This window comes from Manacus candei, unplaced genomic scaffold (genome assembly GCF_025592945.1).
Source record: "Manacus candei isolate 608988 ecotype Guabito, Panama unplaced genomic scaffold, ASM2559294v1 h1tg000050l, whole genome shotgun sequence".
In the NCBI taxonomy this organism is placed as follows: Eukaryota; Metazoa; Chordata; class Aves; order Passeriformes; family Pipridae; genus Manacus; species Manacus candei.
This window is the reverse complement of record NW_026138098.1, coordinates 26,498,564-26,642,742: the sequence shown is the minus strand read 5'-3', so window position 1 is coordinate 26,642,742 and position 144,179 is coordinate 26,498,564. Positions and strand designations below refer to the sequence as shown.

At 37.5% G+C, this 144,179-nt stretch overlaps 1 protein-coding gene across 5 annotated transcripts; it reads right to left on the bottom strand.

The window, feature by feature from the left end:
* Window positions 1-79,423: 79,423 nt before the first annotated feature.
* Window positions 79,424-142,594, bottom strand: SH2D4B (SH2 domain containing 4B). 5 transcript variants are annotated; one of them, XM_051800943.1, is made up of 8 exons: window positions 141,696-142,594; window positions 128,508-128,667; window positions 127,238-127,385; window positions 118,716-118,860; window positions 110,378-110,588; window positions 107,431-107,558; window positions 83,817-84,037; window positions 79,424-80,451 (listed from the first exon to the last, which is right to left on the bottom strand). In XM_051800943.1, the coding sequence occupies exons 1-8, from the start codon at window positions 141,877-141,879 to the stop codon at window positions 80,359-80,361; spliced, it is 1,290 nt and encodes a 429-aa protein (XP_051656903.1). In that variant the 5' UTR covers window positions 141,880-142,594; the 3' UTR covers window positions 79,424-80,358. The 5 variants fall into 5 exon arrangements, with proteins under 5 accessions (XP_051656903.1, XP_051656906.1, XP_051656907.1 ...); XM_051800946.1 differs by lacking the exon at window positions 141,696-142,594 and adding an exon at window positions 134,557-134,636; XM_051800947.1 differs by lacking the exon at window positions 141,696-142,594 and adding an exon at window positions 132,703-132,778.
* Between the last annotated feature and the right edge of the window lie 1,585 nt (window positions 142,595-144,179).

Below are 144,179 nucleotides of genomic sequence, written 5' to 3'. Positions count from 1 at the left end.
TGGTCTCTTGGTTGTTTTGCATATTAATATCTATTGACAGTTATGCAGTTCCTATCACATTCCAGATTCCTGCCTGCTATCTGTTGCTGTCCATTCCTACTGATGTGCTAGTTCCCTTGAAAGCTGGCACAAACTAACAGATAACCTTGGCAAGAAAATTAGGTCACAAAATTGGGAGGGATGGTAAACTCCACCTTGTTCTTCCTTCCTGCAGGAAGGTGTTGGTATCTTCATAATTACATGTTTATCTTTAGAGTTGCTTTTTGTCTAACTCCAGACCTCTTGATGGCTCAGGCTGCCTACATTTTGACTGTCACTCCAGTTCATCAGCAGTGAACATTCTGGCTCATTCACAAACTCTGACATAAGCCACACTAGCAATAGTGTTGACAGCCAGTTTGAGAGAGATACTCATCCTCTAAACTCAAGCCCAGCTACTAAAAAAACTCTAAGCTTAATCTTTTTGATTCTATAATAAACTTACTTAAAATATAGCTTTCCAGTTTCCCTCCCAAAAATGAATTAGGTAAAAATCTGAACTTCCAAATAGACAAACAGAAATGGGGCTCCATATACTAAGTTGGCCATTCTAGAAGTGTTCCCACTGCTAGTGACAACAGCTTTGTGATTTACAGGCCCTTTCTAACAAAGCAGCTCCAGTTCTGTAATAGGCTGTAACTCAACTCTGAATGGCAATAAATTAATCTGAAATGCTGATATAATGCTCCCCACTTGGGCCAGTTTAAAGAAAGCAGAAGGCAGTGAGTGCTTCTGGCAGGCTCAGCTCACAGCAGGGCAGAAGAGCAGTGACTTCCCAGCCTCACTGCCTTCAAACTGCACGAGGTTCTGGGTGCCACCTGTGCACCTCCCCCTAAATTCTGTCATTTGTTCTTTATTGGTTGATAAAGACAATCTCTGAGGCATGTGCCTACAAAATAATTCTTTCATACTGTTCACCGGACTTCTTTCCCTTTGCCCTTAGCAAACATAAAACATGCAAACATGTCCAGAATAACAGAGACATATACAAGTATTCTACATTAATTACTGGGATTTTCTCCTCCATTTTCACTCTGAGTAATTTGCACATCTATAACAAGTATTCACAAAAGTTCATGTAAATATGAAGCTTTGCATAGTTTATATTAACATATTATTTGTGTATATTTAAAACCAAAAGTAATTAGAAACATAGCTCAAGGTCACCATTTATGGTGGATACATTTTCAATTAAAATTACTTTCACTTCTAATTTCTAGTTCTTTTTGTGATATCTTCTCTTTAATTGAGAAACTACCAAGTGTTTGCTTTTAAAATAGGTATGCCTCCAGACTAATCTGAAAACTAACTGTACAGCATGTATGGAGTGATTGTGATTAATGAAATGGGTGGTTTTCACTCAAATTACAGCAAAGGAATTATCTGGAGCTGAAACTGATTTAAGGAGAGAATATTCCATAAAGGAAAAATTACCTCACGCTTTTTAATAAAACATTTTATCTTGACCCGTCTTCCACCTAAGTTAGCACTTACAAAAATAACATTTCCATGGTAACTGTTCTTTTGCTTCATTTCTGGAGATGCTGAGGAACCTCAGCTGCCACTGATATCAAACAAATCTATGTGTGCTTCACACTCCTAAAATTCGTATTGCGTATATTTTCCAGTACAGACACTCAATTTTTCGTTTATTCCTTTTCTCTAAATTCAGTTAATATCTGTCCCTCAAAAGCATTTGGGCTGCATAATTTGAAGTATGTGCATCCCTGAGAGTTTACAGAGCTGGTAAGTAGAATGAAAACATGCTCAATGCTCAGCGAGAAGTTGAATAGAGTTAGATGCATATAAGCTTTGGAGAATACCACTAGAGATGTATCTGTGTCTTGCAAGACTAAACAGCTGCAGAAATGTGTCCTTAAATTTTAGAACAGAGATAGATCCTAATTGAAAAGATCAGTACAGATATGTGTTAGCTCACCATCAGAAACGCACTTTGTAATATTATGTCCCATTGTTTAACTGCATAAAGCACACATTTCCACACAACCTGAGACTGACCAAAGCACCACCTATAATAGACAGCAATTGCATTACAGTATTTTACTCACAGCAAAGCTGGGAACATCCCAAGAGTCTATTATCCTCATTTATAGTTACTCAACAGATTTTATTCTTGCAAATTGGTTATGGTCTATAGCAACAGTATTAACTCAGTTCTCACCTCACAACAGAATGCATTTTAAAAATGACAAATGAAAACATATTCAAATGCGGAGTAAAACTGTAGGTGAGTTGCAGGGCAGTCCTAGCAGACATGAGAAAATCCAAATGCTCCTAATCTCGGGGAATTAGTTTATCTCTGAGGTAGCTGTCAGAGTGTAGATTAGTTTCATTTCTTCGAAAAACCATAGAAAAGTGGGAATTGAGAACTTGATCTTATATTCAAATTCCTATGGAAGTTTTGTGCAAGGCTTCTGTTATTTCCAGTTATCAAAACGTGAACTAAAAGTCTTTCTCCAAAAATCAGGCCAACAAAAGGTAATTTACTGAATTTTTCTAGTATTCATTACAAAAATCATCCTTCTTTTCCCATTTTTCCAATTTTCTATTGAGAAAAAAAACTAAAAGAGGACTGATTATCAGCAAAGGACCACGGCTGCTGCCATTTACCCAATCGTTTTCCAGACTGTGTTCTACACACATTCCATAAATAGCACAGAAGGAGTGAGACTAAATCAAAATGAAGATTTTTTTTTTTACAGAAAAATCTGTATGATGAGACACTCAGCACTGAACAGGTTTTCTTGAAGGTTTTATTTATGAATATGGAATGAAGATTTTTATATTTGGAGTTTTGTTGCATTTTGGTTTTTAATGAATGCAGAGATACTGGAAAACAGAATGACAACATCTAGAATGTTTTCTGTCATCTCTGTAGGCTAGCACAGCTCTTTCCCTGAATAAAGCAGATTAAAAGTTAGATAAATTTTGAATTATCTTTACCAAGGGTATTTCAGCTATATGCCTTGTGTCTTAGTAATAACAGATCTTTCACGTCTACAAATTAGGAGGAAAAAACAAAGGCAAAACAAACAAACAAAAAACCCAAAAGCAAAACAAAACAAAAACAACAAAACAAACAAACCACAACAAACCCTTAACCAGAAACAACTGTATCTAAAGTGGCACTTTTCAGTCTCTGAAAATATACATTTATGTTTTATCAGACAAATTAAGATATTACTTGACTGCTTTGCCCCTACTTTATTTTCTGTTATAACTTTAAAAATAAATTTTGTATTGAGATGCCTGTGCACTTTCGTCTTCAGGATTATTACAGCATTGTAGATGACTATTCTTCAGTAATAAACAATATTCATTAAACCATTTGATACATAAAAGAGGTACATATACTTCTTTTAAAAATTCTATAACTTCCTCCCTACATCACTGAGACTCATGTATAGTTGTTCAGTATTTTAAATAGATTGGTATTTATAGAGCATATTATTATACATAAATATATACATTACATTGGATATTGCATGCATGAGAATTATATACACTACATAGGATATATTACACATACACCTCCTCCTTAATACACAGAGATAATTTTAATATGCCTATTTCTAACTTCTTTTATGAAAATATATTGGCAAACGCTTTCAAGAAACTGGATAATCTAAACGAGCAAATGGATATTGCAAAAAAGTTCTAATGGGTATCTCTCTTATTTGTTAAGCATCTTTTCTTAGATTACATTTTCTTTCTGCTTTGTTTCCATTACTTTTTCTAATGAACTCCAAAGGTAATTGAATTTTGGATACCTAAACAAGATTTTAAGAACACTTATTTTCATACAATACTCATCATCCACCTGGCAATCTCAAAAAATATTAAACAGGTCTAATTAAACTGCCTGTATGGTAGCATGCTAGGCAGAGAGTTTTATACCTCATTTACAGTTAAGTTAGTTTTATAACGTAAATGTTATGGTATTTCCAAAAAAAAAATAAATCTGATTTTAATTTCTTTTGGTGGTTTTCCCCAATACTTTCAGTGGCATTTAGTCTAAAGTAAGTTGACACACAAGTAGTTGCATGAAATCACCTTACTCTTAGAACAATGGATGGCAGCTGTTCCCCTCACCCAAAACACCCAAGTAACTCTGAAAAAAAGTTTGACTTGCCTGGCAATGCAATGGCATTTCTGATATTGCCATGGTGTAGAGTGACTGATCCCTTCTGGGCAGTTTTTCTCCTGCTGTTGCCCCCTTATCATCCTCCCTTACTGCATCTTCACTTGAACCACTGTGACTCCTTCCCTCCCTCAAAACTCTTTCTCCCCTCCCGCTCACTCCCTCACCTTTTTTACAATCATTTCATTCCAAATCATCACCTGCTACTTGGGTTTCTGTACAGAAAGCAGAGACTGCTACAGGAGCAGCAACAGGTGGGCTGGGGTCATAAACAACAGATATGACACAGTCAAGAAATTGCTTTCAGGTGTGGCTAATCTGGCTACCAATGTCTTCATCCTGTGAGCCTTTGCATCACCTGTAGGCTGCTGCCCACTCACCTCTGCTCCTCTGATTTCTCCCTAGCAGAATTCTATAATCTGCTACAGATTATGCTTAACAAATAAGAAAAGGAAAAAAGTTAGCATTTGAGAGTTCTTTAACCTACGAATTTTACAGAACTGGGGTGGAGAGCAGTCAGAAAGTAGGTGGAGAACACTAGAAGGTAGGGGGTAGGAGCAGCAGACTGACACCATAACTTGTGGGAAGCTAAAGGCAAAGATTTCTTTATCTGGATTGTCAGCAACACGATGGAGAGGCTATTTTATTGGATTGGGACATTAGTGAGCAGCATTTTATATTGGTGGGTATGACTATAGGTTTTCTTTGTTAAAAAGAAACTTGGGTAGCAGACAATTCAGAGTGCCAGATACCAGAAATCAGAGCAGTAGCACTGAGCAGTACAATACAGAACACAAGCACGTATGCCCTTCAAAGCACCCCTGAAAATCTTCTTTTTATTCTCTAGCTACTTTAAAGATACCTTTAGAAAATGGACTGTAAATTTTGAGAAAGATTGGGGAAGGTTATTTTGCTCCCTGTACAGGAAGTTGGTTCTGTCACTACCCATTTCCCCAAAAGACATGTGCTAAAATAATGTCTCTCTCTTTCCTCATCTGATAAAATTCTGAGATAATGAAAAATGCAATGAGGAACCTGTGATAGAAGAGAACTCATACAACAAAACAATGCTACTGTCAAGAATATACATGGTCTGCTAGATGCCTTGAAAGTCTCTTTCTAAACACACCATTCTCTAGGGGTGAGAATTACATTTGCAGGTTTATCCTGAAATACATTAAATATAAATTATATTTCTCTGTATTTAATGTGCTGTTTGACTACAATGTTGAACAGCCTGGCTCTGCAACTTCTACCACTTACCACACTCACTCCAAAGCCCAGAAGTGCAGCAGTTTGATGAATTCCCATATAGTATTAAATGTAGTTTGTGTTACTAAAGGGAAGTTATTGTCTATCCTGCATTGTAAGTATTTGCTGTAACAGATATGTATTTGTGTGTACCTTGACTTCATTCATAGAAGGAACTTGTACTGCCAATATTTAAGAATGAAAATGCTTAATAACTGTAATAAAAACTTCTATTTTCATCTCGCAATAAAATAAAAACAATGTAAAATAACAAATCAAAGCAAAGCTTCCCAAGTAGAAAATGCACTTCTGTAGTAACAATGATGTTATGCTCCTTCTTTGTACAGCTGTTCATTCAAGTACAGTAAATCCTACGACAGGATGAACACATTTAATTATAATTTAAAATAGGTATGATATGTCTGTTACTATAGAAGTTTCCCTGAACTTGCAGGTGAATGATATATCAGAATGATATAGTGTTTCACAACCCAAAATCACAAAAGGTATTCACATTCCAATATCTGTCCTTAAAACCTTTCTCATTCTCCATGTTTGTAGTCAGCTCTATTATGTCCATAATATCCACGGAACATTGATTCAACAATAGTATACTTGTCACACTGCACTGTAATATTAAATACAGGAAAGAGGGTACTCAGAATGTGGCTGTTTTCAGTCCTGCCCCATGGAGATAATACATGGACCTTCATGAATTATTTTAATCTTAAAACACAGTTATAAATAGCTACTTTTAGTAAGCAGATGTAGTAGATCAGGAAAGGGTCCGTGTGAAAGAGGTAGCCACTAACAAAGGAACATCTTGCAATTTGATCATATCTGCCAGTAAGAGTAACTGCTATTGAATATCACACTCTGCTGTCTCAGAGGCAGCACACTAGGCTGAACAGCTTTTATTAATAGGTTATTAACCTGAATATTGCAGACATATCCAAAGATATGTGCTCGCCATTCTCCTGTGCCTGTGTTGAAGAGGATTGCAAAAGCCATTTTCTGTAACAATATAAAATATCTGTGTGCTCGTGCTGAAAGCAACTGGCTGAAACACTGCTGACCTACATAAGATTAGTCTCTGCTAACAGAGACTCAAAGATTCAGGGGAAAAGGGGGGTGATGGGAGGGATGACTTTAGGGGCACACATAAAATCAGCTAACACAGTGACATTTCCATACAGGATTAATGAAACTAAGTTTGCTCATACAATTCCATGTTATTACACTTCTAGCAGAGCAGGAAAAGTAGATTTTTAAGTGAGAAACAAGAATCCTTACCTTTCTGTTGAGTCTTCTGCAAGGCCACTAATTATTATAGTTTTTTTTAATATTATGCTCTGGTGTTATAACTGAGACCTGAAAACTCACTCAAATGGGCCATGAGAAATCAGAGGATTATGGGTTTCTCTCTTAACTTCCAGGTGGCAACAATCTAAGAAAAGTGCTCACCTGGCTCCCTTCGCCAGATTATCCCCCACACCCTCCAGCCTGTGCTGAATGTATCCTCCCCATGCCTTTGTTAAATCAGGAAAAGCCTGTTAGTCTCATCCTGCTCTGCCTGCCTTCAGAGGCAGGGAGGCCCTTGGCTTGCTGATATCACAGAACTTCTGCTGCTTTACCTGGGCTGGGGGATGTTCTCATTAAGAATCAGAACATAATGGCAGTAAAGTCTTTTTGATGGCATAGATATTTCAGCTCTCTTCCCAGGGCTGAGCTCCACTAATGCACAAATATCAGTGGAGACGGTGAATGTTTCATATCCACATGACCATAACTACAAGGAGGATAGCAACCCTCTCCCTTCCTCATTCTTCTTAGTCACGTTATTTAACCTCCTCAAAATGTAGCTTTTCAGCTCAGGAAAACTTTGATTACAGAGCTAGATGCTGCACAAAATTCTAATTATGCAAATCTCACTCCAGTTGACACTGAGGTTTTTTTATCGCTTCGTTGTTTGCCCTTTTGGAAGTAATTTTTTCTGGACCAAATCAGTATAGTAGTGCTTTAGCTCCACTTTGAAAAGTGAAAAACAAGTAAGAACTGGGCCAATTGACTCCAGCATTGTATAGTTCTGCAACATTTAAATCCACAGATTTATTCACATATAGAGATTGGTTTTAGCATTTTATTTTAGCATTCTCACCCACATATCTATAGTACAGCAGATTATACGTGTGCTATACTCTTAGACTTTCTGTGCTTTTCCTGTATTTCCTTTCAACTTCAGTCTGAATACAATTTCCATCTGTTCCTATGGCTGTCAGCCTGCAGACATTCTCATTTTGTGATCACCTGTTCTCATGTATTCCTCATTTCTCTTAGCATTTCTTCTTCCTTTCTCAGAACAACCTATGTGCTTCTGACATCTGCTCACCACCATTATCTTTTATGAACTCCCAGGCAAAAACCCATTCAGAGGTGTTGTCAATGTCAACTGCTCTGCCAAAATATTACACTTGGCATGTCTGACAGCCTGCAATGGGCTGACCTTCATTGTATCAATGCCCTCAAACAATATCTTTTATTTCACTGCTCGTCTATGAAGTGACTTTCACTTTTCTTAGACAACAAAATCACTAATACAATCCAATAGCCATTACTGAACTGACCACCCTGCACACAAGACAGGGAATGATACAGTCCTTATTTTAGTTAGGGAGAAATTCAGCTGAAACAATAATGGCTTGACCCATCTAAGTACTGAAACTAAAATACTCCTGCATTTTCATCTGAAGGATACCAAAAGGTCTTTTCCAAAGATCACAGCATGTGTACATGTGTGATTGAATTCAGAAGAGACATTCAGACACTTCAAATCCCAATACTGTTCCCTAGCCATGGGACCAATTTTTCAAAACTTACTCTTTTGCTCTGTTAGGCTCCAAAGTTTAGGTTTTCACTCCTGAAGGGAAGAAAGCTACCTCATTTATCATGAAAACAACTTGGAAGCGAGAGCATTCACAGTCTTCCAGAAGTATATTTTACCTTGTACAAAATAAATAAAAAGTTCAATTAAATGTACTCAGAGCAAGTAACCTCATTCACTGTAGAAAAACAAGATTTGGCAACCTATGTTATTACTGTAAAAATATTCCTAAAATATTCTTTCTCAATCAAAGTTCTAAACACACAGGGGCACAAATGCTTTCACATTCTCCTGCATTCTCATAGCTCTGGGACTAAACAGTGCATAAACTGTAAGCACTTCATTTGCAACTGTCAGGCTAATGAACAGTGAACTGCAGAATATTTCTCTAACTGGAGGTCTAATTAACTCATAGGAAGTGATATTAAGTGATCCCATTGCACTTGAGCACTCTTGGGACATACAGAATTTAACATTAATTTTACATCTATTACCTGTAGCAGCTGCCCACATTGTTGTCATCTTAAGAGGACATCATATTTATTTTAAATAAAAAAACACTGTTCAGTTACTGCCAGGATAAAATAAGCACCAATCTTTATAATCTCTATGATATATACAAAAATTTGTCATGGAATGCTTCTTTTACCTTACATTTTAATACAACCAAAAGTGAGCATGCTACTCTGGGAAATTTGGTAGGTCACCTTTTGTTATTAGAAAGAATTTTCCATTTTTGAAGTGGACAACTAGCTGCACTATGATCTTCTGAAGGCTTCTGCAAATCAAGCCTTTTCTCCTGCTTTCAAGGACACTTGATTTCAGGAATGTGAACCAAAATTTTTCTTAAAATTCTGATATTAATATAATTTTAAAGCACTGTCAGTAAAATTCAGAAAAATTCTACTCATTATTTTTATAGACACTGTACATAAATATTACTATGACTTATAATCTGTGATAGCTTTGCTGAAACTGTAGTCAGTTTAATACAGTTAAAATACACTTAAATAAGGTCCTGTATTTAAAGAACAGTACTGAAATTCTTCCTCAGGCATGTGCAGGTTGCAATTGCCTTGTAGTCAGTATCATAACTTGCTTTGTGTCTCTATCCAACTTTATTGTAGTTGGTGGCAGATTGAAAATAAGCAATGAAACTAAAATTTGGGACTCCAATGCTTTGTTGTTTTTCTCAGTAGCTGCACCAAGGAAAGGTAAGCGGGTGAAATCTAGGATTGTTCCCTTGGTCTTTCTGTCTTTATGTGTTGGGGTGTGTAAAAGAGAAAGCCAGTGAAAGAGAAAGCAGTAATCAATGAGAAGAGCTTTGTGTCACTGCTCTGTCGTTGTGGTTCCAGGCTAGTCCAGGGAAACTGCTGCCAGCTGGTTGAGCTTGCTGTTGTTATGTGCAGGTTCCTGTGGAGTTGGAAAATCATCTTTCTCCTGAATTTGTTATATATGTAACTCTACAGGTAAAATGGTTTCATCATTCTTAAGATATTCTTCAGAGATTTGATTTGCTTCTTGCACTGCTACGTTCCAAAAGCAGAATCTGGTAATGTGCCCTTGTGAGATGAGAAAACTCATCATGAAAAGATGAGTCCCTATACTGAAGGTAGATCATGTTATGATCATGATTATTCCTATTTACACTTAAAAGCAAGATAAGTATGAGTCCCATCTCCTCTAATACGGAAAGTTCAGCACAGTTTTACCAGTTCTTTTAATGACCCTGTTAAGGATCTGGGGATCCCTTATAGTGGGGAAAAAAAAAGAAAAAGAAAAAAAGAAGAAAAAGGTATAATGAAGAAAAGAAAAAAATTATAAGAGGAAAAAAGGGGGCAAACCAATTTTTTTTCAAAAAGTTTTTTTTTTACTTTAGAAAACAGAACAATGCTTCTCTTCATGTAGGAAACAATTTTCAATTATGAGCTGCCAGCAGCAACCTTGTTTTATTCCTAATTGCTGTGCAGTATTGAAGACTGGATTTACTACAATTGTCAAAAATTCTCGCTACCTTTTATGATGGACTTAAAATGGAGAAATAAATATCAACTGTGTTGCATCTCTGACTGTGATGTGTAGTTGAACCACCACAGTAAATATTTTAATTAAAGCTCGAAAAACAAGCTGCAGTATTAGTAATGCAATAATCATCTTCAGGTTGTCTGCTTTTTTAACTCCAGCCTTCTTCACTCAGGGGACTGTTTTCATGAGAGTTTTACTAAAATCATTTCCTGAGCCTACAGGAAAGTCTTAATTACCTCACGTTAATTTTAACCATTGCTAAAAGATAATCAATTTCATCTTAAAAACAAAATAGGTTAATTCAACTCATGGAGTGTGTCTGAATATTAATGGTGTCTTATTTGCATATTCTTCATGATTAGCAGGCATGTAATAAGAAAAAAAATAGAAACAACACTTGAATGAATAAGGGGAGGAAAAAAAAAGGAAACAGAAAAACTTGCAAAGAATGGCTAAGAATACAGGGACAGGTAAAATTGCTGTACTGCCTGGGTAAAGGCATCAACCACAACTGTATGCATTTGTTCTGTGATTGCAAAGAAATTTATCAAAATACCATCCTGCATTTATGTAAAAAGATAACCTTTACAGTCAGTACCAGCAATGATATCTCATCCATCAAAACCCTGGCATTCCAGTCTTCAGCTGTCATCAGAAAGACATATATGGATACTGTTTGTCTACATGGAACACACCATAAATACAAGCAGTGCATTATATTATTATTTTTTAACCAACTCACCATCCCAAGAGCTCTAGTTTATGTATAAATATATTGCTCACCCTCTGTACACCTGTGGAGAAATCAGTATCACAGCTCAGCTCTGACACTAATATAGTCACAATGTAACCCTGTTCAGAAATTGTAAAACTGTGATATCTCACTGCAAATTTAAGGGTAAACTTTACCATGTCAATAGGTTGAGTATCTCTCTGCTATTACAAGTCATTCACCTGTTTAAAGAGAGGTTTTTCAGCTTTACCCAAAATTAAAGATTTTGTGACCAAACAGGTTCTGTATATATAACACATAAATTACAAAGTATTAATATTGGTAGGTATATTTACATATACACATACAAAAGACAAAAGCTCTGAGCTGTTCTACTAAATAAATCAAAAACATATACTGAGGCATTCCTATTACTCAAAATTTTTGTTTGCACAGTATTACAAATTTGTCTTTGAGAGCTGAGCGTAACAAATGCTTTTTCATGACTGAGAATATCTGTAAAAATTAAATCTTCCATAGACATTTCCCAGTTAACTATTTTGCTTAATAAATCAATAAATAGAGTAGGACAGCTCAACTGGGTATGACTTTATTTAATTTCTCTTGCCTTTGAATTAGCTTTCATCCAGATGTAGTGGTTTTTTCCCCCTCCCTTACTTTCCTCCTATTGTAGAACTCAATTTTTGAGTTCCAATGATTTCATCACAGAAAATAATACAGCCTCGACAATAATGTTTTATTAACCTTTATTGTTCTAAAGTCTACATCTGAGATTAAATCCCACGGTGCTAACTGTTGAAGGTTAAAAAAGTAATTGCTGCTTCTAATGGGTACCTGAAGGATACTCAATTGTATTTTCCCTTATACATTCAATACTGAAGGAAAATACAGCTTTCAATAACTGGAAGCAGAAGACTTTTTAAAAGAAATCCATGGTGCAGTAATTTTTTCATTCTCTAGGGAACTAGACCTTAATTTTAAGGGGAACTTTCATAGTTAAATAGTTTTGTCTTTCCTTCCCTTGCCCACTCTATTTATGTAAATTTTGCTACTAGTTTACTCATCTAAAACTAAATAGCAGACTTGCACTTTATTATAGAGGAGAGGTATGACATTTCAGCAGGGGTTTCTTCTTGCATTATCACTGAACCACAGTGAACTTCCATGGAAAGCATAGCACAGCCACTTGTTTTAAAAAGCAACAACTGACTGGGTCAGTGCCTCAGAAAGGTAATGATCTATATCTCATAAAACAACTTGACCTGTTTCCTCCTTATTTTGCTGAAAATTCTCCATTGAAGCCATTCACAAAGCCTAAGGGAGGGTTGAAAGAAGGTGCTTCTTCCAACACAGAATCACAGCCTAAAATCCTCCTCTGAAAGTAAATTTTTGCCTCCATTTTTATAAAACACAGACAGAAGAGGAAGTCCATGTTAAGGAAGCCAGGAGGGTTAATGAAGCCAGGATAGTGGTTAGGGAGCTCCTTCTGGAAGGGAAACCTTGAGTCACAGCTTCTGATTACTTCAACTGAATTGTTTTATGAAAAATGACCATTAAAAAGAAGGGCATAATTAGAGGCTGTATAGCAGCTCAAACCTACTGGTCTATATTTTGCCACATAACATGGTAATTCACAAAACAGCACAGAAATTTCACTGGTTTTAGGTTGGGTATGCTAATCTTCCTGTCACTGATAAGATATAAGTGCAACTTTTGGGCATTTTGATCTGCAAATTGTTGTTGCCCTGGAGCAGCATAGAGGCAATCTCTGCAATCAGAGAAAATGTGCTGCTGTCTGCACACAGGGTGTGATCTGCCTGCCACATAACACAGGATGCAAGGGAGGGAAGGAGAGTCTTGTTTCCAATCAGCAGAATTCCCAGTGATGGCAGCAGTACCAATCTTCAGCTAAGTTAATAATACAAAAAAAACTCATACCAAGTGATACAAATTAGACAAGTCCAGAAGTACACACTGATGATATTTTTATTTGAAAAATTCAGTTATCTTCATCACAGGCTGCAGCCTGTAACTTTCATGTTTTGGTTATCTTTCATTAAAAGATTCAAAAACTATGGAAAAGTAAACATATTTCCATGTCTATTTCCTTGTACTGACAATCTAAAATAAATAAATAAAGGTTCTTATGCTCATTAACTTTGCTTCCTCTTCTAAGTATCAGCTTCTACTTCATAGGCTCAGTAATACAGTATATAAATGAGGCAGGAAAAGAAAAATCCTTGCCTTCCCAGCAGGGAACAGATGATTCCTACTTGCAGAATGCCAGGTTATGATACCTACTGCCAGAAACAGCCAAACAGGTGACCTGGTGCTGGGCTGAACCATAAAGCAGAACAACACGGCTCGGAGCAGACAACCAAGGCCACTTGTCTCCCTCATTTACTGTTTGTACCAGGACCAAATGCAAGAGCAGGGCCTGCAGGCACAAACTGCTGGATGCTCTTTCTAAACATTCTGAAATTAAAGGACAACATGTGGACATTGGCCTTTAAACCCTTTGCCACAACCAACAGATATTGTCACTCTTGTAATGTGATGCTGACATTTGATCTCTTCTGTGCTAGGAGCTCTGAGAGCAGCTGTGCTTTATCCTGCTCCTTTAGTGATAAGAGTGAGGAAATGGTTTGCTTAACACTGGAGAGACGAATTTAGCAAAGAGACTGTAGAGTAACATGGAATTTCCTAGGGTAGGAAATGCCAGTAAACTTACAGACCAGAACATCTGAAGCAGCAATTGCTAGGAAAGAAAAGGAGGAATGGTCCACACTGAGATGTCTAGATGCTATGCAAATTCAACAGTAAGGAAGGAGTTTTAAAGAAGGAAACCATTTTTTTAGTAACCAAGGAGAACACTAAGTCATTAAAAACATAATCTAATTTAAAAAAAAGCAGAAAGTGTAAGAGTTTCTGGGAGGTGGGGAAGAGCTTTTTAGGTTTTCAGTGATTTTACTAAGCACAGATTATGAAGAACCACAAACACAAGTCCACAACTGAAAAAGATAATTTGTCTCAGTGATCAAACATCTACCCACACAATTAGTTTCAGTTTTCTTTTAGTTTTCTTGAAAAGGCAGACCTTCCTCACCGGTGCCTTTTCCTAGCTCATCAGCCAAGTCAATCCTTGTATTCACCAGGCATCTTTAGGAAACTGTGAAGCAGTTTTCCTGGTAAAGCATTAGGATCTCCTCTAACTCCCTTTAGAATGCATACTTCAAGGATCTGAACTGCTTTACTAGTGCAAACACTAAGTATTTTTAACAAATGCACACCATAGTGAGGAGAAATACTAATTTAGTTTACTGCTATGTATTTTTTCATGGAACTAATTGCACTACATTGGAATAACAAAAACTTAATCCTCATAATTATTCCCTAGACACCCCTATATATTTAGATATATTTGTGCTCATGTGCATGCATATACTTACATATACTTATAAATCAAAGACAACTTTCTATTATCAATAAAAAGGAACTAAATCACAGAGGTTTCTCTTACCTCTGGACAGCTACAGCTCTTTTTAAATCAGGTAAAAGTTGTTTGGATTAAATAATGTTCATGAAGCACACAAACATGAACTCAACTGCCCGTCACAAGAGGGAATAAGCAGATGGGAGATGCAAATGTGCTCAAATAGGGAGGTCCCTGTACACCCTGACATGTTCAGTGCAACAGCAAGTGAATGAGAGCACTGTTAGTCCCAGGGAGGGAATATTTGCAGTCAGTCAGATCTGTAATGATTCCTTCTACTTACAAGGTTTCAAACCAGAAGTCACACAAGTAGTTAGACTGGGTAATTACAACGATCTCTCCAGCACTACAAACTATAAACAGATGAAGCTCTCAGCATTCGGTTCTAGTTGCCTACTTTTTCTCTTAATTCCTTTTGATCTTCTTTAATCTGCTATAACCAGTTGTCCAAGGCTCACACAGATATGTATCTTTACAGCATTAAACTTATAGCTTGTGTTTATCTTTCCATCCAATGTCAATTTGACGCTAATTTTTTTCTTCAGCTTTGATTTGGGTGCTTGAATTCCTTTTTAGGTGCTTCTGTTATGCAACCACATGAACAAAGGTGTCTCTGCATCCACCTTTCATCAATTTAGCCATGCATAGGCTATAAGCTTTGATGAAATAAAAGTTGAAGGTTAATTACTTTGAATCAGATGTTTCATTACTACAAGGCCCAAATGGCTGGAGTATTTCAAAATCTAGTACAAAGCTAATCTTGAGTGATTTGTACCTCTGCAAGAATTATTTCATTGTTTCTGCCATTAGGGTTTCAAATCTCCCTTGCTATTCCCATGTGTGATTAAAGTAGTATTTCAATGATTTCTTTTCATCTTATCAGAATTTTAGAACTTTCACAACTAAAAAAAAATTTCTGGAAGGGAAAGGAGGTATTTTCCAAACTAAACAAACACACATGCTCAACAATGACATGGATTAAGGAAACAAACAAACAAACAAACAAACAAAACCAACCCAAAACCACCCAAAATCCCCAAACCACACAACACTTGTGTGAAGACTCCCTGCATACCTCTATAGATCAAGTGTAGAGGAAGTTATGTTACCACCTAAAGAATTATCAGGAGAGATAAATATCCATTAAGCAGCATTGCAGCACTGTCTGGCTTTTGCTGTATCTAGTTCTGGGAGAAATAAGTAGTTGCCTAAGGCTGACAGGACAATTTGCTACCATTGCTCTTTGCTCCCGCAAACCCAATCTTTTCTGCTGCTTCTGCCAACACGAAAGCAGGTACTAGTTATGTGAGACAACTGAAATTACAGGTATTACTCTGTGTAATGTGGGTGTGGTGTGTATGTGCACATGCAGAAATAATAAAGCATTCTAATGCCTTTTTGAAAAATACAGCTTTTAAGCTTTTCTGAATCAAAACGTCTTTAAAAAGAATAAAATATTTTCAGAGCCTTACACTGATGTTTTCATCATCTTCTGTGTCTCACGTACCTCCACCCACCTCATTAAATTAGTAATATAATGTACAACAACAGTGTGTCAAACTGTAACTGTGTTCAGGCACTGCAAAGTAGAAACAATTGCCCCAAAGAAGGAAATAAAAATAGCATTTCTACAGAGAGACAAGTTGTGGGTCAGCCTCATCTCGAGCCAGTTAAACAAAGGTGTATTGAAATGCAAATATATCGATTCTACAAGTGTTTCTGCAGATATGCATTAAAGACATTTTCTTCAAAACCTATTAAAGAGTACATTGGTTTTAGCATCAAACCATACATAAGAACACAATGGGCTCTGTTAAATAAAGATAAAGGAGAGGAATAACCTTGTTAAAGGCATGACTGTATGAAACAAGGTCGTGCATTTACCACTGTTTGACTGTAATTATGACTTGCAGAAAAACAGTATGTTCCTTGGGAATTAATACAGTGACTGCTGAATTCCTTTATACTCAAAGCACTTTTCATTTTGGTTTTAACTGTTTTTATTTCCAGTTCAATGTTTTGGAGGGTTTTATTTAATATATGGCAACACACTTTCATCAAGCACATGACAGCAAGAAGGAAATAACCAGGGGGAGGTTTGTGACATACACTCCAACAGCAAGGTCTCATTGTGACTTTGTGCTTGATGGACAACAGAGAATGATGAAGCTTTGCAGGTGCTTGGACATATTTGGAACTTCATTTAAATCCAGTTTGCATAATCATTTCAGAAGCAAATAACAAAACAAGAAGAATTTGTCTGAATGCATTCAATTAATTTCCACTGAGGCACAGTCTCACTTTTTTATTCATGGGAATGTCATAGAAATAACCAGAATTACAATTTAGATCAGGTTGGAACAGAAGAAGCTTTTTACTGTAACTATAGGAGAGAACACCGGGCAATGGAGTGACAGACTCTACTGATTAGAACTCTGCCAAAAGGGGACAGGTGCAGAATTTTTATATCTCTAGGTTATTCAACTCCTTCACTGCAACTCAGTCAGATAAGCAGAATATGATAAATAACAACAGCAATTGAAAACCTCCAGATGAAGAAACTGTAGACAACACATCCTTTAACAAAGAATCCACTCCTTTTACATAACACATTCCTTCATTAATTAAATTGTGCTGACTGGCAAGAGCATTAGTTGTAAGTTTTTTAACTAGCAAGGTCCTCAGAGGCCTAGGAGATGTTAACTGTTTATCTTCCATGGGAGACTAAGGCTGAGATAGGAGATATGCTCTTTGGCATTTTAATTTACTTAAATACAGATTTTTAAAATCCCAGCCTACAGTTTTGATGCCACAATGAGTTTTGTCCCATACAGCTCTGTAGTATGAAAGAAGACTCTGCATTTGCTAGAGCACTGGAGAGGAGAATGGGAAAAATCTGGAACTAGCACCTCTCTTGGATTTCTACTCTGTCTATGGCAACATTGCCTGTTGGATGTTGAATAAGGGTGGGATTGCCAGAGCCACAACTGTGTCCATTTTGGACACATTAGAGAAACACCAAACCTTCCAGAATCACAAATCAAATTCATACTTGCCCTCCCAAGAATAGCAAATGACATCTTGTATATACAGTGCACGGGTCCTTTCAGCTTGAACTTTTGAGGAACATGTTGCCATGCTTTGCTCTGCATTTTGATAAAGGGAGCTGTGCTTCTCACAGGAAGCCAAGATTCCAGGAGATGAAGACCACCAGATTGTACAGGCTTCATCAAATTACTTCAGTAAATAATAGGCATCCTAACTATATAAACTCTGTCCTAAGTTGAACTGTATATATCACTCAATTTTTGGTATAGTGACTAAGTCAAAAGGAGATTGAAAAAAGGAGATAAACTTAAGGAAAAATAATTTATATGAAGTTTAGTTATCTTTTTTGCCAGTAAAATGAAAACTTGGGAACAAAAATACCTTCAAGAAGTTAATTAAGCACAGCTTACTCTACTTTAGGGAAGATTAATTTTTAACTTCTGTAAAATTTTAGTTTTCAAGGGTTTTTTTCTTGAAATGAGCTAATATGTAATGCAAAAATGTTCTCTGAAAAATCAACTTTGATTTTTTTTTCCAACACTTTCTCAAATTTTTTTTAAATTCTGGGATATTTTTCAAAGGAAATTATTAACAAATACTGATTTTGAGACAGTGTCAGTCCACTGAAGTATTTTTTCCTAACCTTGATACTTCTCTTTAAAGCTAAACTCATTCTTATGCAGAAAATGTGGTAACTGTATTCTCTACTCTGACAAAACTCACTCCTTATAACATCACTATATATTTTGTCTTCTAGCACTTAGGTCCATTAACAGCTTTATGCTTGTTTAAATAGTTTTGCAGCACAAAGTTGGATATTATTTCCTATTTCACTGCATTTCAGAAAAATATGCACAGCTTTACATTTTTACAGTAGATCTGGAAACCATCTTAAAGCACTTTGAAGACCATTTCCAGGGTGTTTGATTATCTATGTAAAGAATAAAGATCCAAATGAGCTTTGCTAACACACACTACAAATCTATCATCAGAGGCTTCTAGTTTGGCACTGTAGATAACCAGAAAATCCAATATGTTTCGAGAAAGACTCTTCAGAGAGAGTTAAGTTGTTGTTTCCCTCACTTATATTAAGTAATTTAGTGCTGGGGGAAAGTGGCAGCTGAAGACACAGTAGACAAGTAGGGGCAGCTTGGGTGCAGCAACCTCTGCAGCTTCTCTGCAGGCACACCAGGGATGGACTGGGGCTCAGGGAACTCACCTGGGCCTGAAGGAAGGAAGGCAACCTTCCAGCCTGACATTCCTCTTGGCTTTTGCCACCTGTCTCTCACCCTGGGTTACTATGTTTCATATTATTCTCTGTTTTTTCCTAGGTTCTGAAATCCTGAGAGACACTTCTGAAAAATAATTATTGCCCTGACATAAACTCCCAATGTCATTTAGTCCCACAAAATGAGTTTTGCAGTGTGTGGTTCAAATACATCCCAGCTCCTTTTAACAACAAATTATTATTCAATAAATAAATAAATAGCTAGATAGACAGAAAAATAAATAAATAAATAAATAAATAAATAAATAAATAAATAAATAAATAAATAAATAAATAAATAAATAAATAAATAAATAAATGTTGAGGATAGAAAAACTTCCCAACAACAGTTTACAAAGATTTATGATATAAATTAAGGTGTTGGAGTCCTTGACCTGCAGTTAGGTTGCTGTATTATTTATATTGCTGAATTACCGATGTTTATCACTATCTATATTGAAATTACATCACGTTCCTTTTCCTGATACAAATTAGATTTAAGTCAAAGCTTTTACCTTCAAACCATTCTGGAAAGTCCGAGGATGTATTGATTCCCATAAGACAAGGCATCAGTTTTTCACCTCTTCCAGACTGTTACTTAGAGTAATACCTCTAGTAGGAATTGTCTGACTTTAAAATATAGATTGTGATCAAAATAAGCAATAGAAGATACTAAATCCTTTCAGGTTTTGAAACAGATATAAATCTCTTTGACTCTTGACATTTCTGTTTTCAAAACAGGACACAAGCTCAGCTCACCTCTCTAAGCAGCTATTTTACACCAGTGGCATCACAGCCATCTGTTTCTAGTGCCAACAGTGTATCAGGGTTGGAATTCAGATTCCATCCTGAACAGGGAGATGAGGTCTTTGAACAAACACCATCATCCAAAATATGTCCCACATCTGAGCCATAAAAGTGAGGAAGAAAAGAATGGTGAGCACTGAAAATGGGCCATTCCTCCAGTTGAGGTGATTCACTGTTTTGTTTTGAATATATTGCTCATATCTGACATTGTCTTTGCACTGGCCTTGAATTTCAGTGGCTACAAGATATAAATGGCCTGTACACATTCTGTTTACAGTCTAGCAAATTGCTATGGTTATATTAAAATTAGGAAGTACAGAAAAAGTGCAGAGAAAAAAATGGATCAGAGAAAGTTGACACATGGTCATGGAAAAAACGATGCTTGATCAAAGAAAGGGAGGTTCACAAACAATAAGAAAGGAGTTGTTTCATTTCAGTAGTTACAGGGGCTGAACCTGCCACATGTACTGATCTCCATACACAGAATAAGCACTGTTGTACAGTATAATCAAGAACCACTGTGCACATTACAGCCTCAATGGGAGCACAATTAGAAATGTGCAGAGGACAAAATGGTAGCTTCACTGAAAAAATGAGATTGAAAAATCCATGTTCATTCAAACTCTAAGGGAAGACTGAAGTCTTAAGAATTCTTGAAGCAATAAAAAAACTCCTGTGTTTACGTGAGACCATTAATACCTAATAGCAAAATTAAAGAACATAAAAATACATTTCAAAATATTAAAATAAAGTAGAGTATTTTGATGCTGTTTGAGCACTTAGTATTTGTCCTAAAAAAAATTTAACAAAATCAACTTTAGGATGGTTTTGAAACTTTTTTTTTGTATTGATGGTTGAATATTGCCCTGTCCAAGTTTCAGCAAATAGTTCTGCTGCAGGGCTACAATTGTTAATCTCAAACTCAATGAAATTATTTTGTCATATGCTATTCTCTTTTAATGGTTTTCTACAAAAAGAACACCTGTAAGTCAATTGATTACTGTAAGTGTGGTAAAAAAGAGCAAACTGACTCTAAATAATGTGAAAAAGTAAAAAAAATACAGATGAGAAATAACAGTTTATTTCCTTGGGTCTGCCACAATTTAATTGATGAAAATGCAAATGCAAAATAAAACTGTTCTTCACCAAACCCAGGGGAATAATATTTGGATCAGAATGACCCAACAATCATAAGCACCACAAGCTTAGTTTTCACACAGTCAATTCTTTCTATTATTGTTATGGCAAAGGAAGAGGAGAAAACAGAGTAGATTTCAATTCTTGAATATAGAACTTATGTTATCATCCAGGTTTCTGTGCTAACATGAGCCTTGGGTGCATTAGAATACACTGAGAATTTATCAATAACATGAATTGCTGAAGGGAAAAAAAACCACAACAAACCAAAAACAACAAACAAACAAAAAAACAACAAAACAACCATCAAAACCCCACCAAAAAACCCAAACAAACAAATAAAAAAAACAACAACAACAACAAAAAAAAACACAGGCATGGAAAAATATAATTAAGAGTAGCATAAAAGTTATTACCAAGTCTTTTCATCCTTGATATACTAATAAACAATATTTGTTTCCTAAAGATCTATTTAACTGTCTACTGAGTCCACAAATTAAACTGTAAATTTGGGTCTTCTAAGACTGTTGAATCAAAAAAGGCATACAGATAAAAAGACTACTATCCCTGGCTCCTCCTTGGTCAAATGACTTTAGGAGACATTTTCTCTGTGTTTTTAGCTATTTTCTCCCCATCTCCCTTCACTTGGAGTTCTTTCTATTCATGATATCTGCCTCTCCTTCACCATTATCTCAGTTCTTGTTGTCTTCCTGAAGGTCCAGTCCTAGCCATTCATTAGATTGGCAAGATAAAAGAATTGATCTATCCTGGCATAAATCTACATATGTCTTTCTAATTTATTGCTAGATCCAGCAAACACTTAGTAAGGCTCCTGATGCAAAGTGTAATCCTCTTTACTGTGGAATTGGTATGATAGCAATCATTACCAGGGCAATACTCAGTATTAATGCAGGCTGGGGAATGAACAGACTGAGAGCAGCCCTGGCCAGAAGGACTTGGGAGTGCTGCTTGGATGGAAAAGTTGGACATACCTTTGTCAGTGTTTGTTCCTGGGACAAAGGATAAGTTCTTCCTACATCAAGTGCAATTGCAGTATGAGAGTTGCAATAGTGTTTCAAACTATGCCTTTTGTAACACCATTTTCAGATGTGTTATCTACATTGCCTTTTAATATCTGCTGTAACTCTTGCTGCTATCACGCATGTACTCTGTGAACTCCAGTGGACTTATGTGCTAAACATAAGTTAGTTTGCAGGGAGAAAGACTTTATAATGAGCCCAGTGTTGGGCAGTGATGCACAGAGACCCACTGCACCAAATTTTCTGGAAGTTGATGATGAGGGGAGGGCCTTTAGCCCAGTTGGATTTGCTGTATATATATATAAAAAAATCAAAATAACAAAGATTGTTCTTTTCCTCCTGGATCTTTTTATGCAATTCATACTAAGATAAAGATCAGAAGCTGAACCCAATAGCTCACATACACATGTATACAGGTTTACAATAGAAAAAGGTAAAGGACATACTGTAAAAACCATTTTACAGAGTAAGAAAGAGGTACAAAGATAGCAGCAGCTTTACCTAAGGCAAACCAAGAAATACACAGCTATTATAGTGACTGAAAAATACCTTGGAAGCCTCCAGAAGCCAGAAAGTTATCATTCCTGCTAAAATGTGTGAATCTTCTTTGGTACCATAATCAAGTCCTTATCAAGGATATGCTCACCACTGCAAAATGCCAACCACAATGGAAAGGAAAAAGTACTTACCTTGTAGCAAGGTTTATTATTCCCTCTTCTGACAGGACTGGAGAGAGCAGTTTTCTTTAATATCAGGGTACTTCAATTACTTTTGCTGCACAAATACATTCCTCTAATTTTCTGCTTCTTTGGCTATGGAGAGAAGAAAAGATCACTGTCCTGGATTGTAGAGACCATGACTATGTTTTGCTCTCCACATGAATTTGAAGCCTGTGTATTTAAAGGCACAATATTTCAGTCTTCAACTAAAACACTGCAAATTACTTTCATCCTGTAATATTTTTAGCTATAATATTGTCATGAGTGTTGAATGTACTTAGCCTTGTGCTAAACGTGAGAAGTTGGTTCAGTCCTGTGGTCTACTGACACTGCAAATAGCACCTAAATTCTCCTCTAGGTAATGCAGTAAAGGCTTGGAGGTAAAATGAATAAAACACAGAAATGGAATCTCTGTTCACCCATATTTATTCTTTAAAGTGTTCGCTGCAGGTAAGTTAGGAGGAAAACAATGTTTTCATGAGTTTTACTTGCTCCTTTCTATTCACCATTTAACTTTTAAAAATAAACACACTTGTAAAACAAAGGTGTAAAGTTAACTTAACCAAGCATTTGAATATCCTTGTCTGCCTTTGTTAAGCAAAAGATGATTTACTAAGAGGTGAAAAAAGACTTTGATATCACCATAACACACATATGTTTAAATACATAGGTAACATTCAATTTTGAAGCCTTTACAAAATATAACTATAAAGCAGACACAGTAAAGATAAATAGAAGTGAGAGCAAATGTCCTTTCCAGCAGAAAATACAGGGTTTATTAATTTATATAAGCCACAGAATGTAGCATAACTCATCAGCAACTTATTATGTGAACATAATGCAAGACTTGAAGTGCCCCAACACAATGTAAAATATAAATGAATATGAAGACCAAATTGGGAAGTATGTTGCATAACAGTTAGTGTAAAAGTTATAAGAGGAGCCATGTATATTTATCTATTATCAAGGACACACAAAACCACTTTGATCTATCCTTGATTTTTCAGTATGGTTCTGTTCTGTTAAGGGCAGAAAGATGAACTGTGCCAGCAGACAGACAAGCATGGCCAAGTACATGACAAAGCTATGACAGGGTGAAAATATCCAAAGCATTCACATTTGTCTTTTAAGATCTGAATTGATGTTTTTCAACACCAATGTTTCCATCCACCCACAGCTGAAAACTAACCAAAAGCTTTCAAAACACTTACTGTAAATACTTCTTTTCAACTGAATAGTATGAGAGTGCTCCCATGGTCAACCTTTGACAAATGGTCTGAATAACACTTGCAAAGGCTTGAATGCAAATGTAAACAACATGAGTGAATCAAATTACACAAAACTATCTGGGAGGCTTATGTTAACACTTTGAAAGCACCCAATTTGGTGGCTTATTGGATACTGATTCTTAATGTATAGTTCACTGATTGTTGATTACATGTTGTAAAGTATCCAATTAAGTGCTTTGAACCTGATTTGGTTTAAACTATACGTTCTGACCTTTGTAAAGCATAGTTTCATACCTCTCAACATTTTATTCTTTTTCTCCTTACGATATCAGCTGCATAAAAATTTATATGCATGAACTCTTAAGAGTAAAAAAAAAAATTCAAAAAAAATTCGGCTTGAAAGTTTTCAGGTGGTGGTAGAGGCACTTTTTGTGTGTATTGCTCAAAACACTTCCAGGGAAAGTTAAATATCATTAGGAAGGAAATCTCCCAAAGCAGAGTCTCAGACATCCAGATCCTTCAAATAATTTAATCTCAGAGCAATAACTAAATAGCAAAATAACATCTCCAGCTGGTGCCTCTGAGGAGAGACTCTGAACAAAGGAAACCCTGGGCTTTTATCCTCTCACAGTCCAAGCACTGGACAGTCTGGGAATCCGTGGCTCCTGCCATGTCCCTCAGTGTCCCTCCCTTGGCCAGACCACAGGTGGACAGGTCCTTTGCTGTGCAGTCTGCAGTTTGCAGCCTCGTCTGGGCTCCCCCTGGAGCTCAGCCTCCAGCTGTACTCCAAGCTACCTGCACTGAATGTATTCCTCAACAAGTAGTAACTCTATTTGCAGTGGACAATTCAGAGCATTTGTGCAGAGAATACTCCAGGTTCATGAATGGGACTTAGTTCTGGTGGCATGTTATGTAATCTTTCTGAGAAAAATCTACCCTTTTTTAATTTTAGGGATTTCCGTGACCTAATTTAACTCTCTTGATTCCAGTTTCTGCACTGCTGAGAAAGATGCAGTAAAACTTGCTTATCTGCAGCACAAAAGCCAGTACCCTTCAACTGTCTTCTTTAATCCAAAACAGCATACTCATTTCCTGCTTTCCTCATTTAGTGACTGAGTTGATTAATTAGTTCACAGAACTTGCTAAAACTAGGCAAGAGAGAAGAGTGATGGGAACAATTGGCTAAATCCAAGCTCTTGAAAATATCCAGGGCTCTGATTCATGACTGGGGTTGGCTTGCACTGAGGCAGCAACCGTGCAATCCCCTCCAGCTGACTACAGGGGAAGTGCAGGGATTTGGGTAGCAGCTACTGAATAACCACAAATTACAGCCTGATATATTACAAAAAACCAAGGGGCAGTTTTGGTTTACCTCAACACACTGTGCTCTGAGACTGATAATTCAGATTTTTCTTGTTGATCCAACCCAACAGCTCAGTGCATTCTGTTCCCGGGACAGAGGGTGAGCACGGGGGGGTAGGAGTTTCTATTTGATCTGTTATGCAACTTGTACTAGCAACAACAATTTAAATGCATGAAAATTCCAAATATTTAGAGAGCTGATCTTTAAATTGCAATATTTAAATGAAACATTACATGAGGGGGAAAAATTACAATAAAAAGATTACTAAAATGATGAGATTTATAAATTCAGTTATAATTTAGATTTTTCCAGTGTGAAGTGCTACCAAAACAAGATATTTCACTCTGCAACACCAGTTTTCTACAACATTGCTTTACCTGTTATTTCATAACTATAATGTATGTAAGACAACATAAGACATGTAATTGATTTCTAGTTTTCTTCAGATTATTTATTCACCACTCCCAGATTTGTCATATGCAGGACCTTGTTTTTACACACTACATATCTAAAATTTCCTGATTCAGATAATTATTTTAGTTGCAGTTATGCACTACTATAACACATACTACTAATAAAATAGTGTACTTTCAAAGCTGAAAATTATTTCATATATGCCAAGTTGTCAGCTACAAGTGCTTCTCATACCACATCTTTTCATACCATTCCCATGACATTAAGATGGAATTTACTATTTGAATTTTCTCACACGTTCAGAAGCCTATTTCTTAATCCCACAATTGCAACACAAAATATCACATTTGATTTTTGCTGAAGACAGAACAGCCTTAATCATAACAGATCTGGTAAACCTGGTGTGTTAATGAGTTTTGTGTCACACTGCTGAAACTTTCACACAACTGGCAGTGATGAAGGCCAAGACAGATCACAGGGACATCCTTCACGCCTGCCTTCTTTAAACAAAGCAGAGGGATGGCCTGGAAACCTAAATACCAATGTGCTAATTATTCACTGTCACAACTATTAGTGGGGTCCTGTTTACTGATATCATTCTAATGGAAGAGCTTTTGGAAGATAGTGAATATAAAATTAATAGAACAGGTATTGTGAAGCTAAGGTAGTTTAGAAGTGCATGACACAGATGAAAACGATGAAGTGTAGAACAGATCTGTGTAACAGCACCTGCAAATCACCATCCACAATATTTATTCTCACTTCTCTTTCTCACATGCTCTTCAGACAAAACATTGTGATTCCCTCAGTTTGAGAGCTACATCAACAGTATATCAAAAGGTTAAATAACACACATTATTCCTAGTCAAATCCAGCCAAGGAAGTTTTGAAAACAGAGCCCAAAATTTCCTTTTTTTCTCTATCTAGCACATCCTAGTGTTGTTCTTCAACATAATTTTTTGACAGAGAAAGTGACAGATGCTCTTTAGAGGTTTATAGCCCCATTTTGCAGATCCCACTTCTCTGAGTTCTTCGTATTCAGGCAGAACCTAATTTTAGATCTAAAATGTATGATATCTAAAAGCAGACACGGTGAGTTTGAAACACAACTGGTCCTCATTCTAATCCATTCTATGTATTGCAGTTTATGTCATAACTCAGAAGTATCAACTACAGTTGCTGCTTCACGATCCAAACCAAAAAGAGAAAGCCATGCACATTATGCATCTGAAAACTCAGCTTTTTCCAGAATCTAGTACCTTAGCTGAAGAAAATTATGAATCAGGTGAAAAACTGTACTATATTAAAATATCATAAAGTAATATAAAAATAAGTTTGAATGAAAAGAACACTTCCATTAAACTGATTATGATTAGCTTTGCAAAGCAGAGTAATCTGCAGTGGAAAATTAGAAGGAAGGAAATTAATATCTCATCACACTCATTTCCTAAAGATAATATCAAAGCCACTCAATAAAAACAGATTTTGAAATAGTATGTAAATAACACAGAAAGAGGTAAGTCTATTTGCAATTCAGCCTTCAGTTCTTTGGCTAAGTATGTCTCAGATAAGAAATAATAGATGCTACTTTGGTCACTCCATATTATCAACTGCTGACTCCCTCAGTGTCTCCACTATAAAAAAAGAGAGTTACTGATTTAAACATGATCTGTTAAGTCTGTAATTTATTTCCTTATTAGCAGAGAAAGAAAGGAAAAAATTAAACCTTTCTTCCTTCCTCTTCTATGTGTAATAAGGATGGCAATGAAAGGCACTGTGATCTCAAGGAACATCCTAAAGTGTACAAGGATTGCCACCTGATAACAGCATCACAGTTACTATGCCATATGTATTTTTAGACATGTATTAACTTAGTGTCCTAGTGTTTCCTTCTGCAAATTCTAGTTAAATGAGATTTTTACAAGGTTACTGAAGGTAGTAGGGTGTTTCCACAGGTCACAAAGGACAGCTATAAGCACATAAGAGATACTGCTGAGGACTCAGGGGGGTATTCATCCCATGACATTGTTTTTGGCAGATGATCTATGACTATAAGGATCCTTTGCCCCCCAATTATAGCTCATTCCAGCTTTCCTCCTTTCTTCCCACTCTGCAAACAAAGCACTGTGGATTGCTGCTTCATCATCCTGACACTTTGCCCCAGCTCAGTGCATTGTCTGCCACAGCTACCAAATTTGAAATATGCTTCTGCTGCCTTGAGGCTCTATCAATACACATCAAGGTAAAAGGAAAGGGAGGAATAAGATTTTGTCCCACATAGGTAATACATGGATTCTTAAAACAAAAATTTCATTTGTAAAACCCCTGTATTCGCTTCCACACTTTTTCCAAAGGATTACCACCAGAATTTTTGCCAAACCCCACAGATTTTTTTAAATCCCACTCTCTTCCTGATTTGAAAATCACTGCAGTTTATAAATGAAAATCAGTTCCCTGAGAATTTCCACTGTACATCAGTTCTCATTGCAGCTGCAAATATTTGGTCAGAAATTATTTTAATGGCTTTCCTCCTCCACGTAAATGTTTCCTTCTCACAAAATGTGTTTCTTGTATAAATATCTGGTTTGAGAAATAATCTGGTTTAGTCTGGGACAATAAAAAATAAACTGCTTTAATCTTAGTGTAGTATTAAGTGTGAGACTTTTGGGGTTTTTCTACATATCATTCATTGTTAATTTGAAACAAAAGACTTTTCTTACCAACATTTTTACCACTGAAAACTTTATGTTGCATTATGTATGTGGCAAGTAGGATGCAAGGAGGTCATTACTTCCTTATTAGACATCACATACATTGATAGAGGTAATTTCTTATCCCATCCCAAATTCTGTACACAAAATTATTAAAAGCAACAAATAAAATAAAATTATTACAGGGCCTGATTTATGAGGAGCAGCTGAAGACAGTAGCTTGGTTCAGCTTAGCAAAGAGGAAAATGAGGAGTGACCTCATTGCTCCCCTCCACTTGTTCATGAGAAGCAATGAATTCTTCTTCCTGGTGTCTGGTGATGGGAACATGAAGAAATGGCTTACAGTGGCATCAGGGGAAGTTCAGACTGGAGTCTAGTAAAAAGGTTCTTTGAGATAGTGGTCAGCTGCTGTAAAAGATTCCCAGGGAAGGGGTCACGGCCCCACACCTGTCAGTGTTCAGAAACATTTGCAAAACCTTCTTAGATATGCAGTTTAACTTTCAGGCTGCCCTGTGTGGAGTAAAAATTTCATCCTTGGGGGTCCCTTCCAACTCTGGAGGTTGCATTAAATATTAGTTTAATTTAATTTATAGTCCATTTATGACACTAATTCCCATGGGTTATTTAGGATGTTTCATACATGCTAAGTGATCCGACTGCTGTCATTTCAGGCACTCCACTCCGATGATCAGAGCTCTTTATTCATCCACAAATTGGATAAAAACATGCTAAAAGACAGTACCCAGCAGACTCTAACAATGGGGAGCCAGATTGACCTGAAGCCACCAAAGCTATGTCTGTGCTTGGCCTTGGCCACTGCAAACATGAAGGAGGTTAACAGGGCAGCTGGGATGGTGAGTCTCACTCAGCATCAGCAGGTGTCCTTAGAGAAGGGAGCAGAAGTTACTTCCCCACTAGTAAGCACATGTTGCCAGTCTAGAATAGACCTGTAACTGGCTTATTAGCTAAAAATTACAAACTTTGAGCTGAAGAATGCCCTTAAATGGTGTGATGAATTAGAATCAAAGTGCTTTCTTTTGCATGTTACACTGAACACAAAGAAAAATACCAATTTCCTTTTATGCCACTTGCCACACTCTCTTATTTAACACTTAATTATCCCAGCAATGTTTATTAATTGAGGGAATTATACCCTTTCACTTACGTCTATGTCCCGTTTTTTCATTCAGTTAGAGCATGTAATTTTTCTTTTCCATTTGGATAAAAAAGCATGTGAAGGATCAGAGTTAGAAGGACCAGTTTAGTTTGGTATATTCATGCATCCGTATCCAAACTTTAGGATACTCCAATGGGACAAAATTTGATATGAAATCAATAGTGAAATTACCATCTCCTCTTTCCAATACAGTTCCAACTTCTGTTGCCAATTAGGCCTGGTTTTCTTGCCTCTGCTTCTCATTCAACTCTGACACTGTCTGTTGGAGCTGGAGGCTCTCAGCTCCCTGTTCCCACATGTATGTTTGGAGTATCTTCTGCCTTGAACAGGCTCAGAAGTTGCTGAAGTAAGAAGCAACCTCCCATCCCTCTTCCCAGATTTCTTAAAAGAGCATTGACTCTTTTGTTTGAGTCATTGACTGGCTGATAATTGACTCATTGACAAAGAAAAGGTGTTTATCACGTATTTTAACACATAAACCCAGAGGAAATGGTACATTTTGATAAGATATGATTCTGACAGTTTCCTTTAATATGTTCTAAAAAGAAGTACTTCCATCTGCTCATAATATAGCCCAAGACAGACATAACACATTATAAAACATGCAAACAGAGATTTGAAGCAAAATGTACATAGAAGAATCCAGATCTTTCTAAGTAATTATTCAAGAATGATGGGCAGTTAAAAACACGTCATACAGTTATTTCAACAAAGCAGTGCAAGTAATGCAATTATTTTAATGGTATATTCAAATGAGTCATTTATTCAAGCTGCTTACTCTGAACATGGCCATCAGTGAGAGAAAAGTGGAGAGGTTCACTTAAGCTTTCCCTTAGCTTTGCATTTGAATCAAGATGACTATATTATCCCTTGTTTTGTTGTTTGTTTTTATTGAAAGATGTTTCAATTGTTTTATGAAGGGTAAAAACTGTCAAAAAATAGTTATTACATTTGTAAAATATTTAATTCTCAAGCAATTAACTGCAGCAGTGTTACTGCTTTGTGGTATCTCAGGAAAATGACACATGGAAGGAAGGAATATGAAAAAGAGAAAGATGAAGACTTTGAAATGAAAAGGTTAATATAATATTTGAAATTTAGTCATCACGAAAAGGGAAAATAAATCTGAATAATATCAAACTAAAAGCAGGTTTTTTGAATCAATTACCTGTTCATATTCTCACCTTTCTCTACAGCTATAGTAAGTTTCCTTAAATCCTGATATATATTGCATTATTTGCAAATTTGCAGAATATTCATGAAATATATCCTTGAAGTTTTTACCACACAATCCTTAAATGTAAATAAAAAAAAACTAGACCCCTTGAAAGTGTTTGAAATTTGCCACTACAAAGCCCACTTACTCATTGTTCATATAAGCTAAATCTTATTTTGATGAAATAAAGACATATCCACCAACAATGGGAGTTATTTTACATACATTCTCTCCAATGTAGTCCCATCCTTCACTATTTAAATTTAATGGTAGCTCTGCTCTACCACTGACAAATGAGAAAGTTGACAAGGAAAAGGGCTGGAAGAGCAGTGGTGGAACCCTGGATTCTACTGGTAGGATTTTGAGCCACAAATGATGTTTCTCTTTTGTCCTGTACTTAGACCCCTCTGAGCTTACAAATAGGATTTTAGCCCACTAACCTAATATATATTTTGTCACAGTTTTTTGTTAGACAAAATTTGCACTGAACATAGTGTAAATGTGGGTAACCAATTAGGTTAGTGTTTTGTTTGTGGCTCTGGAGACTGATTTTAATGGTCTATTGTGGTTTTGTCCTATTTAACCTTCCTTACCTTTCTTTAGCCTTCTGGTGGTGGCATTATTTTTGAGGTTGCTAGAATTCTTTTCCCGCTGTTACCCAAGTAATGTGTATTATTTCACAACTTAAATGAATTAATTCAAAGATATAAGGGGAGTTCTTTCGGTGTTCATTAAGCTTCTAGTATCTTGTGGGATCTTTTGGGAGCAGTACATTACTTCTCACTGACTGGGATCTTATTTTTCTGTGCTCACTCTCTATGGGAACCGAAATAACAGTCAACTGTGCTGTGTTTTCTGCTCTAATTAGATTGCAATTTACATTTTATTATTTTTTTCTCCAAGATCTATAAAAAAAAATCAGTGCTGTGGTTATTGTTATGAATCTCATGGCAATAAAGCATGCTTCCTGTTGGCTCTAGAGTCAGTCTCATGGCAATATTCTTCACTAGTCTGTTGGGTTGCCCTCCTGCTACTGCATATGGCTTACAATAAAAATGGCTGTCCCTTTTTTCAGGGAATCATTATACCTCGAAGCTTAAGTTTCAATAGTTAGTATATTCACTTTATTTCTGACTTCTCTGACTTTCTATTTATCCAAGGAGTGTAATTGTGGCTGAGAAAGAAAGATCAGATTTTAAATAATAGTTCATCACTAAAGAACTACATTTAAGCACACAGATAAAGCATTCAGATTCCCAAATGAATGAATAAAATTAAAAAAATACTATGGATATTCTAAGAAATAGAGATGCCATAAACACCGTACTTGTATTTTAAGATCTGTTGGAAATTTTCCTTCAAGGAAAGAAAGGCAATATGTTGCATACTGCTTTTGGGGTTTTTTTAATAGCTTTTTGCTGATGGTGTTCAATATCCCAATTGTCACCAGCACCTCGAGGCCTGACACAGTCACCTTAAACATCCACACACCCATTCTGCTCTCTTGTACCTCTTTTCTGATACCAGGTGCCATCATCTCATCCAGGTTTCCATTCCTCTTATAAGCTCTAGTTGAGACCTTTGATTTCAGTTCTGGAGGAAACCTGAGTAACGTGACTGAATTGCACAGATACACCAAACAGGGAAAAGAGGAAATGTAATTCTAGGCCAAGAGTTCTGGGTAGATTCCAGCCAAAGAGCAATCATTCATCTGACAAAACTCTTCCCTAAGAGCTCACTTGAATTAATGCTCCAATAGGTGATTAAATTCTTTTGCTGCTTCCTTCTACAAAAAACATCCTCTACTCAGCAGAGAGCATTACAAAAATCAAGATCAGAGCTTTTTCTTACAAAACTGAACATAGTCCCAAATACAAATAGACCTGTGTGTACATGTCATACCAGGGCTTATGAATTGGGCAAGCTGTGACACTACAGCAGTACAGGACATGTGCTGTGTTTTTAATAGGGCTTTAAAATAAAGCTTGTATCAGCCAAGAAAGACAATAAAGCTGAATATCCAGTGTTATTCCAATTAAACATTCTTCATTTATCAGCACTGAAATTAAATTGTGCCTTCAAATCAAGGCACAATTAAGTATATATTTCATGTACTGGGTTAAAAAAGAAATCACTTCTATGGGAAAGCCAGCAGAAAGAAAATTCTATTTTGGGGTACTTTTTACTGTTTACTGCTAAAAATAAGAAATGGTTTTAAACAGAAAAACCTTTAGGAGTTGTTTTTACTCTGTGTAAATGGAAAAGTTGTAATATTTCTAAAATAAAATAACTCAGAAAACTGCTGTTTAGGCAAAAATTGCATTAAATTTGGTAGTTACAAACAGCTCAATCTGTTGTCTTAAAACATATTCATCCCTATATCCAGTATCCATGTAAGATTGGACATGTTTTAGAATAGTAGGAAAATTAAATTCACTGCTTACAAGTTTCACTGATCTGATAAGAATATCTGTCTAAAATGAAGGCTGGTATTGACATTTGTTGAAAAACAGCAAAATCCTTTCATTTATAAATTTTGCACAAAGAAAACTGTGTCAATACGTTCAATTCCTTCTCACCATCATGAACTCTGTGTCCTTTTGACCTGGCTGGGAAATAATTACCAAGTTCGGAAATTCTTTTTGGTCCCAGTGGATGTGAAGAATACATTTGAAGTCAAACAGGTACCATGGATTTGACATTTCTTCATTATTTAAAGCTTGCTACACACAGATTTACAAACAGATTATCACTTTAGGACTTGCTGACCATCTCATCCTTATACACGTTCCTTTGGTGATTTGGCTGCTGTATATTTTCAGTAATGTCTTCAGTGACATACTTCATCTGCAAACGAGATGCCCTTTTCAATTACATTTCTGGGAAAAAATGTTTCGAGACAGCTTTTTGACAGTAACTGGGGAGGAGTGGAAAGAATAAATCCTTGAAAAAGTGAAAGTTTTTTTCAGGAGGGTTTTTGGGTTATTTTTCTTCCTGCTGGTTCATTTAATTTTGATTTGCTAGGTTAATACTCTTCCCTCTGTACTATGTTCCTTCAGTAACAACTACTTGAGTGATTTTGTAATTAACTGCCACACTGCTTATAGCTATATAGGTAAAATTTACTGTGATTAAATCCAAATTAATTATTTCCACACAAATACTAGTAGAGTGGAATTTGCTTGGGGGTGAAAAAATCCCTCACGTTCCTTCAGCTTTCTCAAATAGAAAACTCCTAACCCCTCCCAGAGAAAGGGTTTTACAAAGGCAGACCAAAATACAAAGAATTAAACTAAAGGAAATCTTCATTGGTTAATCATTGTTTTTACAGGTACTGCCCAGTATAACACACACTTTTTTTTTTTTTCATTTTGTAGTGTAGATGTTTATGTTTACAATGGCACTTTTCTCTGGGGAAGTGACAGTTATGACAACTGAGGACAATATCTAGAATGCACCTCACAATTATTGTGCTACAATGGTAAAAAAAAGAAAAATCAATGAAACCAATAATATTTAAACAAGCTTTATCCTGTGGATTGATCAATACTGCTTTAACTGCAGTGCCTCAGTTCAAAAATAGCTTTCCCTGTGTATCCAAGGTTTCTTCTTAGAATCTACAGTCAAGACTCCAGTATTCCAGCATCAAAACAAAACAAGTGACAGTGGTACTGTTTATACCACTGACAGGAATAATCCTGTTCACTGAAAGCTGTTGTCCTTAATCTGTTATTGATGCAGTTGGTAAAAGAGCTTGTTGGAAATTCCGTTTGGCTGATTTGAAAACAGGACTCTGAGAGGAAATATTTTCAATGTACTGCCAGAGCAATTGACAAAATATGAATAAATATAAAGCAGAGTCACAAAGTTCTTTCCTTTCTGTGAAGCTTTACTAGTGTAGATGTAACTGGAGGGAGTATAGGGAGGTATTTCCCTGAAAGGATAAGGTGGGTCCACACTTGCCATTTATTCCTTATTTAAGGAAGTATGTTGATTATTATGCAAGAAGTGTTCTTTCTACTAGCTAGGACCATTTTTATGCAAAGCAAAAAAAACCAAACCAAATCAAAAAACTGTCTTATGCAGGTTAGGAAGCCATATTCTGCAAACAGAAAGAATACAGCTCAACAAAATCAGTCTTAAGGTCATAACAAGTCAGGTTTGTTCTGTATTACGTCCTTACTGAAGGATTTGATCCATGACATTTTCAGAAGGACAACTGAAAAAGACGTCAGAAATGTAAGGCACAGGGAAGCGCTGAAAAGGTTGCATGCTAACTGCACACATAAATACACTTTTTTGCTGTTTAGCAAAATAATAGACATTTTCTAGTCAGTGCTCCAGCAAGAGGCACGGTGAATAATTAGGAAACCTTTTGCCCTCTTGAGCCTTGAGTTAAACTCAGTGTTGTCATCAAATAAAATAAGTTCAGCACATTTTTTGTGGCTCCAAGGGCAAGTCATTCAAATCATATAGAATGAAAGTGTGTGGCATCTGTTCAAGAGTGGAGTGGATTACAGCACAGGCTAGGAAACTCAGAGTGGGAAATTTGCTTGTCTACAAACAGATTTTCAGAGAGACGTAAAACAGAGTGAAGTATGCAGACATGTAAATATGTAATATTTCTGAAGCCTGTTTCAGAGAGAATTTTGGATCTTCTAATACTTTGGATTCTCCAGTTTACAGTTTCTGAAACCTCAAAACTGTGTTGTGACAAAGGGTAAAAAGCTCCTGACATGAAGAGGTGGGAGCAAAATATGGAATCTGATGTAACAATGGGGTAAAAAAAAGATTTTTACATGGATATAAGAAGTGTGTTATTAGCTGCCCTTGCTGCAATTGTTTCTCATTCTCTGAAATCCAGTTTCTACATCAATTAATTAAGTCAGAAACAGAAAAATATAATTTTACTAAGTGCCTATTCTACTAATTCTTCAAAAGTAAGTTATACTAGAATTTTATGTAGGAAGAAAAGGAAAAGAGGGAACAATGAAATTATAGAATGAAACAGTTTCAAGTTTTGTGATGTCTTTGGGGCTCAAACACATGACAAATTTTGAATGGCATTACTTTGTGTACAAGTAAACAAAAGCAGATGGGAAGTGACACATGTGAACCTAATTTGTCCTATGATGAGAGACAATGACAAAAACCAGTTGGTGACAGTGCAATACTACTACTGTGAAACATTATTAATGTTAATTTTTGCTACTTCTGAAAGATGAGAGTCCTTTTCTACAGTCAGATTCTACTCGTGGTCCTTTTGCCTGTCACAATCCACTTGCTGCTGATACTCTCTGAAAGCAGGAAGCCATCCAAGACTTCACAGACTTCTCTCATCCTCTCCTCAGTCATCTGTGGAGAGGTCTTTCCATCTACTCTGAGCTATGGATGTATATAGTGTTGATAATATGAATGGACCATGGCTGTAGAAGTAGCATAATTATCTGTTTTCTTCACTGAGTTTCCTGAAAAATTCTAAAATTCATTCTACCTTTTTTGACTCCTGAGTATTGAGTCAGGGTTTCATAAATCTACTAAACTTACAGTATAAATGCTAGTATTGAGTTGAAGGCCAACGAATTCTTAGCTAATCCACTAATACCTCTCTCAACCAGCTCTCATGAGACAAATCCAGCCAGCAAACAATCAAACATTTCCCTGAATGCACGGTAAGATTTTATCTAAAGTATGCTAAATACATCATCATTACAAATTGAATCTTTGTCCTCTTGATCAACCATAAGTAAGTTTAAAAAGACTTGATTTTAGCCAAGGATTTGAAGCACTTCTCCCTCCTCCACACATTCATGTTTAAACTTGAAAATTAATACAAAAATAAATACTAATGCTTTTGTATTGCTCTGCATTTTCCCACAAGTGAAGGATAAGTGAGATAATGCAACACAACAAGAGGTTTTATCTGATTTCTCTAACGGTGAAAATAATGGTTTCAAGATAGGAAAGGTATTTCCAAGTAAACTGTGGCACTGAAAAATGCAGACTACCCGTAAGTCTTCCAGTATGTGATATAATCATTGATTTCTCCTTTCCGAGTAAAAATATTTTAAATCGTGTTAGCCCAGGATTTTATCTGGTTAAATGAAATTAGTTTTTAGTAATTATAATGAATTTTTAATTATAATATATAAATGAAAGATTGAAGCGTGAGATGAAAGCAGTGAAGCTGAGGGAAGAACAGGGATTCCTTTGTCTCTCCAGTTTTACATATCTCAAGTCCACTCTTTGAGCATTTCACAGACAACTCAGTTTTGAAATGCTCAGTACTTTAAATCATGTGGAAGCTATGTTTGTTACCTTTCTTACCTTCATTTTTGTCACAGTATATGATTCTCATATCACGCTCCTCTATATGCTGCTGTTGCTAGAAAAGTGACTAAATACATGTCAGATACCAGTTCCACAGTAGTTTTGTAAGTTAAAGTTACAGTCACACACAGAGTATTATTTGACACCTTCTTATTTGACATGGGGTTGTTAGCAGGTGTGTCAGCAATGCTAAAGCTGAAGTCAGACTTGGGATATTTATTCACCTTATGTTAAAAAAAATTCGGTTTTATCTCATGGTCATTTATTTTATACTGTAGGAGCCTTTAGTCCTGATGTTAAGGTATCTGCCTTTTAAGATGGGAAAAAATGTGCCAACTGAAAGGGAGTTTAGAAAACTTAATTCAGAATGTTTTGGGAGATTAGGAAATTTCATTTAGAATATTGTCAATAGCTTCATTTTCAGAAGCAGGAAGTCCTTTAGTGGGGCTCAATATTTCAGAGTATTCTTAGGAAAGGATTTCACATGTTGTGGGCAAACATTGAAGATCTATTGATACAATTATATATGTGCATAAATGTATGTATGTATATTTACACCAAAAACATAAATTAGCAACACAAGATCTCCAAATTTATTGAGGGCAATATAAACCTCTCTTCCTCAGGAGACTGAAATGGTTTCTATTCAGTCATAAGTGTCTGATAGAAGGTAGAAACCCACTTATCAGCCTTATAAATGGAGCCAGTTATTAGCCAAGCAGTTTCAAAGCAGTTCAAAGGCACTAATTTCATTCTCCCCACCACTACATCCAGAGCTCTTATTCCAGCACTCCATGATCACAGCCACTTACACCCACCTCTCAGCTCTTATCCACTTCATACCCCCCTCCTCCACAGCAAATCAAGGAGCAGCATCGTGCTCCACTACCCTGCTAACCCCCGGGGACCGTGGCAAGCGCTTCAATCCAGTCTCAGGGAGAAGTACCACAAGGTGTCTGAGGAAAAGCAGCCCAAAAATCCCTGAGATAACACCTGATAGTGAGGGAGGTGCTTCGTATGCAGTGGGAAGTAACACCAGAAAGAAACTACCCACAGAACAGACCATTCAGGAGACAATACAACAGATTAATTCAACTCCCAAGCAAGGATATTTTGACAAGTAACCTGAAATTAATCCCTCAGTTTGCCAGAAGTCAGTCCACAGCAGCAAAAATTACTAGGTTTTGGGGTTTTTTCAGTTGAATTAATTCAGAAACAGTTATTCTCAGGAGGCTAAGGTGGGATGGAAAGCAAGCTTAAAATCTGAATACCCTGAAAAATAACTGCTTACAGAATAGGAAGAGATTAATAATATTTTTTTAAATCTATCATATCAATAAAATAAAATCCTGAATCAAGTGAAAAATCCAAATCTAAGGTTTCCCATGGATATACCTCAGCCTAGTGAAATTAGAACATCTCCAAAGAGACAGAGACAGAAAAAACAGCAGGATCTGGGCCCTAGAAACCTGCTTTATGTCAGTTCTGGGGAGGAAAAAAAAAGTTTGTGACATACTGCTTTTTATCAGCGATGTCATCTTCTTTTCTGCACAATTAATCTATAAATACTTAACATGAATCATCACCCTGGTTAGAGTCTGGTCTTGCTTAACTTCCATTCCTGCAGAGTCCACTTAAAGAAGGATGAGCCTTCAAAGCACGTCCCTTCTTCCCACAGTAGAAAGGGCAAAAACGCTTGGGAAGGGGCATTAAAGTCTGACAGTATTAGACAATATTAGTTATGTTCTGTATTACAAAGCAAAGAAAAGCTGATAGGTGGCCAATTTGTCATGCATTAGAGTTTTGGTTACTTAGAAAACCTAAACACTGGCTAGCAAGTAGAAGCCAGACTTTAATGTCACTCATTCTAGACTACGAAAAACTGCTTGATTTCTTTGCCTCTCCTATATTGAATATCCCATAAAACTGGATCAATGACAACAAATCAAACTTCTGAGGAGCAGACTTCCCACACATACTCAAGGTATTTTTTCTACCCATGTAATTGATGTTATTATTAGATGAATAAAAATCACAACAAAAAAATGGAGAGGTAATGACTATATCCTGTCACAGTAATTCTAATGGAGGAACTTAATACTTGTTTATTTTTTATAAATGATTTCAGCTGTCACTCAGCATTATCTGCTTTGAAAACATATTCTGCATTTCACACCTGTACTAGTAGATTATTAGCACTAGAACACCTTTGTGTAATCATTTAAAACTCTGCACGGCAATTTAGTCTCTGATAAAGCTACGCTTTTGTCACACAAATAAGTCAAGAAATCAAAAATTTGAGATAAATCCACGACTCTTGCAAAATATTCTTCTACTCAGTCTAAAGAGAAGCCATGGTTGATTGCCAAAGACATAGGACAGGTAGAGTAGCAGACCTTATGAAAGTGTCTGTTTTCCCAGCCACAGTTCTTACAATGAAGCAAAATTGCATGTAATGAACCCTATAACACCTTGGAAAAAAATGTGTAAAACACAGTATTCTTTACCTTTTCAGTGGAAAAAAGGTTAAAATTTGTAATAGTTTACTTTTTGCAGCTTCAGACATCAAGAAAATTGACTTGAAAGAAGGTATGCACAACAAAGTTGGTTTTGTCACTACAAGCTCTCCAGAAATCTTGAATAAGGGATGTTCAAAGCATTATTATAGTAAACTAGCCAAATATGAGTCCTATCCTGAACTCAAAAGTGTTGAAGCCCCATATAGTCATGTATTCCAACTCTGAACTGTTCAAACCAAGCTTGGACTTAGAACCCCTTACTCATATAAGGTTCTCCTTTCTCCACTGTAATTAGTTTTCTTACAGTATATGGTTGTTCACACATGGACCAATGGAAATAGAGATTCAGCATACAATCAGCAGGTACTTAGCAAAACCACAGAGAACATTTTTTACAATTTTTTTAACATACTTTGCTCAATTAAGTTGTTTTTTGGTTTGGTTTTTTCCCTGAATGTGAACCCATACCTTGACCTTATTCATTATGTGGCACTTACAGAAAGAGTCACACTTGGTAAGTTAGTGCAGAGAAGAAATATGAAAGGTCACATGGACTGTGAGGTTGCCAGTCTAGAAAGCAAAAATAGCCAGAGTGTATTAGTTAGTTAGACCTTCATTCAGCAGTGTGTGCTTGTTCTAAAAAGACCATAATGGATGTTGGAGTAAAAAAATACTTATTCTGCATAATTTATTAATTACAGAGTAGTGTAAACCAATAACCCTTTCAAGGCTCTTGCCAGCTACTGAATAGTACACAGCTTAAATAACCCTGTAATTCTGTTACTAGGTAGAAAAATCACACATAAAAATATAAGTTGTTGAAATTCATAATTACTTATTTGTGAACCAGATAAGGGACCCAGATAAGGTTCTACATTCAACTGTGGCAGTTGTCCTAGCCTGCAAAATGGGTACTTTCATCTCTTCTTAAAGTTTTGAGGGTTTGAGCATTAGTGGCACAAAGAAGAGTGATTTCAAATTCCATTTAAATTTTAAAATTCAGAGAAATTCAGGAACAAAATAAAAGTATGAAATTACTTATACTGTTAGATATTATTATTCTCATAAAGACAAAAAAAAAAGTAGACTGCTTGGCTTTTTTTTGTTTGTTTGTTAAATTTAGATCTTTCATGTCATTTATTTATTGGATGGATTATTTCTTTAAAGTGCCACTTGACCAGTTATGAAGCTTATGAAATGATATCTTTGGTTTTAACCACTAGACTCCTCTTTCTAGATAATGAGTTTATTTTTCTATCAAATGAATCAAAACCCTGTTGCTATACTTAAGCACATCAATATAAATGGCTGTAGTCTGGTACTAAAATATTTATCCTTCTCTCCAGTTTGCTTTAGGGTAACAGACTGAGGTAATAGCTTTGGAGTAAAAGGTCTAGACTAATACAATTTGGGTAGATTAAAAAACAAGTCCCATAAATCAGTTTTCCAGTGGTGTTTATTTTTGTCATTGTTCCTGATTCTTGTCATGCAAACATTAGTCTTGTAGGATGTGTCAGCCTTTATTTCTTTCATATGAGAGAAAGAAACCTGTCATTGCATTGGAAGCTCATGGATTCTTAAAAAAACCAAAAAACCTTCTTAGTTTGCCATGCAATTTTCTAAAATTCAGGTCAACAAGGGCCCAAATACCCCCCCCATAAGCCTGTATTGCATTACCATCTTAAATATATATAATTGTATTCTCCATTAATTCATAGGTTTTGCAGTACTGTTTAGAAGAGCTCAGATTAAACTACAATAAGTGGTGGGAAGGACACTTGAAGATGACACAGAACGTAGCTACCCCATAGATCAGGGACTAAGAAGGGAAGGGAAAGGCTGGGTTCCACTGAGTTCTGGGTGGCAGCAGAAAAAGATCTCAAGAGCCACCTGGCTGGTGACTGATACTGCTGCAAACGGCAGCAGCAGCCAGAGGTTGTAGTCAGTCTGAAACCTCACCTCAGCTTAGCAGAAACAGAGGCAAGACCCACCTGTCAAGGACCAGATGTAGGCAAAACAGGGGTGGGACCATTGCTGTTTGATTTCCAGCAGTCTGCTTCTGGGCGAGAACTGCCAGATGAACTGCTCTAGAACACGAATTCTTCAGACATCTCAGGGCGGGAGTAGCATTTACAGTCAAAGCACAAGCTCCCTAAGCGTGTTGGGCTTAAAATAGAACCAGGGAGAAGCTTGGTTCTGTAAGTCTGATTGTTCTTAGACCAATACCTCGTGCAGTGTCAGCTGTTCTGACTGGGTGGCTTTTGCAGTGGTTCAAATGTATGATTCTGCCAAGGATATGTGTGCCCTCAAGAAAGGAGACCAATGATCCTCTGTAAATGTGCATATTTGGGGTATACATAAAAAAAACCTCACCATGAAAAATGCATAAGACATGTAAGAAAATATATTTCCTGTCCTTTCTATCTCACAGTATTTATTTCTTGCTTCTGAAAGTCTTATGTCTGTAATACAAAAATACCATACAAGATTAATTGATTTAAGTCAAGTTGCCTGGGAAGGCTGTGTCAGAAATAGGAAAACAGTGTCAAGTTTCTGATTCCAGTTAACTGAATAGAATTCTAGATTACTATACATTCGGGTGTCTAGTATGTTAGACTACCTTATTCAACATCTAGATAAGCACATCTTATCCTGAGGAATTAATATTTGATCACCTGTGTGAGGAACAGATAAGTTCAAAGTTACATTTCTCAGCGAAACAAGTTCTTAGCTATTGTGTTTACTGTTCCCTCTAAATATTTGCATAAACCATTAGGAAGGCACTTTATAAATTACTTTAGTAACATTAAACTTGAGGCCAACATCCAAAAGGTACATAGAATGGTACGTGGCCTGCAGGGCTGAGCACCCCCCTTCTGCACTTGGCTGTGGAGGAATTGTTTGTAATACGTCTGATTTAAGTTTGCTTTACTGCCCTTGTAAGGTTTTCGTGTCAAAATATTGAGGTTATTCTAAAATACAGTTATCCTGAGGGTGTCCCTGAGGGTGCATAATGCACAAAATTAAAAGGTCAATAATGACTTCCCAGCAACACCATCGGCCTGCTTCTCCAGGGCTGTTAATCTTCTATGTCTGCCTTAATTTGTGCCAGACAATACAAAATGTTGCAATGGGCATCACTGAATAGAAAATACTCGCTGGGTCATGGACCATGAGCTCTTTGCCCAGGTCAGTTATAGAGTCTTCACATGCAAGTACCCAAAATGAAAGCCCTATTGCCTCTGATGAAGCAATTACAGAGTGGTCACAATATTTTATTTTCCTTTCCATCAGTGTCTAATTCCACCATTTAACCTAGGAAAGTGGTAGCTGACCAGCTATCTGATTGCCATGTATAACTTGGACTCTCACACCTAGGAAGCCCCAAAGAATGTAAGGCCACTAATTTTGAAAGCTCAAAGGCTCCCTCCATAATGAAAAAGCAAACACAAGAGTAATTTTACTGGCTGTCATTCTTGTGGGATTACCTTATGCCTGCATTACTCTGTTTAGACTGACAATGCAACCTGTGATTAGACAGTGAATTTACTTTTTGAATAGGATGAGCACCAAAATGGCAGAAAATGCCATTGACTGCAGTTTTAAATTCCAATAAAGTCTGGCACGCTTCACTGCCCATGAGCATCTCTGATAGTTAAGTTTTCACCTTGCATGCTGGTCTAGAATTCATAGGAAAAACAGGAGAGAAATCATCATAAGAAGCCCTAGCTGTTGTTCAGTTTGTTACTGCTTTACTTTTGGTGAGGCAACGTATTTAGATGATTCTCAGCATTAACTTTTTCACTCTGCTTCCCTCTCCTGACCCCACTCTTATAAAGGTATTGTCTACTGTGCAGACTATGAAACACATTGCAGTGGAAATTTGTTTGGGGAAGAGGTTCGATGTCTTCCAAGTGAAACAAGCATAGTAGAAAGCAATCATAGCATACAAAACACCTTATTGCAGCAATTATAGAACAGTAAGTCTCTCTAGATATAATTTAGGTGATTTATTATGCAGTATTGGTAGTCACTGGAGAAGACAGTCATGTAAATAGAATTATTTTACCGTGTTAAAATGCTAAATAACTGTGCGTGCTTGTTCTTCACATTTTCATATCCGCTGGCATGGCAGGGTCTGATGACCCCGTACTGTCTTGAGACTGACAAAGGGTGTCCTTCATTGTCCTCTGGTTTAGACCCAGAAACCTTGCTTCAGTTTCCATGGACAAACAAGCTAAGAAGTCAGTCATCATTCCCTCCAAGTCTCAACCCACTAATATTGAATTACAACATAGGCTGAAATGAGAAGCTATATCAAGGTCAGATGGAAAAAAATACAGTTTTCTCAATTATATGAAAAAAAGAGCTAACTAGGAAGTTAGCTGATGGAAATGTCTTCCCTGGTGGGCAACTAATCAGGCTGACCTCTTCTGTATCTCTATAAATAATAGTCTCCAATTAGTACACACAGGTTTGTTTCTTTTTTGCACCATCAGATTTTCAACATTCTTTTGAAGAACATGAGTACTGCAACTTCAAACAGAATTTCAGTATCACTCATACCTATGGCAAAGAGAGATGAAAATCCTTCCCTTCTCACCAGTCTCCACTGTAAACAGCCAAGGACTCGCTTAGACCTCGTTCCATAGCTTTTTCTTGAAAGCTCATTTTTGTTTATCCACCCTGACATCTATGTTTCTTACACAATACACCATTTTAGAGAAAATAAAAGGATTGAATTGGAGTTTTAGTATTGACTACCCACGCCTAACAAACTGATCAAATAATTTCTCCTATCAGGGACAGTAGTTTAGGTAATTACTGATAATAAGGACAGAAGTTGAGAGCTCTTAATCTCCAGTAATTTCTCTTCAGCACCATAATATGCTCTTGACAGCCATGTCTTGCAAAAGTCAACATGTTAATAAGTCAGGGAGCAATGAAGGAAATTCTCTATCATGAAGCTGCCAAAAGAAAGCTTTTCTACTTAAACCTCTACTTAGGTGATTTTTATTTTTTTTAATAGTTTCTGGTCAAAACAGACTTTAATGGGTTTCTACAAAGAGAACTGAGAGCTGGGTTGCACTGGACAGAAAAACTGTGATAATAAAGAGAGGAACTCACATGGGTGAAGAAAACAGCTTATTTATTTCCCTGTAGAACAAGGAGAAAAATGACTACCATATTTTAAAAGCAACCATATTTGCTTGCTACCTTTTCTTGAGGCAACACAACAAAGTATAAACTTGGAGAGACCAGTGACTCTTGAATACTTTCAAGATGATGGTCTATCTTATTAAGAACAATCTCAGCATTTCTTAGCCTGTTGAATAATCCAGAAAATCATAAGTGATGAAAAAGCAACATCAACTATTTTTTTTGCTATGTATTTCTCTTATTCTATATTCTTATTACAAAACTAAAAGAGCAAGAATGTTTCAGTGTTCCTGCCACTAAAAGGTCACTTGGCTCTCCCAAACCCATCACCTCTCTTAATATCTTCTAAATAAAGAAGGCATAGCTTATCTCCATTTCATAACCTGTCACATGTCTGTGCCACAGTTTCAAGAATTTAAACCTTAATTTGAGTTCAGGGTGGAATCACTCAATGTTTAAGCAGACCTCACTAGTTAAGTGTTATGAACCAGTGGAACCAGCAGGGAGATATATTTCATGCAGAGTACCTGAAGTATACAGGTTACAATGAGTGAAGCATGACTGCAACCTGAGAAATATTCTTCTTCACTCTCTCTTTTTCTAAGAGCACTTATTCTAAGAACGCTTCTTTTTTGAAACTTTTTAGCCAGTTCTATTAATTCTACTGCTGCAGGTAATTGTCCAGATCTGCTGTTTGTCCACTTCTTCAGTTCCATGGGCAGTCTGTGCTGTGTGTAGTATCTACAGTTGTCATTTCCACGGCGTCTTTCCTGCTGCTTTTCAATCACTTGGTCGTGTAACTGCTGTGCTAAGATCAGCAGAGCATTCTTCACCAAGCTTCTGAAAACACAGATGCCTGGTGTCGTGTTTGAACCTGCCAACTTTTTAGCGTCTCCAAGTTCTTTAGATGGTTGACAGTACAACAAATAGGGCCCGGAGGGGACTCATTCTTTGATACTTAACAAGTTATGTGATTCATATGAAAATAAGTAGAAATTATAACAAATTATTCTCATTTACAAATGAAAAATTATCAAGTCCAATATTTCAGTGTTCTGACAATGTCATTGTTCTGGCAGACTCAGTTTTCTCACTGAACCATGATGAAACAGGTTTTCTATATTTTTGCCTGATATTTCATTTTTTATTCTCCAAACAGTCTAAATGTCTGTTTAGTTTTCCATTAGATAGGAAAGAATGGAAGAACTGCCTACACCTGAGCACTCATGGGTGCTTATGTCCCTATCAGTAGTCAAAGGAAAGGCAGTTTTTATGGAACTTCTTCCTCTGTGGTAGGAGGGCCAACAGATATCCCCTCTAGGTGACACCTCTTTCTCAGCTAACACAGCTGCAAATTGTACATCAGTAAGTACAGGCTGGTCATAAGAAAAAAATAATTTTCACAGGAGGCTCTACAGTTGGGAGAAACCCTGTTTTGAGCAGAAAAATTGTCTTCATGAACATTAATTTCAAAATTTCTTTGAGTCTGTGTAATTGCAGGCAAGTCACAGATCCAACATTCCCAGACCTTGGCTCAGATGGTTATAATGAAGCTGTATTTCTCTAGAGTAACCCTGACAGTGTATTTAATCTACCTATTTGTGCCTCAGTTTCTCTGAGTGTAAATTGGAATCAATGCATTGCCCAAGAGAAGCTGTCAGGATGACACAGCTAAAGAGTGTGAAGTGCTCTGATGGTTTGAGAATTTTTTCCAAAAGGAATTTTAAATCTTGCCCACGTATGTCACAGCACTGCTATCATCATTACACTTGAATAGCTTGGGGGGGGGGGAAACAAAAAGGTGTTTGAAGGTGGCAAACACCCTTTCCTTACAGGCCATCAGTAATAGAGGAAAACACAATTTCTTTTCTGAGGCTGGCAAATATCTCAGCATGCAGACACAACCTGCCAAATTCCTGAGGTATGCAATGCACATACAAAGGTGTCCTAACACATTATTTCATTAAACACACTTCTTAAAAGAAGACAAAATAAGTCACCCTCCCCCAAAAAACAAACCAACTTACAAATGGACAATGCCATTTGTTTTGAATTACCCTTTATTCATACTTATTGCAGTCTCTTTGCTAATTTACAGGATTATAAAGATGACAAAACAGGTTTTATCTGCTCAGGACTGTTCAAAACCAGAGAGCAAATATAGCCCTGAACTCTGAAGAGGCATAAGCAAAGCAGCTACTCTGCTGGAAGCCTGACTGAGGGGGAATTGTAATAAATCATGTATTATGTTTACAAGGAGGATGTCTTGCGATTGCAAGGTCAGCATGGGACAGGTAAGAGCACAGAATGACCAAAATGTACAGTTTGAGACATTTTCATACCATATCCAGCAAGCTGGGCTTGCCATAGAACAGATATAGTTTACAGTAAGTGACAGACAACTAAAAGAGGCTTGCTGCAGTGACAGCCTTCACTAGTAAAATAAAGTAGGCAAACTGTTACATTCTTTATATACCTATAGCATCACTATTATTTACATCAAGTCATTCTTTTGTCCTTGCCACTACACACAGTAAGCTTGTCTGGGCAGGGAACGTGTGTTTATGTACATGTGGATAAAGACACTCTGAATGACCTCACCTCAGCAGCCAGGCTAATGTTTTTATAAAACTAAGAACAAAATAATTTGCATGCATCCAGATGGCAATGTCATGTAAGCAATTCTCCAGAGCAGAGACTAAGCTCCACAGGGTACAAGATACACAGCTGTGCATTATGAGAGTGCTGATGTTATTCTATGCTGTGTTAGGAAACAATTTTGTCTAGAGGCATCACATGTCCTTTGAGCAACAAAGGTTTGGAGACACATCCTTGAAACTTGCCATGTTTCATACTTCTGATCACCATCTCTGCAGTTTCATTATTTCTTATTGGTCTTAAGAGAGGATAAGTTCTGATATTGCAGTAGCATCTCAGCCATGATGAGTTGCTGAAACATCTGCTCTAAAATGCCTACATCTTTTGAATCTCCAGTTAGATGGAATACCTGCCTGAAAAGCTGCTAGTGCCTCAGAAGTGATGAGTAAAGAAACACACTCTCTTTCATGAAGCAAAAAAAACCTAGACAGTAACTGATAGGTCAATGGACGGTTTCTGAACAAAATATCAAGATTCTTGCTAAAAGTAGCCAGTATTATTCTAGCTGTCCAAAATACATTTTTAATATATCATGGCCACACCCCTGTTCTCAAGCAGACAAGGACAGATCACAATCAGAACTGCATGTACTGTGCCTCTTAGTCACTTTTCTCTTCTTACTTGCCCACACAAAGTCAAGCAAAATTAACACACAACGTGCAATATGCTCTTGCTCCATGTTACTAAGTATAAGAATATAGCAAACGTTTTTTTAAAAAAAAAGGTGTTAAAAATAATGAGCAAGACATCCCACTACTGAGAATCATGGAGTTGTTTACATTGGAAAAGACCTTGAAGAGCACCAGGTCCAACCATTAAACCAGCATTGCCAAGTCCACCACTAAACTGTGTCCCTAAGTACCACATCTACACGTCTTCTAAATACCTCAAGGGTTGGTGACCCAACCACTTCCCTGAGCAGCCTGTTCCAGTACTTGGCCACCCTTCCAGTGAAGAAATTTTTCCTAATATCCAATCTAAACCTTCCCTAGTGCACCTTGAGGCCGTTTTCTCTCATCCTGTCACTTGCAACTTGGGAGAAGAGACCGACCCTGGCCTTGGCACAACCCCCTTTCAGGTCTCCCCTAGCCCCCTTGTCTCCAGGTGAAATGCCCTCTAGGCTCCCTCAGCCACTCCTCACCAGATTTGTGTTCCAGACCCTTCACCAGCTTAATTTCCCCTCTCTGGAGTCACTCCAGCACCTCAATGTCTTTCTTCAAGTGAGGGGCTCAGGACTGAACACAGTGCTCAAGGTGCAGCCTCACCAGTGCCAAGTATGGGGGACAATCACTGCCCTGGTCCTGCTGGCCACACAATTCCTTATACAAACCAGGATGTCATTGGCCTTCTTGGTCACCTGGGCAAACTGCTGGCTCATGCTTGTCAACCATATCCCAAAACCCTTTTCCCCTGAGCAGCCTTCCAGCCACTCTGACCCAGGTCTGCACCCCTACATGAGGCTGTTGGGACCCAGGTGCAGGACCTGGTCCTTGGCCTTGTTGACTCTCATACAATTGGCCTCTGCCCATCGATCCAGCCTGTCCAGATCCCTCTCCAGAGCCTTCCTCCCTTGCAGCAGATCCACACTCCTGCCCAACTTGATATCTGCCAGCTGACTGAGGGTGCACTCAATCCCCTCATCCAGATCCTTGATAAAGATAATAGACAGGACTGGCCCCAGTAGTGAGCCCTGGGGAACACCACCGGTGACCATCCACCAGTTGGATGTAACTCCATTCACTACCACTCTCTGGGCCCAGCCATCCAGCCAGGTTTTTTCCCAGTGAACTGTGCACCCAATCCAAGCCACAAGCAGCCAGTTTGTCCAGGAAAAGGCTGTGGAAAACAGTGTGAAAAGCCCAGGTAAACAACACCCCCAGTTTTTCCCTCACCCACTGAGCAGGTCACCTTATCATAGAAGGAGATCAGGTTGGGCAAGCAGGACCTGCCTTTCCTAAACCCAGGTTGGCTGGGCCTGGTCCCCTGGTTATCCTGCACAGGCTGCATGATGGCACTCAAGTTGATCTGCTCCATAACCTTTCCTGACACCAAGGTCAGGTTGATAGTCTGAATTCTCCGGATTCGCCTTCCAACCCTTTTTGTAGATGGGCATCACATTTGCTAACTTCTGTGACCTCCCTGGTTAGCCAGAACTGCTGGCAAATGGCAGAAAGTGGCTCAGGGAGCTCTTCTGCCAGTGGCCTCAGTACCCTCAGGTGGATTCCATCTGGTCCCATAGACTTGTGTGTGTCTAAGTGGTGTAGGGCACTGACAATTTCCCCTGGATAGTGAGGGTTTCATTCTGCTTCTCATCCCTGTCTTCCAGCTCAGTGGGCTCAGTACCCAAAATCAAAGGCTCTTACTATTAAAGACTTAGGCAAAGAAGACATTACACACAGGAATAACTCAGACACATCTATGTTCTATTGTGTCTTGGGCACAGTTTACCCCAGAGTGGATGCGATCAACATAAAAAAAAAGTGGAGATAATGTCTGGGTGATGTTACATAGACACATTTAATTGTCTTGTGGAACCTATTTTTTATTTGTCAACTGTTATGCACATAAATGAGGGTGTATGAAGGATGCTATTATTTACCTGCTAAGAATACTAACATTCCAGTTGCAAGCATTTTTAAGTCACAGTTTTTCTTCTTTCTTTTTCCTCTTGAGTCTTAATGTAGAATATCTCTTACAAATTACACTGAGGAACTGTTTTCAGGGGTATTTATTGTTATTCCTCATTCTTCTTACTCATCATCTCTCATTGGTGATCCTCTTTTCAAGTAAAAAAAGTACACAGATCTGAATTAGTATACCCTTCTTTTAAATAGAAGAACATAATTCAGATAGCAGCCACACAAGAATGAATCAGGAATACTTAGCTCTTTTAAACCCAAACTTTCCCATAATACAAGTCAACTTTAGCAGATTAGACCTTCATTATGATCAGTTTTACATCAATGACAACCCTAAGATCTCATAGTTTGTGAAGCAGCAGGGGTGAAATCTGAGCATTCAGCTGCTGGAAACTGGTTTGGTAAGTGCAGGGAAGTTAAAAAGTACAACTACAGAAACCAGAATGTTCCTTTTAAAAGCATTTCTTACATCAATACCTCTGCAGAATGACACAAAGTATTAGGAATAGGTTGCTTGGGAGGCACTTCATTACAAAGCCAGGGCCAACATTCATAAAGACCATGAAGGTCCCCTCAGAGGATGTATTTTACATCTGGAACACAGGTCAAGATGCTGAGAGGACTGAGCCATTGTAAATTCTGTCCAAAGCTGTTTGCTATGCCGTTATATATTCTATCAATATGCATGCAATTTCTTGCATCTAAGCAATAAAATAAGTCATTAAAAACGTGATAGAAATAGGCTCTACTCAGAATCAGAACAGGTTTTGTGTTAGTAGCAGAAAGAAATGGACTTCCAGCACAATCAATGCGAGAAGCCTTGCTCCTGTACAGTTTTTGCTGCCCTCGGCATTTAAAGTGGTACAACACCACCCAGTCATGACTTGCAGTTTGAGACACATGCAGAAAGCATCACCATGATGTTAAATGAATACAATTTATTAAAAAAGAGGGGGAGGGAGAAATGAAGTGAGGAAGCAGCTGTGTTAAGATGATAAGCCCAATAGTGCCACCTGCTGAGAACAAGTTCCAGGTACTTGTGGCTCCGGGGCCAGTGACTCGTTCAGGCAGAACATCTCATTTTACACTGCTCATGGTCGGATCTTTTCACAGCCCTGCTTTGTATAACACACCGCAAGAAGGCTCCCTGCCCTTGGCCGGGTTTCCTTCTCTTTCAGAGATGGACAAACACGACCGAGGACAGCATCTGTGTGGCAGTTGTCTAGAAATCAGACTCAGCTTAGGTGCAAGTGAGCTGTGAATTTAGAAGGTGCATACCCATCTGACTCTTCCTCAGGTTGCAACAGTGGGTTTAAAGGTTCCATCTTCAAATTATTTCACATTTATTCTTAATGTAGTCTCTTTCCTTAGCTTAATCAGACTTTTGTCATCTTGTATTAGTAAATGCTAGCAGCTCATGCAATAGGAGCTCTTTTCCTTTGTTACAACTAAAAGACAAGTTATTTCAGAGAGAGATATAACCACAGTGTGTATGAAGGTAAGGAAATGAAGCAGACAAAAAATACTTTCCACTGTCAAGCTCATTAAATTGAAGAAACTACAGATCTTCTGTAAGTGAATGTTTGTATTTTCACATCAAAAGATCTCAATCTACATCAACACTGCTCAGCTCCTACACCAGTTAACACAATCTTCTTGTTAAACCTCAAAACAGAATTCTTACAATGAAGGTCATGTACTGGCAAAGGCCAAATACTGAGATGGTGATCTAAATCCTCTTTGGGACTGGATTTATTTCACCATAGTGCCATGGCCACTCAGAAGCAAGAGAGAATGTTTTCAGACACCTCAAAAGAATCCAAGCATCAGAAATCTTGCACCTCGAGGAGACATGGACTAGTTTGTCAGCAAGCCCGCTGTCCCTCTATGCACATACTCAGCGTTATCATTCACATACAAACCCTGGAACAGAGGGAAAATTCAGGAACCTGAGGCACATGAGTTTGCTCTTTCTTCTCTGTAAGATCTTCTCACAGTAGAGTAAAATGAAGGGAAAGCCCACGAACCACACATTATACTCCAAGTAATAGAACCATCAAGAAGGACAAGGCTACAGACAGGGTGACCTCTTCCGTGGTCTGTAAACTGTGTCTTTTAGTGTGGAAGTGAAGACTACATGAATAACCTGTTAGCAAGTGTAATTTAGGGAATGTTCTGAAGAGAAAAATCAAGTGCAGCTCTAAGAGTTAGCAGTGCACAGCCTCCAGAGGAACAGCAAGGAAGGACGTCCTGACCCACAGGTTTTAAAGTGACACTGGCACACTCAGTCAACTGCCAAGATCTGTGATGTGATAGACACCAGCAGAAAGCACCCAGTTTCCATGGCACTGAATCCAGGAAATCAGATCTAAGGATTCCCCTTGAAGTCTTTGTAGGTACTTGGGAAAAAAAAGCGGAAAAAAAAAAAAAGAAGAAACAAGGGGAGAGAAAAAATTCTGATGGGTTAGAGTCCAGGTTGCTGGGTTTACTTTGTCACTCACATTTCATTACAAAAAGTATTAATTGGACTCCATGCAAGAAATCTGCCATGATTTTAAATATTCACCAAAGATTAAATAGCCACAGGTGCTTTGATCCACCTTATTTGTTTTTATCTGAATTTTCTGTTCTAATTCTTATGATTTCTGAATAAATGAAAACAGAACACTACATCAAGCTTTCTAATAAAGGCATTCCTGTGTAGTTGTGGGTTTTTTTTTTCATTCAAATGCCGTCTTCCAAAAAAATCCCAAACTGCTTTGTTCCCTTGCCCACCATGGCACTTTTAAATTGACATACCTGAGTGCACCATTCAGAGTATAAGCAGTTCTTTCCCATAAATGTTCAGGTTCTTAAGTGACAGTGATGTGCATTTATGATGCTTGAGAGTTCCTGCGTGACTTACCTACAGGAGGGGTGCACTAGACCCGGCCAGCTCTTCACTTACTAACAATTTCCTGAGGGCAGGGGGTGAAGAAAGTATTCTCTTTTTTTTTCCTATCGTGAAGAATGAATTACAGTCTGAATAGCAAATGCTCACATTGTGTTATCTATGAAAACTCACAAGCAGACTATCATTGAGCATCACAGTATTATCCTAGTCTTCCCTCCATATTTTTCCTTTGTGTAACTGTGACATGAACTTCCAAGGTACACATAGGTACACAAGGTATGTGAAAGCTTTCATGTGTGACATGCAGAACTATTTTCATAAGTATTTTGAATTTTATTATCTCTAATACACCATATGAGACTGTTCTACAAGCAAAGTTCCACAAGCAAAGTCTTCCAAAGGAGAAAAAGGCCCTGTTTTGCCATGGGTCTCTTGATTTCTTTCACCTTATTCTAGTAAATGCGATGCTATTTTGTAGAAAGATGAATCTATTTGTCAGGTGCCTCTACTTAATTTTCCCAGACATGTTTCAATCTGTACTGATTCTACCTTGATGACTATTCTGTCAAAATATAATTTTCCCTTTATTTCATATGATGAGGAAATTTTCTTGTAGTTATAACCAGGATGACACTGTCAATTGACTTGAATTTTGCTCATGTAAATGTGAATGTACGAGTAAAAATGGAATATATGCACTGAAGTGACCAGCTAGGTAGGTAACCACTAATTTGAGTGGTTATAATTTCTGTAAGATATTATCTTAAGTAATAAACCAACATATCCATTCAGTTCCATACCAGAGCAAACTAGTGAATTCTATACCACATAAATTGTGAGGTAGAGAGGTAAAGATAGAACTCTTTTTCCCTGAGATTTAATACATATAAATGGTTTGGAATGTGATAAAGTTAGCTGACACACATGCTAAAAAAAATTTAAACTCAAATTCTAGCTTATGCTTGAAGTCAGTGCTATTTTTCTTCAGGCTGTTCAGGCTCCTGTAAGCCAGCTGCATACCTAAGACAGTGGAATTGTGGCCTCATCAGTTTACCTAAACTTATTTTTTTGTTCACTTTATAAGACCTTCAGACTGGCATAGGACTATTCAGCCAGAAATGAAGGAGAGGAAAAAGGGAATCATATCCAAAACAATGAAGATGGACAGAATAATCTTGAATAGATAATATAAAATAATAATTCCTTAATCATCTCTTTTATTAATGACTTTCTTTTTCCTTATACTTCTAAAGGCAACAATATGAATTTGTTTGAGTTCAAATTCATTTAAACTTCAAGCTTCATTAGCTGCCAAAACAATGTCAGAGAGAATGTTTTAAATCTCTTGGTTTTGGAAAGATGTTTCTGCAGATGGGAATTTATGCGAAATTTTGCAAAGAAAAGCCTCACTCATTTTTCAAGATAACTTTTTTTCTGCCTCTGGATGGTGCTGGCAGAAGGAATAAAAAGCTTCTTCTCTCTGAGGAATTTTAGCTCTCTGTCTTGGTGAGGCGTGTGAGCAGCCTGCTGAGCAGAGTCATGGAAGCATCTGTATAGAGAAAGGATGCCAGGGCTATTACCATAACAGCATTGCAATGAAATGCAGATGAATGTTCTAATGCAGAACAGCAGCACCAATCCCACAAAGAGCCAGAAGGACTGTGCAGAGGTGGGCATCCAGACTGGCACTCAGCATCAGCTTCCTTGGCCTTTCACAGCATGTGCTGCAGCCTGGGAGTACTATTGCTACTCTACAAACAGAGCCAAGCCATAGAACCCAGAGGTATCAAACCTCTGACTGCAACTCAAAGGCTGATCTGACTAATTAAAATCGAGACAATTTGACAAAATTCTGTGACTACTTTTCAGAAAAGTGTCCCTATCACCTATCAGGGGACAGCTAGTTTCGCCTTCACATCCTTGGCCCAATAGAATTATAAAATAAATTGTTCAAAAAAGACTATTTTGGGGTTTCATTATTATCCCAAATCAGGTCAAGATGATATGAATCATGGCTAACCCACTTGCAAAAGGAGTCTTTCTAAATATCCACCTATAACACTTTCCACTGATCTGTTTCTAAACAGACAGTACTTTCACAGGCAACAACAAAACATTGTAATACTAAATAATAATGGATGAAGGGACCAAAACTATCAAAGTCTCTTGAAAACAACAATAAGTGAAGCTTTTTCTTGAAATATATGTAAAGCCAGATGCCCTTTCAAAATAAAAAAATAAAATCCAGATCCAACCCAAAAATCTTTACAAGAGGAAAGTTCATTGAAGTTCTATTTCATATCTTATTCTCAAAGCTGAAAAGCACCTACATACTAAATATCCATGGATCAGCAAAGTCACCCTGTGCAAAGAAAAATGAACAGACATATAAGATTATATAGTCTATAAGATTAGATAGTAAGAATATCCATTCTGTTTGGTAATAAGAAATGTGAGGTTTGCTTGTAGAACTTTAATAGAAAACAGGATTCTATCTAAAAGCTGTTTGACCTGTCCTTGGGATTTTAACTGCAACATTTATCCTTGTTATAAAATTCTATATGAATCCTAATAAATTTTGTCTAAGGCTGCAAGCACTAGCCTTAATGCTGTGTTTGTTCCATCACAATGAATGTTGCAAGATTCCATCATATTAAAATTTCCTGACTAATATTAGACTAGAATGTAGGTTTTGAAACCATGCATAATAAATGAAATTAATATTTCATTAGAAAACACAACGTTCTCAGAAGAACAGATTAAGAAGGATGTGAGCCTACACACTGTGTGTAGGAAATGGGTGTGAGCCAGAGCAGTGAAGAGTGTTATCAGATGTGGAGATTGAATGGGCCAGGATAAGAACACCACGATATCCAAAACAATGAACACCACGATACTTAGGCAGGAAGACTCAGTGCTTCTACTTATGCACTCACACTAAGGGGACAGAACAGCAATAACCCACTTCCTAGTTTATATGTCTTTCAGGATCAAGATCTTCTGAGGAACCTGATGAGGAACATGCACCCTCTATCAGCTTGACATGCATTCAACACACAGTGCTCATCCCAGTCAGTCAACACACTTCTGCTACAATACAATTAGCCATCAACACTGCTCCCACAGCTTCTACACCTGTATCAGCTATTCTTTTGACAGACCTGTAATTTGCCCAAACCTGTAACTTGCCCAGCAGAAATCCTTGCTCAGCACCTCTGTGGTACAACTGCTTTGGCATCATGTAAAGGAGACTTTTATGCTACATTGTACCAAACCAGATGATTATGGAACTCCTGCAAACACTAGAAAGGAACTAGGAACAGTATAAAATCCCAACTACAAACAGTGACACCTATGCAGGCAGGTACACCATGTCCAAATGTTACCATTACAAAGTGAATTGTCCTTCACATAACTGGAAGTGAAAAAAAGCTCAGTGTATCAGAACATCTGATACAGTACAAGGTTTCGTCTTGCAAACCATTGTTTACTCTCCATTTGGGATTTCTCCCCCTCCCCTTTTTTTTTTTTTTGAGTTTTCTCATTCTTGGGTTCATCATAGACCATCAGTTTCCCAAACTTCCTTGGAGGGATTTTTTTTCTAAATCTGAAGTCAGATTATTGTAAAAGTCTAGGTTTTTTAACACCCCCCCCCCCTTGATTGGTAATAGACATATTTAATTGTTTGCAATATCTCTTTTCAAGGTTGTAACTTTGATCTTGTTGGGTTGCTAAAATAAACAGCATTGTCTGACTGCTATTCAGTCTGGTTTTTACTGTGTGCCTGTAAGAAGTCTACTGAAGTACAACAGTGATTACCTAAAATGCACAAGATTTTTCCTGATTTGCTTTCAGTTCTCTTGACCTCATTTTGCTGGGTGCCAACAGAAATTCTTGATGGTAATAACAGTAGATGAGAGATTGCAAGAATTCTCTATGGAACAAATCAGGGCAGCTTGAAATCAGATACACAGGACTCCCAGAGAACTGATTAAGGGCCTTGACCCTTAGCCAGAGGGTATTAGAGCCAGATGAAACAGAGAAAACCACCTTGATTACTCCACTCAAGTTCTAGTCACAGCAGAAGCAGCATGAAGCTCTCTCTATATGGCAACTCTGCCACTGTATTATAGACTTTGTAACAGTTACTTGTAAACATGTGCTCCAAAAACATGGCACTGCAAACACCCAGGTTCCACTACAACTATTTCAAGCATCAACAGCTGCATTGTACTGTGAGCTTCCTAGGAATTACTGCACATAGTGACTTTAGTATAGAAGAAAAACTACACTGAACTCCTTAAGGTATCCTTCTAAATCATGTGTAGTTTCATTCCAAGTTTTAATGTCAACTGAACCAGCATAATTTACTTATTTTCAGTAGTTTCATGGTATACCTCTACAATTTCCCAATTCACCAAACAAAAAATTAACCAAAGAGTTCTTCAACGTTATTAATCTACAGGTATAATTCTGAATGATTATTCATTTGCCTCATTCTGAATAAATGTTTAGCAAGGTGCAAGTAAGAAAAAGATCTAGTCTAGATGGACTAATTTAAAACATGGAACTTCAATTTTTCTATTACTATGGGGAATGTAGCACATGCACCATTTCCTTTCTGTAGTAACTACTAACACCATTTCTTTTTTAAACATTCTCCCCTAGTTGATTTTATAATTAAGGGTCACCAGTTTCAATTTGAGGCTTAGATATTGTACCTTCCTTATAGACAATAGAGATTTCAGACTGAGAACAAACAGAATTAATAATTCCACTTGTGTGTCTCCAACACACGCCACAGTTGTCACTGCAGATTATACATGTTTACGTACATGTTGAACAAGTATATGTGCATAAATCTAAAAATTTAAAAAAAGTGAGAGTGGTATACTCTATACTCTAAGTAGTGGTAACAAAGAAAATCTTGTTCTTGTGTTCCATCAAGTCACTGGGGATAGTGAGTTTGTTTATTTAGCTAAATGTACTCAATATAATCCTCTTTGTCTTAATGTTATTCCTCTTTAAGCCTCTACTTGTTGTTTAAATCAATTCCAAACTACAGTAAGAGGAAAAAGTTACTTTGCTTTCATGGAAAATTTGTCCACAGTTTACTATGAGAAGGAGAGCTTTATATCTTTTTTGGAAACTCTCTTTTTTTTTTTTATCTCTTTTCCTTCTTCTTCATCCCACATATTTAATATTAAAAGCAATTCTTTATTAAAAAGAAACCACAAGGGTTTTGTTGAATTCATTATATAACTTTGAGAAGACATGGTACCAACATTTATTTAGGGATTGTAAGATTGATAGTTAGGAGAAACAAGTGAATAAGTAAAATATTCATAAAAGAATCAGCAATTAAAATAATGTCATTAAGAATTTTTTAAGTCCTTTTATAGTCCTAGGGCATCAAATCAGCCCCTAAAATGCACTGACAGCAAATCACTGAAATTAATGAAAGGACTCCAGAGAGTTTGGTTGATTCAGACAGATATTGCAAAAACCAGAAAGAGACCTTTTTAGCTCTAATTCTCCTTATTGTTCTGAGGAAGAAATAAGTCATGCTGGAAAGCTGCAGTCACAAGGTTCTACTAGGAGCTGTAAAGGATGAATATAATAAGGGTTTCTGTCCCACATCTCCAACATGTAGAAGTTCCTTTAGAGAATACGTGAAAATTAATTATCATATTGAGCTACTATCCCTAAAGCCATGGTAACATTTCAGAAAAACGCAGTTTTTTACTTAACCCATAAAATAAACATACAACTTGTAGCTCTCAATGTTACTAAACCAAAAACAAACAAAGGCATTTTTTATTTCGGTACAACCATGCTCTTGTATTTTTCCAGGCAAATCTTAGTAGAAGCCCATTCAATTTTACAAGAAACTTTAATTTCAAGGCCTAATGAACGTGATGAAGTCTCAGGCAATAACATGCATCAAAGCCTGAATGTGTCATTCTTCCCTTTCAACACATAAAAAGATGTTTGCTCCTCAACTATTAGACACGTGAACCCCCATGGGCCACAAGAAACAGTTATTGTAACTGCAGCCATTTATTCTATTAAAGAATTTCTGAAATGTTGGAAAGACTTTTCTCAAAGTTAACAGTGTGATGAAAGACCACATATTGGGAGAGTAGAATTGGTTTTGGAATGCTGGAGTTGAAAAAACATAGGCTTAGGAAAAAATATTAAATCTTCAAAACATTCTCTGTTCAGTATTGAAAGCAGAAATGGAGTCTTTGATGTAGAAATAAGTATTTACAATTAAAATAAAAGGCTATTATTATCTTACTTTCTTTAATTCAATCCTTTTGACTGAACATTCTGAAAGAAAAATAACATATATCTGAACTACTGGTGAAAGGCATGATTATCCACTTTAATTTTGCTTTAGCTGCTGCTTAATGTTCATTAATTATTTTCATGTTTAAAAGGCTTTTTCTCCCCTATAACACTAAACTTTAATTCCCAGATAAACTGTAGCTCCCGAAAAGAAAACCTGACACGTGAATTTTGTTTATCCGACTGTCAATCTCCTGTTGTTACAAGTCTGTGGGAGAAAATCTCAGCTGGTGTACACTGATAAAATTCAGCTGATCTCATGGAAGCTGGGCAACTTGCATTGAAGGTCCAATATTTGATTATGAGACTTCACAAACCTCTGTTCTGCTGGGAGATACAGAGTTCAGTTCAGAAGAGAGTATTGACTCCTTCTAGATACCTTGCTCTAAGCTGTGTATTGATCATCTAATTAGTCATTTAGATTACTTCAAAGTAAATCCTGCTTTAAGAGTCTTTTCCCTAACCTGGTAGCAGTCTCAGCCTCCCACAAAGATTCTCACTGCAAGTGAGGCAGTGCTCACAAACACCTCAGAAAAAAATACATTGACAAAGGTCTGCTCCATTCCCTTGCAACAGACACATTTTACTTGCACTAATCAAGCCCCAGGGTTATTGCCAGAGCTCCAGGGCATACTTTCTAACCATTCTGACACACTAATAACTAGTGATATTTGTAATTTGAGCTCGTTAAAAAAATCTCCTGGATTCAACTGATCACTAAGTTGACCCATGTCAGCACATGAAAACATCAGTAACAGCACTTTGACACCATTCAGCCAGGATTACCTTCTCTATCTATTATAGTGCTTCCCTAAGTTCTTATGCAGGACCTCTATTTCTAAGTGTCCTTTTGTGGAATTCAGGTATTTATGTATCAACATCATACACTTAACAGGTTTCCCCTGAAAACTCTTGAGGACTTAGATATGCTCTGAACCATTTTCACCAATAATTGCAGCAGGCTGAAATATCCTGAATGTTTTCTTATGCCTTTGCTCTCACTTTATTTGCTTGCACATATCCAGTGACAACAATCCAGTCTAGGCTCTAACAATGCAGGCATTCTTGTTTCAATTCTTAAATAAATACTAGCAAATAACCATCTGTGCAACAGTGCTGACCCTTTGTTGAATTAAAATAAATATTGCAGAGCAAAGGTAGCTTTTGCAACTTTCCTAACTCATGCTTTATTACTTTGCTATTATTTTCCACCATCTCATTCAATTGGAGATTTCCTGTAACGTATGTCTCACTAAAAACATCTTAATTCACCCCTTGGATTGTAACCTATGATCAGAATACACCAAGTATATGATATCTAATAACAACACAGACACCCTTGTGTGCTTGCCCTCCCTCTACCCCTCCATTATGGACCAGGCAAAGAGTTTTCTGATTGTTGGGGGAATTGCAGGGTATGTTTGCAGTTCCAAATTCGTCTATACAAACTACAAACTGGCTTAGTTTTGTTTAGTAGTTAAAATCCTTCTCTAACCCTGTAATTCAGGCTGGGACTATGGTTTCCCTGTACTAACAGCTTTCAGTATTGTCTGCATGTCCTTATCCTGAGAAGGAGCACGGGCTGTCTGGTGGTCACAGTCACAGCTCACATTTTTCTGAGACACTTCTCTTAATTTCCTTCATAAGTTTAGGATGTGGAAATGGAGAAAATAATTATCCAATGTTAAGAACTTTGCATGTTCACTTAGGTCTATGTATTCTGTGGAACCTTAGCAAGTATCTCACCCACTTTACACAGTACAGGTAAATTTCCATCCCTAAAAACGTTCCTTCATGTATGTTTTTTTAGACACTGATATTGTGAGATAGTTTTTGAAAAAGCTGTATTGTTCTGTGGGCTCTAGCCTGCTTTTTCTGATCTCAGTTCTTTCATACAAAGACTTCTGGGAGTGCCTGAATACATGCATGCATGTGTAGATAGTGACACCTAGAAGAGAAATGCAATCCATCTGCAAGGTGAATAAACATACAGCTGGAAAGAGCTCCCCCAGAAACAAAGGTGTACACACTTTTACTTCAAGATCAGAAACTTGAAGCAAGTTGAAACTTGAAAGTAAGACTGAGATTGCAAAAGCAGGAGGGGAAAAGAATACCTATTTTTAAAAGAGTAAAGGAGTACCTGAGGATCACAGACCACCCAGCCTTATCTGATACTTAGGAAGATCCTGGAAGAGTTGCAGCATTCTGAGCATAGTGATAAGTAAATAAAATAATCCCCTCCATGAGGTAAACAAAACACGATCCTACAGCAAGTGAATTTCCTGCTACCTGGCCCAATGGACAAGGTTAAGCAATAGATGTGTCACACCTCAGCTTTGGTGAGGTATTTGACATTGACATTACAATAAACTAGAAATATTTGCACAATGGCCGGCAAAAAAATCTCAGAAACTAATAGTTTATGACTTGGTATCAGACTAGGAGACTTTAAGTGAGGTCTTTCAGAGATTTGCCCTGTAATTACTTTTTTAACTGTTCAAGTCACAAGGTCTATAAATTATTTGAGTAATAAAATAAACACACATTAAAAAAAAAATCACACACTGCATCGTACTGGGATAATTTAAAAGGATTTTAAAGGAGATGATCAAAATTTGAAATAACCCTGGACAATCAGAAAAACGGTTTAAAATCAGTAAGACAAATTCAGTTGGAATCAGAGTAAAGCACTACCCATAGGAAGGGGAAATAAAGAGCATAAATAAAAGAATGGAAGCAAACCATCAGATTATGCCAGGAAAAATCTGGTTGTTAAGTTTAAACCCTGAATAAGGGTCCACATTTTGGGGCACTTATTCTGAAATGTTCTAACAGGAGTATTTTAAATCTGAAGCAGAGCAGATTGCTCTGCTTCTCCTCACCCTGGTGAAAGTTCAGCAAGAACAGTGACTGTGTTTTGGTCTGTCTGCTTAAGGTAGACAAAAGCAAACTACTGAATCCTGAGGAAAACATTAAAAGTCATAAAGGTTTAAAAATGTGAACTAAAAGGAAAGGCTGCAGGAATTCAGTAGGGTTAGTCTAGAGAAGAGTAATCTTCCAAGTAACATGTCAACAGTTCTCTAATGTGAAAGCTGATAAAAATGCTGTAACTATAAATTGTTCTCTACTCTCACTGGGAGAAGGGAAAAGACAAATCAACTTTGCTTGCAGAAGAGATTTCAGAAATTTGGGGGAAAAAATTCTAATTCACAGTGTTTCTGTGTTTATCATTAGTGTCCAGGGAAGTTCTGTCACTGCTTAGACAATGATGGACAAAACATCTCTCATGAACACTACCTCACTGAAAGGAGATGAGCTACATAGAAATGTCTCTTGTTAATGCTACACTTCTAAGATTTGTATGCATTCTTTCACTGAAAGACACAAAACAAAATACTGAAAAATATCGTACAATACTGGCATTTGCAGTTTCACAGTCAACATGTCAAGCCATTGTTTCTCTATCTTAAAAGAACTGAAAGCCCAGATGTTCCATGAAACGTTTAAATTGCATTGATCCTCACCTGTCCTGCACAGTGTATTCTTTTGCACATTCAAGCTGTGAGCACCACACACATTCATGCAGCTTTACAGTGAGAATGATAGGTAATAGTAACTTTTCCCAGATTTATGTATGTGCCAGTCCTGAATAGAAAATTTCACCATAAGTAGCTTATTTGCTTGCCTTTTTAAGCTTATTTTTGTCTTTGAAAGAGTTTGAGTAACAGCTAAGCCATCTTCTGCTATTCAAAATAAATATTTTAAATCTGTCTGGTGTTTTGTAGATGAATCTTGTAAACAAGATATAAAGTATTCACAGTAGACATATTCTTTTTTAAACCCCACTTCACAATGTCCATTGCTATCATGTCTGAAACCCATGGAATTTAGTGCTGATGATGCTTTTCCTCCTATTTAATTACTTGTATTATCAGGAAAACAACACTGTTTTTACTGTTGATTTTTCATGGAAATGTCAATACTGTATAATTTCTTTCTAATGATATTTGGGGGGAACAGTGCAATTTTCTTAATTAGTAAATGTGATTAATAACGGTATGTTATTCCAGCCATTATGTCTGCAATTTAGCCTTGGCAGTGCTTGTAGTGTACTACAGACATATTCCCAAAATTTAGTACTGCTTAGCAATCTTACTGTCTCTGCAGGTAATTGCTTAAGATATGCAAATAAGCATACAGTCATATATATCTGCCTTCTCCTGACTGCATGCTGAAACACTTTCATCATCCTCCACTGCCAATCAGCCTCCAGTTATTCCCCTCATTAACTTCTTGAGCCCAGTTTTTTTCAGCTAGGAGCCTCTTGCTCTACTTTTGGGAGAAAGAAAGTCAGGAGAACACACAAAACCCAAAGAAACACCCCCGTAAACACACCTCTCCCCCAGACAACAAATCTATTTCTGATGTCTTCATCCAGCGTTGGTGGCACAGCCAGAAGGCTACAAGATACATTAAGATACATTGAATACACAAATTCAGTCTCTCTGAATACAGAGGTAAGGAAAAGGAAGGGAGGAACAGAGAAAAAGCTTTTACCCAAGATAGCCAAAAGCCTACTAAATATTTAACCTGCAACCTGATGTAAGAGGCTGAAGTTGAAGTTCTTGTTTTAAGACAGCTCTATTCCTCTGTCTGTGTATGTGTATATATATATATATATATATGTATATATATATATAAAATGATGAAACTGACCCAACTACAAGGGAATGCCACAGTCACTCAAATATCTCCTATTATACCAAGAACAAACGAGAAAGACATTGATCTGGCATCTTGGTTCAGTAAAATACTTTTTTAAAGGATGTTGCAACTAGCCAAAGTACAATTGTCCTGTCTGCACAATCCCAGTTCAGGATGCTTGTCCTAGTGACTAAATCTCTTGAATATTTGAATAAATACTATCAGACATAAAAATGTTTTCTAGAAGAAAGCTTACAAGAAGATCTCTAACAGTTGAGAATAATCATCACTGGTGAATTATGCAAATTGGACAAAACTCAGTAGCAGGTTCATGCACTTCAGGGAAAAAAAAAAGAAGAGAAATTAAAATGGAACAGCTCTGGCAAAATCTTTCTTTCCCCTTTCCTCCTTCTTTAACTTTGGCCCATCAGAAGTTTCCTGACTCCAGTATTATTAGTTATAGATGATCATCAAGTTGAGTACCAAAAATGATGAGCTGAGCTTAACAATTTGCACAGTGTCAGAGCTGAGTTAATATACACACACATGGTTCAGGGTTACTAGTTTGGCTCAGCACTATGCTCACTGACTTCAGGTCTCTGAGTACAAGAGGAATACTTTTACATCTGCTTGCAGCAGGAATATGCAAAGCAAAAGATTTCACTGATATCGGTGTGAATAAGACTATTTAGACTATATTCTCATTTTCAGATTCTGTACACTAGTCTCAAAAGGAAAGAAATTAGATATGCTGAACCTCTGAAAGAGTAGTTTTTTCAAAGCACTTCCTTTTACATCAGTTTTAATGAGGTTTTAATTACACTTCTCTTCCTCAGGCAGCGCATACCTTTTCACAAACTGGATGTACTTTTTGTGTAGCCTTAAATAAACCCTCTGAGCAAAGTAAATGTTTGGTACCTAAAATTTTGTATTAAAGTCTTAATGTTTGGCTTCAACTTGTTTCCTCATTACTTTATTGCTCTGGTGGACCTTCTCTGGGTTGCAGCCCGTCATGTAGCAAACACTCTCTCCACTTATGTCTCTAGCCCACATCCAATTGCCTCGTTCTAACAGGTTGTGGAAACACTGTGTTCATGGCAAGGCACCATTACAGTTTTCCCAGGATACCAACTCCCTCTACACAGCTGATCAGAAACTTCAAAACAGTACTTAAGATCTCCACTGGCTGTGTGCTGTTGTTTTGAATAAGCTTGAATTTTTCTCTGGTAGGATAAGAGGACTAGACAATGTAAGGGGAAGAAGATCATCTAAATCCCCATGTAGGGAATGAATTGAAGCTGAGGATTATGTTCTTTGGAGTCAAAACAACCAAGTTATAGATTAGACTACGGAAACAGCTTGACATGCATTTATTTACTTTTACCTCAGAGGAGCTGTTGTGGTGACCACCAAACTTTAGAGCCTCATTTTTACATCTTAAAACTCTACTTTCTACACCTTGAAGTGTGTCTAGACTATCCTCTGGAACTTGCACATTCCATCCTTTTGGATGGAGTTATTCAAGTAAGTTCAGCCCTGGCTGTTCCCAACTCAAGTGTTAAATGAAGGATACCACTGCAATAGTCTAATCTGTACTCCCAGTAGAAAGTGTTTTGAGATTCAACTACACAATTCACTGTCAGCACTGCTGACTGCTCAATTATGAACATGATTGACAGCTTAGAACAAAACAGAGGCTGCAGAAAGAATCATAAAATATTTTCAGGAAACACAAGAAAAGCTACACAGGCAGTTCAGGTTTAGTGAAGTCAACCAGAGGTCTACAACTTTTGTCATGAGCACGTGAGTAATGTGTTATAAAAAAGAATGTATGTGTTTGAAAATTACATCCTATTCATGAATCTTATTTTAAAATGGTTTGATATTGGAGAATAACTTTGACACACACTCATGACACTGGTTTACTCAGACTGGATTATTTCTGAAAGTCAAATCTAGCCACTCTTTATTCAAAAATTTGAGAGTTTTTCCTTTCAAAAACATCTCTATTTTGAGCCCTGGTGCTGCATGTTACTGAAAGAATGTTTACTGGTAAGCAACAATTCATAACAGATGCATTTTACAAGATCATTTTCATTGTAATTCTTTTGGAGAAAAAATTACAGATCTATTAATCTTCTGGTCAGCTTTTTTTTCTTAGTGAGTTATATTTTACAAGCTCTCCTAATACATCAGGTATGTTTGACTGCCAGCAGCTTGCAATCCAACACCTAGACTTGCCCTTGTGAGTCATATATTCAAGGACAGCTCAGTTCAGGCTGCTCACTCACAGATGTTAATGTAAGATGAGCTGTGTTCCATTAATGGGATTCCCAATAAACAGCCACCTAATTGCCAGTCAGAAAACCTCAGTGGGTAAGTGAAAAGTATAGAGTCAAATTAATCCTTGCAGCCATAAAATCTACAGAAAGAAGATGAGTTTACAGTAATGTGGTGCTGAAAGCTCAGCACTACCATAAAACAAACCTGTACTCTTCAATGCAAAACCAGTGCCTGTCACTGTGCTTGCACTTTTTGTTTTGAACACCACCACATTTTCTCTGATAGTATAAAATTTTCATACTCTTTTTCCACTGACTTGTTTTCTTTCTCTGTTTCTCATATAGGTCTAACTCCTCTGCCAGTTAAGTCAGTGAGAATTTTACAGTTGACCTACATGGAAGAAATACTAGCATAAGGCTTATTGAGTTACAATTTCCACACAGGTAACACTAAAGAGGTGGATTTTTTTCACTTCACACGTTAGAGAGCTTTTAAGGAATATCTGTAAATGAATAAAGTAACTAAACACAAGTCAGATATCAAAACCCTCAACAAGATTAATTTAGTGACATTGAAACTAGTATTCAGAGCAATGCAGTTTCATAAACAATAATAGACTCTTATCCAGAAAATTAATGGTATCTGAAAACATACTAAAGGATTTTATATCTATTACAGTAATGAAAGATGATGACTTAAAAACAACTTTAAATGGTTTCATTTAAAACACTATTAAAATCAAAGTCCTTTGTCCATCAGGAGTTTCTAAAGCCTTTACTTAAGTTCATGAAGCACACAAAAACCCCAAGGGTCCCTCTTGCATTAAACTGTATTTTGCCTGGTGCTGGTGAGACTGCTACAAGATAGAAGGTTTGTGAGGATATGGGTTTGAAGTATTACAAATGCCTTTTTAACTGCATATCAATGCCATTTTATTGATAATGAGGGATTTGCTGACTATTTGCCACTGACATTTTAAGAAGCTGTTCTGTAATCCAGAGTGATCTCCTACTCTACAGAATTCATTTTTAAGCTAGGATCCAGAGGGAAAAAAGTAGGCATTTGGCACAGTATGACATTTTGATGTATTTTGAAGAGTTTTTAAAGGATTTACCATCCAAAGTAGCAGGATAGATTAAAAAATACATAAAGACATTTTCATTAGAGATTGGCCATTCTCAAAAATTCAGATGCTTTTATATGAAGCACAAGAGTTCAGACCCTCATCTGAAAGTGTTTCATGGAATTCAGGTCTTTGAGGTGCATCAAGGTCTTCTTTGGAGACTTCCCATTCTTTATACATCCTCTTGTATCAGCCATTTAACAAGTTGTAAGATGAAGATAAAGGCAGCCTTGCATGGATTTCCAGGAGGTTTGGATCAGGCAGGCACTAACAGAGCATCCTTTCAGCACTCAGATCAAAACTAGTAAGAACCAGGAACTTTATGAGACCCTAAGGGGACTGGAAGTGGAGGCACAGAACTTTTCTTTAACTTCAAGAGAGTTCTATTATGGTTACCTATAAAACCAGAACAAATGCAGTTTTCCTGAAATTGTTTTGCTTTTTTTAACTGAATTGTTTATCCAAGGTTTTCTTCTCTACTTTTCCTACAATAACTTTTCTACAATAACTGCTCTGGCATGGTTGCCAAAGGAATGTGTCAAGCACACTTTGATGGGGCACTGAAGTGACTACAACTTACTAGTAAACATTAGAATGTAACAAAAAGGGAAAAAAAAGGAAGAAAAGGCAGGCAGGAGGTAGGAATCAAGAAGGGGAGATGTCAATGTCTCTGAAAGAAGCAGAGCAGCAGAAGATCACAGACCTGTAAAATGGAGCAACAAGAAGAATGAAGTAGAAATAGTGAGCCAGTACAGAGGCTTTGTGCTACAACAAACAAACTTTTTGTTGTCTCAGAAAACATGATCCACTGATTGTTATTATGGCCTTATGATTACTATCAGTGACTAACTCTCATAATATGTGTCTAAATACATTGACAAGGACTGTCAGAACTTTCTGTGCCTCAACGAAGCTCAAAATTCATTTTTTTTAATGTCTGTATTGAATAATAATTTTTCAAATATGTTATGTGGAATATCTGAGACTTCTCAGTTGGCCTTTTCCACTGTGAATTTTGGAGCCTAGCTCTTGACATGCAACTAAGATTATTTTTTTTTAAACATGGTATAATGTAATAATGTGCATACTACCTTAGGAAGAGGAAGAACACAAGAAAACCAATAAACAAGATGTTGATTTCACACCACAAATTCACTGCCTGAAAGGAAGGATCTCCATAAAGGAAGCTGATAATACTGGTCTGCTTGCCTTCCTGAGAAAAGACATCACTCAGTTGCTGGTATAAATTTGTTGAGTAGACATGTATCTATTGCAATATTTATTCATTTTCATGCTGTCAATAACAACAAATTGTCTCCTTGCATTCTTTGGTTAGAAATGGGCTGCTTTTTTTTTTCTTATACACCTCCCAACACCCCAGACACTTTCTCAGCCACATCTGTAGCTGTGAACTCCTAGCAACAGCATTTCATTATGTATGAAACAACAGCAGTCACTGTAAAATATCAAGCTTAAAGAACAAACTCTAGTTGTCTAGGCTTATGAAGCCTTCAACAAATCCTCTAATATCCCATTAAATATTTTTTAAACAAAACAAAACAGAACACTAGCAAAAACCACAGCAAAACAACAAAACCACCAACAAAACACCCCTCTATAGCTCTATGACATACATATTAAGAATTTTAATACTGCAAAAATGAAACATGGGCAAGAATTTCCAGTTGGATTCTGTAAAATGTTTTTCAGCTTTTTTCAGTAGAACTTCTGCTTGTATTCACACATAATGAATTCCAGCAGCTCTGCTGTAATGTAAGATTAAAAGTAAAAAAAAAAAAAAAAAGGTGTATGGCAAAAACTTTATGGAAAGATGAGCTCTAAGAATGACAATATAAAAGAAATTAATGAAAATAAATGGGTAGATCTATTGATTGAACCAACAAATTAATCAGCTATGGTCCTCCAGAGGGTCTGGTGACAAGGAAAAAAATAAAATTCCAGATACTGAAAGATTAGAGAAAATTGAGCAAACTCCAACACAAATCCAGAGGAAGATATTCTAAAATTTTAGTACAAACAGGACTTCCAAAGATCCCTGAAAATCTCAAATTATTCTATGATTCTACAATTCTTCCATTCTGAGTTAAAAGCAGCTTCCTTTCCTGTATGTCATGAAGCAGTTCTTTAACCAAGTTTTGTGCTTTGTAGAATGAGCACAGGAGAGTCTTTATCCTCTATTTGCTGCTTCTATTCAACTAAAATTACAGTGTCATATGTTCACATTTTATTCTCTCTGTTGTACTCTTCAGTTTGTTGAAAATTAAATTACCATGGAAAACACCCAAAAAATATTAACATAAACATTCCATCTGAACTACTTGAGAAAGCATTAACTTTGTTTAGATATTCTGTAGCTTGTTCTCCTGTAGTGAAAAGATGCATATTGAGATTACTTTCCAAAAAAAAAAAAATCAAAACAGAATAATTTCATTGTGAAAATCAGGCAAAATTGCATTCTTGGTAGCCATTTACAACATTCCCTATTATATGAAAGCTTTCTTATATTACATTATCGAGCATGATTTCAGTATGTGTTATACATTCCCAGTTTTTGAAAGTTTATAGACTGTAGCAAAGCACATCAAATCAACCAGAACATAGCTGTTTGCCACTCCACTCTCTAGCGCAACAATTCTATTTTGGACATTTTTATTTTGACATTTCTAAGTCTTCAGACAGTTTTCCCTCTGCTGTATCTGAAATTGTGTTTAGTGCTGTATGGAGAAAGGTGTTAGTGATGAGATTTACATTTTCAGAGTCTGATATAGTTTATTTCATCAAATAGAAACAGTTCCATTAAGGGAAACACAAGCTGCCCTGATAATGTGTGCTTCAGCTGTGACTGTGAAGGTGAGAAGGCAAATTTATCTTCCTTTGCATTCAAAGCTTGATCCCATTGGAATCATTGGAAAACATTCACATTTTTGTACACAACCTCAATACTGAACTAATATGTGATTTGTGTTTAGTGATTCATGGAGATACAAGCATGTTGGACAATTTTTCCCTTAGATTGTTTCTGCATCAGACTCGAACTTTGGACGTGGTTAACAAATTGGGGCACTGAACAATAACCTCTTTAGCAATCACCGTGGGTTTTGCTGTTCAAAAATCAGCTAGTATTTTTCCAGCATTGCAGCACTGTTACCCTGACAATTATGAGACTCTAAGATAAACCAGAAAAAAAAAAATGCATCTTACCTACTGGTCTGCCTCCATCAGGTAAATATTACTGGAGAAGAGGGTTCCTTTCCTTCTCTTTGGAGACAACAGGGCAGCTTCCTTCCTGAGAGTCTTCGTATCTCTGTTGTCCAGCCACAAGTAGCACAACTAAATCCTCTTCATCAGATAGAGAATTCTTAAAACAGAGCAATTCAGCATTCTCCCAAGTGTTTCCTACTGCCAGCTTCATCCTGTCAATGTGTAAATTGTCTGCTCTGTTCAGCCTGAGAGGAATCAAGACATGGAGTAAGATTTTGTCAGGCCTTTTTCTCAGGCCTGGTTTTCGGTAGGGCTCAGGAAACAGGAGGCTCGTGGCAGAGGAAAACTGATAGGGAAATTTCCTCCTGCAAAGCTGCAAAATTAAGCCCTCAGCCTCTGAGTCTTCACTGCAGAGCAGTGATGAACAAAGTGTGGTGGGACAACTCCATCCTGCATCCTCCTCCTCCTCCACGGCTGCAGCCACCAGCCCCTCCAGCCACCGCGGTAGAGCCGCAGGATCCCATCCCGAGCCCTCACAGGTCACAAGGTTGGTCAGGTTGGAAGGGACCTCAGTGGGTCATCTGGTCCAACCTCCCCGCTCAAGCAGGGTCATCCTGGAGGACATGGCACAGGACTGCATCCAGACAGCTCTGGAATATCCAGCGAGGGAGACTCCTCTCACAGTGAGCAGGACGGGCCGGGGTGCGGCTCCTCCATCCAGCTGCCCTCAGACACACCAGGGCCACGGAGCAGGAGCAAAGGGGGAATCCACCAGAACTGGTGACATAAAGCAAAGCCAGGCAGTGAATCCCGATCAGTTCAGGTGAGTTCAAATCGATCAAGTGAATTTTACCCCACACAAAGAGAGAAGTGTTTGACTGATACTTATCTCGAGTTTCTTCTCAGGGTGGCCTCCTCAGCCAGCCTCACGCCGTGGCTGCGAGTCTGCCCCACAACCACTGTGTGTTATCACCCAGCACCTCATTGCTCCCCATCATTGCTCAAAGACTCATCTCCGGGGGATGTTTATCCTTAGGTAGCTCTGAGGAACCTCAGACTGCCTCGCCCACATCACGCCGGGGAGCCAGTGGATGCTCCCCTGTGTGTGCTGTACCAGGATCGCCCAGTGCCGACCCTGTGTGACATGGCCTGGGTGTGGAGCACAGGCCTGGAGCTAAACTGCCAGGAAAAGTCAGTTTAAGCTTCAGTAAAAGTAGTTTTATCTTGTCATATTTCTTTCATTGATATACAGTAGCACAAAAACATTATGAAATACCACTTGATTAGGTCATGTGGCTTAGAGGAAGACTAAGAAAGAATTTCTACAAAGGAATAAAATAATTGCTCCACTTTGCTGTACAGATGGCTCCAAGACAATGTAAGAGTTGTTGGAGCTTCTCAAGATCCTTAAATTTCTTAATCTGTGGCAGACATAGCCTGGTAGGATTTACACACGGAAAGCCCTTGTACAGGGCCAGTGGCAGGACATCTGTACTTCCCAGGCTGGGCTGAGGGGGATGTCGTGGATGGTACTGTTCCTGCAGTGCTGGGGGATTATTCTGACAACAGTTACAGGCTCCTCCTGCAGTTTTCAAGAAGAGAACTCAATTCATGACCATGTTGTACTTCCCTGTGCATAGTTAATTACTGCATGACCCTGCAGATTTTTAAACCATTTCAGATCCTCCCTGAATCCCCAGCCAGTATTCCAAGAGTCAATGTGTTCCCAGTTACACCACTGTGGAATTTACAAGGATCCAGCTATCAGCTTCAAACCCCACATTTTTCCATTGTCTCTCACAGTAGAAACAAGTTTATTAATGTCTTCAATCTTTATTACAGCTGATTACAAGGATGCCACCATTCTACAGAAACAAAGTTATCAGCAAAAAAAAAATCTGAAAAGCTGTTATCTGTCTAGCCTTTGAGAACTTCATCTGATATTGAAAGAGGTAAAGCAACATAATTCAGTCTCAAGTAGGGCACTCTGTTCCATTAAAATTTCATTGATTTGTTGCTGATAGAAAATGAACCACTAAAGACATTGATAAAAAAGCTTTATAAAGGGATATGGCAAGTGATCATCAATTACTGAAGTGTAACTTGAAATGAACTTTAGCACTGAGGGCAGGTGCAGACACAGGATTACAAACAGAGTATTAGCCAGCAGGCAGGTTTCTCCTTGGTTGTTGTGAATTTGGTTCATTATTAATAAGTCTGGGGGAGGAAGAGAGAGGAAAAAAAAAACCCTGATGCCTCTTAATTTATCACCTTTATCTGTGTCCCAAAGTTAAAGCATTCAAGCCTTTTCAAACCACCTTGACTGTCTCCTTGGCAGACAGGGTATTTTTAGCCCACTGGATTTGAACTGCTTCCGAGAACAGATGGGTTAGCACTTCATGACTATATGTGTGGTGCTGTAGAACAGAATGAATAAAAAATGACCCGGCTGTGAAATCCTTATTCCCCACTTTCTTCTCATTGACTTCAACAAATTGTGAACATGTCTGTTCACCAAGAGGAAAACAATGTCTTGCCAGCTCCATAATGCCTCTTTTTTCCTTTTGCAAACTGATCCTTATCTAGGGTGGGGAGGGGGACGTACTTTTTTTTCTTTTCATGGTAATATTTCAAAGTTTCAAAAAGTTTTCACACTCTCTCCTGACCCCAAGTCTCCTTGAATAATCAGTGTTCTTTGGCAGAGGAGCTGATATCACACTGACCTGGAATTCTGGATGAAGTCTATGTTTCTAGTCCAGCCTGAGGTGAACAACTGGAGTCCAAGCTACTCATTTTCTCCACACTACAGTGACTATTCTGTGGGAGGTTTCACTTTTACACATAACTGGTTCATTGCAAATGTTTCCATTTTGTACTTGCACACGTAGTCAGAACTTTGCATTCTTAATCAGAAACCTCAATCCAGGATGAGATTTCTATTGTGAATAGTCACAATGACTACTTAGAAAATTAGATCCTTTTTTTTGCAGAAGTTCATGACTAGACTTAGTCTTTTACATAACCATTGATAGAATTAGTCTTTTTTAGAGAAACTGGAACAGCAGGCTTAATTTCCACTATGTTATTTATTATTCTATTTAAATTAATTATTTTTCAGTGCTCACACTTTTTAGTAATGTATAAATGTAAATCATATTGTAAGAATCCAAGCATGTAACACCAAATATTCAAAACTGTGAATGACATGCATCAGGTTTTTTTATTGAACTCATTTTCCTAGCTTGATTTTTTTTCTGGAGAAAATTATCTAGGGTCTTATTTAAACCTTCATGAATTTATTTCAGTCATCAAATCAGATATTTAATGGGTTTGACATTTTGAATAACTGCTCCCTGGGTATTTCTATTTTCCCTTAAAAGAAAACTAGCACTAAGGGAGAGAATGGATACCTAATGAAATGTCAAAAACATTGAATATCTGTATTGAATTTTGAGCCTAATGTAACACATTTTCTTTTAGGGATGAATGAAAAAATAGAATTTTTCTGTGCTAGATTTTTGCTTACTTTTCATTTTTTATGCAATTAAAAATGCCTTTAGATACTTTTAAATGTTGTTCTTACTCTAAAAAAATTGAAACAATTCCATGGAGTTTTTCATTTTGAAAACAAAATTTCTCCATTAAAAATTATCAATGGGAGATTTTAGAGTAGCTCAATTTCTTTCTGTGGAAAGTGAAAAATGATTCTGACAGGCAGCCCCAATAAAAGATTTTCATATTTATCAACTAAGGACTGCCACATGAACTCCAGTGAATGTTGTGGGGGCTCAGCATTGGAGTTGAGTGAACATTTTCATCCCACAGAACAGTTCGTTCACACACATGTATCTACTGTTTTCTTATTAAAAAATGGAGATAGGTTCCAATGTAGCACATAGATCTCTGAAATTCAAAATGAATGAACCAGCATACTGTGAGTACAGCACATAACAGGTAACAAAATGTCATCTAGAAGTGAGACCTTCACTGTCAGAATTTTTTTTTTCTAGGATCCCTTGAGAGAAAAGGTTAACAGTAAAAATGATAGTGAAACATATACCTTAACACATCTTCCATTACACTGGATTTGAATGACTTAGTAAAAACATATTTCTCATTAGCTTCAGGCTATCACAAGCAAGACAACTTTGAGAATCAAGAACAGTTATAAGTGCAACAGGCTGGCTGTCTAATGGCAGATCACTGTACAGCTCTCAGAAGTGACTTGTAGGCCATCATCAAGTTTAAATTCCTAAATGAGAAAACATTTTCTTGTTTTCAGTATTGATATTTCCTACAGGAGAGCAGTATAACCAAGGATAGCTTTATTCTTCATTGACTTTTTAATTGCTATAAAAGTCACATTGAGAAGTTCATTATGCTTTATGTGGTAAGCAGTGTTTAGCATTTGTGTATCCTGACATGCATTATACATTTAAAAATTTTCTGCCATAAATATCCGACAGTACTACCTATTAACACTTGTCTAAGACAACTATGTCTGATTTTCCTTTCAGGCAATCTATGTTCTATCAATTTGTGCAATCAGAGGTGCATTAAGATTGGCCATGTCTTCACATGCACTGACCATCAATGATGACAATCATACAATCAGAAGGATTAACTTCTAGCAAACAAGAATTTGCAGCCACTCCTTGCTCTACACACCTATGCACAAAATATGTCTTTGTCATGTGCTTGATCTGCATAGTTCTGTACCATTCCTGGGGCACTGTAATATTACTCATTGAACTCCCTTTGTGCCCTTTACATACCCAGTAGAAACACCTTCCTGTTGCTGCTGTGTAAAGAAAACAGTAACCACAGGTCTCAGCATAGGTCCTCTGAATACTAAGTGGGAAAAATCTCACAGGAAATACTTCATTCAAGCTTTGCCTGTAAAATTACATGGAATTGTAAAATTACATGGAATAAAATAGCCCTGCCTCCTCTCTCTTTTCTCTCATGGTTTTGAGCACATGACCTTCTCCCACACACAGTTCTCGCTAAAACTGAGAACAGGGGAGAAAAGGCAGCTAAACTTTAAAGGAAACATTAACATGCTAAGTGTTTTCTTTGTACATAGATCAAAAGAACATGATTAGGACCAAACTCAATGTCCAGTCTCTTTTGATGTTATTTCTCCTCCATAGGAAAAATCACTTCTTGATATATAATAAAGATACCATAAAATGTTACCTTCATTTAAAACTATGGAAGAAATTCCAAGAGTGAAAAAACCCAACTCATTGAAGGCTCCAGCCTAGAAGAAAATTTGCATTAGCTATGGGCCATCATGTAAATATACTAGCTACAGGACTAATCATTAGCAGTAAACAAATATTTGAAGAGAAGGCTTCACACAGCACTTGCATGGCAAGAAATTAGCTATAAAAATCAATTATGCATCATTATCACCAGACAGTATGCATCCAGGAGATTCATCTCAGGAAACACAAACCAAGCATCTGGTCAAGTGCAAACACCTCATTTTGCAATTTATAGCCCAGCCAGGGACACATTATTCACAGAGGTCACTTACCTTATCCTCTTGGGAAGGGAAAAAGGAATCTTAAAGCAAAGGCATAATGAAACAGTAAAGAAAGTCAGTCCTTGAAAATCACTGAAAAATAAACTCTAAGCTGTGAATAATGCAAACAAATTTATTCATATAAAGGAAGAGAAAAGCTTCTCCTACTGTGAACTGCCACATTCTGCTCAAGATGAGGTTTCTATTGTGTCTTTATGTAAAGGGAAGAATTTAGGCTGCAGTGAAGAGTGGAGTAACTCCATTAGTGCTCTATATTCATGCATGTGGTGACCAAGGGAAGACTGAGCAGAAGTGGATCCCTAGTTCATACAAAATTAAATTCTTTTACTGTAGTCAGTTTATTGATCCTGCTTCACTTCAGCAGTGGAACAGGTTTTATTAATTCAATTCAAAGTGATTGAAATCTAGTGGAAGTTCTCGCTCTGAATCAGGTCTTTGGAAAGACTTTCTACTCAGTAAGCCTGAAACTAAATCTCTGTTATAAAAAAAAAAATTAGGTATTTGTTTCTTGAAGCAGATGCTATCTCCTTTTGCTTAATACTTGGTCAGGACAATAGGGTTTTAGTACTTCAAATAATAATCCAGGACAACTATTATAAAACTAATATATAAATGCTCATGCTACATCATTATTCCATTAATAATGAGGTAATAGACTGGCATCTATGTTCTTTGAGTAACCTTGAAAATCTCCACGATTGCTGTCCATTTCTTTGTTTGGTTTTTGTTCTTTTTTTAGAGAAGAGAGCAGTATTAAATTGGAGATGTCTATGTACAATAAGAGATTAAAACAAAATTCAAAAGAACAGATGGATCTGTGGATCCAGGAAGAAGCAAGAATAAATCCTCAAGAGATGCTTTTTCAAAGATACCTTCAAACAAGCTTGGGACCTCGTGTGTCATTGGTGTGAAACAGATATGAGAAAACTTCATTTAAGTTTTCCTTCTTGCTGTAGCATTTTGCCTTATGAAACACAATTACCACAGCAGGTCTCTCAGTGTATTCCCAATGGTCTCATCAACAAGAAATAGTGACAGGAAATCTTACAATGAAAATCCATAACATGCACCTCTTACGGCTCAACAACAGGTACCACTAGAAAGGAGGTTAAAAAGCAAGATTGGAAGGTCATTGTGTGATGAAATATAGGTAGCAATTGCAGACAAGGAAATGGCAGCATTCTGAACATATTTTTACCCAGTGATGAACAGCTTCAGACAGCATTACATGTAGAGGCAGAGTGAAGCAGATGCAGCATTCAAGGCTGCAGTACAGACCAGCCCAACTGTTAAGATTCAAGAGTGTAAAATCTAGCTCCAAGGTAGATTGTTAGCTCAAAGATGAAATCTTGCAGAGAGAAAAGGAGGTAGCAGCACTCAGTCTTCCTCCTGGAGTAGCAAAAAAAAAAAAAAAAAAAAAAAAAAATACTTTCAAAGCAATGGGATAAGCACATTTTCCCCTTTCTTATTTTCTTAATTTTCCATATTTACTCCTTCCCTGCTTTTCCTTCTATTCTTCCTATTAACTGACTTACCTTTTCATAGTCCACTTATTTTTTGGAAGGCAGCAAGAAGCATCTGTTAGCTTAGAAAAGATCTCCATGTTTGTACTTCACTCAAATATATTGGAAACAGTTGCACATTTCTACCAAGGAAAGCTTTTGTTTTTCTTAATTTCTGCTACCTACAATCTCCTTTTGTTTCCCTCAAAATTTACCTTCAGTTAAGTGCACTGTATTTCATTGCTGCTGCTGTTCCTGGGTATATATTGTTGAGTTTTTCTTTACTGTAACTCTATGAATTGACTGGTTATTTTTCATTAATTTTGCAGGGCTATGGAGAAAAAAAAAAAACAATTTCTTTACTTTAGAATTCTGCCATTTATTAGCATAATAAAACTCTCAAGAAATTGCAGTTTTCTAAGTAATATCATGTGCAGGGGAACTTACAAGGGCTTTATTTTAAAGCTAGATAAAACTTAGAATGAGAAATGGATGGAATTCAGATAGAAAAATTTAGAAAATTAGAATTTAGGGAATGTGCTCTGAAGTGACAATGATGATGCTGTTCTGATTTTAATCACATCACAAGAGGCCACATAATATAGAACTGGTATTTCCAATCCTTCTTAATGGCTAAACAAAACACAAACAGGTGCTGGGAAGTGTGACACTAGGAATAAATAGATGTATTATTTTCAGTTTCTGGATGTGAATTCCATGTGGAACGAGTTCTTCAATATTGTGTCTATAAATATTCACAGAATTGTGTACCATGGGTTGAGTAATCTTCCAAAAACTTTGTAATTTGCATGTCTTCTAGTATGCCTACCACCTTTTCCAAAGAGAAGGTGGCATTTTATGGTGGGGTTTTTTTTGTTGTTCTTGGTTTGTTTGCTTGTGGGGTTTTTTTTAAGTTCATAAAGGCAAAACACCAGTCTGCAAAGATGCCTAGGTGTCTAAATACCACCTTAATTGTTCAATACCACCTCTGGACCCTCAGTCCTACACAGCCAGCTGCTGCTTTCTGGCCTCAGGGTAAGTCTATGGATACCTTAACTTTAAAAAGTCCCTTCCCCTTCTCCTTCAAAGTAGGGATCCAGTTGTTCTGTGATGGAACATGTGCAGCTGTGAATAATTCCAGGCCAAGGTGATTCTAGAGATGCCTTTTATAGATGGAACAAGTGCAGAGCTGGTTTCTCAGAGGAAGCATCTGGTAGGTAGTGAGGCTCTTTGGAAAAATTAACCACAAAGTTACAGTAACACCTATGGATTGGTCCACATTACACCTCAAAATACACATCACGTATGAAAAGCACAGAGAAACTGCCTATTAAAGTCACAGCTTTGACACTATCCAATAGGTACACATCTACTTCCCTCACCTTCCACTTCACTCTTGAAACAAATCAGTTACATGCAAAACTGTCACAACCCTCTTATTTGAAATATTGCCCTGCAAAATGAATGCCTGGAGCTGAAAAAATCCCACTTCTATATTCAGCAGTTTCTATCTGGCCATTCATGGGAACAGAGCCCAGGAAGGTAATAGGAACAGTTTTGCAGGTCTCTCACTCCATTTTCTGAATTGACTGCCCTAGTAGTGTCCAGTCCTGCAATGAAACAATGCAGGACTACATCTATACCATGTGACAGCCCAGAGTGCAAGAATGGCTGAGACACAAATTTCAAGAGGACAAATTAACTACTGTGATGATATTTTATTATTTTTATAGTCTACAAGCTAAGTAACTACTCCACAGATCTCAGCTCCTGGTCTATTTACATGGGGTTAATACATATAGCAAATGGATGAGGAACACATTATGTGCATCTTTTTTAAACATAAAATAGCACGATGATAATGTAATTAGTTGTACCTTTTCTATGTACAAATATACCAGCCCACTATCACTTATAACTCTGCTAAGGAAAATACCTGGTCCTACAGTAAAGTAAAGCTAGAAATGTCCAGTGTGTCTCTTGCACATCTAAAAGTAGAAAACATGACAAGGACAGTGAGAGAATTGCAGTAAGCTAAACTGTTTTCTTTAGAATAAACTGACCACTTACTGTACAGGAGTAAAGTTTCTTCCAAGGCTGCTGGACTGCATGAAATTGTAAATATAATGTGTATGACCTTGTTCTGTCTCCACTGTGAGGAATTTTGTAGGCCTGAATTCAAAAGCATAATGCCAAGTTTCAAGCTACACCTACCTATCTAAGCAATCACAAACTGCAGAAGGATGTTTTAAGACTGCTTCTCTGGTTATCAAAAGTGCACCACCAAGTAATGAGATTGTCAACAAAACCTGACAAACCTTGCTTTGGAAAAAAGAATCTGTTCACCAACACTGATACTTCACACAGCACTCTATGAGCAGTTCCTGGCCGTGCTTCTTGCTGCATCAGACATGAAAAAATTAGGATAGGAAGGTAGCATTCAGTGCAATTGGCCACAATACCTTGAAAATTTTCTGGGAGTAGTTCTCTTTAGTGATTTGCTGGTAATTTCTCACCTTTCACTTGCTAGCAACATGAATAATAATGATAAATCAGATGCAAAGCAGGAATAGTTTATGCCTTCTTTTGAGGATACTTTTTGGCCACAAGACCAGTGGCTTTGGAATTTTGTTAAATACTTTCAGTGTTTACTTTTGTACCTATTTATTACTACAGTTATCCAGAATGTGTCCCTGTTAGTCCTGGATCAGTTATTCAAATAAAGGACTGTAGTCTGGTGGATTCTTCTGCTGTCCACATGGCTCCAGTAGTAGCTCCCCACCCGATGATGTGATGATTTCCTCCTGGAAAGATAAAACCAATTAAAATATCAAAGATCTAAACCTTCCCTATCTTCTAAGAATAGCAATAAAGACCATCACTCCACTGTCATTGGCAACCAATTATGAATAAACACTTGATAAAATAATTACAGATCAGAAAAGGGATCCTATCAACTAATCATTTTCTTCATGCTTTGTTTGTCTTGTACTTATGCTGGTAGCAACCTGTGCTACTATCAAATAATGCAATCAGTGTATGCAAGAGGCTGAGGTTTGCACTACTTGCAAGTTGCTACACTACTTAGGAAAACCAGCTACAGATGCCCATAAAGGATGTTCTCATGGGTCAATTTAACAGACATATGCCAGTCTTCCTATGCTATTTCCACAGTCATTCCACAGGTTGAAAGAAGGTTCCCTGGGCAGAGAGAGCAAGAGTTCAACGTTGAGTGCTCACACACAACACGAACAACTTTCTGACTGATTACAGAAATGTGAGACATTAACCTTACTAGGATAAAGACAGTCTTTACAAATAGCACCTATTCTCATTAATTAAATACTCACATGCCAAGTGTGTATTTCCAGTAACTGATTACCAATTCACTTACTGTAAAAGTAGATAACCTGGTCCTTGCATTTATTCCTACAGTAATGATTGTCCATTTTTGGTTTTGTAGAAGTTTAAGATTTATAGATGTACCAAAATGAGCCAGGATCCAGACATGGTATTGACTAAAATAGCAACCCTTCATTTGAACGTTTAGATCCAAGTTATGGATCTATATATGGGCCTAACATGTTCAAAAGCTATCTAGTTTCTATTGAAATTCAATGCAAATTTGGTGCCTGATTTCTTCAGAACACATGCAGGCTCCCAGTTGTCATTCCTTCCCAGTCACTACATCAGACTGAGAATAAGTTCAGAAAGTTACTACCCAAACTAAATGATTTTCAGAATCAAAGAACCACAGAAGCATTTAGGTTGGAAAAGACTCTGAGATCACTGAGTCTAACCTTTGATGGATCACCACCTTGTCAACTAGATAAGATTATGAGGATTATCTTTGAGATTTTATTGCTGCTTTCCACACAGTATTTAAATGAAAATAATAAAAAGAGAAGATTCACAGTAGCACTTTATTCTGTAAGGTTTGTTCTTTCAGCTAGTGGTTATCACTTGTGTCTGTCAGCTGAGTTGCTTGAATGACCTGTTCTTATTTTCTTTAATCAAAATGAAGCAAAATGAATCAATAATTATAAGCAAGTAAAAAATTAATTATAATAGTCCTGCTCATTTTGATTGAAAGCGAGAAAGACCCTCAAAGAGAAGTCCATGCAACCCATGGGGTGGGAAAGTATACTCTTGACAAAAATAGTCCTGAAAAAAGCAGCATTTTCTCCAAATGATACAGCAATAGCTGCAAGAGAAAGTGTGCCCACAGCACAACCATTTACATACAGATTGCTTAGTTGGTTACCAGAAGACTTTGAGACTCTTGACAGTGTACTTCACCAGAAAGAGCAGGAAGAAAAGCTTCAAAGAAAATCACGTGACAGACAGGATGATGCCTCCTGAAGGGATTGCCAAAGAGACCAATTTAATACAGCTATAAGCTAGACAGTTAAGAGAATTGTGTGTTGACATTAAAGATGAACCAGTTTCTCTGATAGACTTCCTACAGGGGCAGCTATTAACTATTATCAGGGGACACCTAAGAAAGTGTTGGTTTTTTGTTTTAATGGAAGGAACTAAAAGTCATTCTGCTTCTGACAAGTGCTCTACTGCTGTCTGTAAATAGATGTGTCTCTAATGAACTGATTGCTTAGCATGAGCTGTGAGGAAAATACAGGAACAGAGCTGGTTGGAATTGGTTGTGACCATCACCCGTCTACAGGAGCAGAGAGGATACTACCTGAGCGAGAGGTCCTACATCCAGCACCTGACAATCTGCATTTGAGGTGTTGCATATCTGCTTTTCTTTTCTTGACGAGCCTCTGGTTTGACTCTTTCCAGTTGTACTGGGTCTGGTTGGAGTAGAGTTAACTTTCTTCACAGCAGCCTGTGCTGAATTGGGATGTTGTGTTTTGAATCTGTGGCTAAGACAGTATTGATAACACACCATGGTTCTGGCCATTGCTGATCAGTGCTTGCACAGCATCAAGGCTCTCTTTTTCCTACTTGGGCCCTGCTGGCAGAGCAGGCTGGAAATAAGGGAGAAGCTAGGAGGGGACACAGTCCTGCTGGTTGACCCAAAACTGGTCAAAAGGATATTCCATACCATATAATGTCATGCTCAGCAATAAAAACTGAGGCAGAGGAAGAAGGGGACAGGGGATTTTGGCTTCCAAGGTGGCCATTGAGAGAAGATTTCATCAAATTAGGGGAGGACGTATTTTTTAGTCAAATGGGACACCTACTATATCCTCAAGTGGAAATATAACTTGTGGACATGTAATAGTGATCTGTGAGGGGACACTAAGAGAACACTAAACAGATGTTGCAAACTAGGTAAGGTAAAAAAAAAGATTTAAAAGAGGGGGAATTTAGAAGAAAAATAACCTTTGTGAGGCTGAACACCTCAAAAATAAAAAGCTGTGAAGAAAAGGAGGAGCAAAAAATGTATAAAAATACTTGGAGACAAGAGTGAGAAAAGGATAAAAAAGGGAAAAGGAACTAGAAAAGAGAGGATGAAGAGAAATTATAAGGGTGGCTAAGAAAAAAGCAATTAAAACTGATGAAGATGGAGAGAGATACAAGATCATAAAAACAACTTATGCTATCAGAACTGTGTTACTGTTTAGTTACAGTCTGGCAACAGGAAACAAAAGTTAGAGGCAAAGTAATTCAAACCCACATAAAGTCGAGTAGTAAATTACTCTTGTAAGATTGCTTTGGGTAATAAGGAGTGACCTTAACATGTCCCTAAAAGGGAACCCCTCCATGTTCTCTTCACCCTCTTTACTGCAGGGCCCTGCTCCCTTGCTTTTGCACATTACAGCCCTCACATCAAAAGGTAGACAAATGCTGAAATTTCATTGAAAGGCCTTTCTACGGCATTTCCAATCCAATTTTCCACAGGAAAAAAACTGAAAAAGCATTAGCTCTGTGAGCCCTTATTAGTCCATTTGTAGCCAAGGAGAGCATGTGTTGTATAAGAGGACACAAATACATGTTGGAGCATTTTAAAGAAGGAGAAAAGCCTTCTGATTCACTGCAACAAAAGACACACACTACGAACATTACAACTAGGCTTAGAGTAGAATATTCTTCCCCCCACTATGGCCATTATTATTTTCCAGTGTGGTTTCAAATTACACAGCTCCTCGTTAAATTATTAATTCGTTCCACTCAGCTATTGATCTCTCCCCAGCACAAGTGTTACCTTGTGAAAATCGACCAGATCTGTGAGTGTTGCGTGCCGGTTTGGATCTACCCCCAAGAAGCTGTAGAAATCCCCTGAAGCATCGACCAGGAAATGCTTGAAGCCGCTTTGCTGGCGATAAGACAACGCGTAGCCCCAGATTTTCTCGCTGACTCGCACCAGGAATGTGCCTTCAGGCTTATTCATCAACAACTCTTCTGCCTCCTGACGGCTGATAATACCTGGCAAAAAAAAGAAACAACTGTAGTTATGCAGGTAACAAGTCTGTCAGAGGCAACCAAACGCAACAAACACAGAGCAGTGGTGAAATTAAAGTGGTGTCACTTCTGAAGACTGAAATGTTTACATTCAGGAGTAGAAGCAATGGAGATAATATTTATGCTATTTGCTTCTGAAGGATAGCTATAAGATGGAGTCTGGTGGGATAAGCTTTTTAATTCTGTGATTAAGAATTTTTTTTCCCATCCTTACTGCTTTTCCAAAGAAAGTGCATGAATGCAACTGGCCTATCAGACCAGAGAATTCTGTACAAGGGACCATTTAAGCAGATTAGGATGGTTTGGCATTGCAATTTAAATTTCAAATACATTGCTGGTAATTGCAATTATATTGCAGTTTTTTGGACCACAAGTATTTTATAGGTCCTAAAGAAGGAACATAAAGCAAGTGCCAGGAGAAAAAGTATTTGTCTGTTTTTGTACATACACACACACACATATCCATAGATGCACACAGATAAACTGGAGCACAAAGAAATCAAATCCTGCTCATAAACATGGGTATGTTAGATGACTTATTCACAGGCTTGCATTTCTAGGAAACATTGTCACAGAGGAAAACAAGAAACAAAGATCATTCTGCATTTCCTTCTGGGACCTTTTAGGCTCAATAGCAGAGTAATAGTCTCCTCCAGTTAAAAACTGTAGCTGTGAGCTAAAAGAGTCCCCACACAGAGAAAAGATTGAATATTGTATTTGTTGACCAGAAGTGAGTTCATTTTTATAATTCATAGTGAAAAATAATGACCTATGCACCTTGCTCTACAACAAGAGAAGACAAAATTAGTTGGGGTTTCTTGCAGTATGTGTCACCCTGTGGTCACTTTCTCTGTAAGCTAGTTTACCTCTCTGGACAAGTTCAATCAGGAAAAAAATTTTCTCCCCGTACCCTGGTCACCAAGCAGTTGATTTATAGGTGAATTTATTCCTTTATTGCGTGATAAACTTATTTGTCAGGCTTAAAGTATCACAAATTCAGATTTTCAGAGTCTACTTTAAGAAAATTAATTTCTTTTACAGTTTTACTTGATGCAATGGGGCTCAGAGGTCCCTACTGAAATGTCCTCACTACTAAGAAACACATATAATTTGCTGAATGACTCTCATTTCTATGTTCTGAAGGATACCACAGCATCTTTGCACCACACATGCGAAACAGGCAGTAGACATGCAAACATAAGCATTTGTTTAGAAACAGCATGTAACTGCTCAGCCAACAGTGTCAATTGCTGCACTTTGCAAAACTAAAAATAGTTTTATTGAAAGTATTCCAAGATGATTTGTTAAAAATTCCTGAACTCTGTTCAGATAAAAAGATGGTACCAATATGAATCCATAGTATACAGCATATTATGTGAAGCCGTATCACTAGATAACAATATCAGGTGCCATGTGCCAAGAATTACACAAAAATTGATTCTGAAATCACAGAATTTGTTAACCCAGTCTTCACTCAAATTGGCCTGATTTAAATATACATGAAAGGTTTTATTTGTGATTATGGTGCCTACTTCCTTGACAAATCTCTGCTGGAAATGAACATAGATGAGCCCCACTAACAAGCCCAGAGCGTTCAATAACAGGAAACGATAAACAGTCCCATCACCAGCAAATACTGCATTCATTACAATAATCAATATTTATACTGTAATTCCAGATTGAAACCATACTGGTAGTTTTTGGCATAGGAACTGGGTGCTGTTACCTGTTCTCTAAGCAGTGTCAGAACTGTTATGCAGCCCGGATAGGGAACGAGGTGGCCTAGATAATTTAGCCTCTATGAATACAGAGGATTTGTAAAAGAAGGGAGCTGTAAAGAAGTAGAGGTTTTATTATAGAGTGGACACTATTCTTAGGATATTTCTAGGCTTTGAATGACCATCACTATCAAGCATATAATATGAAATTCATTTAGCATCAATTAGTTTAATAGTAAACAATCTGTTTTCATTTTACAATAGTAAACTCCTACCAGTGGAGTTAAGACACTGCAGGCTTCCACATGATGTTAATCTTCTTTGCCAGACCTTATTTTTGTTCTGGGCACTTTATATCATTGAGTAGGTAAGGAATGCTACATTGCTCACAGCCAAGTTCTTTTTTTGTTTTAATTTTCTTTTCTACTAAAAATGGCATAATAAATTATCAGCCTGACACTTTCTTTCCTTTCCTTTCTCTCTTCTGCTTCTGTTAACAGCCCATGAGGAACCATCTCTCCCCACCATCTCCTCCCTCTCCTTGCCTCCCAGTTACTTTATTTGTCTCTAGTTCAATTCTTCAGTGGGTGATTATTACAGCAATGAAAGGCTCCCTCTACCCTTTGAAAAACATTATCCTGTTCTCAAGACAATTGGAAAAAGAGTGGCACTGTTCACTTCTGAGACAGCTGTAGAGATAGACAACTTCTCTGAAAATCCTACATGAACATTTGAAATTGTTTTGGGTAAAATCATGAAACTTTGGTTTCCCAAAGCTCCAGTAAGAGGTTTAGATTCACAGATGCTCTTATTTGTGTTAGTTAGGATATTAATTAGAAATATTATCTAGAAAATAAACCAGTGATGCTTTGAAAACTAATTTTCCCTTCGCTTTCAATCTCGCTATATATTGTCTTCTAAAACAAACCAAAACCAAAAACAAATGAACAAAACAAAACAAAAAAAAAAAAAAAAAAGGAAAAACTGCAACATCTTCACTTGGTTTAAAGCAACACTGCATCAAACAGTAATCTTTTCACATAAATCATTTAAATAAATATTTCACAATTAATTGATCTATCATCAGTATCATCATTTTAACTCATCATTTGGCCAAACCTCAGCATATTTGGACAGTAGCTACTCCACTGAAACACATCTTCTACCTGTCATGCCAAAGAATTTCTCTCAGATGTACAAACTGCTGTTGTCTATAACAAACCATAGAGGAGCAGCGGGGTTTCGGCTGAGAGAGGATCAAAGGTATAAATAACTCCTCTCAAAAGCATGGAAACCCTATCAGTTGGCTTGAGTTTTAGCCCCCTGCCCCCCAGATTCACTGCATCTATCACATTAAATGCATCTACCTCTCCACTTTTAACATTCTAGTTTTGCAGTGCTTGTAGATATTAACATTTTGTAAGACAGTTATTTCAAATCATAGGACATTCATCATCAACTAACATGTTCCCAATTAACAACCTCAGTTATAAAACACAGGGCCTATAATGAAAATTTTTAGATGATAGGCATGTCTCAACATCTTTGTTGTAATTATGTTCTTTTCACTGCCACCAGTCTTCCAAAAAGGAAAAAGAACATCCTAATATTTAGGGTGTACTAAGCTCACATGGGAACTGGAGGGTTCATTATGAATTTAGTGAGCACAGCTAAGAAGTCTTGATGCTGCCTTCCAATTTTACAGCAGTCTCAATAGCAGGAAATGCTATTCTGAAATATTATGCAATGACAATTCAGCTTCCCACTCTTTCTTCAGCATTATCCTCCATACATCCTTGAGTGAAACTCAGGAGGTAAAATACACAAATATTTGCTACGAGAATGCTGTAACAACCCTGAATCCAAACTAGAAAAGCTGATGAATTTTACCAACAAGGCAAGACTAAAATTATTTTTTCATTATTATACAGATTAAGTTACATCATATCCATTGTTGTAATCTACCAGTGGTCTAATGTACCATATGTAATAATAAGTCTAAATATACAGATAATTTGGCTTTTAATGGTCAGTATATTTTAATATACAAATGTGCATTTATATATGTCAAGAGGCTGGCTAAGATTAGAGGGCCAGCAGGTACAAACACAGCCCAGAAGCCCTCATTTACCCTCCTGCAATAGAAGGTGTCTGCTCAGACAATGTTTTCTCTTCTCGTATTTTTTCATTAGCTTGATCTCAAACACTCTATTACATGAGGTTTTATTCACAGAGAAAAAGTGTCACAAATACTGGCATGAATAAATGAGAGCAATGTAATGAGAGCAATCATGCCAAAAGTGCTTTCATGACCATTATGAAAAGCCTTCTATTTCATGCAAAATTGATTTGTTGAACAACTATGAATATTCACATGTAATCAATGAAGAAGAAAGAGATTCATCCTGTTTATACAACTTAAGACATCTAAGGGCAGCATGTGATTTAGGTAACTAATCAGGATCCAAAGCAGAGGGAAGCCAATACCAGCATCTCTTTTGTTTCAAAGGGGATTAGATCAAAACCCACATGAATACAAATATTCCTGGCAATCATTGCATGAATGACTTGCATGCTAGAGGTTATACAGACACATTACACACAGAGCAAGTGTAAACACAAAATAAATGAGTAAACACAAGGAATTATGAAAAATTAGCAGGTAACTCCTCAATAATGTAAAGGACTATATTTGCTTAATTATACAGGCAGATCTAGTCAGTAATTTGAAAGATAGTGATAAAACAGCCACAAGGGTTAGAAGGATCAATTTACTAAGCATCAGCCAATCCCCTCCTTTTTTTGAGCTGAAAAACTGAGCTAGACAGACATACTGCTCTATCTCATTTGGAATAAATCATTTCCCAGTGGCAAAAGATCAAATTTCAAAAAAAATTCCAAATCAACTTTCTCTCTCCAGGACTTAGTTTAAGGGTCAAAAGTTGGATTACACCTCACTGTGGAAAAAAAAAACCAGGAAAAAAAAAGAGGAAAAAAAAAAGCTGAAATAAATTTCAGAAAAGAACACTACAAAAGCCTGAAAACAACTTTGTATAGAACAGACTTTAGGATCTTGGGCATTTTGAATCAAAACAAAAAAGTTCTAATTTGAGGAAAGGAAAATACCTCATGGGTTTTTCTCCCTACTTCACTATAATTTAAAAAATCACGTAGTTGGAAAATCAAACTTACTTGGGATCAAAATCTGAATAAAAGACATCAGTTTTGAAAGAAATAACCAGAAAAGTAAACAGAAATTCAGAAGGGATTGATCCAGCTGCAGCCAGTGTGGTTTCTGAAGAGCTCAGAGCCTGTGTTAGCATGCCAGCATTAACACAAACCATGAGGAGCAAGAACAGCTTCTGAGAACTAATCTGGGAACCCAATGGAGGGGGCAGAGTTTTCAGAGCACACAGAATATGAAGATAGACATGAGGAATAAACACAAAGAGAGATGGAATCCGAAGCTGGAGAACTAAGGTTTAGAATAAATCTGACCTTTTTGAGATCCCATAACAAGGTGGGGCAATAAAGACATGGAACAAATACTCGAATGCGTGACACTACCAACCATCTCTGGCCTAGGAGAAGGCGAAAAATTCAGCTCCTTCAACCACTCAGAAAGATCAAAAGCATAAAAGCAGGGAAGATGAAGTGATTGCTTCCCTGCAGTGTAAGAACTAGAGCACAGCTACAGTGTATGCTCTCAAGGAAAAGCAGTCTCTACATCACTCAAAACAAGTTTCCTCAGGCTGACTTCTTCAATTCTCTCCCACAGGTGCAGTTCTGTATGTGGACTCTTAAACTGACTGAACACACTTAAGGCTGTTCATTGGGTAGGACACCATTAATCTATAAAACTGTGGTGTCTAGACTGAACACTTTATGTTATCTTTGAGATTAACAATGTCACATATAATTTAAAGAATGCTGTTATCAGTTATGGTGGTTTATGGAATGAGTTGTGACTAAAATAGTCAAAGGATAACATACATATTTAGGTCACACCTTGTCATTTTTCTGGTATTTCCAGCAGGAGTAGCATGCACAATTAAATACATGCACAAATATTTGCAGCAATAGGATCTTACAGTGTACTACTCTATTAAAGAGGTTTCATCCTCTCCTTCCTTTTAGTCACAATACTTTTTTGGATAGTGCCACAAAACAAAGAGTGAAAGAAGAGATCAATAGCATTGTGTGAGAAAAGCTGTAGCTGAGTGGTAACAATAGCTCTACCTCTGCTATTTCAGAATAAAAGCAATAAAGGCTAAAAAAGCAAAGCAAGGGAGTAAATCAAAGACTTCTGATAATAGAAACAAAGCTGTTGAAGCTATTCACCATCTGCTGTTAAGGCAGGATAAACTCACATGGGACTAGATCTTCAAAAGATTTGTTTCCATTTAGGCATTGAAATAAATGGTCAGGCTTAAAAAAAAACCAAACAAAAAACAAACAAAAAACAAACAACAAAACAACAAAAATCCAGTAAAAACCCAAACAAAAACACAGCACAATGACTGGTGGGGTTTTTTGGTTTGGTGTTTTTTTGTTGGGGTTTTTTGGGGGGGGGTTGTTGTGGATTTTTTATTTTTTTTCAAACCCATTTTTTCACAACCACAAGTGTCATGTCAAGAGTCCAAGAGCCCAAGAGTCCAGGGCTGCCGAATTCCTATGTAATGCTAGTAGGAATGCAGATATTTCATGCTGTGCTGTATGATGGTAATGTAAGTCCTAGTAATATTTATAGATATTGATAATAGAGAAACTGTGTTCAATAGGTCACAAAAATCAAAACCTAAAATATGGGTAAATAAAATCTTCCTATCTGCATAGAACTGCAATGGGAGGCAAAGCTGGGATGCATTTAGAAATCACCAGGTAAAATACACGTGTGAAATACACTGGTTATGTCACATATGGGCTAATTGAGTACTCAGAGGTCATTGGGGACATCCTCCTCTGAGCTATAAAGGCCAAGTGAAGTGACACTTCTTAGGGACCCTCTGGTGAAAGCTTTCTTTGCTCCACATTCACCACCTTGTGTACAATCTCAGGAGTCATGCATGCAGTAAAACATACCTGAGATGGAGATAAATCTGTGCTGTTGAAAGGTGAGCAGGAGTCCATTACCCATTCCTCACCATTCCTCTCCTTTGGAACCATCCTGCTACATGTGACATACTCAGAATTGGGAAACAACACATCAGTGAAACTCAGCTCCCTCCCCAGTGAGCCTTGCTCAGTACAGAAAGTATGGTCTGAGCTACACACAGACACGTGCAGAAAACCAAGGCCCAGAGGAATATGTGTTTCTGATGGCAAGAGATCCCTTTAGGCAGGGGTGAGGCACACTGATAATGCATCATGCCCTAAACAAGCTCTCCTTGAAGGTGCATAGGACTGCCTTGAGTCTCTATACACAAGAGAAATTTATCAAGGGAAAGTATCATAGGTAAAAATATATACACCTCATTTTGTTTGGGGGTGGAGGGACGGGTTGTGGAGTTTTTTGGTTGGTTGGTTTTGCTTTTTGTTATAATGTGGATTCAGCTGTCTGTTCTGTCAGGGTACTGCAGTTCTTAGAACAAAGAAAACTCAGATCTCAGAAGCTTTCTTAATTCCCTAAAAATGAGATTCTTTAAAGCAATTAAAACCCTACTGAAATTCTGAAAGAAATGGGTGCCTCACTCCCCTGGGAATCTTCAAAAATCACATCTAAATGAGTAATGCAGTTATAATGAGTATTTTTCTTCAGGTTTACAGAAAATCAGGTGTGCTACATCCATTGTTGCCAGTCTGGCTCAGTTAATTCCCTATGCACTCTGCAGAAAATATACCTCCTAACTGTCTCCTTTAAAGTTCATTCTACATCCAAACTATCAAATACTGTAAAACCCCTTTATGCAGACTGTCAAAATGTTTACACCTTATTCACCAGCAAGCAGTGCAGCACATAAAAGAAAGGCGTTGGTATTACTTGTCTGAATACACCACTGTATAATAAAGCTGTAAAGTTTTCTGTTAATGTCTCCTCAAAGCCTAGTGTTGGTTTCTTTCCTTCCTTCCTTTCACATCAGCCTACAGAATGCATTAGCTGGGAGGAAAACAATTTAATCTCTTCTTTTTGTACATTATTAATTGCACATATCAGAAGAAAAAAGGTAGCACAAAGTACCTTTAACTTTTTACCTCATATATGTTTTTTCTTTAGATATAGGCTGTTCTGACCTGAAATTCCTGCATTAATCCTCTGCTATTATCCTTTAATTTTTCTGAGTTTTCTCTTCTTGTCTAAACAGCTTCTGAAAAGAAGCTCATGTTAAAAAAGGAACATTTTTTAAAAAATGGAACCATTCCATTTTCAGTGGTTTCTTATACTTACTTATCTGCGTGCAGTTTACTATCCATGATCAGCAAACTGACAGAAATGATGGGTGAAGAATATTTCATTTTTTATTGTTTTCACTGTTGGATCACTGTTGTGTTTCAAAGTTGGAAGCCTCTATGTTCTAGTGAAGTCAATTGAAGATCAGCAACAACAGGGGGGTTGGGTGTGTCATTTTGTTTCTGTTTGGTTGGTTTTTTTTTTAAATCAGTAAGTACTTCCAAGCCTATATAAACATTCTAGGCATTTCCTTCAAACAGCACAGAAAATAAGCATATTCATGAGGATGTCTCCAAACTTGAGAAAATATCTGTACGCTGATCAAAATAGGGAACTTTTTTAAAATATTATTCCCATAGGATGCATTCACCTCCTTACAATACAGATGGGATTGAATTTTTATTTCTATTATGTATGAAGAATGTAGCAAACTATCCAGACTATCAATAAACTTCTGTGATGGGTGTGTGATGTGACACATGCAAAGTAGATATTAAGACCTTGCTGCAACTTCTTCTGAAACACGAAAATTTGCCTAATCAGTAAAGCAAACAGTAATACCTCATGAGAGCCTGACAGGGATAGAAATTGTACAGTGCTGTAATAAAAACAGAGCAAAGAAGCTGATCTATGCTCTGCTCCTGGCTCAGCAAAGAAAAACACATCTGTTCTGGTACAATAGTCACTGGCATTGTGATTTGTGTGAAAATTGAAAAGCGTGGCAGCTTCTTTAGAAGGTTAGTGGCCAGTATTCACAGTCATTTCTCCAGGCAGACAAAATGTTTGCATTCATTCAGTCTTGGTCTTGCAGGTAACAGAGTACAAAGAATGGGAAATCCTAGCTTGGGGGCATCTTTTGCAAGCACTTCACTTGTTTCTGTTACTCACCTTGTTACTTCTCATCTAAATTCTCAAATTTTGCTGAATTTGAAAATGAGAGAGAAAAAAAATCTTCTAGTCTGCAAATTATAGCTAAATCAAGGAAAAAGATGAGAAAGGTGATATGTGAAAGGAGAGGAGGGGAGACAAAAAGCCCTCCTGGGAATGTATTTATGTTCTCATAACTCCAGCCATCGTTAAGTTCCCATTTCTCCTAAATACTTTGGAGGGTAACATGGATGTGAACAGGCATGGAAGACTGAGCTTCTACCAAACCACTGCACAAAACACAACAAAGCCCAGAGTGAGATTTTTGTTTACTCTGGATTTCTGCAAAAAGGCAAACTAGAAGAATTATTTTAAAAGGAGTCTTTAAAAGGAGTCTTTTAAAGGAGTCTCTTAGTAGAACCTTCCTGGCTTTGTACGACCCATTGCAAGGCAACACTGCCAGGTGACACTGTAGAGGGAACACATGGACTAAAGACAGGAACAGTGCACAGAATAGCACAACTACTAAAGAGCCTTGGCTGGGATGACATTCCTGCAGAGACAGGGTTTCAAAGAGCCTGGCTGATGGGAAGTTGCTGTAGGAGAGCTGGGAGGTACAGTTCTAAACACACAGAAACTGAGGAAAGTCCGTGAAATTGGGGGTAATTGTTTCTTGAATCAGAGGTTCCTTTAAAAAAGAATTTAAATGAAATTATTTGCAATTCAAAATCATCAATCACTGGACACTTTAAGCACTGAAGGTATTACAATCACAACTGAGTGCCAGCTCTCTGACTTGCCATGCAAGCTGCATTTGGGACCTAAAACTCTACATGCCTGCTCACTGAGCATGTGTAAATGTTACCATTTCCCACTTTCTGCAAATGGAAGACAAGTATGAAAAACTGCAAATGTTAAAACTACTGTCAGTCTCAGGGATTGGTTTTTTGAAAAAAACACGTCTCATCAGATTTTTATCAGCTTCTATCATTTGTCCATCATGTAATTAAGTGCAAAAAATACAGAGAAATTAAGAAATCAGGCCCTTATCCACACAGACTGAACTGAGACAACCAGCTGCCAAAGAGCTTTCTAATAATAACAGTAATAAATTACTGAACATTGTAATGTGCTCTGATTTTATATCAAAAGGAATGAATAACAGCAACGTTAAGTCCTAGTATAGTTCCCCATGCCCCTATTGCCATAGTTGTAAATGGCTATGAAACAAAGTCACTGGATTTACTAAATGAAGAACAAGAATGAATTTCTTAAAAAATAGGAAGCTACTGGCAAATATCATCAAGCCAAGTGAGAAGCAGCAAAATGAACAAGAATATTCTGAAATCATGGAGGCTACATGATGCAGAGACCAAGTATAAAGAGACAAACAAAAGCAAGGCAGATGTCCCTATATCACCACATTTTATGGGTATTCCTGCTTTTATCAGATCATCTCCAAGAACCATACAAAAAAACCCAAACCAAAAAAAAACAGCAGGGGAAAACAGTGCATTCAGTTGTGAGCCAAATTATAAAAAGCATACCATTCTTAATGGTTAAAACATAATAATTAATTTTAAAAAAGATAAGAAATTCTCAGGCATTCTTTCCTTCTCAGCATTACCACACATCTTGCCAATGTGTCTGGTACTAAAGCAGTATAATGTCTTCATTATAAAAACAAAGACTTTAAAAATATCTTCAATATATATTTCAGTTTGTCCCATTTTTTTAAAAATTAAGATAAGGCCCAACACACTTCAAATTTGAATTTAGAAACTCGATTTACTGTCTTTATCAGAGGGTTGACATATTTTATTTGGGTATCAGAGCACAATTAAAAATACAGATTATGGTTTCAGGCAAACGGGATATATACTCTCATCCTATTTAGAAAAAAGCTTAAAAAATGAGATGTACTGAATGAAAGCACTTTTTAGAGCACCTGAAGAACAATGATCATGTTAGTGTTTATAAAAAGGAAAGCATATAAAAAGGACTGGCTTTAGACTAGCAGATGGATCCAAATAATTTTCTATACAATTCAGATTTTCTACATGATGCATCTCTGAATGAATACTTAAAATACTTTCCATAAAGGCAATTAATTTGCCTTTATGGAAAGTATAAAGGCAAACCTAAAACAAACAAGCCTCACAATTACTACTCTGAAAGAGAGGGGTAAGATTTTGACCTGAGTAAGGCCTATCAGATGTTCAAAATCCACTTGTGGATGTGAACTGAAACCCAACTCTCTCCAAACACATCCATGCTTAGTAAGTCTTATGCAAATGTCAAATTTCTGTGAACAGAGCTCTTGAATAGTGTAACACAAAATGCACAGCTGGGTGGGAAAGGTTTTGTAATTTTACTGGTTAACAGAGAAGTGATATCTAGGTGGGTCATGTTTTGAGCATTAGGAATGTTCAGTACACTGGGAATGCATTAGGAATACAATTTCATTAATTTAGGAGTCTCACTGTAAGAGCATTTGCCCAATCAAGGGACACTGAAATGTCTACAAGTTAATTGAGTTCCATGGTAGTAAACAAAATATTACATTACAGCACCTGACAAGCTGCTAATTTGCTAGAATTACTAATGTTTTCTACTGGCCTTTTGATATTCATACTGATTTGTAGCTATGCTATTTTAATTTCAATTTGCTTTTTATCTGAGTATAGGCAAGTTAGATTTCGATTCTTCATTGCATCCAACAACACTCATCAAACCTCTGGTTCAACCTCCAGCAACCAGAGCTGACTTTTAGACTCTGGAGTCCCTTCTACATCAGCCCAGAAAAGCAGCCCAAGGATCATTTGGGTGGGGAAGGAGTAGAATGGCATCGTCACAGAAGGCAGTGAGCTCCAGCTTCTCTCTTCCCATGATATGTCTCCTTGCAACTTATGACACAGTTGAGGGCTTCTGTGTGCTCCCAGCATGAAACTATTAATTTCAGGAAAAAAATAGACTATTGTCATAAATTGGGTTGACAGTTCATAGCCACTTTGACACATGAGTATTGTGAATATACTGAGTAGATGCCAGCTGATAATGGCAACTATGTAGTTCTCCAACTGGCTCTGCAATCACCAGAGAAATTTGTGGGTGTAAGATATGAAAACTTTCCAGCAGGTTTTAATGGTAATGTTCTTGACTGTGAATTAGACAGAAGAAAAACAATGGAATGCATTCTCAGGTTGGTCTTAAATAATAAAAAACCTTCTCTTTTTTTTTTTTTTTTTTTACCAAAATACAGCCCACAATCAAAAATCTGATCAACCCCTCTCATTTTTTATAATTAAATTAATAGAATGCAAAAAGTACAAAACAAGGACATGTGTACAACCACATACACATGCCCATAATGGTCTTCAAAAGCACATATATCTTCCAGTTCACACAGAACACTATAATCTCATGGGTGTTGAAGAAGCTGTCAAGATAAATTTTCCATAAACTTAAATGACAGCTGCACTAGTAAGTCACAGTGTCAGCAGAGCTCTCTCAACAGAAGGAGAAAAATAAAAGTCACAGTTGACATGGAGCCCTAGAATTCAAATTTTACAGCTGAGTGTTACTGCAGATAACTAGGCAGAAAATAATACTATGTTCTTTGCTTTTCATGCTTTTCTTACAGGTGAAGGAAAATGGTTTTTTCCTTAAATATATTCCCTTTCTGTAAGGTTTAAGAATGCATAGATTTTTTTAGGTACACTAACAGTCAAATCTCAAATCTATTTACATCCGTGAGAAGCTTCCAGATGACAACACTGAGCTCATAAGAAATCTTCCTACATGATTTTTAATCAAGTAATCATTAGAACTTTCATTGCTAAAAGGGATACAAATTTAAATCATGGTGTATCTGAAGTATTTTCCCATATTCAGGTTAAAACAGCAATTCCAGATAGATTTCCACAAAGCATTTTCTGTACATACTTAAGAAACTATACTTCTTTATCTAGATCAAAGAAAAATAAATCTATGGATAATATTGATAGCTAATTTTTCTTCTCACACATTTGACTAAATTTGGGAACTTTAGGCTAACTTTGTTAATTACAGTGCTTTCCAGCTGCTTGCAATGTTCTTGCATATTGATTTAGTGCACTGTTCCTCAGGGGGAAAGCTTACCTTTAATCACTCAGTAAAGGGAAGCAGACACTGCAGCACTGTTGAAAGTCAAATGAGAACAACACTGGGATAGTAAAAACTTCACGTCTAATGAGCGCCAGTAAAATAACCACGTGCAGCTCTGACAGGGATCCAGTTCTGGACATCCTCTGGGGTTTGACACAGTTCTCAGTTAAGCCACTAAAAAACAGCCACTAAATTGCCTCATTTCCTACAACAGTGGAACTAAGGTAAGTGAGCTAGCAGCCAGGCTCAAACTCACAGCAGGATAATCTGAATTAGGTGTTTGAAGCCACTACTTAGTAACAGAAATTACTTTAATGGAGGAACCAACTTCATCTCAAGTTCTGAAAAAGTTCCAAACAGAAGCAAACAGAATTTTTTACTTAATTTTGAATTCAGAGTCTGGAATTAATAGTATTTCATTTTTGCTAAATTTCATGAATGAAACTATTCCAGTTTATATGATAAGAGGAACTGGACACAGACAGCTACTATGCAGAATAATTTGTTGCAACCACTATCTCAAAGCTTCACTCCCCACCATGTAAACAGTAGTAGCATGGTTAAGAGAGAAAAGAAGAGAGGAGGCTCTGTCCCATAACTAATGAACTGTTATTTTCTTGTAGCTTGGATTGCATATCTATAAATGTTTGCAGGTCACTTCAAGTACAAAAGATTATTTTTATCAAGCGTACTGGAATGAGTTTCCAACAGCCACACACACTCATGTAAGATCCATGCTGTGTTCAATTGTGAGAAACAGTGGTAACAGCACTGGAAGAATGTTCTGTGGAATTACATATAATTTAGATCTGAGTCTTCCCTGTCATGGATTAAGAATTTATTGTTATTATATTATAGATGCTAATCTTGAATAGAGAGGTAGGGTATGAAGCAGTCAGAGCCAATGTTAATCAGTGTGCAATCTGCACAGCTCTTTTGGATTCTTACCTCTTAAAAAGATTCATAAGTTTGTGATTTGACAGTCTCATTCACTGAAAAGAGAAGAAGAAAGAATCAACCTTTCTGAAACAGAAGAGGGAAGGAAAGGAGGCTGTCATTCCCTTAATGTTTGCAGGGCAAGGGCAAATTTCTGTTTCCCACACTCCAAATCATTCTGCTTCCATGCCAACATCACGTAGGGAAGTCATACATAGAGGTTAGCTGCCTACAGAGTCACAGAAACCTCTTCCCTTTGTTTTTGTATCATCTCCTACTGTTTATCTCCTGCGGTGAAACCACTTTAAGTGTCGTGATCTGCTCCTAACTGGGTGAACTGGAGTCAAGCTAAACCAGCAACATAATTTCACACAGCCTCTTGCTTCACCCCTGCATGACTACATACACAATACCTGCTGGTACCCTGTTTGAGAGAGTTGTCTATGCTTAGCAGGAAAATAGTATTACTTCAGAGGAGCTGTCAAACCAATAACTTGTAATCTTTCCCCTCGGGGCTGGATCAATAGGACTGTGGTTTCAGTGCAGCAAGACAGAAGGACCAGTAAGGCATCCTTCTGCTGGGAAATCAGGGAGATTTACTGACCTTGGGTCTGCAAGTGTTTGCTGTGCTTTGAACAGAAAATATTGCAGATAAAATAATAAATATAACTTAGTCTATCATAAGCTGAAAAAAATATATAATGAAACCTGGGAAACAGAAAGCATATTGTTGTAAGTGTGCTGGCAAGGGAACAAGAGCTGGAGGCATGGTTGATAAGCAGTTAGATGTGGACTAACAATAAGCAGGACATCAGCAATTCATCCAAGACTAACAAGGTTCTACACAGGACACCTGTGGTATGCCAGAGGGGGTGATCAGCAAACATCCAGATACAGCATTTAGAGATACACAGTATGAGCTGAATGTCTCATGCTGGTAGTGACTGACATCTGAGTGTGCCTTGTGCATGGATAAACTAACCAACTAACATACACAGCTGCCACTGAAAGGAGAAAGCATGATCCTGCAGGTAAGGACCAGACTGCAATAGATGTCACAGGGCACCACAGCTCCAATTCAGGCTGCTGGACAGATGTACAAGGCTGCCTGCATTCACTTTGGTCACCATAAACAACCATAATTTCTTCCAGTCTTACCATAAACAACCTCTGTAGATGTCAGAGCTTTTTACTTGTATGTAAGACTCCTTATTTTGTGTAAAAGCATCAACTTTATGTCTTTAGATATGGTTTCTTCCAAATAACTCATGCTCTTATGTCACATGGGTTTTATAAATGTCTTTATTTCCAAACACCAACAGTATATCTTTCTGTTCAGAAACACTTCTTTTTTTGTTTTATGCAATGTGATAAAGAAAGCCTGAAGGAGCTGCAGGAATAGAAAAATGAACTCACACATGGTCCAGTTCAAAAGAGAGCTAGAACTGTAACGTAAAACCACAGGTAAATACAGTAATCTACCACGATGGCTTCCTAAACAAAAATTATAATTGCTCACTGTGGCATGCTGTAGTAGAAGCAGATGGAGAATAAAATCTTAAAAGTGCTTTAAATAAAGAGGGCAAGACATCTTCAGGATGTAAAACAATTTGACTTTCTATATTTGTTCATTAAGACATTAGTAAATTTGCCTGGGAGTAAACTCTATGAAAAAGCTGCTGGATATTCTTCACAAATGCAAAGAATTGTCTGACATAAACTTGAAAGGACACCTTTTTAACTTTATTTTTAACTAGCACTGTACTGTATGGGCTCTGCACCTGACTTGTTTGTGACCATGAAACTGTTAACACATCACAACTGTTTCCCCTTTATGGTCACACGTTCTTTATTATCTCTGACTCTTAGTGCCTACAAAATCTGCTCCAAAAAATTGCTGCCTTCTATCTTTAGAACATGCCTAATCTTTAGAATATAGCTTCCAGTTAAAAAGCAGTCAAGAAGGACGATGCATTGTAAAAGAATAAGAAAGCTCATTTCACATTAGCAATTAGCCTATTTACATTAATTATTCAATTGCCTCATTCTACAATTTCCCTGCTGTTCTTTTGTGCTTCCTTTCTCTTTGCAGCATGTTACAGCTCACATTACCTCACTTTGATACTTTGCTCGCTTCCAAGGGGAGCCATGAGTCTAAAACATTTATTTTGTTTGCTAATAACCTGTCTGTGTAGACACTTTGGAACTCTAATGGCATGAGAAAAACAATTCCAAAGCCTTCAAAAGAACTGACAAACTGAAACAATCATTATGACCCAAGTGGAATCACTTAGTATGTGAAGGATCATGTTATTTCTCAGAAAACAGCAAAACAGCTCTCACTTCTTAAGGAAGAAGCTGAGAGCTGAATTAAAGCTGAGGAAGCATTTGGGTTTTGTAAGGTTATGGGTCTGACTTAAGTCAGGCATCCATAATCAAGTACCAGAATCCACCACAGGACCTCAACACAACTCCAAATACTGTCTTATTTTTGAAAAAATACTACCAGAAAATCCAGGAGATGTTTGATAAGAATATGTTCAGGAAAAAATGGTGTTCCATCTCACAGCAAGTAAACAGATAATCATGACAATAATACTGGCTCTAAGAGCTATGTTTAAATCCACCCATAGAGAGAATATATATAAAGCTGCAAGGACAAACTGGTTCATGTATTGTGCCCCAATAAAATATCTACATGTAGGTTATAAAAATTACTGCTTCATCATTATTTCAAAGTAAAATAAAATTACAAAATAGTAACACAAAAATAGTATTGTTACTATTTAAAGGTGATGGTACCAAACTGGAGTGAGCCAGTCCTTCTGTCCTTCAAATGCAAAACAGACTTTCCAGCCTCACTGAGTGTTTAGCAACTCCTTTATCTAATACAGCAGAGGGCTCTCATTCATCCCACGTCACCATTGTGATATGAATATCATCATTCTGTGCCTGAATCATTCAGTGCCTGCTTTTCAGGGATGAAAAGCACAGGACTAAGCAGCTCTGGAAACTAATGTGCCCTGTTTGACCACAGAATGGGGACAGCAGAGGTGACAGCAGCACATGCCTTCCCACTCAGGTCTAATGGAACTCCTCGACCCATTTCCTCATGTAGGGTTTTGTGATGAGAGTGTAATTTGGCATCCAAACTTGCCCCCTAACTGTTCTTCCTGCCAAGATTCCCCTCAAAGGTAACATTCATTCCTAACAAAGTTTTTTGAGAAAACCTCACAGAGTAGAGATGGGGAGATTAGGGATGATGATTGATACTAAATGACTATGGCATTACTTGTTTTACACAAAGTCAACTGAGCAGCAATAACCAGCAGCTCACGTCGACCTGGGTGTATCCCTGCAGCAATCACAAGCCCCAGTGTTTATAGATATTCAAGCTGTTGATCACAGCTGTGTCTGCCCTCTCTCTTTGAGAAGAGGCTGGTAGAGAACAGAGAAATCTACTTTTTTGATGAAGAGAATAAGATATAACCTCTTCTAAATCTACTGTCTTGAAAGTCTTCTTTTTTTTTTTTAATTCTTTCCCAGACAGTGGTTCAGAATAAATTTTGATATTGTCTAACTCTTTATCTCACACTTCCTCTTCTTCATTTACTGGCATAAATTAGAGACCTGGAGCTGTCCTGCAAATATGTGCAAGACAACAGCTACACTGTCATTCACAATTTTTATTTTAGCTGGTTCTATCATTTGAGTCAGGAATTCTCAGATTCCATTCCAGAGGTTTCCCAGACACAGAATGTTTTAAATAGCAAGTTTGCATATAGCTATTTTTTCATGCATTCTTCAAGTCCTGTAGAAGACAGTGGAAAAGCTCTCAATGAATTCAGATTTTTAACAAGATTTTGTATCTTTTTTCTGACAGAATACCCCTTCAACAACAATTCTAGTAGTGAAAAAATCCCAGACCCCTGGGGCACTTAAACAGAGACTGTCTGTGCACTTTCTCAAAGAGAAGTAAAAGCTAGATAATGATAAAGCAAGGAATTAGAAACTAGATCATTAATATCAAGAAGGTTGTACTTCTGCTGGATTTACACTTGCTTTTCATCTTCCTAACAAGCATTCATTGAACAGTTGGAAGGTTCAAGAGCAGAAGAAAAATCATGCTTTTATGCTCAAAGCAACAAACTTTATTCACTGTTACATGTTTTTCAAACCAAACCATTGCCATTTCTGTGTCCCTTAGAAAATGTTACAGTAAAGCTGTATTTTATAAGATGCATTTCCCACAGTTCAGCTATATGAATATGCCTAGTGCTGCCACCACTGTTAAGGACTCATAATCAGTAGACTTTCAGAAATATTAAGCCTTGACTTCTTTACTGAGAGCACCTGATTTGCAGAAGCATTGTCATAATTTAGGTGTGCTAGATTTTCCTCTTGAAAACAGGTTTCTTCTTGAAATCAACATTAGCCATCTGAAATTAAACCTTAATCTGTAAATATCTGCAACATGTTCCTGTTACTCTGAAAACTGTCTTCCCTGGCTCCCCTGACCTCAGAGATTACTCAGCTTCTGCTTCTCTCAGCATTTTTTAGTCCATCCTTCAACCTGCTCTGATCTGCTTCTTCACAGCTCAACACTCTCTTAGCCAGTAACTGCACCATCAGTCTGACTTTCCCTGATAAAATAGTTCTCCACAATAGGATCCATGCTACTGCAATTACACTGTAAAGGTACAACCTTTAGGGCAACTACCTCATGTTTCCAGATCTGTGATATCAGCCTCTGAACTTTCCTTTCAACCTGAAGGCAAGTGGAGATCCGATAGTGCCACAGCAGGTGCTTAGCAAATATGCACACAGCCACCCCACAGGCAGGCAGGGAAAAAATTCTGTAGTGTGCTCACCACATATCTGAGACACCCCTGTTATACTGCAGATAAATAACATCAACAATCATAAAATATTGGTCTCAGCTAAAGCTGGGGAATATTTCGAGATCAGCACCTTTTGCAAAGAGCAACACTGCTGTGTTGTGAATAGAAAATAACCAAACGCAGGACAAAACATGTGAGAGTGAAAAGCCTGACGTCTGAAGCTGAAAGTGTCAAAATTATCTGAAGTAACAGCTGACAAACTAGTTGGAATGGGAAAAAAGTGACGAAGCAGATTTCAAACACCAGAGAAAGTTTAAAGGACAAATGAAAGAAGGACAAATGTTTCAGCCATCAGCAGCCTTTTGTTAAATAGTTATGGGAGGAAGGGGCCTCTAGTTTTGTTGCCATGTGGAATTCTACTCCCAGTGTCTTATGCCTCAGTAAACTGAAAACTGCAATTTGCTAGTGTCTGTGGCAAAGTTTGGCAAAACTCTTCAAAAACTCTAGAGAAGGCTGGTAACTTTACTTGGCATGGGTCACACAGAGGTTTGAAAAAAAAAAAATCCAGTTCAAAGCTAAACTTGGCCAAAAATGAGCATTTCTCCTTTTTCAGCCCTTTTGAGAGACAAACCTGCCATCCTAAGCACCAACTTCCTTTCCGACTTTCAGTGCATACCACAAACTGAGATCTTGGCACAGAACGCTCTGAATTCAGATTAACTAAAGCACTTCTACAGCTTGATACAACATTAAGCTGTTTGAGTCATCTGCCCATATTCATCAATTAGCAGATAAGAAACCAGAGTAAAATTATTAACTTCCTGGTTATCAAACTGAGTAGAATTTACCTTTAATTAAATTTACACCAATTTCTTAGTTCTCATAGTCAAAAAATCAAAGGCATAATTCTTTTCACTCAAACCTAAGGCAACTATTGAACAGTACAAAAGAAACAGCTGTTTTGTACAAAAGATATAGACACCAATTACCTTATATCCCAAGAAAGTTTTAGTGGCACCTTAATTGTTTGCTCTGGTTCTTCTTTGTTTTATCAGTTTGACTACTCAGCATCATTCCACTGTTGCCACAAAGTGAGCATAAGCTCCCTTAAAAAAAGGTTCATTACTTCCCAATCCAGATTATAAAATTTTATGATTTAGGACAGAATTAAACATGGTTTTAAGTTATAAAAACCATTTAAAAACAGATAATTTAAATATTTTTTCTTTAAAAACTTTTAAAGCCATTCTAGACTGAAGAGGTAAATGATCCGGATTTTGGCAGGGGTCTACTATTCAAACATAGCAAAAAAATTAATTTACATCCATAATTCAGCTGTACATTACAGTCTGTATTTTTAACATGTCCATTTTTTTAACCAAGAAAACAGTAAATCCTATTCAAAATGAGCTAAAAACATCAGATACGGGATGATAATTTCAAGAGGCAAATAGAGATGGATGAAGTTGAAGTTAATATTCATTTAAGGAGTAATTTTTGGTGAATAAAGAAGGAAATGCTACGATTTTAAAGACTTTACTACAGGTTTTGCCACACTGCTTCAAATGAAATCTTTTGTAGTGATTCTTGAAATGAAGGCAAAAGGAAAACTTCAGGTACATTAAGCATGCCATATGCTACCCTATTTCACATACCATGAAAATGCCCCAGACAATGTACGTTTTGAAACAGAATCCAGGTCAGTTTGATCACTGGAAGTGGAAAACATGACAAATATATAAGGATAAAGACATTTTTGCATTACTACTTGGACTTCATTATTTTAGCTGAACACATTCTGCCTCAAGGCTTTAATCTCTGTATAACTAGCAAATATTATATGTCCATAGTACAATTTGAAGACAGTGAATTTGCTAATGCTTAAATTTAGCTAAAAATCTGAACAACCTGACAGTCAAAGCAGGTAAGCCAAGGTCTATTGACCCCAGAAAAAACATGTAATTCTGTAAGAAACTAGTATCTAGTTTTTTGGTATTGTGTAATAGCTCTCTTAGTGCATTGCACTTAAAAAGCCCTTAATGTGAGGCAGAATATTAAGCTCCCATTTTGTTGTCCAAAATTGGGATGTAAGAAAATACAGAAATTGTTCAAGGATGTGAAGGACCTGATTATACCTTTTTTGAGAAATGCTTGAGGTTTTAAGAATCTGTCAGCTCAACACTAGACAACACTGAATATTAGGCAGCAGTTCTTCCCACAGAAACATCCACCTATCCAAATGATAATTTTATTGTTGCCCCAGTGGCTCAAGTTGTCAGTCATAATTCTTAGCTTTGCAGAATGGCTTTTGTTTGTATGGCCAATATCTTATACAAGTCAGATACATTCCACTGTATTTTTTTAATACACAAGAATAATAAAAAGTCATATATAATGTCCCTAAATATAATACAAAATAACACACGGAAGATCCCAAATAGGTCTATACAATAGAAATCAAAAGCTTAATTCTAACAAGAAGTAAACAAAGAATAGAAAAATTATTTTTGTTGGGATCAAAAGGGTTCTGGTTGCCTTCTTCTCCCTATCTCCCCCTGCCCTCAAATTGGAGGCCAATTCAATGAAAAGAACAAGGGTTTTTTCAGGAAAAAAAGTTCATGTGTTCATACTTCCTAATATTTTGTTCCAATGCTTTTGTTTGTTTTCCCTCCAAGTTTGTCTACATTACAAAATGTAACAGACACTACATAACACTGCCAAACACGGACCAGTGGACCTGTAAGAACCTGATGTTTGGATTCCACCACTGCACAAGAGTCAGAAGGCAGCTGCATTGTTCACTAAGGTTACAATGAACCCGACCAGAGCTACAGAAGCCAAAATGTCTAACCCAGCAAACAGGTACCAAAGCAGCACTCGTGGATCCCTGCAAATAAACCCACTGAGCTTTAGGCTGGGAGTGCACCAGTGCCCTGTCAGGCTCCTTGAGTGGGAGGAGAAACAAGGCACTTTGCTCACTTTTATAAATGTCATTGCATAGTCACAGCTCCTTAAGACACGAACAGCACAGTCTGAGAAACTAAAGAATAATCACGAACACCTCAGTTCTTGCAGTGATTAACAGACTAATCCAGAAGTCACTGAAATTATTAGGAAGACTGCACATGCATTAACTCAAGCCCAGATACCTTCCTAAAGTGTGAATGTTCATAACTGCTCACAGCAATTTATATGGATGTCAGCTTCCCACATGCAGGGAAAACATTTACCATTGGACCACGCAGAAAGATCATGTTTGAAAGTACTTTTGAAAAAAGTCCACTAATGAAATTTTAATGAGTTTGTGTCTCAGAAAGCAACCACACCAAATGTCTTCTGGGAGAAAACAAACAACTGTGTCTGCATCATTGTTCATAAGAAATGGAAGTATGTAGCATTTACAAGCTATACATGACTGACTCCAGTGTCTTTGACTAATTAAATCAATGAAAACAGCAGCTTGTTGATGTCTTTTAACACAGAAGGATTTGTGTATCATAAAAATCAATCTGAAATATACAAAACACTAAACTTGCTTAGAAATCTTCCTTGTCTGGTTCAGTTTAGAATGCCCACACCTCTTCATCTTAGGCTTAGAGAACCATGAATCAGATCAGGGTCAGCTTAGTGCTTCGAGCAAAGCTATATCAGACCAAAAGCAGCAATGAAAAAGAAAAATTGAGATTAAACTCTAAAGTTGTTCTAGTTTCTCAATTAAGCCAGAATTTTTTTTTTTTTATATCTAAGAATAATGAGTATAAAGATCATCGCTAATACTTAGGAAAATAAAATCTCCTACCTGTGAATTTGATATCAAAGATTTAGCTGGATGGCAAATTCTATACAGAGCAAAAGTCTCAGAGATAGGAACTCAATCAGACTCAGCAAATTATGGATCTGCACAGGAGTGTTTTTTCCCATTTCATGAAAACTGTCTAAAATCACACACTCTCAATTATTTTTGAGAAAATAAATTCAATAATTTTTGTTACAAAAGGAAGCAAGAAATAAAAAATGCTGCCCAAGTTTATGAAGTACAAGGGATTAAACATACATGAGTTCAAGTCCTTCTTGCAAATCAGATAAGTTAAAAACCTGAATGTCAGTCATCCAGGTACTGTACCACTACACTATTTGCCAGTTTATTTTGGAGTCCTTCTCACCCTATCTCGGTCTCACTACTCCTGCTTGGCTTACTATTTTACAGCAACTATATTTTGGCCAAAATATTCCTCAAGAAAACTCTGGTGATACGAGTCCCAGATTAGTCTGCTTAACCAGAAAAAATAAAACAGGGAAATCATGTGCTATTAATAGGAAAGATGCAAAAATCTTGTTTTAACAGGCACTCGGTTTCACAATGCCAGTAGACTTTCTTTTTTGGGATGAAAGCTGAGCATTTATTTCTGGAGTATATGCTCACAGTTTTGTTATACAACAACTAAAGAAGGAGTGTATTACCATGGAACCACTGAGCAATCCTGTTGGTGTTCCTCTCGAATCCAGCACGCCGAGGGATCTGCTCTTCTCTGAACCAGCGGACGATGACATCCCGGGAGAAGGGTCGGGATGGACGCTCCCAGATGTTACTGCATTGAGAGACAGAGAACTAGCAGTGCATGAAAACAAGAGACAAAATAAATTTTAACCTTTTTTTTCCTCTACATACTTAGAAAACACACAGCTTCAAAATGGCCATTATAACTTCCGTTCAGTATAACTCACTGAACAACTTTAACCTTTCTAAAATCTAGTAAAAGTATTTTGGGCTTCTATGGAAACAACGATATTGTGGGTTTTACATTTGCAGTGGAAGTTTAGACATTTTTTAAGCACTTAAATTTAACTTAAACTGGAAACCAATTTATCACAAAAGATGCAATGGACGTTTCAGTCAGTTTTTCTTTTCTACCTCATTTTTATTCCAAGATAAACACTGATGTGCAAATTTTATTTTTTTACTTAGAGTATACTCCTATAATACATTGTGTCTCTAGATTACTAAGGACAAGAGAGGGAATCTTTTGTTTAAACCCTTATATTCCCTTTGCATTCTCTACTTGAAAGCCTCCCTTACTCTTTCTATGCATTACCCTTTTGGTGCCTTTTAGATAGTAGGAGGCAAATCAGGTAAAATATGTGGAAGATCCACCAACTACCACAAATAAGGTGTAAGGTATATCATATCAAATTCAAGTATGGTGATATGCAGCTGAGTCCTCCTTTCAGTTTATCTTGGTGTTACTTAATTTAGTGTTTGGTTCTGTTGAACTATTACAGTGAACATAATAGTTACTGCTGAATTACATGAATGCATGTGAGCAGATCTGACCAATATTCATTGTAAAATTTGAAGATACAACCATAAGTGAGGGGGAAAAGTGAGAATTCAGTTATAGACGCACACTGAAAAAAAGAAAAAACCAAACAACACATGTTTCTTATATCTCACTTTTCAATACATTATATAAAGAAAGACAAAAACCCCTTGAATTAGAGGGTTCTACAGTCCATTCTTGTTCCTTTACTCATTTCTCTCTAATTCAGTTAAGTTTTGAACAGCTTGTCACGTCCATCATTTTTCCTGCCCTAGGCTAAATCTCAAAATTACTGTGTCAGGTTCTGTACAGCTTCTGTGCTCCAGCTTGTTCAACAGGGGCAGGAAAAAAGAACTACAACCACAGAAGTAAAAATGAAAACCCCACAGTAGGCAAAAGGATAAAAGTGAACAAGCAGGCCAAAGAGTTTCATCAGGAGGAGAATACTCAGCAAAGTAAAAAAGACAGCAGGAAAAAATTCAAATGGTTTTCTATATAGCTATACAGAAATAAGAGAGAGAGATCTCATGTAAAAATAAAAGAACACTATTTTCATGTGGCTTTTAAAAGAAATGGCAAGGCAAGGTAAAAAACTACAGGAGCAACACTTCATGTTGAAAAACTTAGAGATGTAACACTGAACCTACATTCTCTTGAGGAAAAAAACCCCTGTCTCATAGCTGTGGCAAATAACAACTTAATGTGCATCTCCTCCTTGACCTCTCAGGTCACTGGCAAAGTAAAATCTTAGATTCACATCTGCTCCTGCCTTTCCATACCAGTGTAAACTGTGAGAAGTTGAATTATGCATATTTATATATATTCATTATTGAAGCATTTGTTAAAAGTAACTTTTATGTTTCTTGACACCTTCACAATCAAGTAATGGCCAGACAGTGAGAAGGCTTAAGAGATAAGAAAAAATAATTACCGCCTCATTTTTGCAGTATAAACATAGCTTAGAAACAGATAAATAATATTGAATATGAGCTGGATAATGATTGGAATACTTTTCAGCTTTTTTTCGGGTCCTTTTTGAAAAGGATCACATCTAGCACCACCCAGTTCTATAGTAAATAACTTCATGGCAGAGCTCAGAACTTCAGTCAAAGTAATGGACTGTTTTTTCTCAAAATCTGCCATTTTACTGGTGTTTTTACTACTTCAGTTTGAAGGGGAGTTTAAGCAGTTTGGGAAAATAATGAGAGACTTCCTTTGACAAATTGATTTGATGGTAACTTTAAAGAACCTGCTCTCTCAGAACGAAATTCTGATTCCTCCTCAAACTGGGAGTTTTGGTTGCTGTTATGGAAGAGTTTCTATGTCTTAATACAGTAGGGTAAAGAACTTATCAAAGCAGAATACATTTCCAAACAATGGAATATCTGTGGTGACACACTGACTGGGAAGGAAAAAGAATGTAATAGACTTCTCTCCTTTCTGAGCTTGGATATTTGTTGTTTCTTTAGAATTTAATGTTACCATCCTGTCAGTGCTCACATTGCCTTTATCACCACACGAAGCCAAATTAATGGTATAAGGAATAACCAGTAAAAGAGTCGAGTGATTAGTCAGCTTCCTAGCAGTCATCTGCCAGTTTGGATTCTTTTCCTCTTCTGCAATTTCTGGTGCTCCCTAAATAGTCATATGAAAGATTAATAAATAAAAAAGACACTGGATTTGGCCAGAAAAAAAACCAAAAACCTAAAACCTCCTGAAACTTTGGACAGCTCTCTGTAAAATGGAGCTATTAAGCAGCAGGCAATTTTAGGCTTGAGGCTTAACACTTGCCTAAGAATTTGTCTATTTGATTTCTCTGTGCCACAACCTCACATACTGATCTAATACTGACGTTCCAAGGACTCATCTCTCTCTGTGTGAATTCTAAGGAATCTGTCTGAAAAACAAATGGCATTTAGTTCACATTAAACCTGGGTTTGTTTTTCTTTAAACATTCTTTTTCTGGTCAAAGTGAAACAGCAAGACTGAGAATTCCCAGCGACTGAAGACCAGCTTGTTGAGATGGTGGGAACTGGAGAGGGAGCCATTCAACAGAAAACTGCTTCAAAGTCACTGCTGTACAAACCAACCTGGACGCTGCAGAGAGAGACAGCAAAGGACTGGAACTATTGTTGTTCAGTTTTATCTCCTGGTGGTTGCTGAGGCTCGTCCCCTGGAACAAGTTGCTCAGGCCGGCCACTCTCCCCTTCTGGATGGCGCGCAGGGACTGCCGGCGATACTCGTCCCGCGCCCGGCGCGCTTTGTGGCTTCTCTCCTCGTCTGCGGCCTTGGAGCGGCGCACTGGGGGGGATGAACGGGGAGGGTGGGGAGGAGAGACTTTAGAAATACAAACAGCCATTTACTCCTTTCCTTACAGAGCAACTTACTACCTTTACTCCTTTGTGACCTCAGTTTAAGGGTGTATAAATTACAAGGCATTACCAAAGGCTGGGTGACATTCCTCGTGCTTCAAATGCAGCTCCACCACTAGAAGAAGCCTGCCAGACTCAAGATATCAATGATTTGATCAGTACTGGCAATAACTGAGCCTCTAACATACTGTGATTACATCTGACCTTGCTTTGGCTGTAATAAGAGAAATTCTGCTTCAGGACATCTTTTCCATCGGCAATGCATCAAGTCCTATGTTTCAAGAAAGGATTTTAATTGCTGCTTAAAGTTAAGTTTAACAGAGTTTTTTGCCTCTATGAACATAACTAGAATTGAAGAAGCTACTCCCAAAATTTGCAATTATTAAAACTAACATGTAGTTTGCATTTTTTGTCGTTGTTTTCTTTCTGAAAAGCATATGCTATCTTTGTCACAGTACTTGTAGTCACAGAAGTTCCAACTTGAAAATTTCAGTCTAAAAATGGTTTCAGTAACAATGGACAAATTAGTAACCATTGGAAAGGGCATGCTGATGCTATGGACGGGGTTGTCTCACACTTGAGTCTCTAAAATTGTATATAAAGAACCAGAATCTCTATTGGAAGATTTATTACACACTTAACAATGGCATTGACCAGGGAGTTACCCATTTCTGTAACCTGAAATGAGACTGCTGCTCTGGCCACTGCAGGTCAGGCATCTTTTACTAAAGTTTCTTCATTTTAAAACTAATGTACTAACAATCCTGTCTTTGAAATGGTATAACTTAAATGCACCAAGAATTGTACTGCAAATATTCATCATGTATCAGCACTTTTCTGGTGCCTCAAGCCCCATTTGGATGATTTTTTGAGTCACAAATAACTGTAGGCAGGCAAATTTTTCCAGTGCAAAACACACCCTTAACATCCAGTGAAGCAAATATTAAAGAAGCTAGCTATTGCCTCCAGTAGCAATTAGCAATCCTGCCATGACTATCCTGGCTTAGATCATACCCAGTTCATAAAGTGCACACACTATTTCTTGCTCCACTGTGACTGTACCTGTGACTAGGAATGCATGACATAACACCACACAGTTGCATTTCATTAGGCTGTTTGCATCCCTCTGACTTACACTCCCAATTTAAAGCAAACAGAAATATAAATTGATTTGTCCAAATTATGAGAAGGTTTAATGGAATCAAACAATAAAAGCACTCAAAGCCAAATGAAATTAAATAAAACATTGTGGGTAAACAAGGGAAAGAGAAAGGACCTTTAAGCTTAGATTTATATAATATCATAAGTAGAAAGATATACAGGACTGAAAGCTCATCAAGATAGCATAATAAATGAGTCATAGGTGCTTCATATGTATACAACTGGCAGGATTTCAGTTTCACTTTACATACCCTGTAGTTTTAGATAAACAAAGTAACAAACAAATGTACAGCACAGAAAACATGAGTAACAGATTTCACTATTTATCTCACAGGTCATTATTTTCAAGGGTAGATAATGTCACTTAAATATGCTACTTCAGTGGCTCAAGTATATTAGTTACAACATTTCTTTGATTTATCCTTTTTAAAGTCACTCAGTAACGGCCACTTTAAATATGAACTCTGTCTTTGCAGCACACGGAGAGACTGCAAGGAAGATGAGTGCAATGCAGCTTGGCAAGGCATTTAGAAACTGGTCATTGCCACAATCACAATATACAGATTGAGGGCAGACTGCCTGGAGATTTCTGGGATTCTTCTCTACTGATGTACAGGCTGCCTGGCAATGAAAAAAGCAAGCTACCTTCATGGCCCACTTTCCTCAGCAATAAACACTCCTTTCAACAGACATTCCTGCTCAGTTTTTGCTCGTTAATAAATCTGCACCATCAGAGGCTGGTGACCAGGCTACATTTTCCCAAACTGTAGAGCTTCTTATCACAAAACTATGGGGAGAGGTAGCATAGTTTGCAACTGTTAAATATCGACATTTCAACTTTCAGAAAACCTTTTGAATGTTTATATTTGCATTTATCAACATACCCATACCCGTGTATATGTGTTTGTGTATATGTGTCTGTATATATGTCAGGATAGGGAAGGTTGTATGTAGATTTTTAGATTTATATCTATATATGTATAAAGTCATCTCTTTCACATTAAGAAGAATTTTTATCTGAAGAATTCTATCACTGACCATAGGGATGCATAGGGTCTCTCAATCCATTTTTTTCTCATTACTGGAGTCCTGACTTTCTCCCTCTCCCATTCCTTACAGTTATTCCCTGAAACATCTCTCTCTTTCCCCTATCTTTCAAAGTTGTTCAGTACAGCTTCTACTGTGGACCTGCTCTGCTATGTTATTCTAAGTTACTTCTAAAAGTCTGACTTGTCAGAGGACTTTGCAGGTAAATAATCGAAGTCACTGGCACAAATAACTGGTTTTGGTGACTGGAAATAGTATCATGGATAAAGCCATTGCAGTCAGGAACCTGCAAAAAGGTTTATCACTACATTCCAGACAAAGCAATGTGTGCCACATGAACCATCCTCCCATACTGACACTACCCACAAATTTCTCTATTTTGAGAATGTCACTCAAAGTCTGAAGGTAAATCAGGATCTATTTCTGTAGCAGATTTTTCTTACAATAGAATTTTGTGAATATTCATATTTCTCTCTTTGGCTCTGAACCATCTCACTAGGAATAAGAACTTTATGTCTGGATCTAGTCTAGCACAAATATTTTAAGATAGAAAAAGCCAAAAATCTGCATTACTTGTATTTTCAAAGGCATCATAGCCTTTCTCACAATAAGAAAGCAAAAGTAGTCAGGACTTCTAGGGCTCCCTCAAATAGGAAGAGGTTATTGTTCTTGACCAGCTGTCCTTTCACACCAAACGTATTTCTGGTATGACCCCTGTGCAAAACACTAAATTCAATAGTCAATATTTTCACTAGGGAGATTAGATATGTGAAAAAAATCTTACACTCTGAATCATCACCCCAGCTCCATATATCTAGCATCAAGAATTACATCAATAATAATTTACATATACCTAATCTTCCTTTTATATTACAGAATAACGGAAGGACTGACAAGACAGGGAAACAAGGAATTTCTTAAGCTCACAGGAAATCTACAGTTGAGCCAGGCCCTGTAAGACCAGCTCCAACACCAGTTTTCTCTTCCAGTGCTGGTGATACCAATAACAGGAAACTTTTCCTTCAGGACTTGCAAAATGAAGCACACTTCTGCCCTGCTGGAACTGTAGTTTCTGTAGAAATGCCTGAGCTGCTCATATAGGTTAGGTGTCAATGTGACTGTAGCCTCAGTAGAGCAGGCCAAAAATGGGTTACCTAACCCTCCTGGAAAGCTAACAAATATATCCAAGACAGTTATCATTACTAGAAATGAATAGTTTAAAGCCAGCTCAGACATGTCTATGTGATCTGCAGTGTGAACATACTCTCAACAACAGAGAACAAACCACAAATAGTGTGTGCAACAGCTCTTACAATCCTAGAGGTGGCAATTGCCTCGTTTTCCCTGAAGAGTTTGTGGAAATCCATTATTCCTCTATGCTAACCTAAGCTGTCTTTTGAGAGAAAATGCAAAATTGCCTTCTAAATTTTCGCTTTGGATTGGTAAATCCCTATTAGCAGCCCTGGTAAAGTTCTAATACCAAATCTTTTGATACAGATGAGGATTAATTCATGGTGCACTGCAGCTGAACTTGATCACATAATTTGTGAAAGACTAGGAACTTTCTATTTTCTGTAATCTATTTTGTGCTTTTGAAGAGCTATGAGTTACAGTCAGAGATATGTGAAAGCAGAAAACAACATGTGCTATGATTATACATCCTAATTTTTAAATTATTTTGTTTTGGCTTTACACTCTTGTTAACAATTCTTGGAAGCTTGTTTATGAGCAATTCAAAATGACTACTTAATAGATAAAATCCAATCTTCAGATTTTCTGAGTGCACAGACAAATCACAAAGTGGTTTTTTTGCCTTTCCTAATTGGAAAATAACTTCCCACAAATACTCTGCAATATGGCTCCAGTTCAGCAATCTTTTATCTGAAAGCATTTGAATAATCCCATTCCTATTCAGTAATGCACTCTGAGACCTATTGAAGTTCAGAGGGTACATACTTTATGTTAAGCACTTGCTTAGCTAATGTATAGCTGAACTGGGGACTACTCACTTCAAAATTCAGCATTTTGTCAAATGCTCCTGCCAGTAAACTCACTCACTTAAATTTCTGTGGAAGATAAAGACCAAATGAATTCCTTTAAAAACCAGACAAAAAATAAATTCATAGACACATTTGTAGAAGAACATAAAAATATAAAAGAAGCTATAATGAGTCAGCCTGGTATTCTACTTCCAACAGAGACCAAAAGTGGGTGCTTGGGGAGAGTCATAAGAATAGATCAACTCACTCATCTATGTTTACATTTTTACTGGAATAATTTTTGTCTGCAGATGAGTAAAGCTGGTCAGATGGTATCTGAGCACTTCAGTGCTTGGTGCAGTTTGCAGGGGTTTGTAACTCTACTAACAGAATACTTTTTGCAACATCCAGTCGGATGAATATTCATGCTACAGCTTTTTTCTATTATGTTTTGCAGATTCTTTTTCTGCTTTCACAGACAGAGGTCACATTTAAACACCCTAGAAACCTAAAAAATGGAACAGCCCACAGAAAGATCCAAAATTAATAAGAATATGCACCCTCCTCTGTCAAAGCTTAGCCTTAGTTCTCACTTCTCAGTCTCAAAGAATAAGAGTTTTGAACAGTGGACACTCTGAATCAGCCTTTTTCATTATTCTCATTTGCCAACCAATATACTTGTTCTACTTATTAACTCGCAACTGCCCTCTAAAATAACCCAATATATATCTATTTTATGAAATCAAAGTGTATGATTGCTCTTGCAACATCATATTTCCCCTTTAGTACTAATTTCTTAAGTTATTCTACATTTGTCAGTTACCCTACTAAAAAGCACTAAAATTATGTATTTCAATTAACACAGCAGTTCTATGGGCCTTTATTGTTATCTGGTAAACAGCAGAAGCAAACTGAACCAAACAAGAGAAACTAATATTAGCAACACTTTGCTTATTGCCTTGGCAATAAACAGCTGAGGGATAATGTGATGAGGAGTGATGAATCCCCATCACATTCTAAATTCCATCTACTAAATAAGTTAGTGGTGTCATCAATATCATTGCTGCATTTGCTCTCCACAATAGCTGCTCAAGCCCTGCTGCTCCTCTGCAGTACTGACCCCCCCAACTGTGGAATACAAAGGGCTGACTTCAAGGAGGTAAGATCCAAAGGTGCCTGGCCCTGTTCCTAATGAGCAATATGGTTTCCATTGCAAGAGTGTAGAGGCAGAAGATGTTAATATTACATCTGCTTGTAATTCTCTTATGCATTCATGCATTTATTTATTGCTTAAAAAAAGTGACTATTGGATAGCTTTACCTAACTTCAATAAGTTGTTTCTTGGTGTTCCACAGGTACTTGTGGACAAAATGGAAGGATTACAAAAAAAAAAAAAACCCTCTGGAACTGAAATAAAAACTGAGAAATCTGGTGAACCTGAGGTACTAATTAATTCCATAGCAATTTCCAATGCCCCCATTTCCAGATATTTGCTACTGCCTGTCTGCTGGACATTCTAGCTTGTGCAGTAAAGTTAAGGAAATGAAAGGTGTTAATATGGCTGAGGAAGCTTAATGCAAAGTCTGATAGCATGGTTTAAACCAGCCAGGAACTGGTGTGAGATAAGGCACTGAACACCGCATCTTCATATCTTCAGTTGTCACACCCATTTGCTAATGGAGCACAGTTCTAAGCCCTCAAACCAACTGGGATAAATTGAGACACTGAGATAAGCATAAGAGGATAAACAAGGATGTGATACACTAGTCATTAGTCTGCAGTTAGTTTAATGATAAATCAATTACTGATAACAGCATAAACTCTGGCAGCACAGCAGTTATGGCAGGCTGCAAAGCCCAGCTCTGGTGCCACCACAGAAGGTGCTGAGTTGTTGTTCCCCAGGGCAGCACTACTGTTGCTGACCAGGCTCCACAGCTTGAAATCATGGGAGCTGCCCTTGGACACCTTTAGGACAAGCAGACAGGCCTGCAGGTATCCAGGCACACAGGCTGAAGGTGATACAATTCCTTCAGAGCACCCAGAATGCCTCAAAGCTTACACACGAAAGCAGCACTGGTGCCAGGCTGTACCCACCAGGAGGTGCAGTCACAAGGGTTTTGACAGATCAAAAATGCCAAAATCTTACGTAGCTTATTCCTTTTTCTCTCTGTCTTCTCCCATAACTCCTCTATTGCATTACTGATGTCTGTCTCTATACAAAGAATATTCCTTGAGAAAACGGAAGCAACAGTTTAAATCCTCAGTTACCTCTTTAATGCAATAGTAAGGAAAGATACCTGGTTTCAGTAGTCTTTATACTATTTTGTTTTATTGCCAATTTCAGTATAAAGATAGACTGGACTTAGGGGGGTTTTTTTTAACAACATGGTTGGAAATGTAGGGGTTTTTTCCCTATGTACCATCAAAGAAATGTCAAATACATAGCACTACTCTCTATACTGGGTTGCCCGGTGATGATAATTCTCTACAAAACTAAAGGGTTACTTCTTCCCCAACTCATTCTGCTCTTAAATACCTAAAATACAGAAAGTTACAGTTTTTCTTTCCATATAAATATATACACACAGATTTAGATAATTCTCTGGGAAATAATTACCTTCTGTTTATTGACAGTGTAATATACAGAGGTTTTATTGATAAAAAAAAGCATAGCCTGTTATGAGCTTGGAAAATGGCACCACTGTATCTTACATAGATTTAATTCATGTTGTGCAGAATGATTCACTATCAGATCAATTCCAGGTAATAGCACTTCCATAATTAGTCCTTAGGAACTAATGAAGTGATGACTAAAACCATAAAATAAACTCATTGTATATTTGGAATTTTTTTTTTTACCCCTGTCAGGAAATAAGTAACACTACAGCAATATTTTTTTTCTACTCCATGAGGTATTTCTTGCACAACATATCAGCTCCCTAAAACTCCATTTTTATTATTAGTTGATTAACTTTTGTGTTACATATAATTACTACAATAACCCCACAGGAGCTAATACTTTCCAGTCATTACACTTCCTTTTTCTGCAGAGTAATCAAATCAGTATAGATGTGAGAAATGGAAAATATTCTTCTCCCCCCCAAAAAATGTACAATTCCTCTTGCAAACAAATTTCCTACTTCCAAAGTCAACTGTACAATAGACAGATAGACAGACACTTGGTTAAATATTTAAGCTATTAAATATCATTTATTCATAATGTGGACCTTTACTTATTTACAGTATGAACGTATTCATATACAGTAATATAGTTTAAAACCTTGTAAGGTTTTAAAAATCACTAAAAAAATTAAATTAATCAAAATTATGGTCATTATAAAGAATTTTACAGTGTCTAAAAAGGAACAGTACCTCCATAGAGTGAGATCACCATCATCATAAGAATTTTTTATTTTTTTTTTAGATCAACAATCTAAGTATTATTTACTGTAACCTTTTGGAATGAAGTGAGTTTCAGCACTGATATCATAGCTTCATCTAGTTACCATGTGGAAGCAATTAAAATACAGATGAAGACAGATTTTACCTCTTCAGAAATAGCTATGGACAAGCTGTCAAAATAACTGTTTCCTGAATTATTATTACTAAGCCAAAACTGTTCATTAAGTACTTCAGAAAAAAATTAATGATCTCAGTTACTGTACAAGAAAAATTTTCTGTAAGGCATTGAAACGGGTTCAGAAACACGAAACTTCTGTTTATAAGGTTAAGCTGGTAATTCCTGCCAAAATAATACAGCTTTTTGTACTGCTCCTAGGTAGAAGAGATTTTTGGCAACACCTTTTCCATCCTACAAGTTTCCTTTTGCTTTCAGAAACACATTAATCCCGAGAAGGTGATTTACTCACACTGTTCTTCCCACTCCTGGTCGTCGTCGCTGTGCTGACTGTGCTGCTGAGCTTGCTTGAGGCTCAGATACAACTCCTTTGCTCGGATTTCTTCCTGCTGCCTGATTTGTTCTTCACCCTTTTGTCTTTCCTCTTCTTCTCTTTTCTAGGCAAAAGGAAGTAAGCCACAAGTGACCAAAGAGGAAGAACGTGCCAAAAGCTGGGACACTGCTTCAGTTCATACTGTGACAGAGGAGCTGCATTACCCTTGGACAAATCCCTGTCTCTTCTAACTTTGGGTTTCTTACTTATCACAACAGGCATAATTGAAGTTTTGTACCTGTTAGGAACCTCTGAGGAGAGTATGTTTTGAAATGCACAGCTATCATAGGAATGAGGAACATGTAAGTATCTAAAATCTGAAAAGTATATGGAAAATGTTTTATCTCGTGACTCCAAAGGCTGTATTATCCTACAGTCCATAAGCAGAGCTTGTTTGAAGTCCACATGTAACTCCCATCGAAGATACTGCTGTATTCAAGCACTGCACACATCATCTGCAGAATCTGTAGAATTCAGTAACTATTGCACTAGAACCAGCAATAGTTGAGCACAGGAAAAACAAAACCAAAAAGCAAACAAAACCCCTTGATTACTTTAAACTGGAAAAGAAATTTCAATCCACTGAGACATTCCAGCAATCAGCTGAGCTGATATATTTGAACAAATGTTTCTTAGCTAAAGACTTTGTACTGGTAATTTTTTTTCTTAAGACATGGTATGATGCAGATTCTGAAAATTATGATCAAATGGGATTCTTCCTGCTTTCAAAGGGAAATTAGACATGTTTACCTTCCATTGTATAATATTAGCACACTGTGAATCTTGTGAAAGGGCATATTTCTAAGTTTGAAAACAAACTTTCATCACAGCAGGATCCACAGCATGACCAAAACAATCCATGATCTATTTTAAGTACTACAAATATGAGTGGAGAGATTTAAAAACTGAGGCCAAAATCTACTTCTATTATTCTCTAAACTTAGTCTGTGGGTTCAAGAGATGCAAAATGGAGTTTTCATGATGTTGCTCATAATCCTGCAAAAAGTAACTTGCATTTTTCTTTTTCCATGTAGGTTCTTCTGTTCAGTCTTTGAAGATGCTACTTATCTCAAAGTTCACACTATGTATAAACTTTCGGTATAATTCTGCATCTTTTTAGGATGAAAGGGCAGAACTATCCAAAAGCTATATTAATTCTGTAAAAGTACATATTAATTAACACTTCCCTACAGTAAATATCTTTTATTTGATAATACATTGAAAAAATCCTCATTCAAAGGTTGTCTGTCCTATCTTAACAACTGCCAGGGCACAAACAACAAAGGCAACCCAAATATAGTACTGTGAATGTTCAAACAATGTTGTCTGGACAGGCTGAGGAAGTTGGGGCTGCTCAGCTGGAGAGGAGAAGGTTGCAAGGAGACCTCAGAGCAAATTTCCAGTGCCTGAAGGGGGCCTACAGGGAAACTGGAGAGGGTCTCCTGCTTAGGAACTGTAGTGATAGGACAGGGAGTCATGGCACAAACTGAAAGAGGGGAAATTTAGGCTGGATATTAGTTAGAAATTCTTTACTATGAGGGTGGTTAGACACTGGAACAGGTTGCCCAGGGAACTTATGGATGCTCCATCTCTGGCAGTGTTCAAGGCCAGGCTGGACAAGGCTTTGAGCAACCTGGTCTAGTGGAAGTTGTCCCTGCTCATGGCAGGGGTGGTTGGGACTAGATGACCTTTAAAGTCTCTTCCAATCCTTAACATTCTATGATTCTATGAACAATACAGTAGGTTGCTCTTACTTCTGAGAAAGAAAATCCTAGTATTGTTCTCCCATTGAATTTAATGCTAATATCTTTGATTATTTCTAACATCGTCCTCCCACAGTTATCTCCAGAGCCCTAAAAACACAAATTGAGTGGACAGGTCATTATTTTTGAAAAGTCAGTTATTATAAATAACACTGATTTCAAAGCCCAGCAGCTTCCTTAAGAAAAAAAAAAAAAAGAATCTTTTCTAATATCCCTATAGAATTAGTGATTCCATATTTCAGTCGCTAATAAATAGCTCTGTTCCCTTCTTGGAAAAAGTATGAGATCAGTTATTCTTTATTCTTATGAGGAAAATATTTATTTACTTAGCTTCACTACCTAAAACAATTCAATACATCTAGGCTATCTTTTCAGGAAGATGGACAGACACAAGGGTAATCCTGGGTTATATAATGTTTTATATTCAACCTCTCAAACCATGGAGTAAAATTTAATATAGAGGAAGGAGGAAAAAAATCAATCTCACAGCAGTTTCCCTGAATCACACGGAGTTTTTCTCACAAGCTGGGGTTTTGTTTTTAATGTAGCTGTAATTGAAGCATTTGTAGTAAAAAGATGAAAGAAAAACAAACAAACAAAATACACAATCTAAAAAAAGAAAAAAACCTCCACCAAAAACCAGAAGTCAGGTAGAGTTTGAGCTGTTAATGGAAAGCAGAATGCCTACTAAGAAAATCCTACCCCCACTTTTTTTGTGCTGAAAAGAGGAAGGTTTAAGACAAAGAAGAGACAACAACAAAAACTTAACACTGGCACTTGATTCTGAATTCACCAGAACTTTGTCATACAATTTTCCTTTCTAAAGAAAGACAAGTTTTGATTTCTATTTTTTTAATTAGTGCATGGATGCATGTACAAGTACATTGTACAACTCCTTAAAGGCATGTGAGAAGAAACAACCCTTGCTAGTGTGACCCAGGAAAGAACAGTGATCCTTTTGTCAAGTATGGTTAAACAGTGTATGTATTTACAATGAACAACAACTGGACTTCTCACATTTGCTCCACTGGAAGAATACAGCAACCAGTTTATTTGCTTCTCCCCATGAACTCAATCCTGCACACCAGAGCTGAGAGTGAAGAGCTGTAATAACCTACAAGCATCACCTTCTGTCCAACAGTTAAGAGATTGTACTCTGTGCCGTGTCCCTTTCAGCTCTTCCAGAATAATTAGGAAGCTGGCAATTCAGTACAGTGGCTAAATTGCTAAGAAATACCAACCTGAAGAAACAAATCACACTGACAATTCAACAGGCAGCAGTAATCCTCTCAGGTATTAACTCCACTGGAGAATTTGAACATGTTAAATGGTCTTATCTATCCTCTGGCAGTTGAGAATTTACCACAAACTTATTACTGTCTATGTGTGCCTCACTGTGTTTGATAACTTTACTATGGACAGCTCTAAATAATATTTAATATTAGTCATGGTTAGGTTCTAATGTTTCAGTCCAAGGCAGATGAGAGGAGATTAGGTCAGCATTTAGTTTTTGCTGCAGAAAGATTTAAAATATACACTGAGGAAAAGCCAAAATAGAGCAGTGGATTTTTTTTACAATGGAAAACCAGGCTCCTGGCTGCCACGGGTCTTGGGGTCTCTCTGAGGAGTCTCACAGGGTGCAGGGCAGCTGAATGACCAGCATCATGCTCAAGGCAAAACCCATAAGGCGTTTTCGTTACAACAAAAAGGATGCCTGGGACTCCCTCAATGCTCCAGGCTGGCGAGAAGTATCTTTGGCAGCCCTGAAAGTTCCAGCAGCAGCGAATCTCCTGAGCCCACTCAGCAATCACCTCTGCCCCAGGAAGACATGCCTACCTGCCACAGAGCTGAGAGCCCTTAGGACTCCCTCCTCTGAAGAAAATCTGGGAATCCCGGGGTGTCCAGCTGTAGGACAGCCCACTCTCAGCAAGGCCAACACAGCTGGCTGAGTTCAGAGATCAGATTTCTCTGTAAACCCACCTGACAGTTTTCACCAGAGCTGTGAGTAATGGCAGAAATATGTCCAACTCCTTTCCCAGCCTTTTTCTGAGAAAATTGTCTCACTTGCACCAGAAAAGAAAGTGTTTGCAGAGACATTATTTTCTTCTCTACTACCAATGTCTCAGAAAGGAACACAGGCTTTGCAACACTTCACTGTGCATGTATTTGCATAAAAGCAAATGTACTAAATGCAGTCATGCTCTATGCAGAAGAAGCTGCATAGATATGCTGCATGGATATGTCCCAGGACATGCATGTCTCATACAGGGAAGTAACAACATAACCTGGTTCACAAAGACCCTCTTTTCTATGAGCTAGAAAACAAAGCTAAGGACTGTTCCCAGCTGGGAGAGATCTGACATCTACTACACACACTGGAGCAGACTCTGCTTGAGTAACTTGCTATAATTCCAGTGAACATCTACTGAAAGTTTGTCTCTGGATCTTAGGGACTCCTCACAGCTTGAGTTCCCAACGTGCAAACTATCCTCCTTAGTGGCTCAGATTTTCCCATTCACCCATGGAAAATACCAAAGCTCTGCTAGTTTTTACTAGCAATCCAGAATAAAGACAGTGGCTTCAGCAGTGCAGTCATTACAGATGTCACCAGGGAAGAGATTTTTCTTTCAAATTAATATCACAGTTTCTCACAAGTAGGATAGAAAAACCTGAAGACCCAATTCCCAACTGTAACTAACAGCTGCCTCATTTCCAACATTGTTCAAGAGACAACTGCATAGAAAAGAAAGGATTTCTGAACTGCAGTCTCACAAAAGAAAACAAAATTAAGTATTACTCAATTATTGTAATTGCCATTGAAACAACCCAACTAAGGCATTTTCATAATGAATTGGGTGCCAAATCCCAGCAAGAAGCTGTTGTCACATTCCTAGATTCTAAATATGCTGTCTTTGGGGAAAAGTTCAATGTTTTCTTGGCACAGCAAAGCACAGAGCTGAACTTACAGCTTATTTGCTCTTAAAGATAACAGTCCCACTCAAGTGCTTGACTTTTATTGGAGACAGATTTTTTTCAGCTCAGGACAGAATGCTCACAGCTACATCAGAAGGAGCCCACAGTACTGCAAGTGGTGGTGACATTTCACTGCATCCATAAACTCTACACCTGGCAATTGTCTGAAGAATCAGGTCCACAGCCCTTTGGGGCACAGTAAAGCACTCAGACATGTTGAAAGCTCATCCAAGTCAATAGGACTGAAGTGTGTTCTTTTTATTAAGCATAAGTTTAATTAGAGATTTCCTGAACTGAAGCACTAATTATTCTGTTCTTCTCTAAAGGTTGATTCTCAACCTGTCTTCTTTGAAGAGACATATTTCATCTCCCAGGGAATTTTTAAGAAGCAATCTAGCTCTGCTGTCAACTTTGCTTATATTATTAAATTTGGCAGGTATCTCATGTTGTCATAAGGACAGTACTTCACAATTAATATTCTCTTGCTTTATGTAGACCACAAAGAGTGAGCTGAGAAACCATCTCTCTTTTAATTCTAAATGTAGCTGAAGGATATCACTCGTCCCTGGCTGGCTGACACTCATACCTTTAATTTTCCTTAGCTTTGCACATTGTTCAAGACTCTTAATGACAGCTACTGATAACAGTAGAAAATTATGCCTATGATCTCATAGCCTTTGTGAATTAGCAAAAAGATTAATGATAGTAATTGGCTTTCTTATTTGTCCTTTGCAATAAGTGCATAAAAGAATAGCTGTCCTTAAACTGCAAAAATAGAGAAGTCAACATTTATATTCTAGCATCATAAATTAAAGGCATTTCTGCTTAAGAAACACCAAGGAAAGCAATAATTTTCTAATAGTGTTGGAAAAGGAAATAGGGATCATCATTCACTTTGATATGTGAGATATCATTTATCTAGTGCAGACAGCCCTAACGTCCCATGATAGGTCAAAAGGAATAAAAGTATTTTAAAAAGGAGTGTTTGTGATACAATATGGTTAGAAATTAAACAGTCAGCAGAAAGGACAGAGTTACAATTTCCCAACTCAAAATGCCTCAACAGGATGAAGCATTAGCAGAGACTGAACTTTTCATACCCCAATATAGAGACCTCTTTAAACATGATCAGGTCATCATCACAGAAGGATGATTACCAAGATGTTAAATATTTTAAACCTGTTAAAGTGGGCTTGCTAACTGATTTGCACCTAATTCTGCAGCCATTTCTTCATTATTTCAATTATTTAAGTCATACATGAGTAGATTCATTAATTCATCTTTTTCCCAGAACCCTAGTTCTATTCCCTTTCTGTAGTTGGATGTGGATGCCAGAAACATAACTTTCTTTTCTTGTCTGGTACCTACCCACTCATTCAGCCTGCAAATATTTCATGTAGCTCTTCCACTGCACGAGAATAGTTATCAAATGAGTAAAATGGGAAGGAGAAGGAAAGCCAAGTGAGATTAAATGAGCCAGTGGACAGAAAAATTAACAAGCCCCCCACACGAAACCGTGAGATTCACCTGTCTTTGAAATGCCTTTACTGTCTTGAAGTAGTTCTACAGCACAATGTCCAAGATCTGCTCTTTCAAGACCAAGTAAGAGATAAGTTGCTTTTCTGAGTAGTAAAGGAGTGGTGTTAAAGTACGAGGAATCAATCCTGCATTTGCATCTCTGCTGCTGAAACTCCATGTCAGTCCAAGTCTCTCCTAACAGATCTCAAATTATAGACCTAATTGAAGATCAGGGCTGAAAGTGGAATTAGCCTATGTTGTTGTATTAACAAAGGAAATGCCATGAACACGCTCAATAAAGCGGCATTTAAAAAAACAACCACTGTATCAAATCTTGTTTCCAAACTAATTTTTTAAGCCACAGAGTTCATTTCTGCTGAGTCTTGTTTTAAAAATTTTGGTCTGCTTATTTAAATTTTTTGCAAATATTATCTACATATGCTGGATTTAAGTGAAACCAGAGGGGAAGAAAAGATTTCTATTTCTTTGATCAGATAAATATATTGGCAACTTTATGAACAGACCTAAAGAAATGCTGGCCAATGTTTAGTACTTGAAATTCAAAGTAGAAACTGAACCATATTCTCAACCCAGTTACAGCAGTGCTCCTTGCTCCTACCAGGCACACAGCTGGATGGAGGACACCTGCTCATGTCCTGAGAAACAGTGGGAACACAGAACACTGACATTACCTTTCCATTAATATGAAATGAGTAGATTTTGGTGCCATTACTGTTAATTGTATCAATGACTGAACAACAAGTTTTCCTTAATAGAAAAGTATGAATACTGGCCACTAAAAGTCTCAGAAGTTTCTCACTCTGCTTTTTAAAAAAGTCTCTTTGAAAGAGAATAGTACCAGTGAGTTTGTGGACATTTACCCCATTGAGTGCCCTGTAAATCAACCACAGAGATATAAGTGAACACTGTATCAGTCTTTGTTCAAGAGGGCTTTGCTTTCCAGAGGGCAAAGGAAAGAGTGTTTAATTAGTTGCTCTGCTCATTATTCATATATTAATAAAGCACTTGAAAGGTATAGTTTCATTACTCATTGACATGGAATTTCAAAGGCCTCGTTCTCTCCTGTGAATTCAAATTAATCGTGCAAAGGTAAATGAGCAACTCTGTGCAGAGGAGGCTGCAGGAATGGCCCTGGCTTTGTGCTCCACAGCCACCCTCAGATCCCAGTCCCACACTTTACAGTGACAAGTACCTTGTTGACTCTAGTTTGTAATCAAACCACAGAAATTTAACACTGAGTTCTTCAGCGTTCCTCCCATCCCAGAGGGACAAGGGGGAAGTCTATCCACCCCTTCCACACCTTTAATCACTGTGCCAGGAAAGGAAAGGAGAGATACAGCAAGCTGTCAGCAGGGGAGAGGCATATAGATGGAAGTTACTGGATGCAGATCTCCTAGGAGTCTCCATGACTTTCTCCATGGAAACCCAGCCTCACCAATCGTGTGCAGTCCCAGCCTGCACATCCCAGACTCAGAAGACTGTGATAATTTCTCTGCATGCTGAACCAATTGTATTTTTCTTTCTCATTTTTAAACAAGATTTCATCTTTATCCAGTAATATGAAAAGAGTGGAAAGAGTTTTTAAATTGTTATTTTCAAAAAAAAAAAAAAAAGTGAAAAAAATATTATTTCAAAAAAACTTTAAAACACTCTAACAGCTCATGGAAAGCTCATTATGAAGTCAATAAAAATCAGGCAAATGAACTTCTCCTAGCAAAGCCAACTGGGTCTTTCCCATGTGTTGGATAGAAGAAGGATCCATCCCTTATTATTTTGAAAGTGACACAAGTTTCAAGTTCAATACATGAACAACTCAGCCAAAATACACAGAATATGTTCAAGCAAACAAACTCAAAGTGAGGTATTTCACCACTGGACATTTTTTCCCCCAGTATGATTCACCCAGAACAGTTGACTGAACAATTCTGTTAAGGTGTGAGCTGAATAACCAGTTTGATTGTTCTGGCACTTCTGAATGAGTTTGTAATTTTTTCTTATCACTCACCCAGCTGTTCTGGTGAGTACCATATAGCTGTCTGTACATTCCAGAATGAAAAATTACGACTGTGGATTTTAAAGCTTATTAATAAACATGCACTGAAGGTGACTAGAACTTTGAGTCTCTATTAAAACACTGTTAAAAGAACCAAATTACTCTATGCAAACCTTTAATTCCTCCTGAATTTTTTCTTCCTCCAATTTGGCTGCTTTCCGATCCTCTGTTTCTATTTTCCATTTTTCTGCCACTATTCGGGCTTTTTCTTGAGCCATAGCATCCCGGAATTTCTTTGTAATTTCAGCTTCTTTTTGTCTCCTTCAGAAAAGATGTGAAAATAAAAAAAATTTAAGCCACTGATTATTTTTTTTAAATTGAGGATCAATCCTTACTCACCAGTTGCCACAAACAATTAGCATAAGACTTCATGGAATTATGCAAGGAAAGAAAATATATTTAACAGGAGACCTGCCACAAATCAGATTTGAGGAAACTATCCAGAAAGCAGACAATTTACAATTTTTGATAGATGACTAATTAAAGTAAAACATTCTAAATTAGACAAGTACTTCTTGGATGTCTTTGAGCCATACCTTATTTTTTTCTGTCCCTGGTCGCAAAAACAGATTTTTCTGTCACTTTTTTCTAGCAAAGCACGATCGGGAATTTATTGTTTTTCAAATATCAATGCAAATGTCTGAAAAATTCTTATGCTAGATTGTTTATTAATATTGACAATGTAAAAGGAATGCAGAGATCAGGTTGAGGCCTTTAATCCCTGCTTAAATATGAAATTACTATAAGCAAAGAAGAATCTCCTACAAAAAGGGATAATATAGAATAACCTGATATTTAACTGTCACTTTTCAGCGCTGCACTAAAGGAAGTGTACGAGACAGGTGGCCTACTTCTTAACAATATCAAGCATCAAAACATTTTTGAATCTTTCCCAAACCTGGGAAAGGCCCTGCTGGAAGCAGCAGCATGGCACTTAGTATAATCAGTTTCTGAACTGCCAGAATAAGAATTAATGCGAGCAAAATGCAAATAAAACCCATTTTGAAAAGGATTTTATGTATCAAATCCCCATTGTGGGCTCAGATTCGTAATACAACAAACATATTAAATTTAATCATCTCAGAATTGTTTTGTTTTTCTTTATTTACAAAATTGTCAATGGGTTAGCAAAATTCCCCAAAAGGAAAACACTTGCTCTATTATTATTTTTTTTTTTTTTGGTAAAAGAGGATGTTTGTTTTTCAATATTCAAGAGAAACAAAATCACATTTTTTACATGCTGAAAAATTGCCAAAGCAAGTCAAAGCCAATGTTCACAGAACATACTTACCAGTTCCACCCACCGTTACCTGCAACCTTTCTACAAGGTCGTGTCTCCCATTACGCCAAGCGGACCCTGAACTCAGTTTCATAAATCCTCACCATAGTTCTTCTGCCTCCCTCTGGGCCTGCTGCCTGGCTCTCTCTGCTATGAGCTCCTCGGATATCTGCTCGTAGGGCTTGTCCCCTGGGCCTTCTCCCATCACCCAGACCCAGACCTCGCCGTCCTTCCCACGCAGCCACTGCACGCGCTTGCCGTTACCTGCGACAGCCACCGAGAACAACCCAAAATGTAAAGACTGGTTCAAGTTCTCACACAAATGCAGGTGAAGAGATTGGCAAATTTGCAGTTTAGAAACAACAAAGCTTGCGATTTACAAGTCAGAATAAAACGTTACTTAGAGGTTGAAAGAAATCTTCTGATTTGACCGATCTACCGTGCTGGGGTTTGTGTGCTGCAGATCACACAATCTTTAAACACTCACTGCCCCACAAAAATAAAAGTTATTAATTCTGGCATACATTTCCCAGAATTTCGGTGTAATGATCCCTACTTAATTGTCACGTTTTCTTTCTTCACTCAGCAAGGGATGAATGAAGAGCATGGAAAAAGAAATGGGGCAAAAATCAACAGTCAGACATAACGTGACTTGCAATCCTTTATGCACAGAAAATGTTGAGTGTTGAGCATAGAGAGACTTCACCAGAACACCTTCAAAAAATCCAGGAATTTCCTGATCCCACTGTGTGAAGGAAGAGTTTCAGGGAGCCTGAATACTCAGAGCACACCACTCAACACTGCAAAGCCTATTCTGTTCACGTAGGCAATCGAAAGGGATTAAGTTTCTGGTTCAGTTTTCAAGAAACACACCATGAAAAAATCTACAGTTACTGTGTTGACAGAGCGATGTTAAGAACACCAAAAAAGCCTGACAGTTCTTTACAAAACAGACTACACTTGGTGAATCTTCATGTTCAAGAACAAACTACAGGACTGCAAAGGGCACTAGATTAGATCCTATCTGAATACATTCATATACAGTAATATACACTACCTGACTCAGTGTAGTTTGGTCTTTTCCCACTGCTTTTATGCATATAACTCTCAAATATTAAAAGCATTTTAGAGGTTCATAATAAGGAATTTATTTAAGGATTTACACATCCATTTTTATGTTTTATTTCTTGCAAATTTGTTGACACTATCCTTCAACAAACAATAGAGGATTACACCACAAAGACTGCTGCCAAGGTGGACAATGGATTTATTTTAAACAATGCACACTACAAGGACATAAATGCTCAGCAGTTCATATCACTCCCTGTATATTACAGTCCTCTAGATTTCACCCTCTCACCCAAATATTGAGGCTAGAAAACGGTGGGTTTTTAAAAGGTACCTTGCCTCATTTGAAAATGTGAAGAAATGGACAGGGCACCATTTTTCCAAGTAGATTTTTCCCCAGTGTTCCCATAAGAGTTAAAAGAAATCTGGTCCTATTTAAATGGCCAGGTTCTGCTTCTGCTTTTTCCACATCTTTCTCTACAATCACCAGCTTAGCTACTCTCACCCTCAACTTCTCTTATTCTGCAATAGGACAGTATCCATTTAACTGGATTAAGTTTCCCAAGGCACAATCAATAAAGTGTTTCTGATATCCCAGCCTGCAGACAGACAAGTGCAGGAGGAAGGGAAGTGGGGCTGTTGACAGCAGGCAGTGCCCCCGCCAGCCCACACTCACAAGTGTTGACAATAGGAACTGAAGGCAGGGAACGTATCCGATCTCACAATGAAAGCTAATATTCTATATCAAATTGGAAAATGTAATTTATACGAATTCCCAGGGTTGGCCTAACAGTACTGACTTCAAGGGGGGCTGGAAATTTAAGCTAATAGTGTTTTCCTTCAACAGCTCTCAAAAGCATTTACTTTTTCCCAGTCTATCAGATTATGTCTCAGGTTATAAATGTGAATGCGTTCTATTGCCGTTCTCATTCTGTACATTTCTGTGTTCCTGTCAACCTGACATTTATGCTGCATTTTTTGGATACAGAACTTGAATACCATCTGCTGAGACCTGACTGGTCATATCAGTATTTGCCTGAAAGGTTTTCACCTACTGCATTTCATGGTAAAGCATCTTAAGAAGTATGGAACGATTTCCCAAGAGTACCAGTCCCACATAACCAATGACAGCTTTTGTTTTAAAAGTGTTCCATGTCCTCTTTCCTATAAGGAATCTGAATATCCTAGTTGCTCTTCTTTATTTGATACTTTAAAAAAAAAAAATTGGAAAACACATGCCTGATGTTAATTGATCTGTACCATAACTGGTAGATAGCAAATACTTTTACTGTTCTCACACAACTTCACTACTTCTGTTCATTTATGACCTTATCAGACGGAAAGAGAATAAATTAAAAGCAAACAAACCAAACCCCAAACCCACCTTTTCAGGTGAGCAGAAAAATTTTATCTTTACTTCTTTCCAGGTTTCCTGTGCCAAAGAGTTATTAATGTGTTCCTCAGAGACACAACTTAACCGTTCCAACCCAGCCCCGTAAAACAAACAGTTGATTTATAGACATCTTGAGAAATTGTTCTCTTTCTTCTTCTAAAACAGTGGATCTCTCTTCTAAAGCTATAGACAGTAGATGTATCAACTCTTTTGAAACTACCAGTATAACATATTGTTGGCTCAGCACACCCCAGCACAGTACACTGCTGTGCACACACCCACAGGTCAAGCTGAAAGATCACAGCAGCATCAAGCAACCTGGAAATTTTGAGCTTTAGCATTAAACAGACAGACCTCCATATATACAAGTTCAGCTTGAGCACATATGCCTTTTTTCAGGGTTTTCTCTAGAAGAAAAGGCCTTTTCACATCCAACCACCTATTTTACTTTAAGAAATGAGCCCCCTGTAAAGCTTCCCTTAGACCTATGCTCCCATAAAGCTGGAGATAGGCTTTACTGTACATTTTGATCATAAAACTTTATGTTTTAGTTTCTTAGCACATAATAACATAAAAAATGAGTGTGCAGAACAAGAAATAAGCGCCTCAGGGAGAAAATCTGGCAATGAGAAAACAGAATTTCTGCCACACAAAAAGTCTTTGCAGCCTCCAGAATCACATTCGCAGTGATAGTGTCAGCTCTGCTAGGCTAATGATACTGGTCTTGCACTTTTAAATTGCAGAATCAATGGCAAGATTCGAGATGAAAGTACAGAAAATTATTTTTCCTAATACTTTTAGGAAACTAGTGTTGGTCTGCTTTGCAAGCAGAGAATTACCACTATCGAGGGCCAATTCAAACAAAATAATTTCTGCTTCAAAATGTCTCTCAGGTATTAAATTTTTCTGCAAAATAAGATGTTTTGTTAATACATTTTATTTCCAAGTGAAACAGAAAAAAAAATAAAGATTCAAGATTCAAAATAAAGATAAAAGGAAGAGACAGGTCCTAACAAAAAAAATTTGAAATCTAAGTGAGAAAGAGGCAAGAGAACCTCACGTTTCCTTTTTAGAAGCAGGCTTCTGAGCCGAGTCACAAATACTAATACAGAGTCAGGAAATAAAAATTAAATCTCTTGAGCCCCAGCCTTGTGCCTTGACCACAAAAGTACTTTTTTCTTCCTGGAGAGACTATAACAGGTGGTAAATAATTACCACTAGGAAGTAGTGGACATGAAAATTAGTCTGGATTGGAGAGTAGAAATGGAAGTGTTTTAGAAACAAACATTGCTTTGTCAGGAAAACTTACTGAATAATTTACCAGGTCTTCTCCACCCCTACTCTTCAGATCAATGATTATCAGCTTTAATATTCCACCATTTTTCACCTAAAACAACTCTGTAGCACCACAAGAAGACAGCATTAACTCTTGCAGTTCTTTTAACCTTTTTGGTGCATCCATGAATTAGTATCTCACATGGAGTTCCTCTAAATCTACATCTATACTGTTTTGAGACCAGCAAATTGGTTTCTGGATAACATTCCTTACTCCAAACAGATGCCAGATGAGACAAATGCAAAATCAGGTCTCTCAAATTTGCAGTGCAAGCGGATCACAGTGAAAACTTTCTAGGAGATCTAAAACATAAACCAACAGCAACTCAAGTGTGCACATACAAACAGACACAACCAAAAATTCTATTTGTTTGAATTTACAGAGTCAATTCTATAACAGCAATGGAAATGTAAAACAATGTCCTGGAGAGCCACAGGAAACTGAAGCTCTCCCCCACAAGGATTATGAGCTTCTGCCAGCAGCACTGCTGGTCTCACCCCACCCAGAGTGCTGGAGTGTTCCCACGGGCTGTGCTGCAGGACACCCCAGGCTGCTCCTGGCCTTTGTGTCACCCTGGTGTCAGCAGGGTGTCATTGCTGCCACGGCTGAGCTCTGCCAGGGAACATGGGCACTGCCTAGTGGGAGAGAGAGGAGGACAGCAGCTGATGGCACAGGGATGGGGAATCCCGGTTGCATGCAATGATCAGGCTGTGTCGGGTTTCCCTTTCTATCAGCTCCAGGATGGACTAGGGCTTTAAACAAATAGTTATATAAAGGAGAACTGGGCCACACACTGTCTCAGCTAATTGGAACAGAGGAGCTGAACCTCTGGTTTAGGAGTTTTACGGGTGATGGTTTTTCGGTGTGTTTTCTGTGGTTTTGGGTTATATCTGCCTTCATTTTCTCATGGTTTAAATTAAAAGTGCTTTAGAAATGATGATAATTAGAGCAAACAGTATACTACTGGAGTCAGCTTCCTTCCTCCAAGCTTGTTTGCTACTGCTTTAACAGTTACAGCATCCCCAACAATTCCCTTTCATGATCCAGTGTTTACAAGGGAACTACTCCAAGGACCATTAGAGGCCTGATCTGGTGTCAAGATTGCCAGCTGGGCTGTCACTCAGCCACAGTCTGCCTGCTTAGTTGGGTGCAGATAGAGAGCATCAAGTGCCCTACTGCCTTTCAGTCACAGGGAATACTACAGAAAATTAGAAGATCACTTATTTATGGTTTCAGAAACATGGGACAGCATTCAAAGTCTGCTGAAGTTTTTTCAAAAGAATTTGCTATTTCCATGAACAAACTTATTTCTCTGAGGTTGAGCTTCCCACCATAGTTCTCCTGCTTGGCAGCTACAGATCTCTGCAGCAACAATTGACTCTCCTTCCTCACCTGCTGGAAAGCTTTGTAGTCATACAAATATCGTTTGACTTGCTTTAGAAAACAGTCTTGTTTTGTCTTTTCTCTCTCTGTGGTAGAAAAAACACTCCTGAAATTTATTATACAATTGAAATGGGCTGCATGAGTGTTCACTGCTGACATCAAGCTGATCAATCTGATCCACTTTTGCCATGGAGAGCTAAACCATAGCTTGTGGAGTTTAGTGTGTTTGTAGGGCTGGGGTTTTTTGTCCTGCTGTTCAGATATCTGCTATACTTTGGTCTGAGCACAATGTCTTTTACATAAGATTTCTTGGTTTTCCAAGCAAATTATTTTTATGGGTTTATTAAAATAGAAGCTTGAATTTTGATAGTCTACAGGGTAGATGAGGTTCCATTCAGAGTTTCATTAGCTCCAGGACACATGTTAGAAGCACATTGATTAGGATGAAAATGTGAATGAGAGCTTTAGACTGTTCTCAGTTCCTTGAGCTTAGCCAGTACAAGGATTTAATTGTATTTCATTTTTATACAAACACACAAATAGATGCGCATTATCTCATTTCTTTCTAAGGAGAAAACCTAGGAAATTTCTGTGAATGTTTTTGAGGGACTGTTCAAAGGACAGAATGCACTTCTCAAAATCTTAACTGCGGTAAATCCATTAAAATATATAGACAATAATTAGATGGTAATGAGGAAAGTAATAAAAATAACATCATCCCACAATAAACTGAAGATTTGCTATAATTAATCTGTGCTCTGCCCCTGCTAATAGTCATAGGAGTATGAACCTCTCTCTTCCAAAAATATATTCAAAAAACCCTTTCTTTTCAATTCTTAAACCAACAAGAACATGGGCAAAAAATCTGCCCCCCAACATTCCAGTTTACACACCCTCAAATTTCAACACTGTGTTATGTGCCTTTCTATCTGGGGGAGGATTTGCAAAGGGAGAAAGAAATTCAGTTGATTACATTAATATATCAACAAGGGTTGCAGGATTTCAGCATTGCTGAAAAATCAGCCCTCATGGCTCCCCAGCTGCTTCCTGATCATATAACAAACTCAATCTTCTGTTTATGGAATTACAGCCTGTTACCATGGAAATAATTATGCTGCAATATACCCCTGCAGGATCAAATAAAGGAAGAGTGATTGAAGAGAGCAAATACTAAGGGAGGAAGCAGTTACTCAAATAAGACTCTGGTAATTAAGAAATGTAGCAAGGATAACTGTAGACAACACTCAAAGGTAAGTGGGTTTGCATTATCACATGGCATGTATATATGCAACATATACTTATAGATTTGCACATTTTAAACCAAAAAGAAGAAAAAAATAAAAGAAACACAGAAATTAAGTATCATTTATGTGGTCTCTATCTAGAATGTTCCAGATAATTTCATGGCTACCGAGCCAAGACATGCTGTTACACATAACAATTTTGTAATTTGCCCACTTTCAACTGGGAGACAATGTTCAAAACTGTTTCTTAAAGATATTGTTCTAACTCCTGGTATAATCTAGAGCTAGCCTGTTGTCTGTCCTTTTTAATGACAGATCTTTTCACTGTAAACAGTTGTCATGGTAGAGATAATTAAGATTGTATATAATGTATTGTAGTATTCGTTTTGTACAGTCATTGTAATATATATTCCCTTTTCCCAATTCTGAGTCTTGTGTAGTGTCTGGAAACCATCTCACACTGGGTTGAAATGTGAGAGGGGGTTTGGACTAGGGAATTGGATTTTGGGGTTCTCAAACCATGGCAGTGAAAAGATCTAAGTATACAACAGTATACTAAGTAAATATCAGAGCAAAACTGAAGGTTTTCAAATCATTCACATCAGTATGATTCATTTGATATTTTTTCTCTTCATTAAAAAAATAAGGCAAGAACATGGCCCCATAATTTCTGATTCCTAATCCAAACTGACTCTTGTAAAGAGTAAAAGCTATATACAGGGCTTGGTTTCTCACACAGACCTTTCACAAAGCCTCCAGACTTTACTTTTGCTGGAGAATAAGATAAAACCAAGTCTGCATGGTTGCTTCAGGGTGTGCTGGAAACTCAAAGTGGATGGATAAAGGCTCTGTGTCAGAGAATAAATAGAGAACTATGGATCGCTTTCTGCACCAGGCTCTCCTACTTAATGCAGCGTGGCAGGTTTGCACTGACTCCTTTTATCAGGCACACAGGAACACAAAAGCAGGGAGAACTATACCACTATAGTGAGGCTTTTTAGCACCATAGCAAACAAGTGGACTCAAAGGTTATTGAACTGTCATCAGTGTCTGGCTAAATCCACTGCTGACTTGAATATATTGAGTTTTTCCGTATCTTTCAAATCCTGCTCTCAAAAGCTGGTGCCATTGTCCTTGAATGTTTTAGTCATTTTTGTTGATAACTGGCACAATCAGCAGGAAAATATTGAATTTGCTTGGGTGAATCCCATTCTCCCCTTGGCCACAGTCCTGCTCTCTTTCCATATCAAGTATTTATGAGTTTGCAGACAGTGACAAACCCATACCATTACCAGAGCACTAGTATGTACAAGAAAGCCCATCTAACACCCCTGTGTCCACACATGTGGAAGGACACGAGGCAGAGAAACACAGGAATGCTCTCCATGCCAGTGGCTCCATTAACCCAGTAGCCTCTCTCAAAAAGTGGCAGATGCCAGATGTTGCAGATACCAGGAGCACTGAGGATTGTGTGAATGCAAGAGAAGGCCCAAGTAGCCAGCAAGATTCTGCTGTCACTTTTCTGCAAAAGTGAGAAGTCAGCTGCAGGGCAATATATGAGACTAAAAAGCACAGACTTACTGCTAATCATAGGAGGGCAGAGAATTCCCTCTGGATTTGTTCCATCTGGTAAAAATCTAGGTCATATGGCAGTTAGAGGTGTCTTGCAGGCCCCAGGTCCAGAGAAGTGAACAGAGAGTTTAGAAGCTCCTGTCTGACTGTACCTCTTCCTCAGCCACACTGAGCACAAGCTCTGGCCCCAAGGTGTACAGTACTAACAAAGCTGCAGCTCATCTCAAGCTGCTAGATATGTCATGAATGTTACATTTAAACTTGTCAACGAGTTCAAATTAGTTGGGCTCTGTCCCCTAATAAAAATTATTCTAAGATTCTTGCTTATGTTCTCCTGTTACTGCTCCTTCTGTATCAGAATTGGAAACAAAAGACAGGGTTCTACAGAATTGGAGACCACATATGGACAGAAGTTTCAGAAATATCCAAGCCTGATGTCTCTGGTTAGACCCATATCCACTGATACAGAGAAAGAGACAATGGACAATGACAGGAGCATGTCTCCATAGGATTACCAGGGTATGTAGAGGCCTTAGCATGAGGAATACATTTCTGAGTTCAAAATCAGAAAAAACTGTCAGTGCATGTACATCTATTGAAACACATCCCCACTCACTGGCCTTCTCATCTGACACTGATGTATCCTCCAACCATCCACCTGGGATATTTGAAACACTTGCTTCCAAATAGCACCATCTATTCTCTAACGATTTTCTAACACAAACGCCATTTATACAAATAAATTATTTCCTAGCCATGCTGTGATAAGCCTACCTTATTTTCTCACAGCTACTCTTGTTAAGGACAGGTAAATAAGAGTGTTTACAAATAGCTCCCAACTGAACACCACAAGCTGCAGTTCATAATGAATAAATGTCAGAACAAGGAGCAGCAGACCAGCATTATCTCCCCTCCCACATGGCTGTCCTTCAGCTACCTAATGCTCAACAGTTTTTGAGATCTCATTTTGGGAATGCTGACCGTTCTAGATACTACATCAGCATCAAAATCCAAATTGGCAGGGTCCTTTGCTTAATCCCAACTCAGCTGTAGTGGTTAAAGGGCTCCTGCCTAATCACAAATATGTTTGCTTGCAAATTGCAAAGCTGCCTGTCAGTCACTTCTCACTAAACCCCAGAGGGATCTTGAAATTTTGAGGAGATTTCTCTCAGTGATTTTAGCACAGTAAGAACAATCAAACTGTTGCATTACAATGAAGATATGTTCCTGAACCATCTGCCCAGGAGCAATTCGTAAGTGAACTGAAGATGGACCTCCAAGAATTCAACTCACTTGTGGCAATATTCCAGTATCAGCCAGCAGTCATTATTTAATTAGAGCCACAAAATATTTCTTTTACCTTGAATAATCTCACTAAATGCTGCAATTTTGAAAGGACCCACAAGATGCCCAAATTCTGCTAATAATTTTAGGCAAGATACAAATAACAAAAACATGGGAACAATTTATTCAGTATCTTCTAAAGGAAATACTTCATTCTGAAGTGTTATCTATATACTGCTCCCTTTTAGACATCAATCTGTGTTTTTAAAATGGGAAAGAAATTAAAACTCTTTAATAATCTGAACACATACCATTCACCCCCAAAAGTGAAATAATTTCTTTAACATTGACTCATTCTGATACTAATTTCAGTTTTAACCTTTCCTCAAGACACAGGGAACTAAATAATCCAAATGGAAAGACAGGCACAATTTACCATTCACTACAGGTGACTAATATTATTTTCTTTAGAAATTAAGCATAAGACTAGCTACACAAACTGGTACACTATTTGGCTTGATAAACACTCTCAACAACTTATATCTTATTATGGTTTGGACGTGCTTTTGTTTTCTACACTGCAAATTTAATAGTACTGAATAGGACATTTATGGACAATCTGTGCTCAGTGGCACTTCTGTAAAAATCAATGCAGATTTTGGGCTTTTGCTAGTTAGTTTCCAAACATTTAAACAATTATCATGCTAATGAGTGTTCCTTAAACCTGTTGATGGTTTTAGCTCTAGCACAAGGCCATTCTGACCTGCATATGCCACTCTTTTTGTCCCAACTCTGCACTTACAGTTCCCCTAAGACAGTACACCTAAACCTTGCACAAGAACACTTCATCCTCAAGTCACTGTAGGAAATCAAGACTGGATTCACAGTCACTGCTCTGTTTTGGAAAATCCACCCCTTTCTCTATGCTGTTGGATGCACACATACCATTGAAGCTAAGATAAGCCAACCTAAGCTCTTGAATTGATGGACAGTTGTAGCAATTGGGGTATAGAACTCCAGATCAAGCAGAAAGCATTTTTAACTACAGAAGTCATTAACTTCTTTTGTTCAATATCACCATATCCCATCCCAAAGAGGTGGGATATGCAGCTATTCAAACTATAACAAAAACCAGAAGGATTTCAAAGGCAGTCCTATAAAGACAATTCCAATTAAATTAGTATAAAATTATTTTATACAAATGCAATGTGATATTCACCAGCAACATACACATTTTCCTGTCAATTATACATTCTTACAAACTCAGAACAACACTAGAGATATCAAAGTCTCACATCTGTATTCTGCTCTATGTCAACCTGCCAAGATTTCTATAAAGCCAGAGTAACTCTTGGCTCCAACAAAATGGCATGAATATAAAACCTGCGTCATGCAGTAGAGTCAAAACCAACACTTGCAGATGAAACAGGTCAAATCCCTCAGTTTCAAAGGAATAAGGAACACTTAATTATGGTAGTTTTGCATTTTTTTGGTAGCCACTAATTTAAAACAGGAATAAAACCACTCTACGTTCTACACTGTGTAGCAGGGGAAAAATGTTTGGAAATTCATTTATACATCAATGGCAACTGAAAATTAAGCAGCTTCAAGGTCTAAAAAAAGTTGATGTCAAATTTCTTCAAGAAAAAAAAAACCAACATATTTTAAGATAAGAAAAGATTATTGTGATCTACTCTGTCCTTTTGAGCCATATAGGCAAGAATATTGCACAGTAATTCCTATCTTATACCCATATTTTGTGGTCGGGTTTTTTTCAGCTTTTCTTTTTAAACAAGAAGCTGGCTCCACTGTGAGACCATTTACCAGCACATTATGGAACTGCACAGTAGCAATCAGTTACAAGTATCTGTACAGTTAATGACCAGCACGCCTGAAAGAAGTATTTTCTAACTCTGGTCCACATCAGTTCATGAAAGTAAAAGATATTTTCAGCAGAACCAAGTGTCTGAATTGCAAATCTGATTCCAGCAGTTCTTCAATACAGCTCTGAAGGAAGCAGGAAGTTTCTAAGAGTGGGCAAAAGTCAGACCTAAGCAATACCTTAAATTGGCAATTTAAGATGGTAAAACAGAAAGTGGCTATTGTGAAATTTAACTGAATGTGTATTTGTGAATTCCTTTGTCAGAGCAAATGTAATCTATAGGTTACTCTGCAGCTCTTCTTTCTCTTACTCTTCATAAATCAGAAAATTAATTACCCAGAAAATGGTCTCCTGTAGTAGGAAGCTGAACAGGTCTAATGTATAATTTATATATGGAAATTTAGGTGTCAACACTGTGACAAATCCTCATGTAAATATTTTTGCAGCTAAATTTTTCTGTATCTGTCTTCCACAAAGAATGAGCATAACAGATTATCTCAATGATAAGACGCTATTTTGGTACGTGGGGCAGAACTGCATTTTTAATTCTTTCTCAGCTACAAATCAATCGACACGAACAAGGTTTTTGTGCCCTATGAGAGAAGCTATTTTGATGCCATCCCTCTTCAGAGAGCACCATTCACAGTGAGAGCACTAACATGAAGAAAACAGAAATTAAACAGAATGAGGTTTTCCAACATCCACCTTGCCATCTGTGAGGGGACATTTTAAACTCTTGTTATGGCCGATTAGGGTGTTCTGAACATTCCCTCCTTATTTTGAGACTGCCATTGTAACTTAGTCTAGTCATTTCATAAAGGTCTGTGCTTCAAGGGAGCCTTGGAAAAGAGTTTTGTTTTGTAACACACTTCTAATAACAGTCTTTGAATTGATAACTATCTAATGGGCACTTCATAAGGTTCAGAAGCTCTAAGTATTTCAAGTCTGACAACTGAATCCAATAATCTCTCTGTATTGGGGTGCTTTCTACCATGGGCACACTAAAATAAGCAACACTTAAACACTGACTGCAGTCCCATAACCATTAAAGCACTTTCTCAAAATCAGCTACCAAAAGTTATGGAAATTTTTGAATATTCAAGCTTTAATAGATTTAAAGATAGGATAAGATCTTTGGCATTTTGCAGGGAAAAGAGTGTTTGACATATCTCTGACATTTCCTTGTTGAGTGAGGAATCACTGCACTTACATTTCAAAGCTGAAAATGTTTTCTATCTTACACCAGCCTAACAACATCATCCTGTGACTGGGGAGAGAGTTGGAAGTCACTTACTCAGAGAAAAGAGCAAGGAGCTAAGAAGTTCTGTTTATTTCAAACCACTTGGACCCAAGACTAGTCAGTTGAAAATGACATTTGGAGAGGCCTTTTTTGATATTTCTTCCATTATTTTGCTTATTTGCTTTTGAAGTCAACACACACATTCAGCATTCATAACAGCCTGTGGAAGGAGCTCCATATTTTAACTACATATTGCATGAAAATGCATTTCTGGTTTCTTCTTCTTAGGTTTTGGTTGTTTACTTTTTTTGCAGCCTTGCCACACTATTTTCCTATTCCCTAGACGTAATCTCTTGGAGACTGTTCATTAGTGCAGTTGGAAATTTAGTCTCATATGGCATGGCTGTTTTGACATTATGTCTTATTCACAAACAGCCCTTCCTGACAAGCTGAAATTCATAAATTTATCTCCTACTCCAGCTACTTGGAAACATTTTATGCCAACTCAAGAAACCTCAACAGCACAGGCTTTTGCCTGACTGACAGTGAGGAGGGGGATGGCAGGTGAGGAAAAAACCCACAGGAGTGGAGGGGAAACTTGGTCATGGTACATCTGTTGCTGAGAGAATAGCAGCAGTGACTCCTGACTGAAACATGCACTTCAAAATGACTCCCCTTACTCCAACATTAAATTACTCCCTGAAGAAAGAACCAGCCTTGAGATACAAGGAGCAGGAACAAAGTGCTCTTGCTGTCCCGGACTGTCTGTTTGCCTATGGGGACAGATGGCACTCCTCCCTGTAGTCTCCTCCAGATCCCTGCTGTGCCACAACCAGTTGCATGCCCACCATCCCCAGACCTTGAGCATAGAAGGAGGTCACAAATCTTACTCTGGTTGCGCCTCGCTGTCTTTCTCAGCACAGCCTCCTCCAGTCGGGCTTTTTCTTCCCTCTCCTTCCAGCGCCTCAGCTGCTCTTCTCTCATTTTGTAGAATAAGATCTGCTTCTGCTCTTCATTCAGCTCTGCCAGGAGCTCAGGGTCAATATACATGTCACGCAAAATTTGCTGCAGCATGGTGACTCCAAAAAAAAAAAAAAAAAGAGGAAAAAAAAGGAAAAAGAAAGAAATCTGCTTCTAATTATCCTTGTCACTACAGTGACAAAACCCCACTGATGGCACTCCAGAAAGCAACCTGCAACAAAGGAGCTCTCCCACACCTGCCTGCCCAGGAGAGGTTTGATTCTTGCTCTGGTCCTCTTTGTGCAGACATGTTCTGCTCCTTGACTTCACAGGGACAGAGTTCTCTGCTTATCTCATCCTCCAAAGGTAGGGACAAGTGTCAAGGGAATGTAAGGAGGAGAAACAGACAAGGATAACAACAGCACATAAAATGCAAAGTCCAGGAGAAAAAGGAAAAAAAGTCACTTCAGTGGTCTTGACTGCAAACCACTAAAAATTAGGGATTCTTGCTTGAACCCATCGGCTTTGTTCCTTGAGCAGAAGGAAATTCAATGGAGAGAAAGTCTCAGACTTTCAGGTCAAGCAGTTTCCCTCAGCAGCAATAGGTTCCCAAGGGTGTTAAGTGTTGCCAAGGGTTTATAGTGATGTCATGGCTACAGGTATCACCTGCACTAACAATATCTATGTCACTTTGGGAACTGATCTCTCCTGATAAGAGAGGAGAAACGAGTTTGAGTATTATTTCCCAGTCTAGGCTGTTAACTAGTCTCAACAGAGTAAGTCATATTAGAGGTCCTATTTACCTGGTGTTGACAAATACTGTCATGCAGCAAACTGATTAAAATGCCTCTAAAATTAAAAGCAGATGTAACAAAAGCCACACGAATCTTATCACTTTATAAATAAATTAATATTAATTAAACTAGACTAAGTTCTCAGCAATTCATGCAGACTCTGCAAGCCCTGATGGTAATTCATTTTCCACTTCGTGGCTGGAGAAAGTTACAATGGTGTTCTCCCAGGAGATTATGGCTTTTCACTATGTGACAGTTTTATTAAAATCGGTAAAACAATATTATTTCAGCACCAGGGCCAACAGCCAATTAATTATATAAAAAACAAAGCAAAAGGAAACCCTTTGGATTTGGGAGCCAGTTTTCACTGGACAGGGGCTCAGCTCTCAGCTCCTCCAGGGAAGGGTGGCACTTTGTGGGAAGGGAGCCACTTTCTGAGACGAACTAAGACCTCAGAGTCACAACAAAACACAGATCATTTGCAGGCTGAGCCACATCCTTCTGCTTGATGTTTGCACAAGAAGGAAGAGCAAAAGCAGGTCTGCATTTCCTCATATCTGCTTTATAGATAGGGAGCTGTCAAAGTCTTAAATGACTTCCATGATATTATATTCAAAAACTTAACTGCTAATCCATCTATTCATGTATCATTCTTTTGACGTATGCAAAATACTAATGTCCTAATTTAGGCAGAAAACAAAACTGACATAAACCAAAATTCCAGAGAAGACACTGTATCACCTAGAAGCATGATTGTGGCACTGTATTCACCTAGAAACCAAAGATTAAGCTTGAATGATGCCTTCAGTTAAAGCAGAATTTCAGAACCCATGTTTGGGCTTTAAAGAGTTCAAGTCCACATGCTACTCTGCAATTCAGGATCTCTCTTATGTACAGATTTTATCTCCTAAAACAAAATACCTTTTCTATTATTACTATTTTTTAAGAAACAGGGTTTGGCAAAAAAAATCCTAGGGTAAGGAAGATTTTGTTACTGTTTCTTTATTTCACTTGGTCAGGTACAGAAAAGTGGGACCCTGAGGGGGTTGGCTTTGTTTCTCTGCTTTTATTCAATTATATTAGTGCTGTGGCTCCACATTTTGGCACTAATTGAAAAAGACTCACCTTTTCAAAGGCTTCAGGGCAAGCAGTTTTGCTGTTTTAGTCATTTATCATCATTCTTATTTTATTTTGCTTGACTTCCAGACCAGAAATCAAATCCTGATCAGAAACTATCACAGTGCAAAAAACAAACTCGTCATCATGGATTATGTGCATTTAAGCATGACAAGAAGAATCATTTCTGAACTGCATTCAGCTGCAGAAGTAGCTCAGGATGGAGACACAAGACAGCACACAAACAAATTTTCAGGCAGCTACTGGTAATTTTCAATGAGCAACCACCCAACAAAAACAGCAAGAGCAAGGAAATGAACAACCCTGAAGATTATTCACCAAAAATATTTGAAGATGGTAACCAAATGATCAAGTGGAATTAATCTGTGGGGGAATTATTTTGTTTTCTTAGAGGTGGAAGTGTTATCTAATCACAGCAGTGAATCTGATCGACTTCCCCTGATGTAGTTTTTCTCTGGGTTGCAGTAATCCCAAAATAAAAAA

What these genes read in the sequence shown, in the direction of transcription:
- SH2D4B (XM_051800943.1), bottom strand. Translation starts at nt 141,879, where the DNA reads ATGCTGCAGCAAATTTTGCGTGACATGTATATTGACCCTGAGCTCCTG. An exon ending in GACAGCGAGGCGCAACCAGA is followed by an intron (nt 128,668 to 141,695) that starts GTAAGATTTGTG and finishes TGGCTGTCGCAG; the next exon opens with GTAACGGCAAGCGCGTGCAG. An exon ending in TCTCTCTCTGCAGCGTCCAG is followed by an intron (nt 107,559 to 110,377) that starts GTTGGTTTGTAC and finishes CTCTCAATGCAG; the next exon opens with TAACATCTGGGAGCGTCCAT.